This window comes from Microcaecilia unicolor, chromosome 2 (assembly GCF_901765095.1).
Source record: "Microcaecilia unicolor chromosome 2, aMicUni1.1, whole genome shotgun sequence".
In the NCBI taxonomy this organism is placed as follows: Eukaryota; Metazoa; Chordata; class Amphibia; order Gymnophiona; family Siphonopidae; genus Microcaecilia; species Microcaecilia unicolor.
This window is the reverse complement of record NC_044032.1, coordinates 371,040,552-371,184,730: the sequence shown is the minus strand read 5'-3', so window position 1 is coordinate 371,184,730 and position 144,179 is coordinate 371,040,552.

Genomic DNA, 144,179 nt, shown 5'->3' with positions numbered 1-144,179 from the left:
TAAAATACTAGTGTATGTGGCAGATGCAGACATTCACACCAGCCCTAGGGACAATGGAGGGTTAAGTGACTTTCTCAAGATCACAAGGATCTGTAGTGGGATTTGAACTGGTACAAATTTTGGAAATACCCCACTCTGAGGTCCTTTTACTAGGATATACTAATGGATTTAGCGCACACAAATGATTAGCATGTGCTAAATAATAAGATGCACAGTATAGGCTAGAATCTATATATGGCACCCAAAAAATCTGTGTCAAAAAAAGCACTAGTCTATAAACCACGCTTTCGCTTAAAGCAGTTTATAGAATAGTACTTATGCCCAGGGGTCATACGTAAATTTAGGCACCACCATTTACACCAACGAAAATGTGGTGCAAATGCCTGCACCTAAAATTACGTGCAGAGCCCCCATATTCTATAATTAGGTGTGTAACTCAAAACTATACCCCTGATCTGCCCCGAAACGCCCCTGAGTCAGAAAACAACAAGGCAGTTGGTCTGTCAAACCAAATACGAAAGATAAAACAATGAGGCAGACCTTGTAAAAAAAAATCAATGTCTTTATTAGTACATTAAAAGCTCCCAGATATTCAACATACCCAACGTGGCCATGTTTTGCCAGTATAAAAATGGCTGTGTCAGGGGCAGTGGGTCACCAGCTGAGATAAAGCTTAAAAAAAAAAAACCCCAGGCTGGTGTGGCTGTTAAAACATAGAAAGCTAGATTCTGGGAACAGTGTTTTTCTTTTTTCACTGCAACCACAGCGTTTTTTATGAGCGACTGTTCCCAGAATCACCAGCCTGGGTTTTTTTTTTTAAGTTTTATCTCAGCTGGTGACCCACTGCCCCTGACGCAGCCATTTTTATACTGGTGAAACGTGGGGCTATGTCGGGCATTTTATGTTGAATATCTGTGAGTTTTTAATCTACTAATAAAGACATTGCTTTTTTTTTTTTTTACAAGGTCTGCCTCATTGTTTTATCTTCCAAAACGCCCATGGCCATCCCATTAAGACGCTCTCTTTTTGGGCTACGTGAAAAATTTAGGTGCAGATCCTGCATCTACATTTAAGAGCATAAGTTCTAATTAAATCTAATTAGTGTAAGTAAGTAATTGCTTGTTAAAAACCCAACTATTGGCACTAATTAGCTCAATAGGTGGCGGTAAGTGCTTCCCCCAAAATGGATGCATGGCTTTTTCTTTTTTGGCCTTTTTACCCGCTGCACTAAGACGGGCCTCGGCGCGTGGCATAAACCCCAGCTTGGTAAAAGAGCCTCTATATAATTACATTCCATACATAAATTTTGCATGTGCCCAAATCTAATATAATAAAACGCACCGTGAACGTTCTAATGAGGACAACGTTCTGAAGCCATCTGACGTCACTCCCTGAGTCCCTGGCTGTAGGGTTCGTGGAGTTCGTGGAGTTTGTGGCGTTCGTGGTGTTCGTGGTGTGAAGCCATCCAGCCGTCTCTGCCCCGCCCTCGCGTCTAAACAAACAAATCCGGAAGCGAAGCGTCAGGGAAGGAGGCGGCGCTCCCGACGTCTAGCCTTCCCTTCGCTGTGTTCCGCCTTCAAAACAAGGCGGAACACAGCGAAGGGAAAGCTAGACGTCGGGAGCGCCGCCTCCTTCCCTGACGCTTCGCTGCACGAACCGCCACGGAGGTAAAGTTAAAAAGAATAAAAAAAAAAAAAAAGGGATGCATGGATGCGAAGGGGTGGGGGGCATGGATGCGAAGGGGGGGGCATGGATGCGAAGGGGGGGCATGGATGCGAAGGGGGGGGGAGAAGAGGGCGGGCCAGGCTGGGACATGGGAGAGAGAGTAGCATGGATGCGAGGGGGGGGGTCATGGAAGGGCGAGAGAGGACTTGCTGGAAAAGGATGAATGGAGGCGGCAGGGGACAGAGGAGCATGGATGGGTATGGATTAGGAGGGCAGGGCACAGGGAGAGAGGGGAATTACTGGAAATGGATGAATGGAGGGGGCAGGGGACAGAGGAGCATGGATGGGCATGGATTGGGAGGGCAGGACTCAGGGAGAGAGGGAAATTGCTGGATAGGGAAAAATGGAGGGACCAGGTGACAGATGAGCATGGATGGGCATGGATTGGAAGGGCAGGACTCAGGGAGAGGGGAATTGCTGGATAGGGATGAATGGAGGGGACAGATGGGCATGGATGGATATGGATTGCAGAGCAGGCCTCAGGCAGAGAGGGGAAATGCTGGATAGGGAAAAATGGAGGGGCCAGGTGACAGAGGAGCATGGATGGGCATGGATTGGAAGGGCAGGACTCAGGGAGAGGGGAATTGCTGTATAGGGATGAATGGAGGGGACAGATGGGCATGGATGGATATGGATTGCAGAGCAGGCCTCAGGCAGAGAGGGGAAATGCTGGATAGGGAAAAATGGAGGGGCCAGGTGACAGAGGAGCATGGATGGGCATGGATTGGAAGGGCAGGACTCAGGGAGAGGGGAATTGCTGGATAGGGATGAATGGAGGGGACAGATGGGCATGGATGGATATGGATTGCAGAGCAGGCCTCAGGCAAAGAGGGAAAATGCTGGATAGGGAAAAATGGAGGGGCCAGGTGACAGAGGAGCATGGATGGGCATGGATTGGAAGGGCAGGACTCAGGGAGAGGGGAATTGCTGGATAGGGATGAATGGAGGGGACAGATGGGCATGGATGGATATGGATTGCAGGGCAGGCCTCAGGCAGAGAGGGGAAATGCTGGATAGGGATGAATGGAGGGGGCAGGTGACAGACAAACATGGATGGCCATGGATTGGGAGGGCAGGGCTCAGGGACAGAGGAGAATTGCTGGAAAAGGATGAATGGAGGGGGCAGGGGACAGATGGCCATGGATTGGGAGGGCACGGCTCACACTGTCTCTCTCATATACAATGTCTTTCTGACTCTCACTCTCACACACTCTGTCTCACACAGTATCACATTCACTCTCTATGTGCCACACAGTCACTCACACACTCGCTTGGTGTCATACACTCACTCTCACAGAGAATCTGTGTCTCACACACACTCTGTCTCTTGCCCACACACACACACTCTCTCTCACACTGTGTCTCACATACACACTTGCACACACTCTCATTCTCACACACACTCTCTCACAAACACACTCACACCCAGACTCACTCTCTCTCTCACACACTCACACTTTCACTCTGACTCTCAAACACTCACTCTCACATACACTCTCCCAAACATACACACTCCAAGGAAAACCTTGCTAGCGCCCGTTTCATTTGTGTCAGAAACGGGCCTTTTTTACTAGTATGCATATAACAAACAGAGAGGGTATACAGCATACATAGACAGTATACAAACAAAAAAAGCAACACTGGGCCTTCAAGGCCTGGACAACAGGAGTTTTTTATTGAAAAATGACCCGACACGGGCCGTGTTTTGGTGTTAAGTAACGCCTGCCTCAGGGGTCAGAGTTTGGTTGTAAATTATACAAGATGTATAAATGTCCAATGCCTCTAAGAAATTTGCAAATTGTTTTTATCAAAGGAACGGCTAACACAGTTTACCGTGGCTATCCTTCTCAACAGGATCGCTTGGCTCAGAAGTTTTTTTTTTTTCCCAATCCATTTTCAGAGGCATTGGACATTTAGACATCTTGTATAATTTACAACCAAACTCTGACCCCTGAGGCAGGCGTTAATGCCGAAACACGGCCCGTGTCGGGTCATTTTTCAATAAAATGCTCCTGTTGTCCCAGCCTTGAATGCCCAGTGTTGCTTTTTTTTTGTTTGTCCCAAATATGCATATGAAATATTTATAAAATTCAGGGGTATATTCCTAGGGGCATCTTATAGTTTAGCATGCGCTTATAATTAGTGCATTCTAAATCTGTTAGTGTACCTTAGTAAAAGAACGCTTCTATTTTATTACTGCATTTTTCTTTTCATTTCAAAACAAATGGACATCTCTAGTTGCACCCACACAACCTAGATGAAATATTTCCCTGACAATATACAGACTGTGTTGATGACAAACACCACAAGCAAATAGAAGGGAAAAAGAAAGAAAGACTTTCTAACATCACTGAACTATATACTAAAACAGTCTATTTTTTATTTACACAATGAGGCTCGATATTTATTTTCTGATTACATTCTAAACAGAAAGTGAGACTCCAAGAAAGTATTCTGTAATTCTGAGCACTGAATGCGACCTTCCAAGTACAGTTATTGCATTTACCAAGTCAAATTAAATAATTTCACTCTAGGGCATTACTAGACCAAATCATGAATGTGCTTTTGTAGCCAGGTGTACTTACACTGAAATGTGACATTTACACTAACCTCTGTAAGTGTTGCTTTAATTAGTTGTGTTGCCATGGGACTCTGAGTATAGTAAAGAGTGACTAATAGGCATGGCCAAAATAGTCACAGGAGACATGAGGTAATTTGTAGGGTCTGGTACAATGTTTTCAACACTGAAGAGGGTTTTTTTGTATAATAGTTATTACAAATGTGTTTGCTTTGATGGCTGCAAAATCTTTTAATGTATATAGTTTAAGGTCCGAGTATACTATTTTGAAACTAAAAAGATAAGTTTTCAAGTTTATATTGTTTGGTATTAAGGAAATATAAAGTTTAAAAATTTTGTAAGGGAAGCTGATAACGATGCAGGCAAGTCACTGGGTTTATTCCTGTGTGAAACAAGTTGCTGAGGCTCCTACATAATTGGAAATACCCACTGTGTTTAGTCATTTGGAGAATTTAAGAGTGCAGGGTTGTGATCTGAGTGTACAGACTAGGGATGTGCATATGAAAAAATTTCACTTTGTTTCCTAGGGCTGTGCGTTCAGTTCATTAGCATGCTTTCAAAAATTAAGTGCACACTAAATCAATTCGATGCATAATAACCTACAAATTAACATATTTTGTTTTATTAAAATGAATGTGTGAAATGAGCTGAAAACAAAACTGACTAAAACTGAGGCAAAGTTTGAAAATGACCTGAGCCTGATTCTGAAAACATTTGTTCATTTCACTGGTTTCCATTTAAGTCTATTGGGGGAGACATTTTGCACTGAGATTAGAGTAGGCAATTTGACTGCTTGCCAAAAATTTTCAACAAGGCTGGTCAATTAACTCCTGCCTTTTCATTCTCCCCTGTCCTCTCGAGGCAGCTTGGTTGTGGCTGGCCAAACAAATAAGCAGCCCATAATGAAAAATAAACATAATTAAATGATTGTATTCTCATTCCAGACCCACATCCATTCAGCTCATGTTAGGTGAGGTGGTGGGGGAGTAATTTTATAACAGAGCACCTATGTAAGAAGTAAAAAAAAAAAAAAAAGACACCTATTGTAATCCTTTTTTTATGAACCATAGGTGCTAATCTAGTCCAAAGAAACTGTAAATTTGTGGTATACAAACAATTTTTTTATTCGTACAGACCCGAAGGAACCACTGCTGAAGTCAACTTGGATGATCAGTTGTGCTATCTGGGCTAAACCTTTCTTTGTCCCTGGTTAGCTGTTTTATGTTATTACCCCTGATGCAGCCTTAATTGGCGAAATGTGGCCACGTTGGGTCTGTACGAATAAAGAAATTGTTTGGACTTCTAGTGCCTGCTTTCTGTTTTTTCTTCTGTCGCTGCTAGACACTTAGCGCCTCTTTGCTATTCCAATTTGTGGTATACTCCATTGGCTAGAGTCAGTAAATGGTATCCAGCACTGTTCTATAAAGGGTGTTCTGGGATGAGCGTTCTTTATAGAATAGCACTGGGTGCTGAATTCTGCACCCAAATTGAGCATGAGGACTTACACCAACTGAAACCTGGTGTAAATCCTGGCACATAATTTAGGCACAGATCTCTGGTATTCAGTAATACTGCATGCATCTTTAGTGAATGCTGCCGATATGCCCATGCCCCTCCCATGACCACACCCTCTTTTGAGTTGCGATATAAAATTTGTACGTGGAACTTTATAAAATAGTGCTTAGCAAGATGCGGCTGCAAATCCAAATTGTTGCCAATTAATGCCAATAATTGATAGCCTATTTAGCTAATTGGCTTGTTAGCTTATTTGACTGTGCACGCAAATTTGTGTGCCATTTATAGAACCTGGGGGTATGTGTGAATATGTTAGTTTACATGATACATGTGTATATCACTATTCTGTCTGCTCCATTTCACCTACACAATAGGAAATGCCTTCAGGCAGATCATGCAAAAAAAGATCCTACTTCTACATATACTTTTCTAGAGTAATTTTTTTTTAACAGAAAGCTTAGGTTAATACTTCAGGAAGGCACCTTATTTTTGCCTGTATTATGAAGACACAGATGACTATCTTTGTGACTTTATAAAATACTATCAGAAATCATGTCTAGATTGAAAGTGCGGCTATTGGGGGTGATTCTATAACTGGGAACCACAATTTAGGGTCCAACGTTAAGGGGCCCATTTACAAAGCGGCGGTAAGCCCAATGTGGGCTTACCTAATGCTAACCTGGAACTACCACCAGCCCAACGTGGCTGCTGGTGGTAGTTCCACCTCGAGTGTGTGCCATTTCTGCCATGTCTAGAATTTTTTAAAATTTTATAGTGCAGTGCTAACCCATTGGTAATTGGGCATCAACACATGCTGTCTGGTTACTGCAGGGTCAATGGAGTAGTCTAGTGATGTATGCAGTGCACTGCAGACACGTGGACCCAGGCCCATACCTCCCCCTACCTGTTACACTTGTGGAGGAAACTGCGAGCCCTCCAAAACCCACTAGAAACCCACTGTACCTACATATAGGTGCCCCCTTCACCCGTAAGGGCTATGGTAGTGGTGTACAGTTGGGAGTAGTGGGTTTTGGGGGGGCTCAGCACACAAGGTAAGGGAGCAATGGTTAGATGTGTACCTGGGAGCTTTTTATGAAGTCCACTGCAGTGCCCCCTAGGATTGCTATCCTGGGATGTCAGGAGGACCAGTCTACTACAAATGCTGGCTCCTTCCACATCCCAATGGCTTGACTTTGGACGTTTTAGACTTGGACGTTTGTTTTCGAAAATGGCCGAAAATCAAAGACGTCCAAATCGCAAAACGTCCAAATCGCAGGCCGACCATGGTATTTTTTGAAAATGACCTTCTTCCCGGTTCGGAATTTTGACATCTTTGTAAAACGTCCAAATTCACACTTAGACTTTTCTTTCGAAAATGCCCTCCACATGTGCTCTTTTCCTCAGCTGATTTAAACCCACTCACAGGGCTGCCTCCTTTTCCACACTGAAGAACCCATGAATACATTTACAGAGGACAATTTTCAATCAGGCCATTTTACTGAGGCAAATGCCTTTGAAAATGGTCCTGATAAAAAAAAAAAAAAAATTCCATATAGTGCAGGCACATTCTTGTCTGTTCTGTCAATGCGGCAAAGATTAATTTCATGTAAGACTGGCTGTGCACCATTGTATGCATTTTCAAAATATTTAAATCCAGAACAAATGAAGGGTTGAAGAACTAAAGCCCCTGTAAGGACTGAAAGACAACATCACCTACCTTCAATTCAATTACTATTTTAAACCATTTTGTCTTGACGGCAGCACTCGCTGCTAGTCCTGCCTGACATTTTCTAGTTATAGATAGCTGCTTTTTGTTAGTTTGGACAACTAAAGGGCAGTATGATTGATAGTTTGAGCTTCTTCAAATTCTCAGAAGCAATATATATAGATGTAGAGTAAATGTCAGGTTAAGAGAGCTACAATCAACACTTGTTTCATCCGGAGTAAAACAAACTTCATTTGAAAAGGATCCAGGTAGCAGGGATTTCTTTCTTGGCCTGCAGGCAATTTACAGTAGCAATTACTTGGCAGGCTGGATTGTGGCATCATTTTTAGCAGAGCTACTGTAAATTGATCCCGTAGCTACTAAATATTGGAGACTGTGACTTTGGAAACATCAGGCACTCACTGATTACATTTTTGCTCTGAAAATATTTCACTGGATTTATCAATAAAAGCATAGTAACGTAGTAGATGACAGCAGATAAACACCTGCACAGTCCATCCAGTCTGCCCAACAATATAAACTCATTACATAAGGTATGATGTGATATTTCATATGTATACCTGATCTTGATTTGCCCTTGCCATTTTCAGGGCATAGACTGTAGATGTTTGCACAGCACTGTCCTTGTTCTAAAATTTCTGAAGTTGTTGTTGAAGCCCCTGAAAAGCTCCACTCCAGCCCACCCAAATCTATCCAGCCACGATTAGGGCACAGACTATAGAAGTCTGCCCAGTTTTTAGATTGTAAGCTCTATTGAGCAGAGACTGTCTCTCTGTGTCAGGTGTTCAGTGCTGCGTGCGTCTGGTAGCGCTATACAAATGCTAATAATAATAATACTGGCTTTGCTTCCTAATTATTGGTCTTGCAACCTAATCTCCACTAAGCTTCTTTGGATCCCTTGCTTCTGAACAGGATTATTTTGTGTTTATCCCACGTATTTTTGAATTCCATTTCCGTTTTCATCTCCACCAGGGCATTCCTGGTATTTACCACCCTCTCAGTGAAAAATACTTCCTGACATTATTCCTGAATCTTCCCTCCTTCAACCTCAATTCATGTGCTCTAGTTCTACCACCTTCCCATCTCTGGGAAAGATTTGTTTGTGGATTAATACCTTTCAAATATTTGAACATCTATATCATATCACCCCTGTTTCTCCTTTTGTCCAGGGTATAAATGTTCAGGTCAGCAAGTCTCCATATCATGTCCATTGCATTTCTCTGAACAGCTTCAAGTCTTTTAACATCTTTAGCAAGATACAGCCTCTAAAACTGAACACAATACTCCAAGTATTGCCAACGACCTGTACAGGGGCATCAGCATCTCCTTTCTGCTGGTTAGACCCCTTTCTATCCAGCCTAGTATCCTTCTGGCTGCAGCCACCACCTTGATGCATTGTTTCATTGCCTTCAGATCCTTGGACCATCACCCCAAGGTCCCTCTCCTGGGCCAAGCTTACCAATCTCTCTCCTCCTATCTGGTTCATCTCTTTTGGATTTCTGAACCCCCAAGTACATCACTCTGCACTTCTTTGCATTAAATTTTAACTGCTGACCCTTGACCATTCTTCCAATGTTTGGAGATTCCTTCTCATGGTTTTACTCTCTCCAGGGTATCTACTCTATTGGCTATCTTTGTGTTATTTGCATAAAGGCAAACTTTTCCTTCTAAGCCTTCAGCAATGTTTCTCACAAATATATTAAACAGAATTGGCCCCAACACCAACTCCTAAGGCACTCCACTACTCACCTTCATTTCCTCTGAGCAGATTCCATTTACCACCACCCTCTGTCGCATGTCAGTGAACCAGTTTCCAAGCCAGTTCACCTCTTTGAGTCCTAGTTCAGCTGTCTCAGCTTATTCATGAGTCTTCTGTGAGGGTCCGTATCAAAGGCTTTGCTGAAATCCAAGTAGATTACATCTAGTGCATGTCCTAGAAAACATCTTATTATCAATGGGTAAAATAATCGAGGAAAACCAGACAAAAATGAGGAGTCAGAGGCTACTGAAAATAACCTGGTCTGACTGCCTTCTTCACCAGGCTCTGTACCAGGTCAGGAAGCTAAGGAATGACAACGTGGGCCACTCTGTTCATGATCTGACAGCAATATGGGGGACACAATGATACCTGGACATGCAGCCTCTGTCATAGTTTACAGTCAGTCTGGGCAGTTTGATTGCTTGGGGGTATATACTCCCATTAGGTTACTCAATTGTAGTTGACTGAATAATGGTTGGTGGAAGGGATCTACGCTGATGACATACTCCTGATTTACCCCATCATCCCTTACTCCCCATCTATTGCACACCTCCAAAGTTGTCTATCTCTGATATCACAATGGTTGCTTGATCACAGACTGGTCCTTAATAAAGACAAAACTGTAGCATGCTGGTTCACATGAGGCCTTCCCATCCCTAAGATCCCCCTCATTCGTTTTGGTAGCACTATTCAAGCAGTGAACTCTTTTCATTATTTGAAAATCATTTTCCATTTTCAACTCTCACCCCACAAATCTCTGTTCTATGTGAAACTGGCTTCTTCATCTTGTGCCAACTCCATTCAGTTAGACAATATTTTGATCACAATTCCTTCCACTCTCTTATTCTCTCTTTGCTGATTACTAGGATTGACTACTGCAATATATCATACTTGGGCTGCCCTCAATCTCAACTCAAGAAATTACAATCTCTCCAAAACACAGCTGTCATACTTTTCTGCTACGCGCGAAAATGTGATCATGTCTCCCCATTATTCATTAAACACCACTGGCTTCCCATTGATGTGGATCATTTACAAGGTTCTTCTTTTAACTTGTAAGGCTTTTAGAATCAACTTGCCACCCTATCTCTCCAACCTTACCATTCCATATACTCCAGCCTTTCTTAACGATTATCGTCTTTACCTTCCAAGTCCCAGAAATGCACAGTTAGAATCCGCTTTCTTCTTTGCCGCCCCTTTTCACTGGAACTCTATGCCCATTTCCATCCGAGCTGAACTCTTTTAAAAAGTATAAAGTTGCTTTGAAAACGTGGATCTTTAATCAGGCTTTTGATCCAACATAGGTCTTGGTTTGATCCTCTTTTACCTTTACCCTTACCCATTTGTGTTACCTCCCTCCTTTGTTTTGTAGATCTTACTCCTCAGTTTGAATGTTACATTTCCTATTCAAATTTGTAGTTTTTTTCCTTTCTGATTTTGTTAACATTGTACACCATTGTGATCTGCAAGTTAGTTAATGGCGATTTAGCAAATCGCAATAAATAAATAAGTAAAAATCACTGTTCCCCTCTCTAAGCAGAGCGGGAGTCCTCTAACTGCATTGCTTCCAGTGAGGGGTGATACTTCATTATTGTGATTTCAAATCACTAGAGACAGGCAGGTTCCCTGGAGTCCTGAAGAGTTTGCCTGTCTCTCAGTATTGAAAATGTGATAGTGAAATAGCACCCTTCACTAGCAGGAATGTAGGTGGATGACACCTGCTCAGCTGAAAGAGAAGAGTGGGGTTGGGGGACCAGGTAGAATGTGTATTGCACCTTGCCTGCACATTTCATCATCAGTCTTAGCAGGGGACTGAAGGAGAATGTTCCAATTTTTAACCAACATAGAGATACAGACCACTGCTTTGGAAATCAAGTATGCCTTAAAAACCTTTGGTTGGCATTGTGAGGCGGGGCAGCTGTCTTTAGTGTGGTCAAAATAGTTAAATTACATTGCATTTGAAATATAAATGTGGATGGTCCTTCAGTGCTTAGATGCACTTCAGCTCCAGTTGACAGTCAGCACTGAGATTGAGACGGTCGCCATGCTTGCAGAAGATGGAATCATCAGTGCATCTAGATGTTGTTATATCTGCAGTAGACAGACTGGCATTGTGTTTGCATTTAGTCACACCCCAGAAGATAAAGCAATAATTTTAGTTGGTGGGGTTGTTACAATTTCAGAAGAAAGAACCACTGGCATGTGAAGATACAGTTATGTTAGCAATGAATGGACTACCAGAGGGAAAGAACCTCTCCCTTTGGTCTGGGAAGCCTCCAACACTTTTTTTTTCTGTTTAATATTTTTATTGGTTTTCAATACAGTACAAACCACTGTGCAAATAGTATACACGGTGTATAAGGCAATAGAAGAAAAGAAGAAAGGAAGTGAGAGAAAAAAAAAAAAAACCATGCGCATGCCATATCTAGTAAAAGAACAGCATCTAGTGATATTAAGCACAGCGTGGTACATTTTGAAAATAAGATACAATGGGAGACCATTTTTCCACATGCAAGGCAAACTTAAGTGAATTTTTTGCAAGATATGTTTCATACTTATAAGTTTGGAACAACAAATTCCACCATTCCTGATATGTGACCTGGTTCAGGGATTTCCAATGTAAAAAAAATTACCTTCAAAGCCAATGAAAGCATGGTGTTAAAAACCACACATTCATTAGGCTTTAAACTGTTAGCAATTAATGGATTACCCTTTGGTCTGGGAAGCCTCCAACACCTTTTTAAGACTTTCCATGATGAGACACTGACTAAGGCAGGCAATAAGATTCAGGTCCTCTTAATAAATCCAAATTAAACAGCATACAACATAGGCTTCTTCATAAAGTTACATTCCTATGAGTGCATCCTGCAATCCCCTGACAGACTTTGTAAGAACACCAAAATAATTGGGAATCTCTTCCTCTAAATACTGTTTAGTTCAGACCTTGTAAGAAACCATAATCCAGGACAGGTTTTTCTGCTGGTCCAGTCCAGTGTAACTCTAAGTACACCTTGCTTGCAGATCAATATCAGGGGTGGAGTCAAGCAGATATCTAGGATGGAAAGAGAGAGGGACATGTCACTGAGAGCCTAATGTATAAACTGTTGATAAATAGTAACATAGTAGATGATGGCAGAGAAAGACCTGTATGGTCCATCCAGTCTGCCCAACAAGATAAACTCATATAAGCTACTTTATATGTATACCTGACCTTGATTTGTATCTGCCATTTTCAGGGCACAGACCGTAGAAGTCTGCCCAGCACTAGCCTCGCCTCCCAACACCGGTGCTGCCACCCAATCTCCGCTAAGCTTCTGAGGATCCATTCCTTCTGAACAGGATTCGTTTAAGTTTATCCCATACCGTTTTCATCTCCACCACCTCCCACGGGAGGGCATTCCAAGTATCCACCACTCTCTCCATGAAAAAATACTTCCTGTCATTTTTCTTGAGACCATCCCCCCCTTCAACCTCATATCATGTCCTCTAGTTCTACTGCCTTCCCATCTCCGGAAAAAGGTTCGTATGCGGATTAATACCTTTCAAATATTTGAACGTCTGTATCATATCACCCCTGTTTCTCCTTTCCTCCAGGGTATACATGTTCAGGTCAGCAAGTCTCTCCTCATACGTCTTGTAATGCAAATCCCATACCATTCTCATAGCTTTTCTTTGCACCGATTCTGGACATCTTTGCATAAATGTTCCCACTCTAGGCTCCATACATAATGGACCTTATTCTATAAAGGTTATACTCCTAAATTTACGCGCCTAATTTAGTGCCTATTACGCTCATAGATTTAGCATATATTTAGGAGCATAACCTTTATAGAATAAGGTCCATTATGGCTAAGCTCTAAATAAGCAAAATGATCCTTGGCCAAAAATTGTAAGAAATCCATTAAGGACCTACAGTATATTAACACTTCTTCACATCTGAAAAAATGAGATAATCATAGAATGATATCAGCTGTCACATATTCAGCAAAATGAATTGAAAGACCAATTGCTAATCAATTTATTTTTGAGGGAAAATGTTTATTCTGCCAGTTCTAATGCATTGCACTTGGCAGAAGATTTTAGAGGATTCAAATATTTTAGATACTTTCCAATATGGTGTTAGTCCATAATTTGGCATTGATGGAACACTTGTTGCCAGAGTTGATAGCTTAAACAACAGAAATGATTTCTTGCTAATTTGGTTCAATTTGTCTGCTGCATTTGGCATGAATCGCACAATTTTAGCAGCATCTTCATATGCAACTAGCAGCATTTAAAAAGAGTAGATAGCACACATATGTAAATGGTCATTTCCCTTTCAGAAAGCTCCTATTTACATATGGAGATGTACAGCATGCAAAGATTTCAACGGGGTGTGGTGTGGTTATGATCTGGGCTTACCTTGGGTGGCACAAAAATCTACATGGGTATTCTCCATTTTACAAAGAAAATACACATTTACAACAAAAGTTTCCCTGTTAGGTTTCACACCAGTACTGACTTCCCTGTTTACTAAGCCGCGCTAGCGGCTGCCATATGCTAATGCCGACACAGCTCATTCACTTTGAATTGGCTGTCAGCATTGTCACGCGGCAGCCGCCAGCGCTGTTTAGTAAATGGGGAGGGGGAGGGGGCAAATGTTTAAAAACTCTTCCCATTGAATTCTCGATACATGCAAAAGGTCCCACTAAACTCTGCACTTGCTCTGTGACTTTTTTTTTTAGCAAATTAGATCGTGGAGGGGCATAATCGAATGGGGCGCCCAAGTTTTCATGAGGGCGTCCTCACAGGACGGCCCCGTAAAGGGGCGGGGCAACCCGTATTAGCGAAACAAGATGGGCGTCCATCTTTCATTTCGATAATACGGTCGGGGACACCCAAATCATGAAATTTAGGTTGACCTTAGAGATGGTCGTCCTTAGGTCATTTTTGAGATGGTCGTCCCCGGTTTTCGGCGACAATGGAAACCGAGGACGCCCATCTCAAAAGCGACCAAATCCAGGCCATTTGGCATAGGCGTAGTTTGACTGTTTCATTTGGGGGGGCAAAGGATGGGGCAGAGCATATTAGCATATTCATTTGCATATATACATATGCAAATGAATATGCTAATATGGAGGAAGGAATTGAAATTTACAGACAAAATATCACAGATGCACATTTCAAAAAGCTGACATATTTCAGTTAATAAATTCTGAATAAAATACTTTTTTTTACCTTTGTTGTCTGATCATTTAGTTTCTCTATTCGCAAATGATATGTATGCTTAATTTGCAGTTCCCTCTCTTTCAAGCATCCTCTCCTCTGCAGTTTGGCAGCTGGCCTCTCTCTCAACTGTCCTCCAATTGTCCAGCAGCTCGTCCTTCTCCCTCTCACCTCCTGATTCTGCAGGCCTTCTCTCTCTCAACCCCCCCCCCCCCCCAGCCTTGTGATTCAGCTCATTCAACCTCCCTAGTCCAACAGCTTCTCCCCTTTCACCCCCCCCCCCCCCCACTGATCTGGCAGCTTCCCTCTCTCTGACCCCCTCCAATTCGACAGTTCTCTCTCTCAACCCCCCAGGTGCCTGTAATCCAGCAGCTCCCCCTATCTCAATCACTCCCAGCCTGTGTGATCCAGCAGTTCCCCCTCTCTTAACCCCTCCTGCCCCTGTGATTCAGTGGCTCCCTCTCTCAAACAACCCCCCCCCCCATTCCAATAACTCTCCTCTCTCTCAAGCCTCCCCACCAGCACTTGCAATCCAGCAGCTCCCTCTCTCTCAAATACTCCATCCATCGACCAGCTTCCTTCTCTCTCACCCGCACCAATACGGCAGCTCTCCTCTCCACCCTCCCATCTACTTTTAAATAAATGCTTCTCTTCTCTAGCAGCGGCGAACAGGCAAGTGTAAAAACAGCAAGCAAGCGCAGCCAGGCTCAAGTACTCCGTCCTTCGCTTTCTGAATCCTGAGACCTCTCAGCGTCCCGCCCGAAAGGAAATGACATCAGAGGAAGGCGGGACGCTGAGAGGTCAGGATTCAGAAAGCGAAGGACGGAGTACTTGAGCCTGGCTGCGCTTGCTTGCTGTTTTTACACTTGCCTGTTCGCCGCTGCGGGAAAGAAGATTAAGTTGTTTTCGTCGTCTTCGTCGTTTGGGGGGGCATTGCCCCCCCTCGCCCCCCCCCAGTCTACGCCCATGCCATTTGGTCGTGGGAGGAGCCTGCATTTGTAGTGCACTGGTCCCCCTCACATGCTAGGACACCAACCGGGCACCCTAGGGGGCACTGAAGTGGACTTCAGAAAAAGGTCCCAGGTGCATAGCTTGTTTACCTTGGGTGCTGAGCCCCCCCAAACCCCACAACTGTACACCACTACCATAGCCCTTACGGATGAAGGGGGGCACCTACATGTGGGTACAGTGGGTTTGTGGTGGGTTCTGGAGGGCTCACATTTACCACCACAAGTGTAACACGTGGGGGGGGATGGACCTGGGTCCGCCTGCCTGAAGTACACTGCACCCACTACAACTGCTCCAGGTACCTGCATTCTTCTGCAATGGACCTGAGTATGGCATTTGAGGCTGGCATAGAGGCTGGAAAAAAAGTATTTGTAAACTTGTTTTATGGTGGGAGGGGGTTAGTGACCACTGAGGGAGTAAGGGGAGGTGATCCCTGATTCCCTCCGGTGGTCATCTGGTCAGTTTGGGCACCTTTTTGATGCTTGTTCGTGAAAAAAATATGGACCAAGTAAAGTCGCCCAAGTGTTCGTCAGGGACACCCTTCTTTTTTCCATTATCTGCTGAGGATACCCATGTGTTAGGCATGCCCCAGTCCCGCCTTCGCTACACTGCTGACATGCCCTCGTGTACTTTGGTCGTCCCCACGATGGAAAGCAGTTGAGGTCGCCCAAAATCGGCTTTTGATTATGCCGATTTGTCCGACCTTGCGAGGAGGACGCCCATCTCCCGATTTGTGTCGAAAGATGGGCACCCTTCTCTTTCGAAAATTCACCTGATTGTCAACAACTCCAACAGTTTTGCCAGTTTTTCTTTAAGGAAACTCAATTCTATTTTCACAAAGTCCAATTCAATTCCCCAAAATTAAAAACTGGTTTTTCGGCACTGATTTTTTTAAGGCACCATTTATAGAATTTGGCCCGTAGTGTACAATAATATCTGATGAAGCCACTTGTGCTACTACCACGTGAAAACAGTTTAAAATGCCTAAAAACAGGCACAAGCCACTGAGCAGCCCATTGGCAAACATTTATCAGTATAAAACTTGCCCAAAAATCAGAAACCCAGAAAATAAAATGAATCAGGATGCAGAGATCTGGAAGCAGATCTATATCTGCCTTAGCCATGAGAGTTTCTAGCCCTGCCTATCCATTGAAGAAGAGCCACCACAGAATCAAACAATGCATACTGCACAAAACCAGATTGGGATCAAGAAATGAATTACCACTTCAACCTAAAGTATATGATAAATTATGAATGAGTAGACATTTTCCATGCTCCTTTAATGTATTAAATCTACCAGTGAAACCACGACAGTCTCTTGGCAGATGATAAAAGGGGTCAGCAATCCTACCAAAGCCAATTCTTACTCACCTTTTCTTTCACTGTCTTCTTCCTTACCACCACAAATTGTGAATTAAACGCCCAATTACATGACCGGTCCCACCAAAGGTATTTTATGTTAAATTACATATGTTTATTTGGTAACCTGTTCTGAGCCTAATTGGGAGGACAGGTTAAATATTTAAATAAATAAATCCTAAAACAAAACAATCGAGCTGCTGCTAAATCTGCAAGGCTTATAAATTGGTGGAAGAAACAGAAGGTCATTTTCGAAAATCACCATATGCTAGATGTTTTTGAGCTCAGAATGTTCGGTTGCAGCAGTGTGGACATTGTTACGGTTAGATAAGTCAAGATTTATAATAAGGTTTTACAGCGTTGTTTTAAGAACATAACAACAATTGCAGATAAGTATCAGGGGATTATTCCCATGAACAATTTTGTTTAAATATGACTAACTGAAGACTTTAAGAAGTAGAGTAAATATTGTGGTTTTTAACTTGAATTAGACTGGAATATAAAAGCGGGGCTAATAGAAGTCATATGCTGTAATAGATACAAGCATTACACAAGTTAAATGTTTTCTTGGTGAACAGAGAGAAAATTGTTTGTATAATTGATATTTGCGATATAATGAAATTTAAAAATGAAAGAATACTATTTTATAGTTATGTATAGTGTATGTGATTTTTATGTGATAAATTGAAATAATATTGAACCTATAATTGTGTGATAGTTAATAATACCTTCGTAATTTTTGAGATTCATGTGCATCCAAAAGTACTATCACATAAAAGGTAAGCTTCATCCTAGGTGATGAGCCAAGTACCTCCCCACCTGTCTCTCTTCTCACATTCCTAACACTACCAAGGCCAGGCATAGCTTCCTCAAAATCAGATACAGATGACTTTGAGGAATCCCAAGAATCAGAAAGATTTCCAAATTTGCTCTGCATACTGTCCACCTGACCCCTAGTCATAAATGAAACATATGGGGCACGATATTCAGCTGGCATCGATCAGCGTTTTGCTGACTGCCACCAATATTATACCCGGCAATTCAATTTGGGGCTATGTCCAGGTTCTGACACTGAATTTCTTAGTATACGGAGCTAGCCAAAATATAGCTAGTTAAGTGCAATAATCAGCACTTCGCTGGCTATAAAGAACTTGCACTTAACTGGTTAAGTGCTGACTCCACCACCCAGAATGCCCCCAAAGTAGCCAGTTTCAGCTTGAGCACTAACCAGGCATTTTCAGCAGTACTATCCAGTTAAGTGTCACTGAAAATTAGCCCTGGACAGGTGATTTAATTGGTCAGGGGCCTCTCCTGGCCGTTTCAATCATTTTTGATATGGGGCCCATTTTTCTTTGAATCCAAATGCTTAACCACATGTCTCAAGTTCATAAGATGTTTCTTCAGCTTTAACCTACCTTTACTCCTAGACTTACAACTTCATTCAGTCTACGTGCATTGACTGCCAAAGGCAAATAATCATGTATATACAGACCATCCAGTATCACACTGCTCTCCATCTTCTTACACTGTGTCATCGTGCAAATCTGTCTCGGGGCAAATAGAAACTCTTGCAGCATCTCAGACCCAGCAGCATTACCATGAATACTCTCTTCCTCATTGCATTCTTGAAATGTTGTCACAAATTGAACCAAATTTAAGTCAATAGCTGATCTCTTTTACCCTTACCCATAACTCTCATGTGTCCCATAAATGCATGAAACCTATTAGAATCCCTTTCCACTAAATGTTCAGGCTTGCATGATACTCTCTTTTCTAGCATACAACAACTCTTCTCCTCACTTCCCTTACCATCTTTAACCTTTTTAGGATCCATCCCCAATTGACCCTAACAGAACTGATGTTCCCTCTAACTGTATTCCTTCCAGTGATGGTGCTGTTTTCATATTACATTTTCAATAGCGAGGGACAGGAAAGTTCTATAGGACTCCCGAAGGACTGCTTGTCCAGCACTCCCCTCCCCCCCCACTGCTAGCAATACAGTTGGAGGACACCCACATAGCTTAGAGGGAACATTGCTTACCACCCTAACTCTACTACCGAACCCACACTTCACACAAACTCACCCAATCCAACCAATGACCAACCTCACCAGACTACTCTTCCAAATTCAATTAACCAGACAAACTGAAAACACTTCCTTCTTTTTGTCATTCCCTGTCACATACCAGCAAACTCCATTGAGTATGAACCTCAAACCTTTCTCTATCAACACCCCCTTTGACAAAACCATAAAGCGTTCATAAAAACATAATAGCCATACTGGGTCAGACCAATGGTCCATCTAGCCCAGTATCCTGCTTCCAACAGTGGTCAATCCAGATCACAAGAACCTGCAAAATCCCAGCGTACTAAGATTCCATACTACCGATCCCAGGAATAAGTAGTGTCTATCTTAATAGCAGATTATGGACTTTTGCTCCAGGAACTTGTCCAAACCTTTTTAACCCCAGATATGAAAACTGCTGTTACCGTGTCCTCCAGCAATAAGTTCCAGAGCTTAATTATTCATTGAGTGAAAAAAATATTTCTTCTATTTGTTTTAAAAGTATTACCATGTAACTTCATTATCACCTTGTCATTGTACAGTATTGCCAAAATAGCTACCCCTAATTATTTTTTCTTTTTCACCCTAATAAAATCTGCAATCTCAATCTCAATAGTACTCACCCTCCCATGGTTTCTTAATCACACTCCTAGTAACCTGATAAATTTGTTCTATCCCCTTAAACACCTTAACAAAGCTGCTAACTGAAAACTAAGGGGCCCGTTTACTAAATTGTGCTAAGCCCTTAACTCAGGATTATCACATCAGAACAGGCCACCACAAAATGTGTTAAAGCTTTTTGCAATATTTTTCCTAGTAATACATGATAACCCACATGTTACTTTAAAAAAAATTTTTGGACAGAATGTGTCATGAGCAGAGTGGTCATTTCTGCATTAATGTTTACCAGGTCTCGCTATGAATAAGTACATTTTTTTTTTTTTGTTACATTTGTACCCCGCACTTTTGCCCACTCATGGCAGGCTCAATGCGGCAGGCAATAGAGGGTTAAGTGACTTGCCCAGAGTCACAAGGAGCTGCCTGTGCCGGGAATTGAACTCAGTTTCTCAGGACCAAAGTCCACCACCCTAACCACTAGGCCACTCCTCCACTCTCTCATGACATGCAAATATATTTTTTTAAAACCCTAAAAAAGTGCTGCATTAAATCTGGGCTGTGTTAAAATGGTTTAAGCCCAGATGTTGCTGCACTTTAATAAAAGGGTCACATTATTTATGTTCCCAAATAAACCATGGCAGATCACAATTTAACATACATAATTCAATATGACCAACAAAATACTACGTCAAATAAAATAACAAAACAATAAAAAATAACATCCATATACGACAAAATGACAGTTCTACCACCAAAATCTAGCCTGATGCTCTAATAGAATCAATGTCCCACTTGCATCTGTAAACTCAGCACAGGCTCCCCTTTTTTCCAGCTGATATGTAACAGTGGCGTAGCTACGTGGGGACCTACAAATTTCTTCTGGGCCCCAGGTTTTGCTGATGGGGTCCCCAACCCCCATCAGCTGAAGCCTTCATCCAGTGACAGTCTCGGCGCTGCTGCATTGCCTGCCCTGCTCGATCTTTCCCTCACATCCGGCACGCTCCTTTTAGTGAAACTGAGCATGCTCAATTTCACTAAAAGGAGTGTGCAGGACATGAGGGGAAGAGTGAGCAGGGCAGGCAACATGGCGGTGCCGAGACCGGCGCTGGATGAAGACTTCAGCTGGCGGGGGTTGGGGACCCCCACCAGCCAAGGTATTGCGGAGACGAGGTGGCAGGGAGCAGCGAGGCAGCAGCAGAGAGGGGCAGTGAGGCTGCAGCAGACCAAAATGTGCACCCCCACCTAGGGCTCAGGCCCCCTCCTGCCGTGAGGTCTGGCGACGCCCCTGATATGTTATTAATGGTCTTCAAAAGCAGTTGTAAATAAATATTGTCTTCAATAACTTCTTAAAATGAAGTAGTCACATCCTGTATTCTGATTTGCTCTGGAATCTCATTCCATTTCCTGGGTCCTTCCACTAACAAACTTCATAATCCTGCCCAACATTCTGCTTCTTCCTCTAAAGTTTCAGTGATAATTGAAATGTTTGACTCATTACCATTACCTAATACTAATCTGGATTTTAATTTTGAAAGAAAAATTTCTCCCAGGTCTCTGAGGGGCCCTTTTACACAGTGGCGGTAAGCCCAACTTGGGCTTACTGCTCACTCTTCCAGGACTACTGCTGGCCCAACCCGGCTGCTGGTGGTAGTCCCACCTCGAGCACACGCCATTTCCAGGGGAAAAATAAAACCCCCTGAAAATGGCTTGCATGGTGGTAACCCGGTGGTAATCTGGCATTGCAAATAGACTTCAGTTAAATGCGGCGAAGACTCAAGTTTTACTTTTATCATGAACACCTTCAACAGATTGTCCTTCAAAGTTTTCTATGAACTATTGTCTTATCCAAATCCAGCGAGAAATCCACTATCTAAAGGGCCCTTTTACTAAGCTGTGCAAGCTTACTGCATAGCTACCGTGTGGGTCTTGTGGTAATTTCATTTTTGGCATATATCTGATACACGTGTCTGAAAAATAATTTTTATTTTCTGCTGCTTGTATCGGACGCGAGCTAAGTGGCCTTTGGTGCACATAGGTCATTACCACAGTAATTTCACTTTTTACATGCATCCACTACGCACGCTGGAAAATAATTTTTATTTTCCGGCGTGTGGCACTAACCAAGAGGTAAAAGGCATTTTACGCATGTAGACCATTACCACCCAGTTAATGTGTGAGACCTTACCGCTAAGTCAATGGGTGGCAATAAGGTCTCAGACCCAAAATGGACGCCCGCCAATTTTCATTTTGTCGCACGTCTATTTTCAACCCAAATAAAAAAAGGCATTTTGTACAGGTGAGCTGAAAAATGGATATGCGCACGTCCAAAACATGCGCCTACATGCGCAGGCCATTTTTCAGCGCACCTTAGTAAAAGGATCCATAGGTCATTAACGGCCCCTTTTACCAAGTTGTGGCAAAAGAGAGCCTCTGCTGCCGTCGGTGTGTGTTTTTCACGCGTGCCGAAGCCCCTTTTTACTGCAGCAGGTAAAAGGGAAGTCTATTTTTCCTGCAGGAAATGGCCGTGCAGCAAGTAAGGCACTTGCCGCGTAGCCATTTTGGGGTGGGAGCCCTTACCGCCACCCATTGAGGTGATGGTAAGGGCCACTGCCCTAACCTTGCGGTAACCGGACAGTGCACGGCACTGCCTTATTACCGCAGGGTACACTCTGACGCTACAAAAATAATTATATTTTGTAGCGACGGGTATGACGGTGCACTAGGGTGGGAAGTACTGCCGGGCTGCTGCCCGCCGCTTAGTAAATGGGGCCTTATGATCTTCACATAAAAACGTATTAGATGTTCCAACTTTCCATTCAGCTAGGGGCCCTTTTACAAATGCGCAGTAGGGCTACCGTGTGGGAAGCGCACACCAAATTGGCTCTACCACTGGGGTAGCACATGAGCCCAGTGGTAATAACGAAGTTGGTGTATGCAGTTTCCCATGGTAGAAAACAATTTTCTATTTTCTATCATGGGGATGTTCCAGGTGGTAAGTGGCAGTGTGGCCACATTGCTGCACGCTGCCCAGTTACCACAGGGTTAACGCCAAGTAAATAGGAGCTGGTAAGGGCTCACGTGATAAATGGCCAGGCACTAATTTTGCACTTAGCGCCTGGCCATTACTGCTCTAAATAGAAAATTGCCATTTGGGCAGGCCACATTAAGAGATGGCCAGAGCGTGTGGAAAAATCACCCGCTAAAAGTAGTACAGGCCTCATTTTAGTGCATCTTTGCAAAAGGACCCCTTAGTTCATTAGGGCTTCGTTCCTCCACCTTCCGAGTAGCTGGCCCAAAATTGTATAACAATTTACCTCTGGAACTAAGGAAGATTGATTGATTCATTATTATTGTTTAGAAAACAATTAAAACATACTTATTTGGATTAACTTACAACCCTGAGAAGTGAACGATGAAGCTGACTTTTGTGACTAATTCTATGATCGTTCTTTTAGGGCCCTGTTTACTAAGGTACGCTAGCATTTTTAGTGCATGCTAAAAATTAGCACGTGCTAACCATGTAGAAGCCCCTAGGAATATTATGGGTGTCTACACGGTTATCGTGCGCTAAACACTAATGTGCCTCTAGCGCGTCTTAGTAAACAGGGCCCATATTTATTTTAGTTTTGACTGTATTTTTGGTGTTTGTTAATTGTATATTTTGTTTGTGAATATTTATATATTGCATTTGCTTATTTTGTAAACCACCTAAAACATGGGATTCAACAATATAAAATTTTTGTAAATAAAATAAAAGGGAGGAGGCTTACAGGTTGACGCCAAAGATCTGGAGGAGATCTCCCGCTGTGTGTTTGACTGGGAGGAGTTCGTGGAAGCTTGCGGTGGAGCTCCAGGGCCGATTCTAGCAGGCACAGGATAGGACTGCCCCTCCTGATGTCATCTTGTGGCCTCTGTAGCACTACTAAAGGCTGCAGTAGTGACTGGAACATTGGAGGAGACTTATTGGTTGATGACGAAGATCTGGAGGAGATCTCCTACTATGCATTTGACTGGGAGAAATGAATGGAAGCTGCAGTGGAGATCCAGCGCTGATTTTATCAGGCACTGAATTGGACTTCCCCTCCTGACATCATCTTGGGGCCTCTGGAGCACTAAGGCCGCACTCTTTGTGGCATATGGCCGCAGGTGCATCGTTGCAGAGCATGGCCAAAGGGGCGTGCCCAAAAAGGTACACCCTGCATCTTGGGAGCCCCTTGGAGCAATGAGGAGCATAGCTACTGTGATTATATATTTTTTCTTTTCATTAATGAAGCATAAAGGAGCGATGAAACCAAAAGTATCTACTCCCATTTTGCTGGGGCTGATGGGCAAACCTATTGGTTCTGGTGGTTTGAAAGATATTCCTGGAATACAAGCTCCATCTCCTGTAGAGGTTTCACTCAGTCCTCCAGATATAACTTCACACCTTCCAGCTTTATTTCCATTAGCAAGGGATTCTCAACAGGTGCCCCAATCTCTGGTGGGTCAGCAAGGAAAGGTGGTTGCTGCATTGAGTTTGTCCTTTGGGAAAATTCCAGAGGATTCAAGTTTCTCCCTCCCAAGTTGTGACTCCATCAGTGGAGATGGCTCAGGAAATTACTTTAAAGGACATAAGGACTCTTAATTCATGTATGGAACAGATGCTTAAAACAGTCATTACTCAGACTGTCTCTTTCTCTAAACAAGTAGCTGATAAATTTCAGAATCTGGATGCTAATTTAGGAATATTGGATAAACAGCTACCAGGTGTGCAATCTGATATTGGGATATTGCAGGCTTCCTTGGTCTCCTTTATTAAAGACTTCCATGTTATTCATTCCAGACTGGAATCTATGGAGAATGCTCATAGAGCCTGTAAGTTATGTTTGTAAATTTTCCTTTGATTTATCTAATATCTCCAGAGATTCTTCTAAGGAAGTATCTTAAGGGGATTCTATGTTTGGTGAATTCTGAGCCCATCAAGCTGAATAACTGCCTGTCAAGAAAAAAAGTAATGGTTGACCAACAGGTGGATCAACTGAAAGCCTTAGGTGTTGATCCAATGGCTTTTTTGGAGGATACGTAGGGTGTTATTACTACTATTCCACTATATTGGTCACTTTGATAATGAGAATGATAAATTGTTAGTTTCGAAAACTTACTTTACTAAGAAAGAAGGGAAGTTTTGTGGGGATAAGATTAATGATTTTCCTGATGTCTCCAGAGCAACCCAGTTGAGGCGTAAGGCATTTTTAAGCCTGAAAGCTCATGTAATTGCTTTAGGAGGCTTGTTTTTCTTCAAATATCCTTCCAAATGTATTATCACCTACCAAGAAAAAGAGTATATTTTCTGGGAGTCATTGCAATTAGAAGATTTTCTTAGAGGTCGTGATAAGTGACTGCATTACTAGGAGTTTAATTAAGGCTTAAGGCATTGCTTTTTGGGATAGTTCCTTGATTTTTCTTTTGATTTTCTATGGTAATTCTCCTCTCGGTGTGGGCTAGTGGGGAAGTGTTATGATAGATACAAATTGCTAAAATAAAATGTATAAAGAATTTACACATGCAAATGCACACTTTTTAGAGGCAAAATTTTCAATGTAAGTGTCCGTTAAGATGTTATTTTACTGTTATTTTACCATTAACTCATGCTATTTTATTGTTAACTCCAGTTATTAGTAACTAGTGATCCAAAAAGTGGCCTGCGCTGCTGTAGATGTGTGTATTGAACGGGCGCAGGTTCATTTTTCAGCGCACCTGCAAAAAAGGCCCTTTTTTAGCCGAAAATGGACGTGCAGCAAAATGAAAATTGGCACGCGTCCATTTGGGCCTGAGCAGTAAGGTCTCATGTGTTAACTGGGCGGTAATCATCAACGCGCATACAATGCCGATTACCACCCGGTTTGTGCCGTGCACTGGAAACTAAAATATATTTTCCAGTGCGCCTAGCAGACGCGTAAAAAAATGAAATTACCGCTCGGGCCATGTGGTAGCCAGGTGGTAGTTCTGAAATGGCGCACATTGGATGAATGTAGGCGCCTACGCGGCTTAGTAAAAAAGGCCCCTAGGTCTAACTGCCTAAAAAGGGAACTTTTCTAAAATAGCATCAGTTAATGGTAAAATAACAATAGCCCATGTTAACAACTATGCCTTTACATGTGTGGGTTATTTGCATATTTAAATGCGCATAAGCCTTCCAAATTAAGCTCTATAATGGATCAGAAGAAGTAGTTTATTTAGTTATTTGTAACATTTATACCCCGCACTTTCCCACTCAATAGCAGGTTCAATGTGGCTTACATAGTAAATCATGTTAATAAAGTGATATAAAATGGATGCAGCTATGATATAGTAGGTAAAGAGGTAATCGTTTATGTGTTGATATGTAAGATGGGCAAAAAGGGGGGTGGAGGAATTAGGGGAATGGTAGGAGGAAGTGTAAGGGATTAATATGTAGTTTAATATGGGGAAATGATAGGGAGGGATAGGAAGGGGATGTATTAGATTGTGTAGGGAGGGGTAGAAAGAGGGATATACTAAAAGAAAAAATGGGGAGCGTATTCCGGTTCAGTTATATAGTCTGGTCCGGTAGTAAATAAGGTCTTGTAAATTTAATTTAGGTTATTAGTGTAGGCTTGATCTAAAGACTTTGATTCAATGGTTATGCTATTGATTGATGCTGAGATGGCACCTCTCTCCTACTTAGGGGGTAATTTTGTAAAGGATTTTTCATCCATAAATGTCATTTTACCTGCATAATTTTTTTTAATTACCCTAGTGGTTATGCATATAAAAGTATGCATAGTGAAAAAATTGGCACGTACTTTTGTGCAACCTTCACGTACGTGTGTTCTGGAACAGAATGTGGGCATAAAGAGCGGGATTCGGTAAATGGCGCTGAACGTTAGGTGCTGGAGATATCCGTGCTAAACCTGTATTCTATACAGGGTAATTTGTGACAACTCCCTTTATAGAATAGCGCTTTGTGCAAATATCCGCAGTCAACTTCAGGTGCCAGCATTTATGCCCTGCTGAAACCTGGCATAAATGCTGGTGTTTAATTTCCTGGAGATGAGCGCGCAAATGACAGTATTTTCAATAATATTGTGCCTAACTTCTGGGAATGCCCCCAACCCGCCCTGGCCCCTCTCATGGCCACACCCCCTTTGAGTTGTGCACTAGGAAAGTTAGGTGCAGATATTATAGAATAGCAATTAGAGAAGATCTGCAAATTGATTCGAATTAATGATTATTACCTTGTAAAAGCCTTGTTAATTAATTGATTTGTGTGTTGATCTGCCCTGCATGCCAAAAGTTTAGCCCGCAAACTTTGGACACCTATATAGAATCTGGGGGAATATGTGCAGAGTAGCAATTAATGCACTTACCCCCAAATTCTATATATGGCGCTCAAAACTGCACATAAATTTGGACATGCACCCAATTTGCACATGCAATTTAATTGAACAATGAGTCAATTAGCACCCCCAGATCACCTACAAAATAGCTGGCTTTCAGTCAATGGTAATATTCAGCAGCACTAAGGGCTCCTTTTACTAAGTGGCAGTAAGCCCAATGTGGATTTACCGCTCATTAATCAGGAAGTACTGCCTGGCTACTTTAGCAGTCCAGTGGTACTTCCCACCTCTCGTGCACCATTACATCAGGATGTACCCAGTGGTAATCAGGCAGTGTCACGTGCTGACCGGTTACTGCTGGGTTAGCGCAGGTGCCCTTCCTGCAGGAAAGAAAGACTTCCCTTTTACCCGCTGCGGTAAAAGGGAGCCTCAGCGGGCGTGAAAAACATTTCTGGAAAGTTCATTGGAAGTTATTATATACAGAACTCCTTTTCTAGGTACCTTTGTCTTGCAACATGATGTGGACTATGTCTTATTTTATTTTGGCATATCAATGATCAATTTCTTGACTCTACAGTTCATATATTTTCTGATATTTCTCAAGTGTTTCAGAGGTGAAGGAAGGATTTCTTGGCCCTTAGGCCAAGGATCCTTACCCTAGGCACAACATTTGTTTTGAAGCTTGCCATCAAATATTATAGGGGCCTTTTACTACCCGGCGGTAGGGCTACTGCTGGGTTTGCATGCATAAAACTGGTCCTAAAACCGGGCTTGCTCAGGAGCCCAGCAGTAGTTCCAGCTTCTGGCATGCATTGTTTCTGGCACTAGGAATTTTTTTTAATTTTCTAGCATCAAGGCCGTGCCTGACAGTAATAGGGCAGCACTGTGTGCTGCCCTTTTACCATTGGGTTAGTGCCAGAGCTCCCACCGCATTCAAAATGAATGGACTGTGTTGGCATTAGTGCACTGCCATGGCTTAGTAAACTGGGGGGGGGGGGGGGGGGGGGGGAGAGGGAGGGGATAGTTTATTCACTTAGACCCTTATGGAGAACTGTATCAAAGGTTTTGCTGAAATCCAAGTAGACTGCATCTAGAATGTGTCTTCTATCCCATTCTCTGGTCAACCAGTCAAAGAAATCAATCAGATTCATTTGGCACAATTTTCATTACTACTATTACTACTATTTAGCATTTCTATAGCGCTACAAGGCATACGCAGCGCTGCACAAACATAGAAGAAAGACAGTCCCTGCTCAAAGAGCTTACAATCTAATAGACAAAAAATAAATAAAGTAAGCAAATCAAATCAATTAATGTGAACGGGAAGGAAGAGAGGAGGGTAGGTGGAGGCGAGTGGTTACAAGCGGTTATGAGTCAAAAGCAATGTTAAAGAGGTGGGCTTTCAGTCTAGATTTAAAGGTGGCCAAGGATGGGGCAAGACGTAGGGGCTCAGGAAGTTTATTCCAGGCGTAGGGTGCAGCGAGACAGAAGGCGCGAAGTCTGGAGTTGGCAGTAGTGGAGAAGGGAACAGATAAGAAGGATTTATCCATGGAGCGGAGTGCACGGGAAGGGGTGTAGGGAAGGACGAGTGTGGAGAGATACTGGGGAGCAGCAGAGTGAATACATTTATAGGTTAGTAGAAGAAGTTTGAACAGGATGCGAAAATGGATAGGGAGCCAGTGAAGGGTCTTGAGGAGAGGGGTAGTATGAGTAAAGCGACCCTGGCGGAAGACGAGATGGGCAGCAGAGATTTGAACCGACTGGAGAGGGGAGAGGTGACTAAGTGGGAGGCCAGCAAGAAGCAGATTGCAGTAGTCTAAACGAGAGGTGACAAGGGTGTGGATGAGGGTTTTGGTAGAGTGCTCGGAAAGAAAGGGGCGGATTTTACGGAATTTTCATCTCATAAAATTGTTGCCTTGGATCTAGCAACCTGTTGGATTCTAGGAAGTTCACCTCCATTCCTTTTCCAACCACCAAGTGAAGCATATCCGCTTGTAATTTCCCACTTCTTCTCTGTCACTGTTTTTGTGAAAAGGGACCACATCCACTCTTTTCCAACCCTGTCCAACTTCTCCTATCTTCAAAGATTTATTAAACATATTATAAGAGGAACCATTAAAACCTCTCTGAACTCCCTCAATTTCTTGGAATGGATCTCTTCTGGCCCCAGGGCTTTGTTTACTTTCAGTTTTTCAAGTTGTTCATAAAAACTTCCTTCTTTCATGAATGGTGCAATATTTACTCCATTCCTATATATATATATCTTTGTCAGCCAATCTTGGTCCTTCTCCAGGATTTTCTTCCACAAACACAGAACATAAACAATGTTTAGCATGTCTGCTTTTTCCTCATCATTCGCCACATAGAGTTTCTCAGCATCTTTCGGTCCTACCATTTCTAGCCATCCTCCTTTCTTCAACATACCTAATAGGGCTGCACAAGGAGCTGCGTTGGGAAAAAAATAAAATAACATACCATTAATCATGTGATTAATCACAATTACGAATCTGAATCAAAATGCAGACCTAACAAATAAAAGAATAAAAAGTAATGATAAGGCATACAAAATACAAATTACAAAAGAATCGAAGCAGCATGTAGAATAGCTATAAACAGCCTTACAGTTTTTACAGCCTATTTCAGAAATGCAGTCCTAATACCTAATATTGGGGTCCTTTTAGTAAGCTGCAGTAAAAGGTGGCCTGTGGTAGTGTGAGCGCGTCTTTTGGGCATGCACTGGGCCATATTTACCGTATCTAGAAAAAACGGCCTTTTTTAAGGGGCTGGAAAATGGACATGCGCTAAAATTGAAACCAGCACACATCTATTTTCAGCCTGAGACCTTACCAGCACCCATTGGCCTAGCGGTATGGTCTCACATGCTACCCACACGGTAAGCATGCAGCACGCGCCAACTGCTGTTTACTGCTGGATAAGCGGCGCGTGGTAGAAAACAGAAAATCATTTTCTATTGTGGGATTCGGCACGTGCCAAATTGGGAATTATCATCCAGCTCACATGCTAGCCGGGTGGTTGTGCCAATTTGGCATGTGCCTTATGTGCATAGACCCTCCTGCACCTTTGTAAAAGGGCCCCATAATTCTTATCACCTATCTTGACATCTATAATCATTTTTTCTTCCATCTGTGCTTTTGCCATCCATATTTCTCTCTGGGGTCCGTTTACTAAGGCGTGCTGAAAAATGGCCTGCGGTAATGTAGACGCGTGTTTTGGGTGTGCGCAGAATTACTTTTTAGCGAGCCAACAAAAAAAATGGCTTTTATTTTTTTGCCAAAAACGGACGGGCGGCAAAATGCTACTACTACTTATCATTTCTATAGCGCTACTAGATGTACGCAGCACTGTACACTTGAACATTAAGACAGTCCCTGCTCGACAGAGCTTGCAATCTAATTAGGACAGACAAACAGGACAAACAAGAGATAAGGGAATATTAAAGTGAGGATGATAAAATAAGGGTTCTGAAAAAGTGAACAAGGGTTAGGAGTTAAAAGCAGCATCAAAAAGGTGGGCTTTTAGCTTAGATTTGAAGACGGTCAGAGATGGAGCTTGACGTACCGGCTCAGGAAGTCTATTCCAGGCATATGGTGCAGCAAGATAAAAGGAACAGAGTCTGGAGTTAGCAGTGGAGGAGAATGGTGCAGATAAGGGAGATTTACCCAGTGAACGGAGTTCCCTGGGAGGAATGTAGGGAGAGATGAGAGTGGAGAGGTACTGAGGAGCTGCAGAGTGAATGCACTTATAGGTCAATAAGAGGAGTTTGAACTGTATGCGGAAACGGATAGGATGCCAGTGAAGTGACTTGAGGAGAGGGCTAATATGAGCGTAACGACCCTGGCGGAATATTAGTCGTGCAGCAGGATTTTGAACAGATTGAAGAGGGGAGAGATGGCTAAGTGGGAGACCTGTGAGAAACAAGTTGCAATAGTCTAAGCAAGAGGTGATAAGAGCGTGGATGAGGGTTCTGGTAGTGTGCTCAGAAAGGAAAGGGCGAATTTTGCTGATATTATAGAGAAAGAAGCGACAGGTTTTAGCAGTCTGTTAAATATGTGCAGAGAAGGAGAGGGAGGAGTCGAAGATGACCTCAAGGTTAGGAGCTGATGAGACAGGAAGGATGAGAGTGTTATCCACAGAAATAGAGAATGGGGGAGGAGGAGAGGTTGGTTTAGGGTGAAAGATAAGAAGCTCAGTCTTGGTCATGTTTAGTTTCAGATGGCACTGAGACATTCAGGCAGCAGTGTCAGACAGGCAGGCTGATACTTTGCCGTGTATCCATTTTGGGTCTGAGATACCGCAAGCCATTGACCTAATAATAAGGTCTCATGCAGCAACCAGGTGGTAATGGTCTATGTGCGTCAAATGCCACTTGACATGCTTAGCTGCCACGGGCCATAAAATAAAAAAATATTTTTCAGAAGCGTATAGTGGACACTTACCAAAATTGAAATTACCGCAAGGGCCACACGGTAACCGGGTGGTAACTCCAATCTGGCGCATGTTGGGCGCGTGTAGGCACCTGCACGGCTTAGTAAAAGGGCCCCTTTGTTCGAGTTTTTTCCTGTAATCTTTTCTGTATTCATTTTCTTGTATTTTTCTGTATTTCCTGAATGCTACCTCTTTTGCTTTTATAATTGATGCCACTTGTTTGGAGTTTCATATCGATTTTTCTTTATTTTCTTATTTTATTTTTTACATATTATTGACTTAATCTAAAACTCAAGTGTAAAATTTGAAAAAAAAAAATCTTAAGAGATTACTTGACAGCCATGGAACTAAAGTATGTAATTATTTCAGAGCTCGAATGAAGTGCACTGAAAAGATACTGACAATGTTAGGTCTAGATTAGCTTATCGCAGCTACAGCAGTATACTCTTATATCACTATAATTATTAACATATGTTTAGAAAAATTTAATGTACATTTCCAGACAAAGAAACATAGACAGCACAATTAGTCCTTTCACACAAGATTTAACAATATTGTTTTTTTTCACAAACCACGTAAGCAAGTTCTAATACAACTGGTTTGGAACTTAAAATTTACTGACAAAGTAAAGCCTTCTTTTTAAATCTTTGTTAATTGTTAACACCTACTGCATACTCTTGCTGTCATTTATATATATATTTTTAATAGTATTTTACCTGATTCTGATTCAACAGTAATATTAACATGCTAACTATTTTTGCACATAAGTAGGGCACATTTTCCCTTTATTTTTTAACTTTTTTGTTTTATTCAGTTTGGGTTTCATCACTCTAAACACATGGGAGTAATTCTATAAGAAGTTACCTAGGGACTTGGATAACATAGAGGGCCATAATCGAACAGGGCAGGCCATCTATAAGGGCGGCCATCTCTAACGCCGGCCCCGTCAAGCAGTGTACCAGACTGTATTATTGAAACAAGATGGCCGGCCATCTTTCGTTTCAATAATACGGTCCAGGCTGGCCAAATCTCTTAGAGATCGCCAGCGTTAGAGATGGCCGCCATTGGTTTTCGCCAATAATGGAAACTAATGGCGGCCATCTCAAACCCGGCCAAATCCAAGGCATTTGGTCATGGGAGGAGCTAGCATTTGTAATGCACTGGTCCCCCTCACATGCCGGGACACCAACAGGGCACCCTAGGGGGCAATGCAGTGGACTTCACAAAATGATCCCAGGTACATAGCTCCCTTACCTTGTGTGCTGAGGCCCCCAAATCCCCCCCCCCCAAAACCCACTACTCACAACTGTATACCACTACTATAGCCCTTAGGGATGAAGGGGGGCACCTATATGTGGGTACAGTGGGTTTGGGGGGGGGGTTTGGAGGGCTCCCATTTACCACAAGTGTAACAGGTACGGGGGATGGGCCTGGGTTCGCCTTGCTGAAGTGCCCTGGGTATGATATTTGAGGCTGGCATAGAGGCTGGCAAAAAAATGTTTTTTTTTAATATTTTGTTTTGGGTGGGAGGGGGTTCTTGCCCATGGGGGAGTAGTAATGTGGTCATCCCCCATTCCCTCCGGTGGTCATCTGGTCAGTTGGGGCACCTTTTTAAGGCTTGCTCGTGAACACAAAGGGACCAAGTAAAGTCAGCCAAATGCTCATCAGGGCCGGCTTCCTTTTTTCCATTATCAGCTGAAGCCGGCCATCTCTTAACCACGCCCCTGTCCCGCTTTTGCTACCCTGCCGACACGCAGCCTTGAACTTTGGCCGACCCTGCAACAGAAAGCAGTTGAAGCCGGCCAAAATCAGCTTTTGATTATACCGATTTGGCCGGGTTTAGGAGAAGGCTGGCCATCTCCCGATTTGTGTCGGAAGATGGCCACCTTCTCCTTCGAAAATAAGCAGGATAGTGGTTGAGAAGAGGTTTGAAACACTGGAGGACAGATTAAAAGAGTCAATAGCCTGAAGATTCCAAAATGTATTGGTGGAGATTGGATGGGACTTGGGGGGTAGGGTGTTTAAGGTAGAAAGTTATCAGATGATGGTCAGAGAGGGGAAGAGCTGAGGCACAGAAACTGGACAGTGAGCAGTTGGAGAAGAAGATAAGGTCAAGACAGTGGCCATTCTGGTGAGTAGGGTAGTAGAGAACAGTTGGATTGAAAGAGGATGTTAAAGTGAGAAATTGAGAAGCATAAGAGTTAGAGGGATCAACAGCATGAATGTTAAAATCCCCAAGAATGAGGAAAGGAGATGAAGGTTCAAGAAAGAAAAAAAAAGTCAGGAGTCAAAGTCAGTGAGAAAGGAAGGAAGGGACTTATCATGGGGTCGATAAATGATAGCTACTCGGCGACACAGAAGTAAATAAATGGATGGAGTGGACTTGAAAGGAAGAAAAGCAGTGAGACTGAGGTGGAAGAAGGGTTGAAATCTACAAGAAGGTGAGAGTAGTAGGCCGACACCACCTCCATGGCCAACTGGGCAAGGAGTAAGGGACAAAAGGTAACCTCCATGACACAGGACCGCAGATGAAGCAGAGGCTTCATGGCAAAGCTGTCTGTTAGGGCAAGCAGATGGAGAGTATGAGAGATAAAGAGGTTGTGGATGTAGGAAAGTTTCTTGCAAACAGAGTGGGCATTCCGCAAAGCAGAGAAGAAGGGGAGAGGAGAGGAACAGAAATTAGATAGGAGACATCACAGTGTGACCTGCATGAATAGGATGAAAACTGATGTGGAGGACCAGGATTGGGTTTGATATCCCCAGTGGAGAGCAGAAGAAGGAGCAAGAGAGTATGGAGAAGAGTAGGAGAGGCAGTCTGACATTGATGAAGGCGAAATGTACTCAGTCAGAATGGAGATGGTTGAATGAAAGGAAGGAAATGTTGAGAGTTGAGAAGAAGAGAGAAGACAAAAGTGATGGTGAGATGATGAAAGCAGAAGGTGAGCAATATGTTCCTGCAGTATACTGTGGTTTCAGATGGAGAAAGAGATTGGGAAGGGATAGTGCCAAGAAGAGAAACTGTCCTGGAGCCATAATAAATAGCAGAGAGAAAATACACAATATATAGAGAAAATGTTTGCATCTGGAGCAAAGGCCCTGAGTGGATCAGAGTGGACCTGGGAGTCACCCTGGAGAATGCTGTGAGGATGTGCAGATGGGCTGCGATTTTTCCACAGCACCCGGAAGGCAGCTGGTGGTAGCATGTGGCACCTGGAGCAAAAGCCCTGAGTGGATCAGGGTGAACCTTGGAGTTACCCCAGAGAAGGCTGTGAGGATAATCAAATGGGCTGCAAGTCCTCCATAGCACCCGGAAGGCAGCTGGTGAAACTGTTAGGCTTTTACTGCCACTTTGTAAAAGGGCCCCTTAGTGCTTTGATCACAAAATATTTAAACATCACCTGCTACACAAAAGCAGGCAGCAAAAACATTTGAACCTTACATAAGCTTACAAAGTATATTCACACTCCAGGTATATAAAATCAATGTGACTTTGTTCTAGTTACCTCACATGCACTTATGCATGTTTACACATATGATTGATTACAAGATGTGATTTATATTTTACACGTATTCCATATACTTTATTGGTAAGATTGGCAGATTTCACTTATCTTCATTTTCAATATTATATTTTGTTGTAGTTTCTTCACATACATGTTGTTGCATGGACATCAGCTCATTGTTGATGTTGAGTATTATTTATTGTGTGTTTTATCTGTTTTTGTTAGACCCCTGATGCAGGTGACTCTTTTGTCGCAGTCCTGAAGGCTCTTTCATGCCTTTCTTTTGTTGTTTCAAGTCACTTAGGGAGTCTTTTACAAAGGCGCGCTCACGTTTTTAGTGTGTTAGAAAAATTGGCGTGTGCTAAACGTTAGAGACACCCATAAGAATGCACTGGCGTCTCTAACGTTTAGCACGTGCCTATTTTTACCGCGTGCTAAAAACGTGAGCGTGCCTTAGTAAAAGACCCCCTTAATCCTCCATTACCCCATGAGCAAACTTAGGCCCCCTTTTAGTAAAGATGTTAAGCCATAACACGTGCTTAGTGCTTGAAAAATAGGTTGTCATTTTTCTGTATTTTGCCTGCAAGTGCACATTCATTAACCAGCTAGCGTAACTGCATTAGCGCTCACTAACTAGCTAACACTGAATGTGGAGTACTTTAATGCCTCCTAAATACAAAGCAGTATGTGCTTCCATGTTAATTTTTTACAGGTAATGAGAACTAATATGGACATTAGTGCACAATCTGAAAAACAAATTAATTAAAATAGTCTTAAATTGTGCAGCATAGAATCTGGGCATAACATGCAAGAATGTCCTATGTTAAGATGTGCTAAGCTCAGATTCTAACACCCTTTTGAAAAAGGGCCCCTTATATAGGAAGTCCTTTAGGAAAAAGGAGATAACAACTATTACCTGAATATAACTTATACCGTAAGCTACTGAAAAGGGTGTGCACTAAATCAAATCCAATCATAAAAAGTAATAACTTTTTAGTTCTTTGAGATAATTCTTTAAAAAGAACTACACTAGTTCTCCTGAAGACGCCACTAGGCGAAACATGTGACTACATGTTGAGAGCGTGATATTATGGATTATTGAATGCACAGCGAGAGCATGACACTATAAACTATTGAGCACATAGCAAAAGAATTAAAAAAGAAAAATAGAACTGGGTCAAGCACAGCTGACTAGCGCATTTCATTCCGACCACTTGCAGCCAGCCTGAAGCTAAGTATTATTATTACACTGAAGTATTAGTATTATTATACTGAATATATCGGAAGAATCTGTATAACATCTTGGTATGAAGGGAGGGCTGATGGTGCAGTGATGTCGGTAAAGGTGGTGGGATATGCTGCTTGACAGCTTCACTCACGTACCCAGTTCTGAGCACTGTCGTATATATTTTAAGTTAACATAGCTATTCTGCTATATTTGTAGCAATTGGTGAAGGTAGATTTAAATGAATACAGGTTTCTATTGTGTGTGAGATACTTATATTTCTGCCAGGCCTTTGACACAGATCCACATAGGTGACTCATAAACAAATTCAGCACCCTTGGTATGGACACTAAAAATGATTTTAAATGGAGTTATATTTGAGGAGAGGGAAATTACCAGTGGTATGCTATGAGGATTTGTCCTTGCTCTGGTTCTTTGCAACATTTTTGTAAAGCGATATTGCTGAAGGGATGTCGGGAAATATTTGCCTTTTTGAGGATAACACCAAAATCTGCAGCAGGGTAGATACCCTGAAAAGTGTGAATAACAAGGGACCTAGTAAAGCTTGAAGAATAGTGTAGAATTTGGCAGTTAAGATATAATGCTAACAAATGTAGGATCATGTACTTGGGCTGTCAAAGTCCAATGGAGTAGTACAATATATGTAGGGTTACCATATTTGCCCTAAGAAAAAAGAGGACACATGCCCCGCCCCCTGGCACACCTCTTCTCCGCCCCTGTCCCACCCATGCCCCACCCCTTACCCCGCCCCCTATACAAGACTTCAATGGAAGTCTCGGGAAGCTGCCGCTTCAATCGTATTAGCATACATTCACCATCCACCTTTTTGCCAGCTACCTTTTGCCAGCTCTCTCCCCCCCCCCGCCCCCCTTACACGCTTATAGGTTCCCTTCCCCCAGGCCAGGCGGGCCCCAGTTTTCTTCTACTTCTCCCCCCCTTCCTCCTAGACTAGTTTACAAATCTCCAGTATAGCCTTTGCTGTCCATATAAAAATGTATTGAGTGTTTTTAAAACTGTCGATGTAAGGAGATTTTCATTTTGAACCCCGCTTTGATGCTATTATTAGGACAGGAGACTTTTAATAAGTATATAATCACAAATGCATGTATTTGTGATGCTTTACTATGAGTTTGCATTAGATCTAGGCACAACAAAAAAAAACCAACCCTAATTCTTGTTTAATGTGGGATATAACTGCCATAAATATGTAAATACTGTAAATAATTAGAAAGAAACTCTGAATGTTGAGCACCTGATTTTTATACCTTGATGTCTTTACCAGGAGAAACAAAAATCTCTGCAGTGCATGAATATAACACAAGCTAAGGTGTCCTTATAACCAGCCCCTCCAAATAACACACCATTTATGATTTATAACAAATTCCTACTCTACCTATGAAAAGTTATTCCGTTATTTATACTTTCATCTGTGTACATCCGTGTGTTGCACAAGGCAGCATGCATGGGCCACATGGCAGCCTACCAAGTTACCTACCAGCTCCAGACCAGTACCATCCGAAAGAAAGTGGCTCCGACCCCGGACTCAGGCAGGGAGGCCGCCCTTGGAGGAGAGACGAGTCGGAATCAGGATAAAAAAAAATTGACCTCGTCGTCGTCGATATGGCAGCGGCTGTGCAGGCGGCAGGCACTAGAACTGAAGCGCTGCACTGCGCGCCTGCCTGTGTGCTCGTGCAGGAGGACGGACGGAGGGCGGATCATTGTAATCAGCTGACTGGGGCGGGCGGGCTGGACTGGCTAGCACACACGCACGGACGCTGCACGTCGGCCTCGGACGACGGGAGGAGTCGAGTCAGACAACGGGAGGAGTCGAGTCAGGAGGAGGAGAAACCCGGACAAAGCCAACAAATCAGGAAATCCGCCCGGACTCCCCACGGCGCCCTCAAAAAGAGGACATGTCCGGGGAAATCCGGACGAATGGTAACCCTAAATATATGAAGCATTTCTGAGCAAGAAAGAAGAGTGGGACCTGGGGGTGATCATATCTGATGATCTCAAGGTGGCCAAAAATGTAGAAAAGGTGATGGCAAAAGCCAGAACACTTGGGTGCATAGAGAGAAATAGCCAGCGGGAAACAAGGGGTGACAGTATCTCTGAATAAGTTTCTGACCTCATTTAAGGGTCCTTTTACTAAGCTGCGCTAAAAGGGTTCATGTGCTAGGACTAGAGTGTTGGTTTCCCTGTACTCTGAGGCCACATTTAGCGTGGCTGTAAAATGGCTGCATATTTTCTATTAATGGCCAGGCACTTATTTCCAAATTAACGTGTGGCCATTAGCGTGTGAGTCCTTACCAATACCTATTTAGTAGGCGGAAAGGCGATAATTGGTTGGCATGAAGCAATGTAGCTGCGCTAACCAATTAGCACCGGGTATGTCTACTCTCTGCCATCAAACACACAGATGCCTGAACTACTGCTGGGCGCCTGAGTGCACCCCCATGGTACTGTATTTTGGCATGCATTTGTTCTTACTGTCGCTTAATAAAAGGACCCCGTAGAGTACTGGGTTCAATTCTCAAGACTGCATTTTCAAAAAGATATAAATAGGATGGTCAGTCCATAGAATGGTCTTTATCAAAAACATGTGGTGACAGACTTAAAAATCTATATATTCTTTGAAAGAAAGGTGCGAGAGAAAGGATATGTGGAAAGACACAAAAATTCTTCCATGGGTGTAAATAAGTTTAAGTCTCTGAGGCCTCTAAGTCGCATAAGTGCCTATGCACTCCCAATGCGCGTCAATTCCGAGTTACTGCCCAGCTACAACGTGGCCCTTGCGGTAATTTCATTTGTGGCACACATCTGCTACGCGCGTCTGAAAAATATATTTTTATTTTCTGTCGCACATCACCTACACCCGTAGGTCATTACCGCCCAGTTACTGCATGAGGCTTTATCGCTAGGTCAATGGTTGGCAGTAAGGTCTCAGACCCAAAATGGACGCGTGGCAATTTTCATTTTGCCGCACATTCATTTTTGGCAAAAATGAAAAAAAGGCATTTTTTTTACGGGTACACTAAAAAATGATTCTGCGCACACTCAAGACACGCGTCTACACTACCGCAGGTCATTTTTCAGCACACCTTAGTAAAAGGACCCCTTAATTTTTAAATAAAATGGGTATTATTGTTTTGGCTCTACATTTGTTGTAAGGCCTTGTGGAGGAGTAGCTTAGTGGTTAGTGCAGTGGACTTTGATCCTGGGGAACTGAGTTCAATTCCCACTGCAGCTCCTTGTGACTTTGGGCAAGTCACTTAACCCTCCAAAATAAGTACCACTTTGAATGTAGCTCCAAAAACCTCAGAAAGGCAGTATATTAAGTCTCATTTCCCTTTCCCTATTTGTTGCTTCATAAGTGCATAGGAAGCAGGCCTCTTTCAATTTTCAGGAAGCTCTAGAATGGTGGGTTATGGAATAAAGGTAGAGTGCGATAGACTCAGGAGAAATCTAAGAAAATATTTTTTTACGGAAAGGTGTTGGATGCAACGAACAACCTCCCAGTGGAGATGGTGGAGATTAAAACTGCATATGAATTCAAGAATGTATGGGATAAGCACAGAATATCTGTGAAGAAGAGGAAAAGATAGTAGTCGGTTTGGATAGGCACACTGAGGGCCCTGTTTACTAAGACGCGTTAGCGTTTTTGATACGCCTACAATTAGCACATACACTAACCGTGTAGGTGCGTATAGGAATATTTTAGGCACGTACATGATTAATGCACATACATGGTTAGTGCACGTTAAAAATGTTAACGCACATATAACACTGCTTAGTAAAGAGGGCCCTAAATAAGCTATCACATGTCTGTATCTGCTGGCATTTTCTATATTTGTATGTTTTCAGGGATTCCTGGTTTTAATTTATGAATAGAAATAATGACATTTACATAATATTTTTGCAAAAATAAATGTCAAGGAGACATGTTTATGTAGTTTGCAAACAAGTTTGCAATTTCTGTTGGACTATTTATAAGAAAAATGCTACAGAGGATATTCATTTCAGTAAACCAACACAGCAATAAGTACCTTCTATAGTTCTGAGAATTTGTAGGTTCGTTGACCCTTCACAAAGTTGTATAATGTGCCTAGCAATCAATAAGATCTCTGACAAACCTGCCAAAATATAATTAGAGCAGTAAAAAATGGAATTCACTTATTCCAAGAAGCTTATTTATTTACATTATTACCCTGTACAATCCAGAAAGTTCTTGGTGGCTTACAATAGTAACATATATAGTTACAAACATAAACAATACAATAAAACATATACTTCTGATATAAAAATAAACAAAATCAATCTTTGTTAAATATCAAGCAATAACCCTCCAAAATAAATAGTTAGGAGTTACTAAACATTACTGATTGTCCAAATAAAATGTCTTAAGTTGTTTCTTAAAAAGGGCAATGCCCTGAACCTGATCTTAAAGATACAGGCAAGCGGTTTCACCAAGTTGGACTAATAACTCTAAAAGTATTTTTTTACAATATTCCTTTAACCTTATTTCACGTACAGTAGGAGTGTCCAACAAAAATTTGGAGGAAGATCTTAAACGCCTCACTGAATTATGGATTTTCAGCATAGCAGATATCTGGGATGAAACTAAAGGGTTCTTTTTACTAAGCAATGGTAAAAAGTGGCCTGTGGTAGTTTGGACATGTGAACTTGGCACGCGCTGAGCCATTTTTTACTACGGCTGGGAAAAAGGGCTTTTTTTAAAATGGGGCAGTAAATGGCTATGCACTAAAATTAAAAGTAGCGTGTGGCTATTTACTGCCTGACCACTTACCGCCACCCATTGACCTAGCCATAATGGCTAATGTTCTACTTGTGCGGTAATTAGGCACTGCACACCTATGTGCCCACAATGACAATTATCACTGGGAACGCCCCCAGCAGTAGAATATGGAAAAATATTTTCTACCGCAGGAAACAGTGCACACTAATTTTGAAATTACAGTCAGGCGCCCGCACTACCCTGGTGGTAGTGTCAATTTGACGCATGCTTCCCATGCATTAGCCCTACCACTGCTTAGTAAAAGGTCCCCTAAGTTAGAAATAGCCTTAAATACAAGTAAAATTACCTTATACGTAATTCTATGCTCAACAGGCGACCAATGTAACTGCTGTAAAATAGGTGAAATACGCTCATAACGTGAGCAATCTACAATCACTCTAGCTGTTGAATTTTGTGCCACTTGTAACGCTCACAAAATATATTTTGACAGCCCTACTAACAATCCATTAGAGTAGCCAAAATGAAGGGTTACCCAACTGTGAACCACAGTTCAGAAATTTGAGACTGATAACAATTCTCTCATTCTATGAAGATGACTCAATTAATGGAAAACCGTCTGTATTATGTTTAAAATAGGAAATTTTGTGTGACAGTAAATGGTATTAAGTCTGTCAAAGTTCCGTGATTATTAGGTGTTCCTCAAGGAAATGCCTCTAGGAAGTGCTTCTCTGTCGGTTATTGTATTGTTTAGATTTGCCATACTAATTATATATGGACGATATCCAGATTATTACTCAGATTGATCAAGAAATACACTGTGCTTTGCATCAGGTGTCAGTGAGTTTGTCTGCCATTCAGCAATGGTTGAAGAGCAATCGTATGAAATTGAATGTGGGTAAAACACAAGTTCTTTTGTTATCTAGCTATTCATTAGAAGATATTCTTAATTGCTTCCAGATGGGTGATATTTCAATTCCAATTCTGAATCAAGTTCAGAATCATGGAGTTATTTTGGATTCCTCATTGAGTATGAAATTTCAAGTTTTCTAGAAAAGACTTGAACCAGCTTAGTACCTGATCACTTTTTCCAACAGAATTCAATCTTCCAAGTAAAATCTGATGTCACCATATCAAATGCAGCAGATATGTCCAACATGACAAACAAAAACAACTTCCTTTATCAATTTTTTAATAGTTGTATTCTTGTATTAATATTAGTTGCCTTGTAATGCTTCTTCTTAATTTGTTATGTAAGCCGCTTTGAACCTGAGCTTTCTTGGGAAAACGTGGGGTAGAAATGTCACAATAAATAAAAATAAATAAATAAATTCCTATTGTCACCATATCTAATAAAAATATTAAAAAAGTCTCAGTATCATGATTTCTTCTGAAGCTCAAACTGATGAGGATCAAAAACATCATTCTTTTTGAGAAACTCCAATAGTTGGTTGTAAACCAACCTTTTAATAATCTTGGCTAAATAAGGCAAAGATGAATAGGCCTATAAATATCCACTACACTAGTGTCTAACATTGAGTTTTTCAACAACGATTTCACTATAGCTGTTTTCAAATTATCAGGCATTCTCCCATCCAAAAAGGACTTATTTATAACACTCTCTATGGCTACAAATGCAACCTCTTTCAATGATTTAACAAAACTTGCATGAGAAGAATCCAACACACGATGTGGTTTTAACTCTGGAAAATCAGATTTGACATCTCCATTCTCTTGAGTTACTAATTGAGGAGTCATTTACCAAGCTGTGGAAAAAAAAGGGCCCTACGTTAGCAGCTGGAGCTGCTTTTTGTGCGTGACCCTCAATTTTTTTCCAAAGAGACCCATCTTCCAGTGGACAATTTAATTCCAGAGGCAAATCCACAGCATCAAAATATTCTAAACCTTCTGGTGGAAACTAATCACAAAAGATATCAGCATCCAAAGAAGAAATGACTGCTGTTTTTGGCCTACATGCAGGTCTATCTTTGTCAATTTTACTAAAAGTACAATCACCAGGAACAAAAACTAAGTCCGATATATTACCCCCAGTGGAGTACTAAGGGGGGCAGTGGGGGCGGTCTGCCCCGGGTGCATGCCGCTGGGGGGGTGTCGTGCGCCTGTTGGCCAAGTCTGCTCGTTCCCTCCCTGCTGCTCCCTCTTTGCGGAACAGGTTACTTCCTGTTCCGGGGCAGAGGGAGCAGCAGGGAACGAGCGGACTCGGAGCCAACAGGCACGCGGCACCCCCCCCCCCCCCCCCAGCAGGTAAAAATGCACCAAATTTTCACACAAGCCAAATTGCCATAACGACCTCTTCTTGTAAGAATTTGTATGAAAGAAAAAAACATTGCAGTCTTAAATAAAAAAAACTGTCTTAACACTCCCAAATTTCAACCAGATTCCAGTCAGTCCACAGTGGACTACTGTTATTTTATCACTAGAGTTATTTTACCATAAATCAGGTTATTCTAGCACACAGTCCCATTTTATGCAATGAGACCCTGTGCTAAAATAACCCAACCTCTGGCAATATAACACACCTTTAGTCCACATCGATAATTTCCCCCCTTAGGCACTTATTTTTGAAGCATATGGACGTCCCAAAATGCTGAAAAGGATGTCCATGTGCTTGAAACATCCAAGTCCCAATTTTGCAAAAGCAGGATTTGGACATCTGACACTGCCGTACATCCAAATAGCAAGGGGGAGTGTTGTGAGCATGTTTTGGGTGGGACTATGGAGGGCCCAAGTTCAGGATGTCCAACGTGATTACCAAAGGGAAGGAAATGTCCAAGTCTAAAAAGAAGGATTTCCTTGTTTCATGTCTAGGGTACAAAAAGGTGCTTTGATTGAGCATCTGGCTGCCGGAAGGATTAAGACATGACACTCCTTAGTCCCTCAGCAGTTACTGTCCTTCCTCCCCTCTCCCCTGAAAGTGAAACTGCAAAGGAATACCAGGCTCTGTGACAGTTTCAGCCATTATAGGAATTCAGAATAAAGCACCATACAAAACTGAGGAGTAACCTAGTGGTTAGTGCAGTGAACTGTTAACCAAAGGACCCAGGTGCTTCTTCTTATTATTATTATTGTTGTTGTTGTTGTGTGCCCTCCAGGAGCAGAAAACATGCATAAAATCATTCCCGTAATATTCTCCATGGCCTGATACATGATCGGGCGCCTTTGTGAGCTTGTAAAATACTCCTGTAGCAAGGATATCGTGCCTAAATTGTGAAACTGTCCAAGCTGTCTTCTAACTCACCCCCTGAACACAATGAATATAAAAAGAGACATGCTGGCTTGCAGTACGCATACTTCTAGGTGTGACCTAAATTTATAAGAGTCCATTTATGTGCCTGAAATAGCATTTTAAGGTGTGAAAATCATTCACAGCTGGAATCAAAGTAAATGAAAAAGCCATATAAGTTCTTTGTATTATCAACCTCATATTGATATTCAGAACATAGGATGACCAGATAGCTCTACATCAAAATTAAAAGGCTGAGCCATTCTTGGGCTTATTGTCCCTTGCATGCATGCAGTTTTATTACCAATTCATACTGAACCTGAATCTGTAGATCCATAAATGCAATAGGCTTTAGTGAATAGGCCACTATCAGGCTTATTTTCGAAAGAGAAGGACGCCCATCTTCCAACACAAAACAGAAGATGGGTGTCCTTCTCCCAGGGTCGCCCAAATCGGCATAATTGAAAGCCGATTTTGGGCATCTCCAACTGCTTTCCATCGCGAGGACGACCAAAGTTCCCAGGGGCGTGTCGGAAGCATAGTGAAGGCGGGACTGGGGCGTGCTTAACACATGGGTGTCCACGGCCGATAATGGAAAAAAGAAGGGCGTCCCTGACGAACACTTGGCTGATTTTACTTGGTCCATTTTTTTCTTTCGACCAAGCCTCAAAAAGGTTCCCAAACTGACCAAATGGCCACCGGAGGGAATCGGGGATGACCTCTCCTTAATCCCCCAGTGGTCACTAACACCCTCCCACCCTAAAAAAAGTTTTTTTGCCAGCCTCTATGCCAGCCTCAAATGTCATACTCAGCTCCATCACAGCCGTATGTAGGTCCCTGGAGCAGTTTTAGTGGGTACTGCAGTGCACTTCAGGCAGGCGGATCCAGGCCCATCCCCCCCCCTACCTGTTACACTTGTGGTGGTAAATGTGAGCCCTTCAAAACCCACCACAAACCCACTGTACCCCCTTCACCCCTTAGGGCTATAGTAGTGTTGTACAGTTGTGGGGAGTGGGTTTTGGGGGGCTCAGCACACAAGGTAAGGGAGCTATGCACCTAGGAGCAATTTGTGAAGTCCACTGCAGTGCCCCCTAGGGTGCCCAGTTAGTGTCCTGGCATGTCAAGGGGACCAGTGCACTATAAATGTTGGCTCCTCCCATTACCAAATGGCTTCCATTTGGTCATTTCTGAGATGGGTGTCCTTGGTTTCCATTATCGCTGAAAACATGGGACGACCATCTCTAAGGTCGACCTAAATGTTGAGATTTGGGCGTCCCCAACCGTATTATTGAAACGAAAGATGGACAGCCATCTTGTTTCGATAATACGGGTTTCCCCACCCCTTCATGGGGACGTCCTGCGAGGACGCCCTCAGGAAAACTTGGGCGCCGCGTTCGATTATGCCCCTCCACATTTTGTGAAAATTCGTCAGTCCTGTGGGACTCCTCATTGAACTAATGGCGTTCTGTTGTGCTTCTCAGAAACAGGAAACCAAAATATGTCTCCTTAATTTCAAGGAATTCTGTGTGTACTTCCAAGAAGCAGCTGTTGATGTTCTGAACAAAATAAACAACTAGAGATTTTCATTTCCTTTTCACAGAGAGCTGTTATATCCACACTATAAAGCCCCAACTGAGAAAAATGGTAATTAAATTAATCTGAGGCAACCGACTAGGGGATGAAAATGCATATGCAAAGCCTTTGGGATTTATATTCAAAATATTCTCAAAAGCAACAGAGAAACTTCATAAATTAAAGAAAGTGACTATGCATTACATTATTAACACATTTTATTAAGTTACTATCATTTGCTTCATCAACAAATGTTATTAAATTTTAATGCCAAGGAATAGTAGAATAAAACGCATCAGGTGGTTTTGCAAGCGATATGCTGTAAGGAACTTGAAACCAATTGTACCACCCCAGGAACATTGTATAACTCATAATCATAAGACTGGAATTAAGATATGAAACTGGAGACTGTGCTTTTTGACAAATACTGACCAGACTCAGATATTGGATTCAATGGTAAAATTATGTCTTACCTGATAATTTTCTTTCCTTTAACGCAGCAGATGAATCCAGGAACTAGTGGGTTAAGTCCAACCACCAGCAGGTGGAGATAGAGATAAACAAACTAAAGGCAGTGATGCCAGACGGCCAGCTCCTTCCTCAGTTAGTATATCATTCGTAAGTATTTGCCAAGGCCAAAAATATGAAACCAATAACAACCAGAAACCATCCTCACTATGAAAAACAGAGAACCAAATAAGAACTTTGAAATTACTGCAACTTGATCCAGAAATCGGAATCCTTTCCATGTTCCCATATCTGTCTGAACTCTGCAAAAGAGAACCCGGATGGAAAAAATATCCACACTGCATGGAAAATGAAAAAAAAAATGTTGGCTGAACTAGGGAGGGATCCTGGATTCATCTGCTGCGTTAAAGGAAAGAAAATTATCAGGTAAGGCATAATTTCACCTTCCTTGTCACTTGCAGCAGATGAATCCAGGAACTAGTGGGATGTACCAAAGCATTCCTTTAGTAGGGTGGGAAGCTGACGCTCCCCGCACTAACACTCCCCCCCCCAAAACTCGCATCCTGCCAAGCAGACACATCTAGCCTGTAATGCTTCGCAAAAGTATGACTGGACGCCCAAGTAGCCGCCCGACAAATCTCTTCCAGAGATAAGGCCGACGTCTTCGCCCAAGAAGCCGCCTGTGCTCGAGTAGAATGTGCCTTCAGGGACACTGGAGATGCCCGCCCTTGTAGCAGATACACCACTCCAATGGCTTCCCTAATCCAGCGAGCAATGGAAGCCTTGGAAGCTGCATCACCTCTTTCCGATCCCAATGAGCACATTGAGATGAGAGCGTCAAAACTCATTAGAGATCTGCAAGTACCGAAACAAGGCTCTCTGTACGTCCAGGAAACGTAGCGAAGCAAACTTCCCCAGATTAACATGGAAAGCCGAAACCACTTTAGGTAGAAACGACGGCACCGTCTGGATCAACACCCCTGCTTCAGAAAACTGCAAAAAATGATCTCTGGAAGACAAAGCCTGAATTTCAGAAATCCTCCTAGCCGAAGCAATGGCCACCAAAAACACTGTCTTAAGTGTTAGGTCCTTCTCCGAAACCTTATTCAACGGCTCAAACAGTGGGGCCTGGAGGACTCGCAGTACCACATTCAAATGCCACGCCTGGCACGGCTGCCGCAGAGGAGGCCAAAGCCGAAGAGCCCCGCGTAGGAAACAGACCACATCAGAGTGAGCTGCTAAAAAGGAACCGTCCAGTTTGCCCTTAAAACAAGCTAGCGCGGCCACCTGCACTCGAAGGGAATTATATGTCAATCCCTTTTGAAGACCATCCTGAAGGAACTCCAGAATAACTGGAATGTCCGCCCAAAAAGGTGATTCAACACGCAAAGCACACCATGCCGAGAAAGCTTTCCACACTCGCGCATACACTGCTGAAGTAGACTGCTTCCGTGCCCCCAGAACAGTGGCAATGACTGGTCCTGAAAATCCCTTCTTCCTTAGCTGCCGCCTCTCAGTAGCCAGGCCATAAGACCAAAGCAGGAGGGATTTTCCATCTGAACTGGCCCTTGATGCAGCAGATCGGGAGTCACCGGAAGTCGCAATGGTGGCTCTGAGAGTGCTCGAACGACATCCGCATACCACGGCTGTCGGGGCCATTGTGGGGCCACTAGAATGACCGGCCCATGATGCCGCCCTATGCGGCAAAGAACTCTCCCTATCAGAGGCCATGGAGGAAAAACATACAGTAGCTGTTGTTCCGGCCATGGCTGCAGAAGAGCGTCCAATCCTGCTAATCCTGGCTGTCGTTTGTGGCTGAAGAACTGGGGAACTTTGGCACTGCAAGCCATGGCCATGAGATCCATTACTGGTCTTCCCCAACGTTGACAGATCAGCCGAAAAGCCGAGTCCGACAACGTCCATTCTGCTGCGTCCAAAAGAGTCCGGCTGAGAAAGTCCACTTGAACATTGTCTTGACCCGCAAAGTGCGCTGCCGACAGACTCTGAACATGCGCTTCCGTCCATACTAGAAGAAGAGACACTTCCACTGCCAAGGGAAGACTGCGAGTGCCCCCCTGCCGATTGATGTAGGCCACCGTCGTGGTGTTGTCCGAGAATACACGAACCGCCTGCCCCTGCAGAAGGTCCTGAAAACTCCACAGTGCATTCACAACTGCTCGCAACTCCAGAAGATTTATCAGCCAAGTCGCTTCGAGAGGGGTCCGCAATCCATGGGCTACTCGATGAAGACAATGGGCTCCCCAGCCCGCAAGGCTGGCATCCGTCATGACTACCACCCAATTGGGAGACGCCAGAGAAACACCCTTCGGCAAATTGGCTGACCAGCCTGGCCCAGCTCGACCAAGGAAGGCGTTGTTGATAATCCAGCGACGCCGGCGACCATCTGCTCAAAAGAAAATTCTGAAGAGGCTGAATGTGAGCCCTTGCCCATGAAATGACCTCCAAGGTCGCCATCATGGAACCGAGGAGCTGAACATAGTCCCACACTCGGGGAGAGCGACGACTCAATAAGGTCCGTACCTGAGAAAGCAATTTGATCCTTCGCCCCTTGGGGAAAAACACCTTCCCCCACTTCGTATTGAATTGCACTCCAAGATACTCTAGACTCTGAGTAGGAACCAGATGACTCTTGTCCATATTGACCACCCAACCTAAGGATTGCAACACCGCAATCACTCGGTCGTTGACCACTCAACTCTCCTCTGCTGTCATTGTCTGAACCAGCCAGTCGTCGAGATATGGATGCACTCGAATCCCCTCCTTCTGCAGGAACACCGCCACCACCACCACCATGACCTTGGAAAAAGTGTGTGGGGAAGTGGCCATTCCTAAAGGAAGGGCACGAAACTGGAAGTGCTGACCCAGCACCGCAAATCTGAGAAATCTCTGATGGGGCTGCCAAATGGGAATGTGCAGGTAAGCTTCCCTCAAATCGAGAGCCGTCAAAAACTCGCCTGGTTGAACAGCAGCAATAACTGCCCTTAATGTCTCCATGCGGAAGTGACGGACCTGCAAAAACTGATTTACTTTTCTGAGTTCGAGAATAGGCCAAAAAGCCCCTCCCTTCTTTGGAACCACAAAGAAGATGGAGTACCGACCTGTGTGCCTTTGGAGAGAAGGAACAGGCACGATAGGCCCTGTCCTTAGCAGGTCTCGCAAACACTGCAGAACTGCTGTCCTCTTGGCCCGCGATACACAGCGGGACTCCAGAAAAAAGTCTGTGATGGGAGAGAATTCTAGCTTGTAACCTTCTCACACCACATCGAGGGCCCACTGGTCCGAAGTAATTCTAGCCAACAGAGAAAGCCGACCACCAATCTGCTCTCCTCCCGAGTGGACCTGTGCCCCATCATTGGGAGACCCGAGAAGGAGCCCCCTGACAAGAGGGGGGTCCATCCGGACATTTCTCGTTGCAAAAGAAAGAACGCTACCCAAAACGTGGATGCTGAAAGGCTGCGTTGAACCACCCCGGGCGATACCATCGCGTCTCTCTGAAACGTGACCTTGAGGCTCCCACTTGGGTCTATCCTCTGGAAGACGCTGAGATTTGGAATCCCCTAAATCTTTAACAATCTTTTCTAGGTCTTCCACAAAAAGCAATTTCCCTTGGAAAGGCAATTTAATGAGCCGTTGCTTAGAGGCCATATCTGCGGCCCAATGACGGAGCCACAGAAGACGCCGAGAGGAAACGATCAAGGCCATGAGTTTGGCCGAAGCACGGACCAAATCATACAAGGCATCTGCCAAGTACGCCAGCCCAATATCCATCAGCAACATCTGAGGAGTTCCCGCTATATCAGACTCAGAAATCAAATCCATGACAGAATGTAGCCAACTGAGACAAGCACTAGCTACATAAGAACTACAAACAGAAGCTTGAAGTGTCAAAGCGGCCACCTCAAAGGCACGTTTTAAAGAGGCCTCTAGCCATCTGTCTTGCACATCCTTAAGTGCCACACTACCTTCCAATGGACGAGTAGCATAAGCTCGAAGAAGAAAATTCACCAGTAGACAACAAACGGAGCTCTCCCTGCTGACAGCCTCATGCCACCATCTTGACATGCCCCCCCCCCCGCCACTCCAGACTGTGCCAGCAGGGCCCAAAATCAGGACATCCAACAGTGATTACTGAATGGGAAAAACACTAAAAAGAATGACATCTTAAGTTAGACCAGTTTCAATCACGTCTAGGGTACAAAAAGATGCTCTGACTTCAGGAGACCATTGGAGGAATTAAAGCATGAATATTCTTAACAAAGCAGAAATCAAGTCTGAGGAGTAGCCTAGTGGTTAGTGCAGTGGACGTTAAACCTATGGCTTAGCCACGGATGGGCCTGGGTGGGCCAGGGCCCACCCACTTTGGGGTGAGGCCCACCTGAAATCAGTGCTTTTTAGGCAAGGCTGGTGGGGATTCACAAGCTCCGCCAGCAGATGATCTCCCAGCAGAGAGAACACTTACATCCTGTGCAGCCAGCAGTGTCGCTGAGTCACTGCTGCCCCATCCCTCGCGCTTGCGCATAGGCTAGCCAGGGTGTAAGTGTTCTCTCTGCCAGGAGATCTTCTGCTGGCAGGGCTTAGGATCCCCCACTAGCTCAGGTATTTCTTTTGGTTTTATTGGGTGGGGGGGGGGAGAGAACCAGAGGAGGTCTTAGGAGAGCAGGAAGAGCAGTGGAGGGGGGCTGAGGAGGGCGGGGAAGAGGTGAGTTTTCGGGCCCACCTTCTTTGGGCTCAGGCCCACCCTAAATTTGCCAGCTAGCTACGTTTCTGCTTTAAACAAAGGGACCCAGGTTAAAATCCTATTTTTAACTCTTTTTAAACATTTTTTTTTATTGTGAGCCCTCCAGAAACAGAAAAATACCTACTGTACCTAAATATATAAGCCACCTGCCAGCCTGAAGGATGTGGAAGAGATGTACATTCAGGTAGGATAGATATTTTTCTGTTCCTAGAGGGCTCACAATCACAAGATAAAATAGCTAAAGTAGGATTTGAGCCTGAGCCACTGAACTAACCACTAGGCTGCCCCTCTGCTCTGCACAGATGTCTCTGTGGCCATTCTTCTAAGAATACTGGCAGACAGACGTCCTTGTCACTGCTTTTTTGCCATTCATATGTTGGATGTTCTAGTATGTAAAATGGCTGTTCATGTTGAACGTCCTCAGCACATAGACATCCATTTCACATATTTTTGAACAGGACATCCTGACATGTTTCCTGTTAGAAAATACATGTGAGATTGACATCTCTATTCTGACTTGGACATCCTTTTGAAAATGCCCCACTATCCAGCTTATAATCGAAAGACAAAAACGCCTATATTGCGACCTAAATTGGGAGACAGGCGTTTATCTCCCAAAAACGAATAACGCGGTATAATCAAAAGCCGAACTTGGACGTTTTCAACTGCACTCCATCGCGGAAGTGTACAAAGTTGACGGGGGCGTGTCGGAGGCGTGGTGAAGGCGGGACTGGGGCATGGTTATCACCCGGAGATGGGCGCCTTTCGCCGATAATGGAAAAAAAGTATGCGTTTGTAGCTAGAATTTAGGGCACTTTTCCTGGACCCTGTTTTTTCACGAATAAGGCCCCAAAAAGTGCCCTAAATGACCAGATTACCACCAGAGGGAATTGGGGATGACCTCCCCTGACCCCCCCAGTGGTCACTAACCCCCTCCCACCACAAAAAATGATGTTTCACAACTTTTTATTTTCACCCTCAAATGTCATACCTACCTCCCTGGCAGCAGTATGCAGGTCCCTGGAGCAGTTGTTAGGGGGTGCAGTGGACGTCAGGCAGGTGGACCCAGGCCCACCCCCCCCCTACCTGTTACAATTATGCTGCTTAATGCTTAGTCGTCCAACCCCCCCCCAAACCCACTGTACCCACATGTAGGTGCCCCCCTTCACCCCTTAGGGCTATAGTAATGGTGTAGACTTGTGGGCAGTGGGTTTTGAGGGGGATTTGGGGGGCTCAACACACAAGGGAAGGGTGCTATGCACTTGGGAGCTCTTTTACCTTTTTTTTTGTTTTTGTAAAAGTGCCCCCTAGGGTGCCCGGTTGGTGTCCTGGCATGTGAGGGGGACCAGTGCACTACAACTCCTGGCCCCTCCCACAAACAAATGCCTTGCATTTATTCGTTTTTGAGCTGGGCGCTTTCATTTTCCATTATCACTGAAAAACAAAAACGCCCAGCTCACAAATTGTCGAATAAAACATGGACGTCTATTTTTTTCGAAAATACGGTTCGGTCCGCCCCTTCACGGACCCGTTCTCGGAGATAAACGCCCATGGAGATAGACGTTTTCGTTCGATTATGCCCCTCTATGTATATTTTCTGAAAATACATAAATAGGCAAATTGAACAAGGCATAGATGTATGTAACCTGCATGGAGTGACAGATATAACTCTAAACTAAGGCATAGAGGAGTGTAACCTGCACAAAGAGGAGGTAAAATTAGAGAATGACACGGGGAGATGGAGAGATCCTCGGGGACAGAGTGGGGATAGGGACAGATCCTACAGGGATGGGGTGGAGATGGGGACAGAGCCCGTGGGGATGGGGATAAACTTTGTCCCCGTGTCATTTTCTACTTTGAAGCCTGTTAATGAACTGGACTGTTATTTATGTTTGAGTGACGCAGACAATGATATTTTGATTTTTTGGCAAAACAAGCAAATATTCTGGCAAAATGTGTATGGGGTTTCTGTACATTCCTGCTACCAGCACATCTTCTAAGAAGACATCTTATATTGCAGGAAGGACTGTGGAAGACAATAGAGTTAGACTGAATCCTGAGATTGTTGATGTCTTATTCATCCACAGATTAAAAAATCATAACAATGCTTCACAGGGCATATTTCTCCCCCTCTACGGCATATAGAGCAGGTAGTATTTTGTTCCCCTAGACATTTTAACAGGGTGGATTAGGATTCCTTGGGGTAGTAGAAGTCAGCTATTATTGGGGTTGGAAGGGTAAAGAGTGGTGATGGTGGGGGGGGGGGGGTTATTATAGTTGCTCGTTGTTATTATTGTTTTCTGTTTGTGATTTATAAACAACAGTTGCACAGCATATTGTTCCTTTTTATACTTTAATAAAAAGATTTAAATATAAAATCATAAGTGGTTGAGGCTTCTGCAGATGAAGACAGAGCCCATGGGGATGGGACGGGGACAGATCCTACGGGGATGGGGCGGGGACAGAGAAAGGACCTATGGGGACAGAAACAGAACCTGCAGGGACAGGATGGGGAGGTAGGCAGAACCCGTGGGGATGACACGGGGACGGGGACAAGCTTTGTCCCCGGGTCATTCTCTAGGTACAATTCCAAGCTCTTTATTATGTAGACTAGATGGACATCACAGGTCTTTGTCATCATTTACTGTATCCCTATAATAGCAATTCTATATAGCAGCACTTATGTTTAGGTACCTAGAGGGAATCTATGTGGAGGCTAGTCTATAAAGAAAATAGGTGCCTACTTTCCTTTATAGATGGCATGGATGAGCAGACTGGATAGGCCATATGGTCTCTACTTGCCTTCAATTTTCTATGTTTCTGTGTTTCTATTTGGTGGAATCATTACTTTTCATTTAACCCTCATATTATTATTAACATGGTTTCACACAGTCTGCCAGATGCTCTTGGCTGGTTTTGGCACTCTCTTATCAAGTACTTCCCAAAAACCTAGGGTATTCAGAAGTTTCTACACAGGATGTGGGCAATTCCAAGTAGTGCAGCCTTCTGTAGTTGACAGATGGTGATTTTGCCAATGTCCAGTAAGTCCAGGTGTTCTTCCAGGTCTTTCGATAGTGCTGCAAGGGCACCAATTACTACAGGAACCACAACTTCAGGTTTTCATCTGAGTCATCATTTTCAGTCTTCAAGTCTTAATATTTCATTATTTCTCTGTTTGTTTTCACCATGGTTTATACTGGCATTAAAATATACTCATCTTTGCAGCTGTCAATTAATGAAAGGACTATCCTGATTTGTTTGAAGAAATTTATCTTGATTTTTCTCTTGCACTGCAGTCTTTTATTCCTGCCCTCCTCTATATTTTAGGCTTCCTTTCTGACAAAGAAAAGCAAGAGCATCTTACATCCTGGTTCTGTTCCTCAAGTCTAGCTCTCTGTCTGTCTGAGACCCTTTTCCTGCAGTTTCTGAGACGAAACAGATGCCAATTGCTGCTCTGCAGCCAATGCTCAACTCAGTTTGACCAGGGAAGCTGCCTCAGAAGAACTGTCTCATGGGGCACTGTGGTGAGGTAAAGACAACAGTGCAGCTGCAGCACCTGACTTGATATTTTATAAGAGAAGGTCAACTAACCCTTTGGGGGAGGGGTAGTCTGATAAGGGAAAAGATACTACAGCTTCAGTGCCAGACCTCCCTTGCAGCCTGGCATCAGAACAAAGAGAACAGGACACATAGGGCCCATGGATTGGGAACAGGTATCACATTTAGAGCTCGGACTTTGTCACAGACACTCTTAAAGAAAGGGACTAAGGGACGAAGAGCTGGTCTTAGGTTAATGATACAGAAGGCACTCCAAGCAAAGTCCCAGGAAAAACAATAACAACCATACAACTGAGATTTTGGTATCATCAGCAAATAAACAATAATGACAAAGTACAATGTGGGTAAAAAGAAAGAAAAGCAAATTGAGATTAGAGATCAAGACAGAATACAAAGTTCTTATCAGCAATGATTTTTAAAAGGAACTCAGGACATCCCAAATTTTTCAGCATTCCCTTATTCAACACCTCAGTGCCCTAAATTCTTTCTTTCTGGCACAGATTCATACATTGACCTGCACTATTAATTTATTCTTATGAGTGACAGTGCACCAGAGTGCTGAGAGTCTTAAGAAGGAGCTCATGTAGCAACACAATGATGTAAAGCAGAGTTACTTACCTATAATGGTAGCTCTTCATGGACAGCAGGATAAGTCAGCCATATGTAGGTGACATCATCTGACTGCTCCCATTGGAAAGAAATGCTCTCCAATAGCTCAGGGAGAGGTTTGTTTTTTGTTGTTGTTCCTGCTGGGTGTGTCCAAGCAACCCCACTTCCTGCCTCTAGCTAGGGATAGATCATCCAAAGAAGGAAGGTTGATGGGTTATGTGGCTGACTTATATTGTTATCCACAAACTCCCATTACAGGTAAATAACTCTGCTTTCTCTTGGGACAAGCAGGATGCTTCAGCCACATGTAGGTGACTCCCGAGCCAAGGGGCGTACACAGGACTAGGTGCTCCTGTGGTTTTGGTTCTTACATCCCTTAAAGTGCTGAGATAGGATTGTCCGGCCCACTTTTGTGATTGAGGACGTGAAATGAAACATACATCCCCTAGGAAAGTGGATAGAAGGAGTTTATTGGTGGGCCCCATGGCCTGCCAGGATCAGTGGTGGATCCTATGGTCTAAACAACAACAATATAAATTTATGGAAAGGAACAGTCAAAACATCTACTGGTGATTCAGCTGACCTTATTTAGATTTATAATTTCAGGTGACGCCTCACGAAGCCCCCGGCTACACAATTTGAAAGCTCACAGGGGCTGGGCTGCTTCATCATAGGCAGTCACCTATATAAATTTTTTCTTTAATAGTTTTCTTTTCTTTTACTTATTGCTAGTCCTTTACTTATAAATTTTCATTCTACAAAACACTTAGCTTAAATCAAGACGCTGAATTTTGACCACGACCAACAGTGGCCAGCGTTTCGTTATCTGCCTCAGGGTCACGTGGTCTGCGTCGATTTTTGCTGGCGCCGAGGTCCGACCCGCAATCTCCGTTTTTCGTCTACCAGAGCCAGGAGATCCTTATTAATGATTACATAGTAGAACACATTTCAAAGTCAAGGTAGGGGATATATGAACTTCCAACAGGCAGAAATGCCACTTCGATGTAGCATTCAAATCTGAATCAGTCTGAGTGTGATGATTAACAAACATCAGAAGCTGATAAATTGAGCTTGACAATACAGGCATCTGGACTATGTGATGTCCACAGCAACATGTGCAACCATGCATGAGATACCTGCCGGGCAAAGCTGTCTGTAGGGTCGGCATCAACACAAACTTTGCTACACCACCGATGGCATATCTCTACATGCCTCGAGTAAGGACAGTCACTCATCAGAATCATCCTGGGTGAAAAGAAAGAAAAGCAAATTGGGATAAGAAATCAAGACAAAATACAACAATCTTATCAGCAGCAATTTTTAGAGGAGATCAAGACATATCATCTCAAATTTTTCAGTATTCCCTTATTCAACACCTCAGTGCCCTAAATCCTTTCCTTCTGGCACTGATTCATACAGTGAGCTGCACCATTAGTTTATTCTTTTGAGTGACAGGATATCACTGTGCTGAAGGTCTTGAGAAGGAGGTCATGTAGCAACACAATGATGATATAAAATAAACAGGGCTACGAGCTGCTAGTATTGTGAGAAAGCATGATTGTTGCAATGATAAAACTGGGCGATCTTTCTGTATGAGCAGACGAGGTAAGATTCCTTTCACCTCACAGCACCTTTTTTTAAGTTGACTTGCTCTTTCTCCTGCAGACGGCACTCTGATGGCTCAGTTGATTAAATGTGAGTTTTGCTATACAGCAATCACCTGTTCTTAAAGTGCAGGTGAAATCAGTGTACAAAAGAAAAATTGAAGTATGTAGAAGATACAGTGAAAAAACAAGGAAGAAACATATGGGGTTAGGGATAAGATTAGAAAAGCAGCATGAGGAAGAAAACTAAGCAAGCAGCATGGGGTGAGTGGACGTTCTCATATGGCCCTCTTATCATCAATTGTAATTCAAAATGGGGATACAATCCTGGAAAGGGAAAGGGAATGAGATTTGATATACTGCCTTTCTGTGGTTACCAGGGGCGTAGCCAGACCTCGGTGGGAGGGGGGGCAGAGCCCAAGGTGGGGGGGCACTGTTTAGCCGCCGACCCCCTCCCCCCGCCGCTGCCCGCCCCTGTCACTGCCAGGTACCTTGTTTGCTGGCGGAGGTCCCAACCTCCGCCAGCCGAAGAGTCTTCTTCAGCGCCAGTCGACTCTGGCGCCTTCACTGTGTGATGATCTGTTTCAAACTCCTGACATCCTACACCGTGCACGTCCTATATGTAGCCCCGTGCAGGACGTAAGGCGTCAGAAACAGATTATCACACAACGAAGGCGCCAGAATTGACCGGCACTGAAGAAGACTCTTCGGCTGGGCGGGGTGCGGTGGCGGGGTCAGCGACTGGGGAGGCAATTGTAGAGGGGGACAGGGCTTAATCTGTGGGGGCCCATGCCCCTGTGGCCCCATGTAGCTACGCCCCTGGTGGTTACAAAGAGTTTTACATATTATAAAGAGGGCTCACAATCTTAGTTTTCTACCTGGGGCAATGGAAGGTTAAGGGGCCCTTTTACTAAGCCGTATAGGCGCCTACATGCGCCAAACCCATGCCAAATTGGAGTTACCACCCAGTTACCATGTGGCCCTTGTGGTAATTTCAATTTTGGCGTGCGTCCGTAATGCGTGTCTGAAAAATATATTTTTATTTTCTGGCGTGCGTAACGGACATGCGCCAAGTGGCATTTGATGTGCATAGGTCATTCTGCCCAGATTCTTTACCACTAGGTCAGTGGCTGGCGGTAAGGTCTCAGACCCAAAATGGGCGTGCAGTGATTTTGATTTTGCCGCACATCCATTTTTGTCAAAAAAGAGGCCTTTTTTACAGGCGCGCTAAAAAATGGATCGGTGTGCACCCAAAACCAATTCCTACACTACTGCAAGCCATTTTTCAGCGCGCCTTTGTAAAAGGACCCCTAAGTAACTTGTTTAGAGTCAAAAGGAGCTACAGTGGTTAAATCGCGAGAAGACTGAAAAATTACAAGAGGACCTTACAAGACTGGGCGTCTAAATGGCAGATGACGTTTGATGTGAGCAAGTGCAAAGTGATGCATGTGGGAAAGAGGAACACGAACTATAGCTATGTAATGCAAGGTTCCATGTTAGGAGTCACCGACCAAGATAGGAATCTTGGCGTCGTTGTTGATACATTGAAATCCTCTGCTCAGTGTGCTGCGGCAGCTAAGAAAGCAAATAGAATGTTAGGTATTATTAGGAAAGGAATGGAAAACAAAAGTGAGGACGTTGTAATGCCTTTGTATCGCTCCATGGTGCAACTGCACCTCGAATATTGTGTTCAATTCTGGTCACCACATCTCAAAAAAGATATAGTGGAATTAGAAAAGTACAGAGAAGGGTGACTAAAATGATAAAGGGGATGGGATGACTTCCGTATGAGGAAAGGCTGAAGCATCTAGGGCTCTTCAGCTTGGAGAAGAGATGGCTGAGGGGAGATATGATAGAGGTCTATAAAGTAATGAGTGGAGTGGAACAGGTAGACGTGAATCGTTTGTCTACTCTTTCCAAAATTACTAGGACTAGGGGGGCATGCGATGAAGCTACAAAGTAGTAAATTTAATACGGATCGGAGAAAATGTTTCTTCACTCAACATGTAATTAAACTTTGGAATTCATTGCCAGAGAATGTGGTAAAGGTGGTTAGCTTAGAGGGGTTTACGGCTCCCTAAAAGAAAAGTCCATAGACCATTATTAAATTGACTTGGGGGAAATCCACTGCTTATTTCTGGGATAAGCAGCATAAAATGTATTGAGTTTCCTGGGATCTTGCCAGGTTATTTGTGGCCTGGATTGGCCACTGTTGGAAACAGGATGCTGGGCTAGATGGACCCTTGGTCTGTCCCAGTGTGGCAATACTTATGTACTTATGTAAATATTTCTTGAATCTAACTCATCTAAAATTAGGGAGCAATAAAGTATTAATATTAATTTCACGAGAGGCACATCTAACAGATAATAAGGTCAGATATTTTGAGAGATAGACAGAATTTTGATCGGCCAAAGTTTTAAAAACCATACACGTTGTTTTGAACTTAATGCGTGAATTAACCAGAAGCCGTGAATTGACTATTGTAATTCACTTTGTGGGGGCTTAACATCAAAGCTGATGAAGATATTGCAATTGCTTCAGAAAATGGCTGCCAAATTGATTTTTAAGAGTTAGTAGAATTGAAAGGGTGACTTGTCTTTTTAAAAAATTGCACTGGCTTTCAGTTAATTCATGCATTAAGTTCAAAATGGCATGTATGGTTTTTAAAATTCCATCTGACTGGGATGTTTTCTTTCTTTATAATCCGCAGTGAATCCAATGGAGATATAGCGGAATATGTTATGTTGCTGGTATGGTATAGTTTGGTAGGGAATGAGATAGGGCAAGAAATAAATACAAATATAATATACCATGATGAAAAAATGAGGTTGTAAAATAAATATTATCTAAAATCATTTTGCTGATTCTCAGGGAGAAAATGCTGAAAGCAGTGAAATACTGCAATGAACTATTCATATACTATATGCACTGTAAACAGAGGGCTGAACAATCCATAAATCATGCAGATTGCTTATTTCAAAGGTTTCACATTGATAGACACTTGATATTCTAATATACTGCAATATTTTATGTTTCAACAATTTTTATTGATGACAAACGAATTCATATACAAAAACAAAAGAATGTCATCAGCAAAGCATACAAAGTAGCAATAACATGGCATAACCGTCATCAACCTGTTGTTTTTAACCATTTCCCCATCCCCTCCCCCTTCCCCCAGAAAACCCCCCTCTCCCCTTTTTTATGGTTCAACAATTTTTATTGATGACCAACAAATTTATATACAGAGACAAAGACGTATCATTAGCAAAACATCCAAAATATTAATAGCAAGATATAACCGTCATCAGCCTGTACATTTTGTAACCATTTCCCCACTTCCTCCCCCACCCCCAGAAATCCCCCTCCCCACCCCCATTCCTCCTTTCCTTTATAATTAACTTCCAAAATCTCCAACAGTCCAGTGAAGGATCAACTAAACCAACAAATAACCTCCTTCTCCCAATTAGTTGCTTAACTCCAATATGAGCAATCCTAAACCCCCAACCCTTACCCCCCTCCTCCCCCCCAACTGACCTCTCTCACTCCATCCCTCATTCATACCAACCCATAGTAACCCAGAAGCTTGTACTCTGATAGCCCCTGGGCCCCCCCCCCCCCCCCACATAGAGAGGTAAATTAAGGTATATTAGGTATATTATCCCAGATGCCTGAAGCTAAATTAAATTGAGTACTATACTGCGACCCCGAGCATTTAGATTTTGTAAATAGGGATTCCAAGTTTGTATAAAACGTTGTTTACGTTTAGGGGAACCCCTCACATCTCTTGCTTCCCAAGTCACCATCAAATGGACCTGATTCCTCCATTGCCAGAACGATGGCGCCTCCAGCGACGTCCAACACTGTAGTCTACTTTTCCTTGCTACCAGACACATTTTACGACACATTAAACTACCAAATTCAGACAGATTAGAAAAAGCTTTGGGCTTATCTAGAACAAATTGTTCCAATGTTCCTTGTATATTCACCTCTAACAACTGAATCAAGAATCGCTTGACTTGTAACCAAAAATCACAGATATTCGAACACAGCCAAAAAGCATGATTAAATGTGTGAGGTGCTTGTCCACAATTAATACAATCCTTCTCACCTGAACTCCCCACGTGCGCCAGCTGTGCCCTCATCATGTATGCCCAGCGTATCACTCTATAGCCACATTCTCTCAGTTTTTCATCTAGCGTTAAAGCCAAAAAATCCCGCAGAGTGGCTTCTACATCCTAGTCTGCCAAATGAGCCCCTGTGCCTTCTTCCCAACGTAACTTCAAATCTGTGTAATCTTTAGGGGGGTTCTCTCTTATCCAAAGATTTATGAAGCCCCGAGACAGAGAGATCCCCATCTAAGGTCTCCTCAAAAAACTGTCTTATCTGTGTGCCAAGCTTACATTCCAATCGTTTACTATCTAGAGAGGTTACATAATGCTTAACTTGTGCATATGCAAATCTATTCCCCCATGTGGCCCCCACTTTAGTTTGTAATTCTTCAAATGAGATTAACTGACCCTCTCCACCCAACAAGTGTAAATCCTTTTTTCTCCCAAGTAATAAAGACAGGATTTGCCAACCCTGGCTCAAAAGCGACATTCCCTCTAAGAGATATCTGATCAGAGACAAAAGGGCAGTCCCTCAACTTCTTTACTAATACTTTCCCCAGTGCTCACAGAGGACTAAGTAATATACATGTTCGAAGGTGGCTTGGTAGCTGCTCGGTGGTATTATGTAACAATGAGAAGAAGTTATATGGAGCATAAAATTCTCGTTCTAAATCTATAGGTGTAAAGTTTTGGGAAGTACCAAACCATTCTCCTAAGTGTTGCAAAAGGCATGCCTGGTTATACAGGGACAAATTAGGTATCCCTAAACCCCCATTCTTCCAGCTCCCCAACATAACTTTTAACCTCAATTTTGGCTTTTTGCCCGCCCAGCAAAAATGACTAAACATGCTATAAACTTTAGATAGGTCTTTCTGAAACACCTGAAGGGGCAATGTTTGTAAGACATATAGTCAACGTGGGAATAGAACCATGTTCAGAAGACCCACCCTGCCTAGTAATTCTAACGGCAGATGCTTCCAACTATTCAGTTGACATCTAGGGTCCTTCATGAGCACCTCTATATTAAGGTGGTATAGGGTCGTGACATCCATAGACAATCTGATACCTAAATATTTAAAGGAGCCTTCTGCCCAACGCAAAGGGAAAGAGCTTCCCCAACTCTGCCTCACCTGTGGGGATGAGGCTAAGGCCTCTGATTTGGCTAAGTTTAATCGAAACCCTGCAAAATCCCCATACTCCCGAAATGTATCAAGCAAATCTAATAGAGACTCCTGCGGATTCATAATATGTACTAACAAATCATCTGCAAAAGCTGCCATCTTGAAGCAGTGTGTACCTATCCGGACTCCACAAACTGAAGCGTTTGCTACCACATCTCGGATCAGGGGGTCTAGCGTCAACACAAACAATAAAGGGGACAGAGGACACCCCTGCCTCGTCCCCCGTAATATAGGAAAAGACGGGGAGCTCAATCCATTTACCCTTACCCGTGCATTTGGCTCCGCATATAACGCCCTTAAAGCTCAGAGAAAGCGTCCTGTAAAACTATAGGCCTTCAATGTATCAAACAAAAAGTCCCATCTGACCCTGTCAAAAGCTTTTTCTGCATCAAAGCTAATGAACACTGACTGTATATTATTCCTCTGACTATAAGCCAGAGAAGCAAAAATCTTTCGAAGACTCTTAGCCATCGGCCTACCGGTCACAAACCCCACCTGAGCCTCGTACACCATGTCCAGCAAAAAACAGGCCATCCGGGTAGCCAGAATCCTCGCCAATAATTTAGTTTCAAAATTCAACAAAGATATAGGACGGTAAGATGATGGTCTCTGAGGATCTTTACCTGGCTTAAGAAGCACGATAATTTGTGCCTGACCAAAAGTAGATGGAAGCTGTTCCACATCAACAATATGATTCATGAAATTTGTGAGTGTTGGGAGAATTGCCCTCTCCAAGAGCTTATAAAACTCAGCCCTAAAACCATCAGGTCCTGAGGCCTTATGAAGGGGACTACGCGCTATTGCTAATTCTACTTCTTCCTCTCGAATAGAGGCATTCAAAAAATCTACATCCTCCTGTTTAAGCTTTGGCAAGACACATTATCCAAGTACATCTGTCCCAGCAGCTCCTGGCTGGCGGATGAGGTATACAATTGTTTATAATACTCATACAATGTTTTACATATTTCTTCATCCGAATGAACATAACTCCCTTTATCATCTTTGAGTGATATAATTTTCTTAACCCCCCCCCCCCCTTGAGGGCAAATCAATCTGGCCAACAAACTACCCGCCTTATTGCCATATTTATACAACCTATATCTAAAATATGCTTGAGATTTAAGGGCCCGACTATGTAAACATTCGTTGAGAGCCATCTGCAAGCTCAGTAAAAGCTGTTTATGTTCCTCCATATGTGACAGTCCATACTGCCTCCTGGCCCTACACAATTGTGAGCTCAGCCGCAGTATCTCTCTGTCCCTCAACCGCTTCACAAAACTGGAATAGCTTATAATTTCTCACCTCTCAGCACCGCTTTCGCCGTTTCCTAATATAAAAGCAGTTCTTCCACATGCCCTACATTACAGCACTCAAATGTTTCCCAACACTTTAAAAGCTTTTCTCGAACCTTCAAATTATTTTATTAAGTCCAGCGGATATTCCCAATGACTCCGTTCTTTGGGCCCAGTGTCGACCTCCCACTCCAGACACACCCACGCATGATATGAAATGGTATAAGGCCCTATCTCTGCTGTCGAAACTGAAATAAACAATCGACTCGATACAAGTAAGTAATCTATCCGTGCCTGAGAAGAGTGAGCCCTCGAAATGTGGGTACAGTCTCTATCCATTAGATGAAGCACTCTCCAAACATCTACTAAATCAAACAGTTGACCTACCCGGAGCAAACACCTGTTGGAATAATAGTGCCCAGAGCTTTCTGTCCCAGATCTATCCATAGAAGGGTCCCGCACAGTAATAAAATCCCTGCCTATTATCAAAGCTCTATTCTGATAACACAGTAAGATCTTAAACACCTCTTGGTAGAATTTTTTTATCATATTGGTTGGGGGCATACAGGTTATACAGGAGCAGCTTCTGACGATTAATCACCACTTCTGCCAAAAGATATCTGCCCTTCCCATCTGTATAAATAGGTTGCGCAGAGTCTGCCACCCCTTTCATAATTAATATTGCTACCCCGCCTTTCTTCCCTTGAGCTGCAGCCGCCACACACTCTCCCACCCACCAGGTTTGTAGTTTAGTATGTTTTAATTGAGTACGGTGTGTCTCCTGTAGCAAAGCAATAACTACTCTATGTCTATGTAGCTGTTGTAAAGGTTTTGATCGTTTAATAGGTGAGTTAATCCCTTCTACATTCCATGTTACAATTTTCACCATGTAAAACTATCTAAAAAACAGACTAGAAATACATTGTACTGAGTAAGGTGCCTAGAAGAATTGTCCCAGCCAGCGTCCCTCCCAAGCAAATTTAACCACGAGGTCAACAGTCAACAATAGCATCTTCTTCCCCACATGGACTCCTTCCCCCTCACCCCTCCCCAACCAACCCCAACATAACTCTGTAGACCTCACCTTAACCACCTCCCTCCCCCCTTCTCTGCCTCCCTCATAGCCCTCCCTCTCCCCCCCCCCTGAGCCCAGCCCTTTCCAAACCATATCCTCTTATGGGAACCATCACGTTTAACACCTTGCCGTGTTCCCTCCCAACATGCACGGCAAGATAAACCCTCAGATTCCTACCAAGGACAGTCTAAGGACACCAGTGCGAAAGATATAAGATGAGAGAAAAAAAAACTATACAAACAGCTATATGCATTTACATTATCAAACATCCGCCCCTACCCACACATACATACACACACAGCCAGTTTAGGTACACACACCCCATCCAGTTTAGATCTCTATATAAGCAGCCTTTCTCTCAAAATTGTTCCGATGTGGACTATACCATTTCCAGAGCACAGTCTCTGGAGGTATTAAGAGCTTCCTTCAAACTGGCACTATCTGTGATCCATTAAAACTCCCCTTCTTTATACCTGAAAATATGAGATTATTATATAAGCAAGTTCTCTTTAGCAACAATACAATTACTGTCGTTACCAAAAACATGACACAGGCTGCTGTACAAGTTGGGTGTCCTTCTCCTCGCTGCCTTTGTTCTGCCTGTGGACCATTCCATAAGTCACTAATTGTGGATCAACAGGACCCCCCCCCCCTCCACTTCCAGATACCATTTGATGAGGCGAGAGAGAGAGGGGAAAAAAACGTATACATCTTATGTCCTCGCTAAGACATTAGGACTGATCTCTGTCCAAATTGTAGAACTCGCAGTTTCACCAAACATTTACCAACTCCAAATCAATTATATTCCATTGTGTTAGACCCCCATTGTAAACCAACAGATCCCGCTACCACAAACTAGTCACTGTGGCCCTTCTATGGCTGATTCTGCTCTTGCGCCTCCATTTTCCAACTGTGCCATAAATTTCCTCGCTGCTTCCACCGAGTCATACGTTTTTGTGGACCCTTGATAGGTAATTTTTAATATGGCTGGGTATAGCAAGGCGAACCAGACTTTCATGGAAAAGAGTTTAGAACAAATTGGTACAAAGGCTTTGCGTTTCGCCACCACCAGTGCCGAATATTCTTGGAAACAGAGAATCTTCTGAATCTCATAAGTTAGTACCTTTCCCGAGTGGATGCTTTACAATATAGCTTGCTTGTGGGCGAAGTTTAACACCCGCAATATGACCACCCACGGTCTGGCTGCATTAGGGCGCTGAACCCCTACCCTATGCGCCCGCTCCACCCATAGTGGGCCCAAGGTCTCTGGTAAATGCAATTCTCGTGGTGTTCCAAAAATCCTCTAATCTCTCTATCTGTAATCGCTTCTGGCAGCCCCACGAGGCGCAAATGATTCCTTCACGATCTATTTTCCAATTCATCCACTTTTGCTTCCAGGGCCTCCACCTGAGATTTTATCCGCTCCTAGTCGCTTTCCACTGTCGAGACTCTATCCTCTAGCTCGCTCGTCTGCGACTGAAAAACCACACATTCCCGAGCCAGATCCTCCAACTGAGATAGCATTTTCTCTAATTTTGTGTCAATAGGGGATAAACATCACTCCAACAAATCTTCTAATACTGTAGACATTTCTGCCATTATCTCTGCAATCCAGGTCAAAGATACGAAGGGACCTGCCGGGTTCGCAAGGGCCGCCATTTTGTCCTCCACATATCTCCTCCTGCTCTTCTCTTTGTAAGATGATTTCGTTGCCATCTCGTCAAAACAAAGGTACCAACCCAATGGGCTGAAGTTCCACAACTTTAATAGCCTATTTGCAACAGCGCTGAGGGATCCGAACAGATATATAAACTCAGCGGAAACATTCAGGAGCCGGAGAAGCTCTCACCTACGTCTTCTCCCGGACATGGCGTCAAGTGATCTCTATACTGCAATATTTTAATATAGCATTTAGTTAGATGAAAGTAAATCTGTATCTATATCTATCTAGATCACAGTAATAGAAGTGAATGAAAATCATTATGTAATTGTAAGCACACACGGGGTTATTGGGGTTATAATAAGGTTATGCAAGCACATAAAATGTTATGACTCTCTGTTATACTTCAAATATACTTTATATCTGCATATAACACAGTCATAACATTTTTATGTGCCTGTATAACCTTATTATCACCCCATAACCCCTAGTGTCTAATTAAAATTATATAACTGTTTTCATTCACTTCTATTACTATGATCTTAATCTAGGACATACACGTCCAAGTGTGGTAATAAATACTCCATAGAGCTGACGAAAAGCTCAGCTCAGAAGCTTTGAGCCATTTTCTAATTGTTGTTTTAAGATTTATTGTTCTGTCTGTCCTATACCCACATGACCTATGCTTCAAAAATATCAGTTATATCCGCTGCCAGATTATCTGCATTTAATATTATTTTACATTAGGCTGTCTGAATTCATGTAGGGGCATGTTTACTAAAGTGCAGTAAGGTTTTGCACTTAGCACACCAAGTGCAAGTGCAAAACCTGTGTTGCAAATGCAGGGCGCATGCCCAGCTTCTACAGACACTAATGGGTGAATTCTATACATGGCGCTGAAAAAAGCGCTATTCTGTAAGTCGTGTTTAAATGTAGGCATGGCTTATAGAATAGCGCTTATGCCTGGGAATACAGCCTAAGTTTAGGCATGGCCGTTTGCACTAACTGAAATGTGGTGAAAATGTACACGCCTAAATTTCTACGCCCTTTTTTTTGAACTCACGTGTAAAATTTAGATCCCGTGCCTAAATTTAAGCATGTAAATTTTAATTAAGCCTGATTAGTGGCAATAGTTGATTGCTAAGCCAATTATTTGTCAAGTTGCCAAGTTTATTCCTATCCCGCCCTTTGGGGAACTGTCAGGGCAGCGTACATTTATCAATAACACAAAAAAAGAAAAAGAAAAAAAAAAGAAAAGCGCTAAAAATGAAAAGAAAAGAAAGAAGGAAGAGTGAAAATAAATGACAAAGGAAGAAAAGGAGAGGAGAGGAGGGAGGAGCTACAAAATTTCAATAGGAAAGGAATGGGGGCAAAACAAAAGAGAAGGGGAAGGCCATTAGCTCATGGCCATTTTTATAAAAAAAATTACCACATGAGTAGTTACAGCAACCCATTTTGTACACAATAAGAATTCCTGCATTACCTTTGTGCAACCAGTTAGTGTGTGGTAATGTAGATACACTGACTGGTTAGCACAGAAACACCCACTCCCTACCCTCCAAAAAAAATAGAAAAAGGTTTTTAGCTCACAGTTAGCACACACAGATGTCAGTTACCATAGGAGACTTGAGATCGTCTTGTGGTACTCCATTTTTTACTGTATTAGGTGTACATTAGCACCTAATGCAGCTTAGTAAAAAGATTCCTTTGTTTGTAGGTCATGCATTAAAATTGGTCACAGCGTGGATGCATTTAATGCCTCCTAACTTCAAAATTGTCAGTGCACGGTAACTGCTCTGCACTAATTGGAATACATATTGTACACCCATTTTTCTCCCATGCCTCATCTATTTACAGTCCTTAACACAAAATCCTCTTAAAGCGTAAATTAGTGTGCACTAATTGTAAAAATAACGCAAAAGCAGTTATCGCATGCCAATTTGTGCACTAAGGGGCCCTTTTACAAAGTGTCAGGAACCCAACACGGGCTTATCATACGCTAAGCCGAAACTATCGCTGGTCCATCATGGCCATCAGCGGTAGTTCCATCTGCCAGGTTACCATGGCAGCCCTTATTACCACCTCAATAGGTGGCAGTAAGTTCTCCCTCCCCCACATGGCCATGCAGTAAGAGTAATCTTACCGCATGGCCATTTGTTTAGGGGCTTTTTACCCACTGCAGTAAAAAGGGCCCTGGTGTGCAGGATAAACAGCCCCTGCCGCTACCGCAGGGTCCTTTTTCCCATAGCTTAGTAAAAGGACCCATAAGTACCTAATGAACTTTAGTAAAAGGGTTACTAAGATAGGCAATGGAGACTATTTTTGTAACCTTGAATTCATTTGGATAAAGTGGTAAAATAAACAGTAATGCTGATAATTTCTATTATTATTATTATTTGTACCCCGCGCTTTCCCACATAATGCAGGCTCAATGCGGCTTGCATAGTAATTTGAAATACAAAGTTAATAGAATTTTAATAAAACAGTAGTAAAACAATGAATCTATAAACCTGTAAACACTAACAGGCTAGACCTGTTCACACACTTTTTTTTCCTGGGGGAAGGGAGGGAAATCCTACTCAGGGGGTCATCTCCCACCAAAGCGGGACAGCCTCCCGCTGAGATCAAATCGCTGTTTTTCTCATCGCCGCTGCTGCTTCTCCCGGCAAATAAAAACAAAAATTTAAAAAACGCGGGGCCGCAGCAGCCTTCAGGCACGCGCTGTCGGCTCTGCTGGTCCTGTGCCCCCGGAACTTGAAGCTGACGTCAGAGGGGGCACAGAACCAGCAGAGCCGACAGCGCATGCCTGAAGGCTGCTGCGGCCCGTGCTTTTTTATTTTTGTCACGGTTGCTGCAGAGATTGCATGGAAACAGGAGGGATAGGTAGAGTAGTAATTTGTTATAAATCTTAATCAGTGGTCAGTTGGAGGGACTGGTTATGGGGACACTTTTATTTGTGCAAAGATTTTTTTTTTTCTGAAGGTAAAGGGCCTCTAAAACAGACATCATGTTATGAGAATCAGGTGCTCAACATTCAGAGTTTCTATTTATTTATTTATTTATGTATTTATTTACTTATTTATATCACTTATATCTCACATTAAACATGAATTGGGTTGAAACCTGGAAACATTTAAAACCTTTTTTTTCCCTTATGTCTGCATCAAAAGGAAAAGATGGCAAGAGGTAGAGTGAATGAGCGGAGCCAATGCAGAGTGGGCGAGGCTGGGGCATATACTAAAATCTCCTTCTCAAAAATTGGGACCCCCTTGGCAGCTCTGTTACTAAAGCTTAGCTCAAGATATCTGCAGCAAGGCCTATAGGAATAAAATGGGCCCTGCTGCAGGTAACTCAAGCAAAACTTTAGTAAACAACCCCCTCATACTGTCCATCCACAGGCATTTGCCAAATATTCAGAGATTAATGGAGTCTAGGTAAGGTGAAACTCTTGCCAGGTCATTCTTAGACCCAGGGATACCCCTAAACGTTGTTTGGATGTATGGGTATTGCATAAAGATATAAACAGGTGCAGTACATTTGATAGGAAAGGCAGGATAAGGGAGACATTATAGAAATATTTATATAATCTCCAAGCTACAAATGAATAGAAAGGAAGCTCCGAAATGAGGGCTCATATGAGGGTCCTTTTACTAAGGTGCACTAACAGATTTAGGGCACTGTTTACTAAGCCGCACTGTAGGCATGCAAACATTTTAGCATGTGCTAATGATAGAGACACACATTATATTTCTATTTGCTAAAAAGTTAGCACGCCTACAGCACAGCTTAGTAGACAGCGCCCTTAGGGGTCCTTTTACTTAGGTGCGCTGAAAAACAGTCTGCGCTGGTGTAGACACTTGTATTGGATGCGCGCAAGTCCATTTTTCAGCGCACCTGCAAAAAAAGCCTTTTTTGCCCAAAATGGACATGCAGCAAAATAAAAATCAGCGTGACCATTTTGGGCCTGAGACCTTACCACCACCCATTGACTTAGCAGCAAGGTCTCACACGTTAACTGGGCGGTAACCATCAGCAAGCATACACTGCAGATTACCACCCGGTTAGTACCATGAGGTAGAAAATAACAAAAAAAAATTTCTGCCGCACATATCGGATGCATGTAAAAAATTGAATTACCGCCCCAGGCACGCAGTAGCCACGCGGTTGTTCCAAATTGATGCACATTGGACATGCGTAGTAGCCTACATGCCTTAGTAAAACAGCCCATTAGTGTACGCTAATTATTAGCATGTGGTAAATGATAAGACGCCTATAGGAATATAATGGGCATCTTATCATTTAGTGCATGCTAATCATTAGCAAGTGCTAAATCCATTATCACACCTTAGTAAAATGACCCCATGATGATTTTGGAAATGTATAGTTTAATGTGTAATTTTTCTTTGCAGAAATGGTGGTGGAAGTACCTTTCCCTGGAGATGATAGAGACAAGGATACCATCTGAATTCAAAATACTATTAGATATTTAAAGGAAGGAGTTGCAAAGCTGATCATTTGGTGTGTATGGGCAGGCTAGATAGTTCAGATCTTCTTTTTCTGTTGTCATATTCTACGTTTCTGTGCTAATGTGTATCCCTTGATATTGTGCTTATTTTAGAGAGATGAAATAATTTTAGGGTTTCTCTTTATTCTATTCCATCCAGTGTTCCCTTTCATACAGAGTAGGAGGCAACCTGACTGTGCTTGAAATTGAAAATACATTTGATTTGCCTGAATGTGGATATAGTAATTTATTTGTGTAATTATAGTCCAAGTCTATATTATCATTTTAAATTGATTCATACTTGCATCTGAATTATAATACTAAACATTTCCTAGAATGTTGTAAGATTAGTTTTTGATACACAGAGGAAATCGCTCTATAGATGGTGTTAAGTACATACATTTTATCTGTCATATACTTAACACAGGATAGTATTTTCTCTGTATTAACCATTTGGGTAGGTGATAGGCATACTTCCAATGCTACAGTTAAAGGATTGGTTTGCAGTTGCCACTTTTTTTTTAATTAATGCACTATTTTCATTAATTGCTAATTTTTACTGCCGTTTATGGGACCCATTAGGCACATGTTAAGCACTTAGGACAAGATTCTATATATCATGCCCAAAAATATGGCACCAAAATGAAATCTACCTAAGCGCATTCTGGGGCCCTTTTACTAAGGCATATAACATAGTAGATGACAGCAGAGAAGGACCTGCACAGTCCATCCAGTCTGCCCAACAAGATAAACTCATATGTGCACTTTATGTGTATACCTGACCTTGATTTGCATCTGCCATTTTCAGGGCATAGACTGTAGAAGTCTGCCCAGCACTAGCCCCGCCTCCCACCACCGGCTCTGCCACCCAATTTCGGCTAAGCTTCTGAGGATCCATTCCTTCTGAACAGGATTCCTTTATGTTTATCCCACGCATTTTTTAATTCCGTTACCCTTTTCATCCCCACCACCTCCCGCGGGAGGGCATTCCAAGTATCCACCACTCTCTCCGTGAAAAAATACTTCCTGACATTTTTCTTGAGTCTGCCCCCCTTCAATCTCATTTCATGTCCTCTAGTTCTACTGCCTTCCCATCTACGGAAAAGGTTTGTTTGCGGATTAATACCTTTCAAATATTTGAACGTCCGTATCATATCACCCCTGTTTCTCCTTTCCTCCAAGTGCCTTCATGCATACAGCATGCATCAAATTAGAACTACCACCCGGCTACTGCGTGCCCCGGGCAGTAATTCTAATTTTTATGCACATCCAATACGCACGACAGAAAATATTTTTTATTTTCTACCACATGGCGCTAACCGGGCGGTAATTGGCAGTGTATATGCGCTGACGATTACCACCTGGTTAACGTGTGAGACCTTATCACTAAGTCAATGGGTGATGGTAAGGTCTCAAGCCCAAAATGGATGTGCACCAACTTTTATTTTGCCGCACGTCCATTTTCAGCCCAAAAAAAGGCCTTTTATGCAGGTGCACTGAAAAATAGACCTGCGTGCATCCAATACATGCGCCTACACCAGTGCAGACCATTTTTTTGGCATGCCTAAGTAAAAGGGCCCCTCTATATAGTACACCTTAATTTAGGTGTACTTTATAAAATAAGCCTAAATTTTCACGCAGTTTATAGAATCTGCTGAGTGCCAGTCTGTGTGACTATATTTAGTCGTGGGCAGTTACACCAAGTAAAACCTGGTGTAAATGCCAATAGGTAAATTAGGCGTGGACTGGGTGCATTCTATAAGAATGCGCATGAATTGTAGAAATGTACATGCCCCGCCCATTCCATGGCCACACCCCCTTTTCAACTATGCAAATTAGAATTTGCATGCAGCACATTATAGAATAGCTTAGACAGTTCTGCACATAAATTATAATTAATGCCAATTACTTTCAATAATTGCTTGTTAATTGGGAATTATCAGCACTGATTGGCTTGTTAACCAATTAGGTTATATGCATTATTATAGAATACGATTCAATTTCTGCACGGAAATCTCAGCACGATATATAGAATCTGGGGTTAACACATGAATTAGCACAGGTTAGTTAGTACTGTACACATATGCCAACTGTTTTACATTATGGGGTCCTTTTACTAAGGTGCATTGAAAAAAATGGCCTACGGTAGCGTAGACGCGTGTTGTGGGCGCCCACAGAATTATTTTTCAGTGCACCTACAAAAAATGCCAATTGGTTTTAACTACTGATAATAGTCCTTAAGTGGCATTAATTGGTGCTAATTTGTAATTATGTGTGTATCTGCAATAAGGCACTATTCTATAAATTTACCACCTTATATTTAAAAGGGTTTAACTGGACAGGAGAGGCTCCTGATTGGTTCAACCCTTCTGAGTGACCTATCGCACAGCCATCTCCTACACGATTAGGTTCGGGATGGGCTGGGGGCAGAGCATGGGTGGAGCGCCTAGTTAGCTAGTTACTGGAGATTTTTAGTCTATTAACCAGCTAAGTAACTGCATAAAGTTACGACAGCAAAAATGTTTTTCTAACTTTATACACTAATGATACTCAGACATTCAGTGCCAGGAGCTGTCCATGCCCTAGCACTGAACATCCAGGGTTGGTTCAACCCACTGCTATGATAGGCTTAGACTCCACTTACTTGTGGGGGCTGCATATTGGGTGTTAGTGCCTGAATGCTATGTTGGGCAACTATAAAGGGAGCCTGCACATGGGCAGGTCAGCGGTCTTACACACTTGTGCATGCAAGTAATAGAATGCTATCACTTATGTGCACAATTCTTAACTTTAGGTGTGACCATTTACATCAGCCTTTGACACAGCATAAGTACTCACACCTAAAGTTAGGCATGCACATAATGACTTATACTTTCTTGATTTTACCCCGAAATATATAACCCCTACCATCTAAAGCTCTGGACAGTTCATGCACAATAAATACCATATAACAGAATTATTTAATGCATTAATTGGGGGGGGGGGGGGGAGAAATTTATCAAACTGTGTTAAAAGAAGAGCTTTTACTGCACCTTCATTTACAACTGGAGTTGACAACCTGTGGTATTTCTTTGCCACAGATTTCTGACCCCTGTGTTAAAGGACTAATATTGTCAGTGAGACATGTTACACTTAGAACTACTCCATCGGAGAGGCCTCCAGGCCAAAGCCTGATGACTGTGGGCCGCATTTTAAAGGGACCACAATTCTGTCCCCCACCCCCTGAGTTGCACCGCCCCCACCCCCCATATCAAAGCCTCGTTTGAATAGCAACCACATCCTCATAATCAAAGGAAACATGATTCATAGTGGTAATAATGCAAGACTACCACAAGAGTTGCCATTTTGAATGATGGCACCAGAAAGGGCAGAAGCGACTGAGGATTGCTCCTGCCCAGACCACCAGTCTCTGAGGTTAGGGGGGGGGGGTTGGGGGGGTGTAGAGGTCTGTTTGGGGGCTTTGGATCAGGAATGCTCATCGAGGAGAATTTAGGTCAGGAGGTGCCTACAAGGGTGGTTTTGAATCAAGGGGGTTGTGATTGGGCTACTCAGAGGGTTTGATCGGCAAAGTGTGGATGCTATTTGGTGGGGCTTTGGGGGGCTACTCAGACAGGGGGGACAGCAACCACTGTCCCTTTAAAATGAGGCTTGGGAGCATCAGCGATACTTCTAAGCCCAATGGGGTTATTTTTCCAGCTTTGTGACTTAAGGTGTTCACCCTAAGTCACATTATAGATTTTTACATTTTGCATTTGCATGTTTTACAGTCAATACTATGTGCCTTAGCTATCAGTGCATTACAGTAAATTAAATCAAGTCAGTACCGCAGGTTGCCAAATCCCAAGTTAAAACAATAATGTTGCTTGTGAGCCACCTTGCAAGCAGCATTATTCCAGCAACCCGGGACGATTGGGCCACAGAGCTGTGGACTGATGCTTCTGAGCTTGAGACTGAGGGTTTTCTGAGCATCTCCCCACAAAAGCTCATTGCCATTACCTGATCAAGCCCCCACCCACCCGCCCAATCAAATTCCATCTCCTTAAATCATGCCCTCACCCTTTGATCAAAGTCTCCACTCCTGATCAAATTTCTAACCCCAACCAGAATTAGGGGTGCCATTTTGACAGACAATGCCAGGAGGGTAGGAGCAACTGGAGATTACTCCTGCCCAGGGACCACCAGGGCACATAGGTATGGGCATGGGCTGGGGGGGGGGGGGGGGTTATGGTTGTATGGAATCTATTAGTTTCAAAATAGTTGAAGGCTTGTATTGAGGAGTTTTCCATCTTACAGCCCTATCAGTATGACTTTCGGCCATTTAATAATACTGAATCCCTGCTTTTGGAGTTAACTACTAAGATAAAATATATCCTTAGTATGGGAGGAAGGGCCATGCCTTTGCAGGGTGATCTGTCAGTGGCCTTTGATATGGTAGACCATGACATACTGTTAGTCTTATTGATGGAACTGTGTTAAAATGGTTTCAGACCTTTCTTTGTTCATTCTTATGCAGTGAAGGTAACCTCTCACAATTCTGATCTTCTAAATGTGGCATCCCTCAGGGATCATCACTGTCTCTGGAGATTTTTAATATCTTCATGAACACTCTAAGTTCTGTGTCAAATATTTATTTTCATACATATATATTCATCCTTCAGGAACTGAACTCAGATACATGTGTTAGTCTTTCAAATATTATTTCCTGTATTTCTAAGATTCAGTCATGGGCTGACAAATTTTGTTTGAAGCTTAACTCTTCTAAGACTAGGCTTCTATGGGTTGGAACACAAATTCCTTCTTTTCCTTCTGTTTCACTTGAGGGAAATATCTCTCTTCCTTTTTGAAGGTATTTCGAAGGTTTTGGGAGTGATTTTGGACTCTTTTCTTACTTTTCAACCACAAGTGAATAATGTAGCACAAAAATATTTCTTTAAGTTAAGGCAATTGAGATCTGTATGGGCACATTTTGATCAACACTATTTTGCAGTTTTGACTGAATACATAATACTGTCCTATTTGGATTACTGTAATTCATTGTATACTGGTATTTCACTGGGCTTGCAAAGAAGACTGAAGCTGATCCAGAACATGGCTACCCATATGATCTTTAGACTTGATCATGTTTCACCACTTCTGAGAGGATTATATTGGCTCCAGGTGAATAAAAGAATTTCAAAGTTTCTTGTTTTGTGTTCAAACTTTTTTAAGAGAATATTCCAGAAGAGTTTATGACTATCATATCTTTAGCCCTAAGGATAAGCTTCCTGTGAAATATTCAAGGTGTTTAAAACATATGTATCCTTCTTTTAAAGGTGTTTGGTTAAAGAGAATTCTTGAGCATTTCTTCTCTTAAAGGGCAGTTTCAACTTGGAATGCTCTTCCCAAGGTTATTAGATTTGTTGATTCACACTTTAGATTTAGGAAACATTTAAAGACATTTTACTGATAGTTGAAGTTCTTTTTTGCTGTTTCTATTCTTTTTCTTTTCTCATTGGGGTCTGTCACGAAATGCCTAGCCACCCGCCTGGGGGTTACCCCACGGCCACTTAGATGGTCTAACCCCAACACAGTTCAGGTCCACCTGTACCTGCCGCTTGTGCTCTACACTAGCACCCTATTCCCACTGACTGGGTCACAACTGCCTCTGAGCAAGTCTGCTCTCAAATTATCTCCACCGATTGCTAGGTTACTGAAGCCACAATCCTAGTGGTCCCATAGTTCCCAGAAAGCACTCATAGACCCAACACACAAACTACCAGGATTCTTTATCAGTCTAGACAGGCAACCGAAGCAATAAACAATTGTTTGTTGTCTTAAAAAATAAATTGAACAATGAAAAATGTGCAATCAGCAAACAATAACAAATAACTGAAATATGGATCAATTGTAGCACTAACTAAACATTTGGAGATCAGGACATACAGTATAGCTGCTCACCAGTTATCACATGTAACTGTTTTACAGGGATTCAGCAAAGGGCTTACCCTCTCTGTTCTCCTGGGCTGAAACTGGGTCAAAAGCCAGAACAATTCAAATGAAAAGAGTTCCTGGGCCAATCAGAGCCCAGTCAACAACATTTGAAAAAAGCTGGTTACAAGCTGGTTACATCAGTATAGGCATTTCCTTTACCTGTTAACTAAAGAAGGAAAAGGTCAGATTTTTGTAACAGCTTAAAATATAACATGCACCACCTGCTGGCCAAACTAGAGAAATGCACTTCAAGATTTAGGCAGTTTTACAGGCTTAAAATGCACTATTTTGTCACAATATATTTTAATTTATTTTTTATAAAAAGGGTAGAAGTGGTATGTAAGACTAATGAATAGAACAGAATCAGTGTTTCTCAATCCTCTCCTGGTGAAATACCAGTCAGTCAAGTTTTTTCAGGATATGATTATGCATGATACATTTTGTATGCAAATCTATATTCGTTGTGAATAACCAGAATCCCTGACTGGCTGGTGCTCCCCAGGACAGGCGTGACAACCACTATTTGAGCTGATGTCTCAGTCACAGAGACAGGCCTTGCAGCAGCCTGCAGCATCCTTATTGAATCTTCCTAGAGAGAGTGAAGTAATTAACTTACAGTTTAGTTCATTGTGGTCTAACTAACGGTGGGTTTCAAGTCCACAGGCAATTCAGTTTTAAAGCATTTAGACATTAAACAGTTTTCACTCTAAGCAGTATGATACTCCAGCAATGTTTTTCTTTCAGTAATCTCAGCAAACAGGAGGAGAAATCTAGTAGCATATTGCCCTCATATTTTGCCTCTCCAGATTTCATTAGTAAGGTCCAACCTATTTATCTTCCTCAGGATTACAACCGGAGGCTTCTGGATCTGCTGACAGCAATCACATGCCTTCTGTCTGCATTTTCCTCTTATTAGTTTCCACAGATTTGTCTACCAAGCTACATACAGACTTTATGCACTCTGTTACATACTGAAAATATTGGATATTATTGGGAAATGTTCAGTTGACTCTGTTTCCCTCACGTTTGGAAGTACTCATTTGCATGTAGCTTCTCAGGCTGATGTCATTCCAGTTATGTGAAAGACAGTAAAGTTAAACAGCATCTGAGGATGAGGGCACTGCTGTTTTTCTTCTGCTGTACTAATTCGCAAGCCAAGAAAGTTGCAAAGGTAGAGGTGTTACCTTGAAGGTATTATCACATCACTCCCACTTTCTACATTAGAGACGGGCACTACTGGTCAGAAATAGTATTGGATCTTCTGACTCTTCCAGTTCTTGTGAGAACACTGCTCTCAACCTTATCTCAGACATATCTGGAGGATGAACTCTCTATTCAGGTCCTGTTTGTAAAGAATTGCTTTCTTGACTAAGATTTTAATAGGTCTGAATACCTTTTCACATTCTAGGGACTAAGGATGTGCAAAGGCAAATGTTTTCAGTGTTTTTGCTGAATGTCTTAAAATATTCACGATATTTGGGCTTTATGTTGGTTGATTTCACACATTGGGTCCAATATTTGACTGATTTGGTCGTCTCCACCAGAGTTATTCCTGGATGTTCAAAGCTGGGACCTGTGTGGGCTTCGACTTTGAATATCCATTTTTTTAAAGCCAGCTAGCACATAGCCACTTAGTCAATATTCAGCACTTAAGTGGCCATAGGCTAGCATGTAAAAATAGGACAAAGTTTTATGCAGTCCCATTTATGCACTAAGGGGCCCTTTTACTAAGATGCATAAGCGCCTATGCACACCCAACGCGTGACAATTTGGAGTTACCACCCGGCTACCACATGACCCGTGTGGTAATATCATTTTTTACGCACGTCCACTACACGTGCCGGAAAATATATTTTATTTTCTGTCGCGTGCAAAAATCAGGCAGTAACTCCGACTTGACATGCATAGGCGATTACCACACGGTTAACGTGAGAGACCTTACTGCTAAGTCAATGGCTGGCGGTAAGGTCTCAGACCCAAAATGGATGCGCACCAATTTTTATTTTGTCGCACATCCATTTTCGGCAAAAATAAAAAAAAGTCATTTTTTGCAGGCAAGCTGAAAAATGGATCTACGTGTGCAAAAAACCCATGCCTACACTACCGCAGGCCATTTTTCAGCACACCTTAGTAAAAGGACCCTAAACCTAGCTGCCTGAGGGCTGAATATCAACACTTAAGTGATCAAGTGCTGAGTCCACCCTGGAATGCCACCAATATAGCCGGCTTTGACTTAGGTGCTAACAATGAATTTCAGTGGCACTTAGCCGGTTAAGTGCCATAAAAATTAGCAGCTAGCCCCGGCCATGTGATTTAACTAGTCAGTGGCTAGCTAAATTGCTTTGAATATTGGCCCCATTAATTTTAATAAACAATTTTATTACACACTAGAATGTTTTAATATACTGTAGACCTCATATAACATGGTTCAATATAATGCAGGATTGCTTATAAAGCAGCCAAGGGTTGAACCTCATGTTGTTGTTTTTCTTATTTTTACAGATTACGCTGTGCCAAGACTGCTAGTCGTTCATCATAAAACATCCCCAGAGAGAGTGTTTCATTGGTGTTTTGTGGGCATGACATGGGTGGTCTTATGCGATGAACATCTCTAGCCCATAACTGATAGAAAAATGACTTTCTAGTGGCAGGAAGAAAAATGTCCAGCATTAGATCTGCTTTAAAAGTGTCTAGGGTAAGGGTAAACCTGTCTTTAGATCCATTTGTGACTTTGCTGAGTTGGAGAGTGGAGAGCTGGAAGTGGTCGTTTGTGAGAAAGAGTGGAGAGTTGTTGAGGGGGTCTTTTACTAATGTTTAGCTTGAGTTATCTGCAGTAGGGCCCACTTGCACACCGGTCATGGATGCACTGAATGCTTTGGTGGCTCACACCTTGCTGGAGGTGAAGGAGAGTTTCGATGGGAGGTCCCAGAGGAAATATCCCTATCAGAGAGTCTTCAGGCCCCACATCCACTTCCTGGATCTCACTGACCAGGAATGCCTTACTAGGTACCGTTTTGACAGGACCGCCATATAGCACCCCACAACCAGCTACAACCTCTCCTCCAGCCCAGGACATGCAGGAATAATCCCATGCCTGTACACTTGAATGTCACCGCCTCCCTGGCTTTTCTGGCCACCGACATCCTTCAGTCAGTGGTAGCGGTCAACGTAGGCCTCTCTATCTGGCCCAGTTCCTTGATGCCTTTCTCACCCATACTTCTGACTATATTACTTTCCCCACTACCGCCCATGCACTCCAGAAAAACATGGCTCAGTTCAACACCATAGACTGCTTCCCCGGGCACACAATGCAGTGGTGTAGCCAGAAGGCAATTTTTGGATGGGCCAACAGGTTGGAACCTTTTGAAAGAGAATAAAAACAGTCACCTAATGGACCCATGCTTTGTCCCTACCCCACCCCATGCTCCACCTCTACCTTACTCCCAATTACTTAAATGAGGGTAGCAGTGGTGGCTTCAGTGGTCAATTGAGAGCCAAGGGAAGTACAAGAGACTGCACTTTTCCTCAGCCTCCACTGAGCCACGGTCCTCCAACACACATATGGTATTGAAGTCAAATACATTCCGCATCCAGAGAACCTCCTAGCCTTCTACCAACAATGGATGCAGAGCAGAGCAAGTACATTTCTCCATAAAACTCACCATGCAAAGAAATTTTGGTAATTTCAGTATTTAAAAAAATCTATAAACAAAAAGTCACTCAGAATCTAGAGCAAATCTACTATGCCAGCACTAACTTCCAAAAGAAGGATCCTACCTATGAAAAGGTAGTGCCCTAAATATTACAGTGGGGCCCTAAAATATTGATACATCTATCAAGAAAACTGAACAAGCCAAATTACTAAAGAATGCTACATAGAAACTTCATGGTGACAGAATACCTCGGGGTCACACACACAGAACACAAATGTCAAATACAGAATAAGTGACCACAAACTCTATAAATACAAATTAAAATGAAACTCAAGAAGCCAGACCTTGCATGCAGTACAACACTAGAGAAACAAGAAAGGCATTTCCTTATGTGCAAAATATAAAGATAACACATGCCAGGGATGGTATTTGGGGGGCGGGGGAATGCAACTAGGACAATTGTACTTGGCTCTCTGGTAAGAGAGAGCCCCAAGCCTGCCAGAAGCTGAAGAAGATGCAGCCTAGTAATGGGCTTTGGGGTCCTCTTCCAGATTTCTTCCCTGGGCCCCATCCATGTCTAACACCAGCTCTGGCAAGATGTACATGCCACATCTGGCATATTCTAATCACAAAATAGAAATACGTTTTTGTACCTTTTTGTTATCTGGTCATTTTATTTTTCAAATCATATTGGTCCCAGTCTCTGGTTTCTGCTTCTCTCTGTCTTTCTTGTCCATTTGACATTTCTTCTGTCTCTGTGTCCACCATCCATCTCCCATCTCTATGTCCCTATATTTCCTTGTCCAGCATCTCCCCTGTGTTCATATCCCTGCATCCATCATCAATCTTTTGTGCACCCATGTACCCCATGCCCAGCATTTCCCTTCTGTGTTCCTATTCTCCCCCTAGTCTGGTATCTCCCCTCTTTGTCCATTATATCTCTATTCCCATATCTCCCTCCCCACTCCCCATGTCAGGCATTGCGCCTCTGTGCCCATCCAAACTCCTTTACCTACCTGGCCTGTTTTGGACCTATGAATTCACAGCAGTACTTTTGTATCAGAAACAATTACATATGACCTCAACAAACCAATACTCCCAAAACCCTTTGAAAAGGACATACCAATATGCTAATATATTAAGGGCTAGATTCAATAAATGATGCCCAAAGTTAGGTGCCAGGATGATTCACACTAAGCAAGCATTCTGTAACGGGTGCTCTACACATAGCATCCTTTCTAGAATACTAGCTTAGGGTGCATTTTGAGGTAAATTCTGTAAGTGGCACCTTAAAATTAGTGTGAAAAAATGTACACGGTAAATGCAATTCTACAAAGGCCACACGACATTTTGTCAGACCTGTGAGTTCTTGTACCAAGTAGAGTGCTGCTGAGCCTGGTACCCAGACCAGGTTCTGCTTGGCAGCCGGACAACCCTGGGCTTCACCTGCGCTGACCACCGTTCCCCAGAAGTTGAGCCCCTAGGTGCGGGCGGCCTGCAGGGCTTACGAGATGGAGCAGGAAGCGGGGTGATGAACATGACGGCCAGACAGGCAGCAGGCAAGAGAGTGATCCAGGTACAGACAGATTCAGTAGGCAGGCAGCAGGTCAACAGAATAATCCAGGTACAGGCAAGGTCAGTAGGCAGGCAGCAAACACGAGAGTAATCCAGGTACAGGCAAGGTCAGTAGGCAGGCAGCAGACACAAGAGTAATCCAGGTACAGGCTAAGTCAGCAACGAAGAACAAAGTAGAGGAGAAGCACACTACTGAGCAAGTAACACCTACCGAAGTAGAAGCCGAAGCAAGGAGTCTAGGGAGAGCTCAGCTGATAAAGTGCTGGTGTCTGACATCAGCAGGGAGAAGGGGCACAGCCATAGGACAAGAGCAGGGGAAGAAGGAACCAGAAGACCAATAGGGGAGAAGCAAGGGAGACCAGGCAGAGGAAGAGCAGACCCAGGTGGGTGGAAGCAAAGCAATCAAGGAGCCTGCAGCCAGAGAAGAACTACACACACATGGCTCAGGGCTGTGCCAGTCAAGTGTCCATGTCGATGGGACCCTGCGCAGCCCAAGGACGCCGCTTGCGTTGAGGTAGGGGACATGACACATTTCTAGAAATGTGATTAGCCTCAGTTTTCTGTGCCGTTTACAGAATACAGCTAGCCAGTTTCTGTACCATATTTAGAATCTGCCTAAATTTCTATGCACTGCTAGAATGGGCTATACAGAATCTGGAGGTAAGGATGTGCCCTCTTTGCAAGTAGAGCACTCCATTAGCAAAGAGGGAGCATACTTTGCAAATGTGCACATTTTTTCCTGCTCTTGTGCGCTTGTGCAATGGTTTGCAGGGCCGCCGAGAGACTAGGCTGGGCCCGGGACAAGGCCGCCCCGCCTCCGCCCCCCCTCTACCCCGCCTCCGCCCTCTGCCGCTGCCGCCCCCCGTTGCTCCCCCCGCCGCTGCAGTCCGCGGTCTCACCTACCTGCCTGCCTCCACAGCTCCGGGCCCCCTTCATCAAAGCGGCAGTCGCAGATCGCGTCTCTTCTGGCCTTCCCTCCCTGTGTCCCACCCTCGTCTGATGTAACTTCCGGTTTCCGCAAGGGCGGGACACAGGGAGGGAAAGCCAGAAGAGACGCAATCTTTGACTGCCGCTTTGAATGAAGGGGGCCCGGAGCCGACAAGGCAGGCAGGTGAGACCGGGGACTGCAGCGCTGGTGGCCTGACCCCGGCGCCGGGCCCCCGCTTGGAGGCCCGGGCCTGGGGAAGTTTGCCCCCCCGCTCCCCCCTCTCGGCGGCCCTGATGGTTTGTACGTGAGCACAATACAAGGAAAGAACACACGCTCTTTTCAAAAGAGAGCCCCCTTTGTAATTAGTCATACTCTTTGCAAAGAGGGCACACTGTTTAGAAATAATACGGGGGAATTCTATATGGTGCGTAATCTTAGACAGTACTTCCATGCTGAGTTTCCGGCACAGAAAAGTGTTCTAACAGGTACAAGGTGCCTAAACAGTTCAGAAATGGCAGATCCATGTGAAAACGCATTTACGCACCCGTTTATGGAAGAGCACCTAAGCGCTAAGTGTTTCTGCCTGGATCTGCAAAGGAGGCGTAGCAATGGGAGGGATTGGATGAGTCAGGAGCATTCCCTTAAGATGCGCGCAGTGTAACAAAAGAGTGTGCACTGGGATTTACACCCGGTTTTAGTTGGTATAAATACTCACATCCAAATTTGAGCGCAGATCTCGGTGCTACATGCTATTCTATAAAGGGTGCTGATCCCGAAACAGCCTTTATAGAATATCATTCAGTGCAGATTTTTTTTGCTGCTGAATTTTGAGTGCCATGTACTGAATCCAACCCATAGTGTACACTATTTTTGGTTATAAAAAATCCCAGCAAAATATGATTTTTTTCTTGTTCCTTTTTGTTTGTTAATTACATGCAATAATGTAGGACATGTTGTTGACATTTCCTCTGTTGTTGGAAACAACAGCCCATCTCTAGTATATCTGCAATATTACTGTCAATATCTGGAACATATTGTGCAGATAGCATGTCATTCACATGCAAATAACGTGAAATTGGTAGTCTCAACACTTCAATAGTCAAATGACACTTTGATTACTGCCTGTTGACAGGTATTACCATAACTATATTATAAGACCAAAAAACTATTCTCTTTTTATGCATGTGATCACCTCAAACCATAAACTGCAGCTACACAGAAACAGCTCTAAGAATGTAATGTTATGCATGCAACCCCTGAACTGTCAGGCTACTAGTCATGACCCAGCCCCTGCAAAATATAAGGCAAACTCTTTTCCACTTGGGATATCCAAAGACAACTGAAAATATGTATCGGACACTAAGAGGATTGGCCAAATCCCATACCATTAAACTGCTGCAAAAATATAAGGCTCCCTTATTTATTTACTGAGATTATTTATAAGGGCAGCAACCCACAGACCGGCTACAGGCTGGCCACTTAGGAAAGAATTAGGTGGGCAGGGGTTCCAGGAGGGGGGCAGGAAAAAAGGTGTGAAGAAAGAAGGTAAGGAGGGGGAGGAGGTAATGGCTTTGCTGGGCCAGTCCCCTTTTTCATTTTGCCTGCCAGTCCACAGAAGAGAATTTTGCCACCACTGAAAAGTACCAATCTATAGGAGGCATGAGAGGGGGATGGGGTGAAAGGGCAGCATAAATGAAGGAAGACTTACCAGCAAGCTTTTTCTCACCACTAAGGCTTACAAGTGGCTGCTATTTTTTGGCATGCATCTCCAGCTGTACTTATCTGTTCTGTCTTAATCTGGTGTCCTGGGATGCCAGTTTTTTTAAGGAATGTGCTTGGAGTTGGTTGGTGTTTTGCTGCTGACTGGAGATGGCACTGCCTTACAGTGCCTGTGTTTCTGCACTGTTGGAAGCGCTGGTATCATTGGTGCAGGCTATTTTCCAGTTCCTTGAACTGTAATCCTTTTTTTTTTCTGTCTGCAATAAAGAGTAAAGGACTGTTACACAAGTGCCAAGATGCCAGTGTCAAGAGTGGGGGACATGCCTCTGATCTTTATTGTCAATTCTGGTGAAAGCATGGGTTTGCCACTGGAGCAGCCCATTGCAACGGGAAGGCAGAACTCCACAGCTACCTTGTGTGAGGCAACCATGCCGGCGTCAAGAGTGGGGGGACATGCCTCTGTTTTTTATTTGTTCAATGCCAGTGGAAGCATGGGTTTTGGCGCTGGAGCAGGCAAAACTCTGCAGCTACTTCAGGCAAGACATCTATCTCATGCTGAGGCGGAGGATATTTATTTATTTATTTATTTATTTGTGACATTTACATCCCACATTATCCCAAACAAGTTGTTTGAGTTCAATGTGGCTTACAATAAATAGTATAGGATATATAACAAACAATAATGCATAACAAAGTAATTTGTTGTAAGAATCCAATTTTACAATACAGTATCATAAACATACTGGGATAAGTACATAAGTAGTGCCATACTGGGAAAGACCAAAGGTCCATCTAGCCCAGCATCCTGTCACCGACAGTGGCCAATCCAGGTCAAGGGCACCTGGCACGCTCCCCAAACGTAAAAACATTCCAGACAAGTTATACCTAAAAATGCGGAATTTTTCCAAGTCCATTTAATAGCGGTCTATGGACTTGTCCTTTAGGAATCTATCTAACCCCTTTTTAAACTCCGTCAAGCTAACCGCCCATACCACGTTCTCCGGCAACGAATTCCAGAGTCTAATTACACGTTGGGTGAAGAAAAATTTTCTCCGATTCGTTTTAAATTTACCACACTGTAGCTTCAACTCATGCCCTCTAGTCCTAGTATTTTTGGATAGCGTGAACAGTCGCTTCACATCCACCCGATCCATTCCACTCATTATTTTATACACTTCTATCATATCTCCCCTCAGCCGTCTCTTCTCCAAGCTGAAAAGCCCTAGCCTTCTCAGCCTCTCTTCATAGGAAAGTCGTCCCATCCCCACTATCATTTTCGTCGCCCTTTGCTGTACCTTTTCCAATTCTACTATATCTTTTTTGAGATACGGAGACCAGTACTGAACACAATACTCCAGGTGCGGTCGCACCATGGAGCGATACAACGGCATTATAACATCCGCACACCTGGACTCCATACCCTTCCTAATAACACCCAACATTCTATTCGCTTTCCTAGCCGCAGCAGCACACTGAGCAGAAGGTTTCAGCGTATCATCGACGACGACACCCAGATCCCTTTCTTGATCCGTAACTCCTAACGCGGAACCTTGCAAGGATAGCTTTGGATATTTAATATTTAGAAAATCTATTATGAATGAGAAATTGTACATGAAGCAAAGAGAAAGTGAATGGTAAATAGAGTAATAACCAGTTCAGGTAATAATTAATTGTTAGAGATATGGTCGTTCTTTGTGAGGATTTGTTTGAATGGGAATGATTTGAGGATTTTGCGGAATCTAGTATATTCCTATATATTTCTTATTTTGGGTGGTAAGGAGTTCCACCATTTGGTTCCTAGGTAAGTGAAGTCTGCAAAAGTGGACAGTATTGTACATCGCTTTTTTGCAATTCGGGAGGTGTAGTCTGAGATAATTTCTTGCCTCATATTTAGTGTTTCTTTGAGGTAAATTTATTTATGGTACCATATAGTCTGGAGCTGTGCCATTTAGGATTTGAAAGATAAAGGTACATGATTTGAAATGAAACTATGGGTGTAGAAATGAAGGCAGAAATGTGAAGGCAGATTTGCAGTTTGCTGTTGCCTCTAGCTTGATTGGTGCCCTTAGGCTGGGCTGAGTGTAGTTGCTTTTGAGCAAGTATTTTATAACTGAATATTGGATGTTTTGGAATTGGTGCTACTACTACTACTACTATTTATCATTTCTATAGCGCTACAAGGCATATGCAGCGCTGTACACTATACATGAAAAGACAGTCCCTGCTCAAAGAGCTCACAATCTAAATAGGACAGGCAAACAGACAGAACAACTAAGAGGTAAAGGAATTAAAAAGGTGGGGATAAAAGGGTACAGGGCAAGTGAGTAGTGGTTAGGAGTCAAAAGCAGCGTTAAAGAGGTGGGCTTTTAGCCTGGATTTGAAAACAGCCAAAGACAGGGCTAGACGTACAGGCTCGGGAAGTCTATTCCAGGCATATGGTGCAGCAAGATAAAAGGAACGGAGTCTGGAATTAGCAGAAGGGGACAGACAAGAGAGATTTAGCCACAGAGCGGAGTACCCGAAGGGGGGGGGGGGTATAGGGAGAGACAAGAGTGGAGAGGTACTGGGGAGCGATAGAGTGAATGCACATATAGGTCAGTAAGAGAAGTTTGAATTGAATGTGGAAACGGATAGGGAGCCAGTGAAGTAACTTGAGGAGAGGGCTAATGTGAGCATAGCGACTCTGGCGGAAAATAAGTCGCGCAGCAGAGTTTTGGACTGATTGAAAAGGAGAGAGATGGTTAAGTGGGAGGCCGGTGAGAAGCAGGTTGCAATAATCTAGGCGAGAGGTGATAAGAGTGTGGATAAGGGTTCTGGTAGAGTGCTCAGAGAGGAAGGAACAGATTTTGCGATTTTGCTGATGTTATAGAGAAAGAAACGACAGGTTTTGGAAATCTGCTGAATGTGAGCACAGAAGGAGAGAGAGGAGTCGAAAATGACCCCAAGGTTATGAGCTGATGAGACAGGGTGCTAAGCGCCGAACATTGGGACGCCTAAACTAAAGTGCCAATTGATAGAATCTTATTATTGATTAGGCTATACTAGGAGGATTGTTGATAGTGCACTCTCTGAATCTGTCCTTGTACTGATTCAGTATTTTGGATACAAAATTTGCAATTCATTTACAGCAACATTTTAATACTTAGGAAGTCTATGCTAAATTGCATTTGCAATAAAGTTGCCTTTCAAACTTCTAAAACAGAAGCCCCTAACCTGGACAACAAGCTAGCCTCATTCAGAAAGAGAAAATAAAAGAAAGAAGAGCAGGGAAAGGGCAAGAGTGGTGTAAGGGTAGACTTAATATTCAAGCAGGTAAAAGGTGTTTTCCCTCTCTCTTCCCCCCATCCTTCCATCCAGCATGTCACCTGTTTGTCTCCCCCTCCATCCAATGTTTCCCAACTCTCTCCCTCTCCTTCCATCCAGTGCCTCCCCTCTTTGTCTCCCCTTTCCATTCAACATATCCCCTCATTCTCTCCGCACCTTTCCATTCAGTGTGTCCCCTCTGTCTATTCCCATTCTTCCTTCCAGCATATCCCCCTCTTTCTCTCCCCATCCTTCCATCCAGCATGTCCCCTCTTTGTCTCCCCCTTCCATCCAGCAAGTCTCTACTTTCTATCCCTCTTTCTTCCATCATTTCCCTTCCTTCTCACCCTCTGCTGGCAGCGGGAGGGAAGTAAGGAAGGAACTGCATAGGTTTTCAATATGTGCTATGTACCCCCTGCAGAGGTCTCGCATACCACATGTTGAAAATGTGTGGGTCTGATTGCGATTATCACACGACAATCACCCCATGGAACTTACCTGATAGCTGAAGCACTCACCAGCCTAGTCCTTAGCCTTATACCTTGTACAAAATACACACAATAACTCACAAGTTACTTGAAACAAAATAAAGTTTATTCCAAAGGAAAAGAATAAGTTTAGTTCAGCAATATAAGCGCCAAGCAAGTCTGAAATATAAAAAAGAAATGATTAGAGAGAATCCAGTTCACTGCCTTGGGAACAAAGAAGCCTCCCGAACCATAGTCTGTCACTCATATTTATACAATACATTTTACACAATAATCCAGCAACTAATTGCCATCTTAACACATCCCACTAACCAGTCATCTGATCATATGTGCTCATGTCACTCAACTACTAGAAACTTCTCTCCCACCATGCCTTTCTCACAAATTCCACACCCACCTCCTTATGCTACTTCAGCAGTTTTTCGTATCACATATCCAAACTGTAACTAAGTTATTTTTGTTGTAACAGCTGATCTTGTGGTTGGCAAGCAGTCCATTCCCAACTTCCCCTTTTTACTATATGTATATAATGTGGTTTCAAACTCTGACCCAAAGATTAATATAAATCTAAATATCCATTAAAGTTATCTTAATTACACTAGAATATTCTATATGCATATCCATATCTCCTAAAAGCTTGTAACAAAGTTCACAATCAATAAATTCTTAAGCTGTCTTGTACAGTATCTTGCCCAAGACATGACCTTAACATTGGCCAGAAAAATATAGAAAAAACAGAGGTTTTTCCCATTCTCATGATGCACCTCCCTCTCCAAGATCTTCTATAACCGTCTCCACACCCACACACATCTGTCTCAGTGAAGGGGCCACTTCCCCTTCTCCCATCGCTTACCCAACAAATCACGCTAAATGTATAAACATGTTTTTGGGTCCAGTCTATTCAAGAGGAGTGTGGGTTACATGGCTGTCCTTGCACAATTTCACAAGGCCACCCTGCAGCCTGACCTAGTTAGCAAGGATTGAATACAGCACACCAGAATAATTATGGGAGATGAAATAAATCTTACAGGTAACCCTTGTTTCATTATTCAGAGGGGTGCTCTGAACATACAAACATTAGATGTCCGAGGCCCCCTCCCACCCCCCCCCCTGCACACACACACCCACACACACAAGTTCCCTACAAAAAAACTATCGGGTAGAACATAACTTCAGGTGGCACTGCTTACTAAAAAGTTGCAGAATGTCCTAGTGACAAAGGGGGTGATTCTCTATAGGTTGCCTAAAGTTAGATGTCTGGATGTTGTGTTCTAAGTGCAGCTGCATGCCTAATTATAGACATTTAGGGCCTTAGTCTATAAAAGTTATGCTCCTAAATGTATGCTCCTAAATGTATGCTAAATCTATTAGTGTAATAGGCCCTAAATTAGGAGCATAAATGTAGTAGCATGGATTACTCTTGTAATTTAGGAGCATAAATTTAAGAGTGTAAACTACAAGCCTAAATTTTGGAGCATAACCTTTATAGAGCAAGGCCCTTAGGCTGGTAAATACTAATATTCCATAAACTATCACACTCTTGCTAGGCATTCACCTGACCTACCCATGCCCCTCCCAGGTCCACACCCCCGTGCAGTTGCACACAATAGACTTTGTTTGTGCAATTTATAGAATACCGACTAATGGCAGCCAATTAAATATCAATTATAACCAATAATGGGTAGTTAATGCCAATTAGCAACTAATTAACATGTGCTCAACTGATACTATTCTATAAATTCTGTGCAGTTTTGCGCAAGATCATAGAATTAGAGTGAAAGAGTCCATATGGACAGGAAGCAGCCTGCATTACCAAAAATCAAAAAGGAAGGGGAGGGGGATGTCACTCAGTAACTGCTGAAAGAGATTTACTAGGAACTTGGAAGCTTGGTAAGCATGGAGCATGGAGCAACTATGGATTCAGTTTCCTAACAAAACAAGCAAATCAAGGGGCCTTTTTACTAAGCTGCACTAAAAGGGGCCCTGCGTTAGTACGGTGGCTGTTTTTGCCGCCCACCAGGGCCCCTGTTTACCGCAGCAGGTAAAAAGCCTGAAAAAATAAAAACAGTCATGTGGTAAAGTTCGCACTTGCCACGTGGTCATTTCAGGGGGAACACTTGCTGCCACCCATTGAGGTGGCAGTAAGGGCTCTTGCACTAATTCAGCGGTAACCCCCTGCAGTGTTAATTTTTTAAAAATTCCAGCAATGTCAGAAATGCCGCGTGCTGAGGGTGGAGCTACCGCCGGCGGCCGCGTTTGGCCAGTGGTAGTTCTGGGTTGCCACGTGGCAACCCTTTAGTAAAAGGACCCCTATAATAGCATCAATTGCAGTGCTGATGCATGCTATGCAGCATGAAGGAAGAGGAACAAAGCAGAACTGCCAGAAGGAATTTGGGTTGTCAGGAATCATTTAGGCTGAAGCTACAGACAATACAGAACATAGCAGCGGTGCTTGATTTGTAGGCTCCTAATTTTGAGAGAGTAACTTCATTGTATTTGAGATTACATTGACTCCCAATTGAAGCACATTCCATATGTAAATTATGTTCTCTAATATTTCTTATTCTTCATGGTCAAGCACCAGGATACATGTCTAACCTGATCAGGTTGTCACCTACAAATTGTAACATTAAATCTAGACATTATTTAACTTTTCATTTTCCCACTATCAAAAATGTAGTATGTAACTCTAGTTTATCGAGACTGTTTGCATACCAATCAGCAAATTACCCAACTATGTAAGATTAGAGAGAAACTATAAAAATTTCTGAAAGTTATTATATACATTTTTGTTTCAAAAATATGTTAATTACTAGATGTAAATTTGGAAAGAGTTTGTACACATTTTCTAGGGTTGGTCTAGCTTCTTAGTATGTAAACCACGCCAAATTAATGAGGCCAGTGCAAAATATAAGAACCTAATGTAATGGAAAAGCAGCAGACAGAGCTTGATCAAGACGGAAAGAGTAAATGTTATAAATATTCCAACAATGTTTGAAAATGTTTGATGTAAGACAATAACTGTAGGATGATATGGAGACAGAACAATGTGGAGAGCAATGTAAAGAAAAGATAAAGGAGATATAAAAATGGTAGGCATAAGGGCTGGTTAGTGAAGAAATTAAAGTGTTATCTTACCTAAGGGAGCAAAAAGAAAATGAAATCCTATCCATCCTGCCAAGTATGGATGTTATCCAGTTCTAATTTAGATAATACTTCTGATACATGATCAAACAATGACAGTGCTTCTGTGGCAGGAGAGAGTGAGCCCTCTGGTGTGTGTGTGTGGGGGGGGGGGGGGGGGGGGGGGAGGGGGAGAGAGGACGGCCAATGGGCTGAGTAAGGGCATTATCGTTAGTGATTTAATGCAGGTTAAATAGTATAAATGTACAGTAATCCCACTAAGGCTTTATATTCATAGAAGTTGGAAAAGAATAATATGGAAATAAAAGCATGTTGTATGTTTTAAATTATTTATTTATAGGTTGCAATAATAATTAGAAGAAACGCCATCCTGTACAGAACAGCTTGGCTTATTTGAAAAGATCAACAGATTAAAGAGAAAATAATTTGTTCTGCTGTCCGTGCAACCCAGTCCACAAAAACAGGCAAGGATAGTGTTGACTAATCCATGAATATACTAATACAGACAAACAAATGAAAGCCAACTGTCAGACAAAACCACATTATATAAAAGGAGCTATAAGTACCTTAGAAGGCATCAGAAATGACAAATAATGTCACTAGCCAAGCCCACATTGGTTTTAGTATGCAAATAGCTCGTCGATAGGGATGCTTCAATAATATTACACACAACACGTTCTGCCTATTTTTGTTTTTGATCGAATAAAGCTTGATAACACATTTACATGAGGAATTTAAACAAAATAATCTTTTAAATTGAACTGAAAATACAATTTTTTGTTAAGGCCCTATGTTTTTCTTTTTCCAGTTTCTGTACTTTCCCTTCTTGTTTTAAATCATTCTCATATCCAGTCATTCAAGAGAAGAGCGTCAGAACCATCACTAAACTTATTAAATCTTTTCAGCAAGGTTTCATCCAAATTACCTATAGCATTCCACAACTGCTTCATTGTGATTTCCTGAGGGTCTCTACTCACCACAGCACAGCTCTTAACTCTGCTAATTGACTGCATTGGCCTAATCACCTCCATCGCCACTTCCACTCCACTCACCGACTTCGCCACTCACTCCAAGCCCGGTATATCTCTCAGGGTAGATTGGTCAGCCATATCCAACACAATCTGTCTTCCACCTGTGTGCCTTCGGCATCCAGAGTTAGGACAGGGGCAGGCTCTGTGCTTCCACATCCAGGTTGAGGTGGGATTTTGCTGCATTCTGGGATCAGAGTGGCATCAAAGATGCCCAGCACAGAACTTCCTTCCAAGTGCTCTCCTACCTGATCATCGGTGCTAATTTGTGGACTAACAAATCCCTCCAATGTCTGCTGGGTGAAGGTTGAAGGAGTCCGAGGTCCAAATGAGTATTGCTGGGCTTTACCTTTGTACTTAACCATTTTGAAATCCCTGCAGGACCAAAACCTCAACATCACTCAGAGAAGCTCAGCATCCAGTGACTGCATTAAATTTAAGTTTTAACTTGATATACCGACTTTTCTTTGTTGAAGGTCAAGGCGGTGTACAATTCTAAAAGCGCAAATTATAAGTAGGAAAGAAATTCCATTAAAATAGTAAAGAACTCAATCATATCAAAAGGTAGGTCCAACATTCGTTCAAAGACAACAAAAAGTTGAAAGAAAAATTAGGCTTTGTGCATTTGTGTTGCAAACAGACACCACTTATATATAATTAAATTAAAATTAGGCTCTGTACATTTGTACTGTGAAGCAAACACAAAATACATATAATTAATTTCTTTAATGTGAAAATAAAATGGAAGAAATTAGGGACCCTTTTTTTAAGCTGCGCTATAAAGTGGCCAGCACTATCACTAGTTCAGGGCTTTCCCATGCGCTGAAATGGCTGCATTTTGTCTATTAATGGCCACGTGCTAATTTCTCCATTAGTGTGTGAGCCTTTACCGCCACCTGTTTTCTAGGCAATAAAGGCTCCCATGCAAACCACGTACTAATTGGTTAACTTGTGGCAATGTAATTATGCTGATTAGCGCAGAACACACTTACTCCGCGCCCACAAGCAGGATCCCAGTGCTAAAAAATGTAAAATATTTTTTTAGCACATGGAAAGCATGTGCCAATCCAAAAATTACCACGGGACACCTGAGCATACCCTGTGGTAGTGGCTTTTAACCTGCAGTAAGCACAAGTTAGTGCTTACTGCACGAGCACCTAGATTTTATAGAAAAGTTCACTAGACTAGCATTCAAACAATAACGTGGTGAAGGTGGTTAGCTTAGCAGAGTTTAAAAAGGGGTTAGACGGTTTCCTAAAGGACAAGTCCATAAACCACTATTAAATGGACTTGGGAAAAATCCACAATTCCAGGAATAACATGTATAGAATGTTTGTAAGTTTGGGAAGCTCGTCAGGTGCTCTTGGCCTGGATTGGCCGCTGTCGTGGACAGGATGCTGGGCTCAATGGACCCTTGGTCTTTTCCCAGTGTGGCATTATTTATGTACTTATAGCTTCGGGCATTAAAGAAGGACTAAGTATACACCCGATTTTACCATTTTGCACTTATATGATAATTTTCTAATGTCAGGTAAAATATAAACTAATAACAATAACCATCTAATTTACCAGAATATGCTTTATATAAGGTATGTAAGCTTATATTAATGGGTGCCTCAGGGTTTTTCTTGTCAGATTTGTATTCATTTGAGACAACTCTAGAGTCCTTGTTCAGCCAAGGAATTACTTGCCAATAATTTCTGCTCTGTTAATTCCAATAGAAGTAGAATCAAATGATCCAGGAAACCTCTCCAAATGATGATGCAGTTGAAATAAGTGTGCTGTGCCAGACGATATACTTGGCCTATGTTTATAAGCAAGCAGTTTGCCAAAAATGTTCTTTTGCATCTGTTCTATATAGATATGTACATATACATATTTTAGTCTATTTATTTATTTACATGTCTGAAGTTGTTCCTTTTTTTTGGAATGATCTCAACTGTGTGGTTATATTTTCAAGTAAAGCCAAATTCACTGAAACTTTTCTTCTCATTCAGGAAGAAGTTTAGTAAAACATGCCCCGAGTACCTGGACCACTGTTGCTAGTACGTCCCACAATTTAGGTTTGTACTTAAGTCTGTAAATGTTCTGCATAGTGTGCAGATGTTGTAAATACAAGGGCTGCTGATTAAGCTACTTTATGAGCATTCTGTATTACCTCTGGCGGTGTCTTGCTGATCTGGAAATTGCGATGAGAGAGATATTGGTTGATTATTGTACTCATGTGGTGCCTTGAGCTGTGAATTGCAAAGGGCTATAACAACTTCCTTTCACATCCAGCAGCTTCTTAACTGGAGACTGCAGAAAAGAAAAAAAGTTGGCCAATTAAGGATGCTACTATATAAGTCACAGAAAGTTTTATTACAACAATGGATACCTGCTTTTATGGGCAGCTTTTAATGTTGATATTAAGCTGAAAAAGTGCAAGTTTCCACTCGTGCAAAATCAAGCATGACCTCACCCTCCTGTCACATTTGTTAGAGGATCTCTCCGTGGACAGATTTGAATGGTATTTGGTAGATGCACTGGGTCTTAAGTAAGAATGTTCCACACAACTTGAAAGGGTCTAAGGTAGGGGAGCTCATAACATGTTTGGTTACAGGAAGCAGGAGAGAGGTTTGTGAGAGAGTATTATGAGAGAACACAAGAATAGAGAGCAGGAAGTGGCACAGAGGGTGGCGTTACTGAGGCTAACCTAGCAGTCTAAAGAATTCTGTTTCTTTCTTGGAGGTGAAACGGAGTTTGAGTCATACTGAGATGCAAGCTGTGGGATAGCTCAGGAGCTTGGGAGGTCCATGAAGTTCAGGTTTTTATTTAATCTGGTGGCAGCCTGGTTACACTTGGAAACTCAGGTGATTTTCTCTACCAAGTGCAGGCTTCGGTTCATGCTGTATTTTTGCGGGCCTTTGATATCTAAGGAGTGACTGTTGAGCTCATTTCTTCATTCCTTATATCTTTACATTAAGACTCTGATATCCTGCTGAAACCCCTGTGGGAAAAAGAGGTGATGTCATCTGAGCCTGTTAATTAGCACACCTTCCCAAGACCTGGTTTCACTCTGGTTGTTGACAAAGAAACTACAAGTAAGGAAACCATTATGTGAAGAATATAATTTATTGTATAAATGGCAAAAGCAAATGAGCACAACTAGTGATTATACTCTGAGCAATTAGTTCCTAACTCATTATACATCTGATACTACTACTAATTATTTATTTATTTATTTATTTATTAGGATTTATTTACCGCCTTTTTGAAGGAATTCACTCAAGGCAGTGTACAGTAAGAATAAATCAAACATGAGCAACAGACAATTACAGCAGTAAAAATATTCAAATAATACAAAGTATGGCGATAGTATACTACTTAGAATGTCAACACAATACATAATAGAACATTTTAATTGACAGTGTAATTATGTCTTAGACAAACAAAAATCAAAATACCTCATATTCTTTAAAAATATATACCCATCATGTTCAAGTGTGCAGCGCTGTAGAATGATAAGTAGTAGATAAGTAGTAACATACCAACTGGTCTGACTCAGCACTTCATAGACAAATAACTTTATCTATCTATCTATCCCATGATCTCTGAGAGTTTAAATAACCAAGCCATATACCCTTTTTCATATACCCTTTTTAGTGGATGCTCCAAGCACTGGAATGTCTCTGGTCCAACAGTCTCTGGAAAGCCTCTCCCAATATGCTCCAGCTGATTTAGTAATAGTCAGTGAGAAGAAATGCTAAAATGGACAGATATACATGTAATCCCCATTATAATGGGAATTATTACTAAGTGTCATCATGAGAGAATTCTCCAGAGTCTCTGAGTAGAGGGTTCTGGAGTTGTGGGTGGTAAAGGATCAAGCCTGGGGGTGGGGAAGGGGGTCCTGGATAAGTTGCAGAGGGAAATGTTTTGTGTGATTGAATGACAGTGTGGGATAACTAATGTTGACGGGGAGTGCATAAGATCTTTGGTTACCTGTATCCCTGCCAGGACCCTTGGAGGTGAGGGGGAGTCCTGGATAGGTTCAAGAAACTAAGGTTGACCAAGGAGGTGGTTTCTACTAATTCCAGCATTAACCATGAGAAGGAGAAGTGTTCCAGATGGGAAATAGGGGATCCCAGCCTAGGAGCAGGAGCAGTGAAGAGCTGTTTGGAGCCAAAATTGGTAGCCCAGAGAGGTTCTCCTTTGGAGGAGAGAAGTGGACAGACCCGGGGGGGGGGGGGGGGGGGGGGGAGGGGGATCTGGTCCAAAGAGAAAGATCTGCTTGCTTCACAGCCTTAGACTGTTTCATCCAGAAAGGATGGGTATGGACAGGGGGATCTGTAAATATGTACATACTATAGGATTATAAATTGCCTTTAAGAAGATACACCCATGTTCCTAATTCTCTGTGGATTATAATTTGCATTTGACAATATGACATTAACTGGATTATAAACTGACTGTTTGCTTTCAGGAAGAGTTGCACTGTCTGTTGCAGTAGTTCAGTAAAGTTTGGTTATTTTTGCATAATTCTCCGGACTGGAGTCTTTTCTTTGAGTGAGAGTGAAATTAACTTACTTCCAGACTGGTAAAGAGAAGAGATCAGATAGTAAAAAGAGAAATAAAGCTCAGCTCAAAACCCTACTGCCTTCCGGATTTTATCTAGCCCCACCCTGCACCCAGCTCAGTGTGTGCAGTGCTTTTGAATTTTGGTTTTCTTTGTGGCCCTGGTCTCAGGGTGTCCCTGATCCACGACGAGCTGGGGCTCTGGAACAGTGTGACTGTGCTGAGACCAGGGTTACATACAAAAAGATACAATGTCAAGAATGTCAAGTGATGTATGTAAGCCACAGGCTGGATGCCAAAGTTGGCATCTCAAAATTAATATGCCCTTTAATGAATGTCCTGGGCAAAAGCCTGTAGGAATAGGCAATGGTAATATGTCAAACGATGCAAAATCAAGCAAAGCAAAATACTAACGTTATGGCTGAAATAAGCTTGATGACAAAGCCCAATGTCTGTCTCTGGAATGTAATTAGTACATTTTAGGACCAGTTGGATAAACAGTCTTTTTGATTGGTTACATTAAAGCTTGTAGATGGTGGCAGAACCAATCAGAAAGGTACTTCCACATGGGTATCTGAGGTACCATGCTCTGACATGGTATATCAGAGTTCATTCTGGAATGCAATGTTTTGTCTTGACTGGTAGCTCTGTACAGATAATGGCTAGCTTCTGGCACCAGTTTCAAGTCAGTTTGATTTACACAACAGGGGAATAAGCACGCCACCCATGATCTTTCACACAAAAAGAGGCAGAATGAAAAACTGCTCTGTTAAGTTCATAATGTTGTGTAAGCATCTATCTTGGACTGGTTCAATTTGATTCTATGCTGCACATAAAATGGTGGTATATGCCACACAGATTCCCCTTCCCCTTTTAGAGTGGGAGGAGTTACAAAGGAGCACATGATTATTATTATTATTATTACATTTGTATCCCACATTATCCCACCTTTTTGCAGGCTCAATGTGGCTTACAATTCATCGTGGATACTGGAAATAGAGAAGAATGTACATTTGGTTTTGCAGAAGTTTTGGGTACATGATGGTGAAATACATGATAGTGTTAAAGCCATAGACATTAGGTACATGATAGTGTGAAAGCAAAAGTCATTAAAGAACATTCTTGGATATCTTAAAGAACGTAGAGTTACGCGTGTTGTTCTTTATGATATATTTTGTCGAAGAGATAAGTTTTCAGGAGTTTGCGGAAATTGGTCATTTCATAGACCGTTTTCAGGTTACGTGGCAGTGTGTTCCAGAGCTGTGTGCTTGTATAGGAAAAGGTTGATGCATGCATTAATTTGTATTTCAAGCCTTAAAAACCTACCAATATAACTGAGTCAGAACCAAATGAAACAAAGGACCAAATGGTTATACTGGTAAATCAATATACATCTTCAGAGTAAATAAGTTCAAAAATATATGCAATCAATAGCATATAAGCAACTACTAACACTAGCCATCTGTATGACTAGTCTGATAAAATAAAAACTACTGCAACTATCAATCAAATCAAATCAAATCAAATCAGTAAAGATAATGATTATAACTCCAAACTTCATGTTACATAAATATGTGCTATTGGAGAAGTAAAACTAACAATTCATGCATAAATATTATTCAATACATAAATGCTATTACATAAATGTATAAGTAACAATATTATGAGTTAACGTAAATACAAATCTAATACGTAAACCTAAATGATGTAAGTAATAACATCAGGAAGGCTTAATGCAATAAGGTACATAAGCAAACATGAATAAAATCAGTGTAACTGTAACTCAATGCAATATTGATAAACAAATGTTAATGTAATAAATATTCTTTAGGATGGTTGTCCATAAAATCACAGTCTTATGAGCAAAGTTACATAGCTGCCAGGTTAGCACGGGAGCCCTTACTGCCACTTTAATGGGTGGTGGTAAGGGCTCTCCCCAAAATGGCCACACGGCAAGTGCTTTACTTGCCGCGTGGTCATTTTCTGCCAAAAAGAAAGACCTACCCTTTTACCTGCTATAGTTTTTGCTGCAGCTTGGTAAAAGGGGCCCATAGTGTAAGTCTGGAATTAGTTAGCTGGGCCCTGAGGTATCTTATCGTATCTTTTGCCCAGTTAAAAGAAACACCTTCTGTAAGCTCTGTAAAAGGCCACATTCCATGTTAATATTTAGGGCCCAGTATTTATGGATATTAATTCTGAGTCTTAACACAGTGGCATACTCCTTCGTAGTCAAAAGTAAATTAGGGAAAATTCTTTGAGGAGCTGTAAGAACATCAGCAAAAGGCCCTTTTTACATTCCCTCCCCCCAACCTAAAGGTCCCTGATGTCAGGAATATTGCAGATCAACCAAGCCAATGGCTTCTTTACCTGCAAACACAAGAGGGGTGAAAGGACACACCCCTGCCTCATCCTTTGCTGCAGTGAAAACACAGGAGATTTTGCCCTATTGATCTGAATACAGATATACAGCTGAGTATAAAGCAAGACAATTTATTTGAAAAAGGATTCACCCACCCCAATTCTAGCCAGCACTCAATTTATAAAATTCAAATTAACATGATCAAAATCCTTGTTGGCATCCAGTGCAACCTGATTAGAATGCACCAGATGAGGTACAAACTGACTGAATCTATTAGCCAGAATGTTGGCCAGGATTTTCACATCTCTATTAAGATGGGCCCTGTGAGGGGGTTTATAGAACACTGCCCCTCACCCTTAAGAAAAGTCCCTATCTTACTAGCCTGGGCCATATTAAGAGCACTGATCCTGCCCCGGGAGGAAGTGAGCTGGGAGGGGCAGAGTCAATACCTGGAAGTTTAAAAGACAAGGCCAGGCTAAGGTTAAGGAGACCCAGGGAAGGAAGAACTGAATGCCAAGTTTATACCTTTACTGAATGCATTTAGCTGCTGTGACCAGGCTGAGGTAAGCCAACTTTGTTTTGTTAAGACTTGCAAACCTTGCTGAGGTCTGGCTGGAGCCAGACCCAAGTCTCAGAAGACCTGAGAACTTACAGGCTGAGTTTGGGGCAGGGCCGCCCCCCCACCAGCCACAGACTGCTTGGCTTGCTAGCCAAAGACCTACTCAAGACTGTTATTAAACCAGAGAAACTGTTGCATCTGAGGTTCCTGGCCTGTGAGGTAACAGTCATTCCCGTGCACTAAGGCCATTTTTACCACATGGCCACACACTAATTTTCCTCTTAGCACATGAGTCCCTTACCCCACATATTTTGTAGGCCGTAAGGGCTCACATTCTAACCACCTGCTAATTGGTTAGTGTGCGGCAATCTATCCGCATTAACCGATTATGGCAGATCACGCCTATTCTCCACCCCCAGATCAGCCCCCAGTGTTAAAAAAATAAATTGTATTTCTTAGTACATGGGTAGTGTGCAAAGATCCCAAAATTGCTGTGGGCCACCTCAGCATGCCCCTCGGTAAGACAGTTTTTGCTGCACTAAGCACATGTCAGTGCTTACTTCACCTTAGTAAAAGGACCCCTAGTTTTATTATTAGGTGGTTTGGCTGGAGCTAGGGTTGCCATATGTTCGGATTTACCCGGACATGTCCTATTTTTGAGGACATGTCCGGGCAACCGGACGGGTTTTGCCAATCTGCCCGTTCGTCCAGAAATCCGGACAAATGGGCAGATTGCTAGCTTCTCCTCCCCTTACTTACTACTGCCCTAGTGGTCTAGTGACCTCTTCTGCCTACATGCATCCTTCCTGTTCATGATCTCGGTGGCCGATTCAAAATGGCCGCCAAAAGTTGACGTGACCTCGCAAGACCTCAACTCTCGGCGGCCATTTTGAATCGGCACCGAGATCACGAACAGGAAGGATGCATGCAGGGCAGCGCTCCGGGCAGGAAAGAGGGGGCTCTTTCCTGCCCCGAAGACGTCACTAGACCACCAGGGCAGTAGTAAGGTAAGGGGAGGTGAAATGTGACAGGGGCGGAGCGAGGGCATGAAAGGGGGCGGGACAGGTGTGAAAGGGGGCAGGGCATGTGCCTCCTTTTTGGGGAACAAAATATGGTAACCACAGCTGGAGCTCTATGCGCTCATTCAGACTGAATTGAATCATAAGGCACCGCAGTACTTTCTTTGATTAGCAAGAGGTAGAAGATCTCCTGTGCTATAACTGTGGGCTTTTCACCTTCAGATGCATCAGGAACCCCTTGCAGTCTCAAATATTTCCGCCTACCTCTGTTTTCTCTGTCATCCATTTTGTAGAGCATTAACTCATAGTCCAACTGATCCTTATCAAAATGCTTCTGCAAGTGAACAAGTATCTCTATATGACCATCAAGTTTAATTTCTGCCTTCTCCAAACAATTTGCCATGTCTTTCATCAATTTTGCCTAAAACCTCTTCTTTTACTGCATTCAGTTGTTGTGCAAGATCCAAAAAGCCCTTTTTCAGATCAGCCCATATTATTTCCATGGCCACCACGGTCACTGTCAGACTATTTGCTGGAGAAAGAGACCTCAACACTGGGTTGGACACCACCCGATGAAAAGAACGTATTGACTCCCATACCTCTTGCAATCTCTGCTTAGATGTCATCCTGATGCTAAAGTGAGTACAGCTCAAGATCCTAAATTGCAAATTGTCTCCCCCATTGCTGCGAATGCTAGCAGTTTGATACAGGAGGAAGCAGAGTTCTCAAATAAGGCCTCTATTTTGTAGCCTGATGTCACATTCTCCAGTAGGTGTGTCTTCTACATTGCACTCAGGTTGACCGGTAGTCACAAACAATATATCTAGAGGAGAGTAGAAAAATGAATGATACATGTGACAGATAAATCAGTTGGTAAAATGTCTTCATCACATAAAACAAAAATTGTAGCCAGCAATCCACATATTATATAACATAATAACAGGATCCAACGGGAAGCCTAAAATAGTAAATATATATATGTGGCAAATGTCAAGAACCTTTTAATGTTTCTTATTACAGATTGGACCATGGTCTTTACAATTGCTGCAAAATAACTGAGGTGTGCTTCTAATCATTGTTGTGTATTGTATGAATAATAATCAGGATTGTTACAGTGGTTGTAACACATGTCAAAGATCCATTGCCATAAACAAATGTAACCATCTTGAACCAGGATCAAAAAACCCAGTGTATTTTGCAGTATGATCTTAAAAAACAATAAACCAAATAAAATTTGTTAATGGCAATATACATTCCCACTATTAAGGCAATGAAGAACAGGCCCTTCATGGTTCAGTTCTTCATCTGCAAAATAAAAACAGACTATTCTCTTTTGGATTAGTAATGCTCATTGAACAGTAAAATGTCTTGGTGGTTCGTGCCTACACTAAAGGAGTCTTTTACTAAAGACAGAGCATGTTATCTGCAGCAGGATCATAGGAATAAAATGGGTCCTGAGGCAGATAGCATACACTAATCTTTAGCAAAATATATTTTAAAAGTTTTTTTAGGGTGGGAGGGGGTTGTTGACCACTGGGGGAGTAAGGGGAGGTCATCCCCGATTCCCTCCGGTGGTCATCTGGTCATTTAGGGCACATTTTTGTGGCTTGGTCGTAAAAAAAATGGACCGAGTAAAGTTGCCCAAGTGTTCGTCAGGGACGCCCTTCTTTTTTCCATTATCGGTTGAGAATGCCCATGTGTTAGGCACGCCCCAGTTCCACCTTCGCTATGCTTCTGACATGCCCCCGTGAACTTTGGTCGTCCCCGTGACGGAAAGCAGTTGAGGACACCCAAAATCGGCTTTTCATTCTGCCGATTTGGGCGACCCTGGGAGAAGGAGGCCCATCTCCCGATTTGTGTTGAAAGATGGGCGCGCTTCTCTTTCGAAAATAAGCCTGTTAGCCACCTACCTGGGGCTGCCCCATGCCCACTTAGAGGATCTATCCCCAGCACAGTTAATATCCGCCTGCACCTGCCGCTTGTACTCTACACTAGCACCTTCCTCCCACAGAGTGGGTCCCAACTGCCTCTGGGTGAGTCACCTGCTCTCAAATTATCCCCAGTGATTCCTGGGTTACTAGGGCCACACTCCTAGTTGTCCCACAGTTCCTAGAAAGCACCCACAGACCCAACACATAAACCACCAGGATTCTTAGTCCAGATAAGCAGAAGCAATACACTAAAAATGTTTATTGTCATTAAAAATTAGAACAATGAACAGAAAAGGTGCAATCTGCAAAACAATAACAGGCAACTGTGTGCAAATATAACTGTACACAGGGCCAAAGAATTAAAAAGAAATAAATGGAAAAGAAGCCCTGGAAACGGAGTTAAGAGAGCAGACAGAGAGTCTTTTCATCAATAAACAAGCTTTTTAAGATTCTTGTCTCCAGGATTTGAATTTCCGTGGTCAAACATCCCACTCTCACTTACACTTGTGTTTTCCCGTGGGGAGTTCGAGTTCTCCGCTTGGTTGGGGATTCTTCTAACATATATGTTATGTCTGGGAAGATCATGGGTGGGGTACACACTTACATGCATTAGTTATGCACTTAGGAACACTATACTCTATTGATGGCATAAGTACTCATGCCTAAACGCATACGTGCATACACACTTTCCTCCTTTCTTCTTCATTTCTTGCCCTACATCCATAAGAAAAAGCTGGGTCCAGCTTTTGCTTATCTTCTCCATCAATGTGCAGTTTTTCTCCTCTCTTCCCTTTCCCTCATGTGCATCTTCTTCTTTTTTCTTTCCTTTCCTCCATCCATGTCCAGAACTTCTCCTCTCTCCTCCCCTCCATCCATGTCCAGCATTTCTCTTCTCTCTTCCCTCCCCTGTATCCATATAAAACAATAATTCTCTCTCCCCTCTCCTCCATCCAAGTCCAGCATTTCTCCTCTCTCCCCGCCAACTCCTCCATCCACCCATGTCCAGCAATTCTCCTCTATCTCCTGCTCTCCTCTCTATCCAATTCCAGCATTTCTCCTCTCTCCCCTTCCCTCCTCTTCCATCCATATGCATCTCCTTCCTGTCTTCCCTCCCCTCCATCCATGTCCAGCATGTCTCTTCTCTTCCCTGACCTCCCCTCCCATGCCCAGTGATTCTCCTCTATCCCCTGTCCTCCCCTGTCATCCATGGCCAGTGAGTCTCCTCTCTCCTCTCTCCCCTTCCCTCCTCTCTCATCCATGTCCAACGATTCTCCTCTCTCCCCTGCCCTTCCCTGCCATCTATGTCCAGTGAATCTCTCTTCGCTGACCTCCCCTCCCATCCATGTCCAGTATGTCTCCTCTCTCCCCTGCCTTCCCCTGTCATCCATGTGCAGTGATTCTCCTCTGTCTCCTGTCCTCCCTTGCCATCCATGTCCAGAGATTCTCCTCTCCCCTGCCTTCCCCTCCCATCCATGTCCAGCGATTCTCCTCTCTCCCCTGCCCTCTCCTCACATCCATGTCCAGCGATTCTCCTCTCTCCCCTGTCCTCTCCTCACATCCATGCCCAGCAATTCTCTCTTCCCTGCCCTCCCCTCCCACCCATGCCCAGCATGTCTCTTTTCTCCCCTGCCCTCCCCTCTGATCCATGTGCAGCGATTCTCCTCTGCCCCCTGTCCTCCCTTGCCATCCATGTCCAGAGATTCTCCTCTCCCCTGCCCTCCCCTCCCATCCATATCCAGCGATTCTCTTCTCTCCCCTGCCATCGCCTCCTATCCATGTCCAGCAATTCTCTCTTCCCTGCCCTCTCCTCCCATCCATGTCCAGCATGTCTCCTCTCTTCTCTGCCCTCCCATCCATGTCTAGCAATTCTCTCTTCCCTGCCCTCTCCTCCATGTCCCGCATGTCTCCTCTCTCCTCTGCCCTCCCCTCCATCCATATCCAGCAATTCTCTTCTCTCCCCTGCCATCGCCTCCCATCCATGTCCAGCAATTCTCTTTTCCCTGCCCTCTCCTCCATGTCCCGCATGTCTCCTCTCTCCTCTGCCCTCCCCTCCCATCATGTCCAGCTTGTCTCCTCTCTCCTTTACCCTCCCCTCCCATCCATGTCCAGTATGTCTCCTCTCTCCCCTGCTTTCCCCTCCCATCCATGTCCAGCGATTCTCTCTTCCCTGTCCTCTCCTCCATGTCCAGCATCTCTCCTCTGCACTCCCCTCCCATCCATGTCCAGCGATTCTCCTCTCTCCCCTGCCCTCCTCTCCTATCCATGTCCAGCAATTCTCTCTTCCCAGCCCTCCCCTCCCATCCATGTCCAGCATGTCTCCTCTCTCTTCTACCCTCCCCTCCCATCCGTGTCCAATGATTCTTCTCTCTCCCCTGCCCTCTCTTCCTATCCATGTCCAGCAATTCTCTCTTCCCTGCCCTCCCATCCAATTCCAGCATGTCTCCTCTCTCCTCTGCCCTTCCCTCCTATCCATGTCCAGCAATTCTCCTCTCTCCCCTGGCCTCCCCTCCATGTCCAGCGATTCATTCAAAGCCCAGCAATGCCCCGCCCTCCCTCCCTCCCTTCCCTCTCCTCCCATCCCCTCCCATCCATGTCCAGCATGTCTCCTCTCTCCCCTGCCCTCCCCTCCCCTCCATGTCCAGCAATTCTCCTCTCTTCCCTGGCCTCCCAGTGCCACCCCACCCTCCCTTCCTCAACTTTCCGATCGTGCATCCGTGCTCCGTGCCTTGAAATCTTTAGTTTACCCGAGGTCGCAGCAAACCGGCAGTAAAAGCAGCAGGCAGGCAGGCTCGCCTCCTCATCGCTTCCCTTCCCTCTCAGCGCGTCCCGCCCTTGTAGAAAGGAAATTACATCAGAGGAAGGCGGGACACGTTGAGAGGGAAGGGAAGCGACGAGGAGGCGAGCCTGCCTGCCTGCTGCTACTTTTACTGCCGGTTCGCCACGACTTCAGGTAGATTAAAGATTTCAAAGCAGGGAGCATAGGTGCATGAACGGAAGGGAGTAGGCAGGTGAGCTGGACCTCACAAAAAAGGTGCTGGTACGCCATACTGGCACGTACGAGCACAAAAAAAGTACTGATTACTGTATTTATAACCCCACTTTTGGTACCTTTTCACTCAGCAGGTCACATTTTGATGCTAAACAAAATTCAGCTCTTTGGATTGTCTCTGTCTGTTGATATTTACACATGTATGTCATTATTTACACGTGGATATGTTTCTAAAATAATGGCTAAAAAAAATAGAGAAAACTACTTGAAGTTGAATATTTAATCGGTAGAAGGAACATTGGACAAAGTACCAAGAAAACAGTGGCAAAAAGAAGATTGGTAAATCCATGAATATATAAGAACAGATAATGATAGTATCTGTGCGGAAGAAGCAAAATCATGAACTACGAGGGTTGTTATTTAAACAATCACAACATGGTATCCCTTTAATAAAGTTGTGCTCCAAAGAACTCAAGCTACAAATATTAAATATAAAGATGAAACAGAAGAAAAAGCCTCAGAGGCTTGGAAGGCACTAACAACCAGTGCTTGTGCTGCATTCAATCACTGGCATAAAAATCTTCAGTATTTTTTTTGTACTTTTATCAAACTCTGTATCAGACTTTTAGCAAAACTGTAGTTAAAAACAAATTTAAGGGACCCTTTTACTAAGCTACGTAGGTACCTACGTGTGTGCAACGCATGTCAATTTTGAGTTACCACCCAGCTACCTTGTGGCCCTTGCGGTAATTTCATTTTTGACGAGCATCCGCAGTAATCAAGCAGTAATCGGTATTTTACACCTGTAGACCATTACTGCCTGGTTACCGTGTGAGACCTTACCGCTAGGTCAATGGTTGGTGCTAAGGTCTCAGACCCAAAATGGACGCGTGGCAATTTTCGGTAAAAATTTTAAAAGGCTGAAAAATGATTTTGCGCACGCCCAAAACATCTACTCTACCGCAGGCCATTTTTCAGCGCGCCTTTGTAAAAGGGCCCCTAACTTAAGTGTTTCAAATGGTATTGTGCAAGCCCACTGTATTCATGCAATGATGGCCAGCGTTTCGCAGTGTCAGCACTGCTGCATCAGGGAAACTGGACATACAGGATTAAGTTCTATAATGCGCTAAGCACGATTCTATAAACAGCACTGAAAGCTAGGCGCTGTTTATAAAATATACATAGGGCCCAATTCTATATATGGCACATAAATTTACGTGTGGTATTTAGAATATGATTAGGCGTAGTTACTGTGACTGAATCTACATGCGTGCATTTACGCCAATGAAAGCTGGTGTAAATCCCTGTGGGTAGATTTATGTGCAGTAACCCTTATTTTATAATTATGCGCATACATTTTGCATCGCCCATGAAATTCCCATAAACAAGCCCATAACCATGCCCTTTTTTGCCTGTGCATGTTAGAATTTAGGTGCAGCACATTGTAGAATATGCTTAGCAATGTGTGTACATAAATTCTAATTTGTGCCAATTAGTGCTCGTTATTGCTTGTTAAGAGCTGTTAAGAATGTTGATTGCCTTGTCAAGCCAATGAACTTACATGCATAGATATAAAATATGCCTAGATTTATGCGCGTAAACGTGCATAATTCTAGGCACAATATACAGAATCTGGGGGTTAGCGCAGGATCAGTGCCTAACTCTAGACATGAGGATTTATAGTAAATAAACACTGGTGTACATCCTCGTGCCTAAATTAGGAACTGATCCCCCTTATTCTAAAACAGTGCGCATCAGTGGCGTAGCCAGACTTAGCGGGAGGGGAGTCCAAAACCCGAGGTGAGGGGACACATTTTAGCCCCCCAGCACCGTCCCCCCCCCCCCCCCCGCCACCACCACTACCAACTTTGACCTCCCCCCTCCCCACGACCTTGCCGAGAGTCTCGAACCCCTCCTGCCGTCAACCCTCCCCCGCTGCCGCCATCACCTACCTTTGCTGGTGGGGGACCCCAACCCCCGCCAGCCGACGTCCTCTTCTTCCGGCACAAGGCTTCGTTCTGTTTCTGTGAGTCTGACGTCCTGCACGTGCAGGACGTCAGACTCAGAAACAGAACGAAGCCTTGTAGATCAGGCAGCAATGCGGCCGCTGGCTGATCTTCAAGGCTTCATTCTGTTTCTGTGAGTCTGAGGACGTCAGACTCACAGAAACAGAATGAAGCCTTGCGCCGGACGTAGAGGACCTTGGCTGGTGGGGGTTGGGGTCCCCCACCAGCAAAGGTAGCCGACGGCGGCAGGGGGAGAGGGTTGGCGATAGGAGGGGGGGTCGAGAGGGTCATTGGCGGGGGGAGGGGGGTCCAGGGACAAATCTACGGGGGCCCAGGCCCCCGTGGCCACACGTAGCTACACCACTGGTGTGCATAAATTGTAGGAATGCCCCTGATACGCCCCTGACCCTCCCATGGCCACATTCCATTTTTGAAGCTGCACATAAAATTTAAATGCGGATTCCGGGGCCTAAAAATGTGCATGTAAATTTTAAATAATGCCAATGAGCAGCAATAATTGATTATTAGCACCCATTGATCAGTGCTAATTGGCTTGTTATTTGAATTGCGCATGCAAATTGAGCAGGAGCCCAAATTTACATACGCAATTCTGAGTAACATATAAAGAATTTGGGGCATAAAGCATACCACATTGCCTTCATTTTTATTTAAAATATTTGTGGCTTGGATTCTTTTTGATCACAAATTTAGTGAAATAATATCATTTTGTGATTGTTTTAAAAGACACTCATTATTGAAGTTTAGGCTGTTATTTAAAAGCTTTTATTGGGGTAGCAGCACCGGCTTCATCAATAAATGCAACTGAGAGCGATATTCAGTGGCACTATATCCAGATAATGCCTGTGAATATCTTTAGAGATTGCCTCTGCACTGTATAATGTTGGGGTGATCTATCGGCAGAGTTGGTACAGAGACAAAAGTTATCTTGATAGTGGTTATTTTCTGCACCATTTAGATCAGTGATTTTTGTTAGTTTTTAAGCTGGGGCCTCTGTGGGTTCTAATGAGCTGAAGGAGAGCCACAAAATATCTTTCTATGCGGGACCAGGACACTGCTGACCAGTATATCAATGACATCCATCCCCACCAGCCCACCTTCAAATTTTATTGGGGGGGGGGGGGGGGGGGGTTATCCTCAAGGTTGTGAGCATTTCCAAATGAATTCTGTTTTGTCTATTGAGAAATGCTTTCTCCCTCAAGTATGCCGCTCTTCACCCACCTATTTTCCTTATTCTCTCCTGAGCCTGGGTAAAGAGGTAAAGTCACAGGGGAAAAAAAAACCCAGAAAGACAATGGGGGCTGTCCCAGAGGTCTCCGGGGGGAGGGGGCCTTCTTTGGCCCCTGGGCCTTGCATTGAAGGACACTGATTTAGACTGGCCTAAATAATATCCAGATAAGCTATCTGGATAGTGGCTGAATATTGACCATATCTACATAGTGTCAGCCACTCACCGTTCTATCCAGATATCCAACAGCAGTCACTATCTGGATACTGCTGTTGAATATCCTGCATTGAAAAAAAAATGCTGACTGCAGAGGGTAGTGGGGAGTTGTTAATTCAGTGAATAGCAGCATTCATGATCCATGAAAGGAGATGCTTAGCAAAATTACTGCTGGCTACCTGATTAACTGAAGACACAAAAATATGAGCATCTCTTATAGAAACTGGAATCTATTCATATGCACTGAGATGTAAAAGATTTTATAGATTCTTCTCACAAATACAGCATTCCATTTTAGTTGTAAAGTTTTTATATAATACTGTGCTTTTTCTTTACCATTTAATTGTCCTTATTTATCTATATTGTTATGCCTTAAATGTGTCCTTGTGTATTGAAAAAGAAGCTTTAATTTTTTAAAAGAACATATCTTTCAGAAAAGTTTCTTTTGAAGCTGATTAAATACATACATCATTCATGCTAGTTTTTCATAATTTCAAAGTTCACTCTTGTCATATTTATATTCAAACCACAGGCTTTTTAAGACATACATGTAGCTTTATATTATGAAAAAAAAACAAAAACAACAACAAAAAAAAAACAGGATACTTGCTATGAACTGTCCAGAATTTCCATGTCTTTTTTCTTTCTTTGCGTAATGAGAGATGAGTTAGCCATGTAAAGATTATAATTTAGAAGACAAAACAGTGAAGAGCAGACACAAAACCACACAGTGAAATGTGCAAACCCTTTATTAAAATAACCAAGGACCCGACACGGCCTGTGTTTCAGCTTAATGGCCTGCATCAGAAGTCCAGCATATCCAAAATCAAGGCCAGAATTCATATATAAATATAAAATCAAAACAGAAAAATTAAAAGACAAAAAGACAGTGAGCAGTCTGCTAAAACATATGACACACTAAGGGGGTCTTCTACTAAGCAGTGGTAAGCCAGGGCTTACCGCTCGCTAATCTGGAGCTACTGCCAGGCTACCGCAGTAGCCCAGTGGTAATTCCTACCCCCAGTGTGTGCCATTTCCAGCACTACAAAAATATTGTTTAAATTTTGTAGTGCCGGAGTTTACCTTGTGGTAATCAGGCAGTGCTGCGTACTACCCAGTTACCGCCGGGTTAGCGTGGGAGCCCTTACTGCCATCTCAATGGATGGCGGTAAACGCTGCCCCTGAAATGGCCATAATGCAAGTGGTTCACTTACCGCACAGCCATTTTTTTGGAAAAAAATGACAGCCTTTTACCCGCTGCTGTAAAAGGGGGCCTCAGCGCGCACCAATGCCAGAACAAACTCCCTTTTACTGCAGCTTAGTAAAAAGGGCCCTATGAAAATATACATATATATGACTATAGAAACACCCCCCCCCCCCCCCACCCAATAGTCAATGCTATTTAACCAGCTAGGAATGGCTCCTGGTCCGTTAAATAGCACTTAACTGGCTATCTGAAAATATTCAGCAGGAGATAGCCAGTTATCTCCCGCTGAATATTCCCAATCAGCACTTAGGGGGAGATTCTATATATGGCGTCTAAAATATCAGCATGGAAATCAATGCCGAATTAGCGTATTCTATAAGAGGTGCCTAGATTTAGAATACGCTTAGTTGATATCTCAGCACCTAAAACTATGTGCCTGTATTTACACCAATGAAAATGTGGTGTAAATTTCAGAATGCCCACGATATGCCCATTTTCCCACATATAACCACACCCCTCTTTGACTGTGTGCATTAGAAGTTAGCGAGTTGCGTGCGTAAATTCTAATTATTGCCAATTAGTGCTCATTATTGCTTGTTAAGAGCTGTTATCTATGCTGATAAGCTTCTTAAGCCAATTTAGTTACGTGTGTTGTTATAGAATATGCTTGAATTTTGTCGCAGATCTCTAAGCGCGCTATATAGAATCCGGGAGTTAACGGTTGACTGGATATATCATGCAATATAACTGGCTATCCGCAGATATTCAGCACATCATGGGCTAAATTTGGTGGCCAAATTAGGCTGCCCAAATAGCAGGCAAATCTTTGGCCGCTTTTTACTTAACTGGACAGCATTGAATATCTGACTTCACCGCCGACCACAGAAATTAGCCGGGCTGCCTCCCATAGTCTGAATATCAGCTTCATTGAAACAGAGAAAAATGTAGTCAGATAAAAACCATTACCCCCCCCCCCCCCGATATTCAAAACAATTTAACCAGCCAGGAGCGGATCTGACCACTAAATAGTGTTTAAGCACCTAACTGTGGATATTCAGCAGTTCCTTCTGTGCCCTCAGATGTATGCCATCTGGCCTCATCGCTTTGTCCACCTTTAGTTTATACCCCAATTATTATATAAATATGCTCCAGAACACTATGCTTACACTATGAAAATAATTATTTTAATCACTAATCAAATATACAACATGTAAATGGTATCACTCTGGCCTCACTCATACTAATCACCCATTTCATTCTCCTCACTTAGCATTGAATATTCTTAACAAACAAGTCCAGTGTTATCTTGCCTAAAAGGCTTGTGGGCCAGTTAAGAAACACCATTTTCATTGATGTGTCCATGTACAAAACTATATATAGTCAATTAAAAACTTCCAAATAGGAATCCTTCATGCAAATCATTAGGTGCTTCACTTAAATCCTGTGTAGAACAACTGAATTTGATAATCTCTGAAACAGAACCAAGTCAACATCGGATCTTCAAAGCCACTATGGTTGTCTGGGCACATGGTACGTGGATTCCATCAGTTAAACACAGCAGCTGAACAATATATCAAATTCACTATTCAATTGTTCCCCAATGCGGGACCGCATTTTGATTTCTTCTTCAGGAGGAACAAGTCAAACCCCTATAAGAAAGAGCCACATAGTGCTCCTAATCTCATTACCTATACAATATTTGTAATAATTACACCTTTAGTTTAGCCAGCTCCTCTTCTATCTATCTATCTATCTATCTATCTATCTAGATATGCATGTATAGATATAATTATAGATATAGCTATAGATATAGCTATATATAGATATAGATATAAATATATAAATAAATAGATATACAGATGTACAGATATAGATATATATAGATATATATCTATACATATACACATACCATATAAAAATATCCCAACCTTATGTACAACAGTACATAAATTGACCAATTATCCAGAATATTTACATGTAATTGCTGAGCAGAGCGACTATATAAAGATACATGTTCTAACTTAAAACATTGATTGCACATTATAAAAGGACAACTATATCTATTAGAATTAATTATAAAATTATAAATGTCTAAAAATATGAACAAGCCCCCCAAAATAAATTAGGGGTCCTTTTACCAAGGTATGCTAACAGATTTAGCATGCGCTAATGATTAGTGTGCACTAAACGATTAGATGTCCATAGGAATATAATGGGCATCTTATTGTTTAGCGTGCGCTAAATCCATTAGTGCACCTTACTAAAAGGACCCCTTAGTGATGTATCAAAGAGAAGATACATTTCAGGCTTATTTTTGAAAGAGAAGGATGCCCATCTTTCGACACAAATCGCAAGATGGGCGTCCTTCTTACAGGGTCGCCCAAATTGGTATAATCGAAAGCCGATTTTGGGCGTCCCCAACTGCTTTCTGTCGCGGGGAGAACCAAAGTTCCCGGGGGCGTGTTGGAGGCGGGACTTGGGGGTGCCCATAATGGAAAAAAAAGGGCATCACTGACGAACACTTGGATGACTTTACTGGTCCTTTTTTTTCTTACGACCAAGCCACAAAAAGGTGCCTGAACTGACCAGATGACCACCATAGGGAATCAGGGATGACTTTCCCTTACTCTCCCAGTGGTTAGTGACCACTGGGGAGTAAGTGGTCACTAACCCCCTCCCACCCTCAAAAAGAAATTAAAAAAATATTTTTTGCCAGCCTCAAATGTCATACCCAGCTCCAAGACAGCAGTATGCAGATCCCTGGAGCAGTTTTAGTGGGTGCAGTGCACTTCAGGCAGGCGGACCCAGGCCCCCCCCTACCTGTTACACTTGTGGTGGTAAATGTGAGCCCTTCAAAACCCACCACAAATCTACTGTACCCACATCTAGATGCCCCTCTTCACCCATAAGGGCTATGATAGTGGTGTACAGTTGTGGGTAGTGGGTTTTGTTTTTGTTTTTTGTTTTTTTGGGGGGGGGGCTCAGCACACAAGTAAGGTAATGTACCTGGGAGCTTTTTCTGAAGTCCACTTTAGTGCCCCCTAGGGTGCCTGGTTGGTGTCCTGGCATGTGAGGGGGACCAGTGCACTATGAATGCTGGCTCCTCCCATGACCAAAGGGCTTGCATTTGGTCGTTTCTGAGATGAGCGTCCTCAGTATCCATTATCGCCGAAAATCAGAAGCGACCAAGTCTAAGGACGACCATCTTTAGGGACGACCTGAATGTCTAGATTTGGGCGTCCTCGACCATATTATCGAAACAAAAGATGGACGCCCAGTCGGCTTCCATATTCCATGCGCACGCTTATGCGGAGTCTTTCTTGCAGAGGAGCGGTCTTGAACCATGCATATAAGCGAATCTTGCACTTATCAGTGGTGCGCTAAATCAAAGTTTGTCCCCATAGAAATTGATGGTGCCAAAAACGGGACCGAAGTACGGCATGCAATTAAACAGAGCATGCGCTTAAATAGAGTGCACTGTATATATATATATATATATATATATATATATGTGTGTGTGTGTGTGATCGCCTGTGTTTTCCTTGTTAAACAGGGATGAGGGAGGGATGGGGGATTCAACTGATATGTAGATTCTGTATAGGAATCTGTACTGGTCCATCTTTTCAAGTTGGAAAAGAGCTCTTCACCCCCTATGCTTAATAAAAGACCCACACCCCTGATCCCAGAAGATGTGCTGGTGCTCTAGAACAACTGCAATGCTAACTTTTTGTAGGCAGTGTTGGTGCTGGTATGATATGTTAAGCTTCTGAAGGTCTAATTGCAAGGTTTTATCTTCTACAGGGAATTTGTCTTGCTATCACTGATTTGGTACCAGAGTTTGTTTGTTGAGTTGGTAATCAATAGAAATCAAACAAAATAAAACATGGAAAAGAAAATAAGATGATACCTTTTTTATTGGACATAACAATACATTTCTTGATTAGCTTTCGAAGGTTGCCCTTCTTTGTCAGATCTTGTTGAGTTGTAAAGTGAAACATTCTACTTCTGATGTGTACCTCTTTGTGGTAATATGGTTAAGGGTGTAGCTTAGATTTGGCACAAACATAGACACGCAGGGTTTGCAAGAAAAAGGGATATATTTTACTTGACATACCATGTGCCCCTGTTACTTCACAGGCTTTCATCCAGCCCAAGTCCATTCTCTAATTAGGACTAGCTCCCAGCTTAGCCCAACACATTTTCTATTCACATGAAAACAAGTGCTTTCTGAACGTAACTCAAGGCGTCTTCTGCCTTGCCAGTCTTCCCACACAACTCTGATACCAATGAAGCCTGAGCCACACCACTTCCCTGGTTGTCTCCTCAAGTACTGCAGCTCAGCTTGCAGTGGAGTCCTTTTCTCTCTGGACCTCTCTCCTGGAAAACTCTGTATTGGGACCTCCCCCCATCTCACTGAGGGGTCCTTTTACTAAGCTGCAGGAAAAAGGGCCCTGCAGTAGTGTCTGAGGCCATTTGTTCCCACACACAAGATCCCTTTTTACTAGAGTAGTTAAAAAGCCCAAAAAAGAAAATGGCCATGCAGCAAGATAACTCTTACTGTGTGACCATGCAGCGGGGAGCACTTACTGCCACCCACTGAGGTGGTGGTAAGGGTTCCCGTGGTAACCTGCGGTAACTGGGCAGCGTGTGATAATGCCTCGATTACTAGTGGGTTAGTGCCGTGCTATATAAAATAAAAATTTTCTGGCGCAGCTGAAATGGCTTGTGCTCAAGCGAGAACTACCAGTAGTGGCTGCATTGAACCAGCAGTAGGCCCAAATTAGCATGCGGTATGCCCGCGTTGGGCTTACTGATGCTTCGTAAATGGACCCTTGACTCAGGGCAGTTGATGTCCTCCTGGCCTGAGCCCCTCCCCTCTGACTCAGCCTCAGCCTCCGCCTCAGCAGACTAGTTCCACTTGCTACAAGGTTACTAAACTATATCATCAGTGAAGGAGTGCTCTTCACTATATCATCCACTCACTCACACTCTTGTTGGGAGAGTTTTATTGGTTGATCTGGGAATACCCATATAAATGAATAATAATAGCCAAGTAAATGAATAATTACATACAATTGACTTCTCTGTGAGTACTTGTGCTCTTTTCTCCACAGGCATTGGAGGCGTGCAGCTAGATCCTGGTGGCCACCAGCACTAGAGGGTTCAACCCTGGTGGAATGAACTGGACATTTTCCGTTTGTGTGTGGCTTGACTCCATTAGGTTGTTTGACTTTGGTTTTATGTGTATGTAATATATAAATGTATATGGTTTATATATTTTCATGATTTTATAATAAACTTAATTGCTTGGTTCCTGTTACTTTGCTGTTCTCTATCACTCCCAACCACTTTACTCCCTGATTGTAGCTTTGAGGAAGGGGGGGGGGGGACTCTGGTGGGCTTAGGGGGGTCACCATCTTATCTTTCACCTCAGGTAGTAGATTGGCTTGAGACGCCCCTGCTGTTCATGCATATAGATGGCTATAGCCTCCTGGTAGCCTTTATTGGCTAATTCATGAACCCCATTAATATGGTATCAGTTTGCCATTGTACTGAAGATGGGTTTGGCCTATATCGGTTGTGATCCAGCAGATAATGGGACTCATTCATTCCAGATTGGGCAGCTTTCTTTGCAGCATAAAATGGGGGATCACTAGAATTTATTTGCAGTCTAGGCTATTGTATCAGGCATATGTGCACCTGGGAGGCAGTGCTATGATGTAATGAAGCACTTTTATAATAATTTCTGTTGTGGACTAATTGTTCCCCTGAGATCTGTGTTTGGCTTTATGGACACCCCTACATATTCTAGACTCGGAAGCACGCAGCAAAGTTTCACTGTGGAATGAACCTTGGATTGGAGGATCAAGATATCCGGATCTGTTGGTTGGGTCTCCATGGCATATGGTAAGACCAGCTTCTTCTGACACTTTTGCAGGCTAAACGTTTCTCATCTTCTGCACTTATTCTTGTATATTTGGGGGTAATGACTTGTGTAGGGTAAAAGGGATTGATCTCATTTGCTAAATGAAGCAGGATTTTTTCTTAGCTGCTTGCTACTTCCCTTAATCATGACGTGTTTGGTCTCATATTATGCTCAGGCTGGTTTGGAGGAAGGCTAGGAAGGTTAAGGCAATTGAGAGGCTTAGACATAGGGTGAATGTGAAGGTGTTCAGATTTATTGCTGCTCAGTCATGACTTGTTGACTTCCGACTGTCCAGGGCTTTACTGTGTGAATGAGATACATACGTTGGACATTAGTATGGACATTTTCATGAGCATAATTCAAGATCATTTAGAAGTTTGTTTCAGTGGTACATTGGCCACAGCTTTAGTGGTGGGGGAGTGATGACAAATTACAGGCTGTCACCATCTGCGGCAGAAAAAGGGGGTGTTGGGTCCAGATGCAACTGGGAAATAATGTGGGAATTGAACAATAAGCGAGAGTAGAATGGTGGGTGACACCATCATGAATTGAGATGCTGTCTGTCATTACTAAGGGTCCACTGATGTTGATGTCATGTGAATACTGTACATATTTCCAGATGGACTAGTTCATTACCAACTAACTACTGTGGGTTGGAAAAAAGGCCACACTGGGAAAGGTGTAACTTTGTTGGAGTTTTTCTGGAAAAGTTGAATGCTAATGAAATTCTGGCTGTATTAATTTAATAAAGTTGAGGCAAATGTGCCACAATATACTGTTCTCAGCATGGTATTCATTCTGTGATTATGGCAGTGTAGTCTAGGTGACACAGAAAAGGTTGGAAATATACAAGCGTAATGATCTTCTAAGATCAGTTTCCCTACAGGAAACTAGGCAAAATTTGTTACAGAAGTATTTTATTGTAATTTTACTTTGACTTTGCAGAAATTTAAGTGGAAATGAAAAGCCTGTTCTGAAACAACATAATGCAAATTGTGAGGCGTTTTTCATCTGTGACTTGTAAGGAGAACTTAAGTTGAAATTTGACTCTACTTTCTTACTGGAAAAGCTTTAACAGTACTTGCATCTAGTAGGCCCATGGGATCAACCTAGCACTTTAGGTAAATTTGCAAAGACACTGCTGGGAAAAATTACTCCATAGTAATATACATTCAGCTGAAGTGCCTTTAATACAGTTATACAAGCTGTTTAGAGAGAAATCCTGGTGCTATTTTGTAGATGATAAAAAACAAATCTAAGAGAAAAAAAATGAATCCCAGACCAATACTTTCTCTGACAGAGAAATATAAAAGAATCAATTGTAATTGCTTTTTGAATCCCACACTTTTGGATGATGTCCACTGATCTAGTTTTTGTCTTACAGTTATAACCAATTGCATAGCCTCTGTTCTGTAACTCCCTGTACTGCCAAATTTTAATAGATGCTAGAATATTGCCACAGGTTCCATGCCTTAATTTTGCACAGTGGTATCTTAGATCACCCACAGCAGCAGCAGACAAAACTTCCTTCTTAAGTAACTCCAGCAAATGGTCTTAAATCACTTGTGTGCCGATAGGATCTATGAGGCTCAGCTCTTGCATAGATTTCTATGGTGACAAGAACCCTGTGCAGGAAGAGGGATGGGGTATTGTAGGGCCTGTCACCACACCAGTGATGGAAGGCCCCTGTCACGGATTAAAGGAGAAAGTGAGCCCTTGGGCCGCTGCCAGAATATGGCTAGCAGTAGGCGAATCACCTGGGCTAGGACTGATACTAGGCTGAGACTGAAGATAGACAAGGCTGGAGCTAGAAAGCTGGATTGGAGCTTGAAGACTGGACTGGAGCTTGTAAGAAAGGCTGGAATTCTGGGACTTGAAGGCAGGACGTGCCTGGAGCATGAACCAGGAACAAAGCAGGACTTGGCTGGAGCAGAATCACAGCAGGCTTGGCTGGAAAACTGGATAGCAGAACAGGCAGGGCTGGAACTAATAAGCAAAACAGAGGCAAACCTGGGAACAAGGTGGGAACAAGCTAAGACCAGACTGAGCACAAAGCGGGAACAAACTGAGGCAAGACTGACGGCAAAGCAGGAACAAGCTGGGACCGCGACTAAAACACAGCTAGAAACAAGGCAAGAGACAAAGAAAGAACCGGCTGAAAGGACTGTCTGGTAAGGTTTGTCTCTTAGCGGATTGATACCAAGTTTTGTAATAAGGTGGACACCCCAGAGGTTGTGGATAGCATAAGGAGAGATCTAGTAAAGCTTGAAGAATGCTCCATTAATTAGCAACTAAGATTTAATGCTAAAAAATGCAGGGTCATGCACTTGGGTTACAAAAATCCAAGGGAATGGTATAGTATAAGGGGTGAAGTACTTCTATGTATGAAAGAAGAGCAGGACTTGAGGGTGATCATATTTGATGACCTTAAGATGGCCAAACAGGTAGAAAAGGTGACAGTCAAAACCAGAAGGATGCTCAGATGCATAGGGAGAGGAATGGCCAGCAGGAGAAAAAAAGGTGATAGTGCCCTTGTATAAGCCTCTGGTGAGGATCCATTAAGAATATTGTTTGGAATTCTGGAGACCACACCTACAAAAAGATATAAACACAATTGAGTCAGTCCAGAGGGCAGCTACAAAATTGGTCAGTGGTCTCTGTCATAAAGCATATGAGGACAGACTTATAGATATCAATATGTATAATCTGGAAGAAAGGCAAGAGAGGGGGGTTATGACAGAGAATTTAAATTCCTCTGTGGCATTAATGTACAGGAAGTGAGCCTTTTTCAAATGCAGGAAAACTCTGATATGAGAGGGCATAGGATGATGTTAAGAGGTTATAGGATCAGGAGTAATCTAAGAGAAAACTTTTTCACAGAAAGAGTGGTGAACATATGAAATAGCCTCCTGGTGGAGGTCGTGGAGACAAGGACTGTGAATCTAAGAAAGCATGGGACAGGTACATAGGATCTCTTAGAGAAAGGAGGAGGTAGTAGTTACAGAGGATGGGCAGACTGAATGGACCATTTGGCCCTTATCTGCCGTCATATTTCTATGTTTCCATTTCATGAGTAGACCAATAGGTTAAATATAACCCTGGTTATATATTTATATTGGTGTCAAAAGTGTACTTCAGGTAAGGTATAGGAAAATACAAACATCTGTAAAAGAGTCAATTCTATTGTTCTGAAGAAACGTACAAAACAGTTGAGTTTGTTGGAGCAGTTTGTGAAATTTCAAGTGGATCCATAGGATGCTGCTGGAATAACAAACCAGTACGCTTTGAAGTCCTATGGATCTGAAGAAAATCTCCTTTTTTTCGAAGGTGAATCAGTTGATTTTGTCAAACTCCAACAAGGTTGAAATCTAAGGGGTCCTTTTTATTAGTACAGTAAAGTATTGCACCTTTCATGCTTTAGAGGCAAAAATTATTATTATTATTAGCATTTGTATAGTGCTACCAGACGCACGCAGCGCTGAACACCTGATACAAAGAGACAGTCCCTGCTCAAAAGAGCTTACAATCTAAACAATACAGACAGGCAAGACAGTTACGGGTGAGGGAAGTAATGGGTGAGAAGGAAGGAAGGAAGGGACAAGGGGAGGGCAATTGAGTAGTGGTATAAATAAATAAAGTGCTACGCCAGTGTGCTAACTGTTAAGGATGTTCTTAGCATGTTGCCATGCAATTACTGCACAGAAACGTACATTACCATCAGTTTCAGATAGCATGGATGCACTTACTGCCTTCCATAGAGGAAAAGTAAGTGCATCCACACTTCTGCATTAACAACAGCACATAGTAAAGCACTGTGCATTAACTGCACTGTTCAGTCCACACCCATTCCCCATCTAGAACCTGCTCATAGCAGGTTATGCAGTTAGCACAGTGCCGCAATGGCATGTTAGTACACAGTAATTCACACCAGGGGCATAGCCAGATACCTATTTTTGGGTGGGCAGAAAAATCCCGTTCCACCCCACAGGCAATATGGTGTGTCCCACTACTGCCCGCCCACATACCGTACCGTCTCTTGTCTCCCCCCTCCCCACACATACGTATTAAATAGCAGATCTTCGTTGGCAGTGAGATGCAACTGATACACACTGTTCACGCTGGCCCCACAGCCATCCCTCTGACGCAAATTCCTGTTTCCGCATAGGCGGGAGTACATCAGAGGGAAGGATAAAGGGCCGGCATGAACAGTGTGTATCAATCATGCTAACAGTCAACGAAGATCTGCTATTTAAAAGGTGTGGGGGAGGGAGAGTTGTTGGAAGTTTTTGGCTGGCAGGGCTTGGAGATCCCCGCCAGCCACATCATAGGTGTGCTGGTGTTTGGTGGGTCTGAGCCCAAAGTAAGTGAGCCTGGGCCCACCCAGACCCACCTGTGGCTCTGCCATTGATTCACACACTAGTTAGCATATGTTAATTCATGTTCTAATTCTTTGCACACTTAAAGGACCCTAGGTGGCTTCAACTTGACTGAAAGTAGTTAGTAAGTATATCTTTAAAAATTACAGGTTCTGAAAGCATTGATGTAGTTTCATGGGCAGAATATATAAGTAGTAATTTTAGTATACTAAACATTTTCAAACTTGAGGGCTCTTGTTATATGAAAGTAGAAGTAGAAACAAAAGCAGACCAATCATGAAGATGGAATAAAAAGTACACTCTTTATTAGCGCCAAAGAACAGGAATCTAAAATAATATTTATGATCTCCCATACATTTTCTTCGGTGAAGACTAAAGCAAAGAATTCATTTAATCCCTCTGCTGTGGCCTTGTCTTCCCTGACAGCCCCTTTTACTCTTCAGTCATGTAGCGGTCCAACTGATTCTTTTGCTGGCTTCTTGCTTTTAATGTATGTGAAAAAGGTTTTACTATATGTTTTTGCCTCTAATGCAATCTTCTTTTCAAAGTTTCTCTTTGCTTTCCTTATCAGTTCTTTGCATTTGACTTGCCATTCCTCATGCTCTTTCCTATTATTTTCAGTCAGATCCTTCTTCCATATTCTGAAGAATTTTCTTTTAGCTCTAGTAGCTTTCTTCACCAGGGCCAGTCTTAGGGTGAGGCAACCGAGGCAACTGCATAGGGCCTCGTGCTCAAGGGGGCCCCGCGCGGCGCGCCTGAAGTCGCCCCGACCGCCGAAGCTCCAGTCCCCCCACTCTCTGAATTTTAAGTTACCTTGTCGTCGACATCGGAGCGGCCGGCAGGTAGCAGCAGCCGTGAAAAGCGTGCGAGCTGCTGGGCGGTGCTTCGGGAGCCTTCTTTTCCCTTCCCTCGTTCAGCTCTGGTCCCGCCCTTGTTTTGAGGGCGGGACCAGAGCTGAGCGAGGGAAAGGAAGGCTCCCAAAGCGCCGCCCAGCAGCTCGCACGCTTTTTATGGCTGCTGCTACTACCTGCCGGCTGCTCCAACGTCAACGATGAGGTAACTTAAACTTCAGAGGGAGGGGGGCCTTGGAGCTGGGTGGGAGCTGGGTGGGGGGCCTTGGATCTGGTGGGTGGGAGCTGGGTGAGGGGCCTTGGAGCTGGTGGGTGGGAGGGAGAGAGAGAGAGAGAGAGACAGGCCTTGGGGAGGGAGGGGGCCTTAGAGCTGGTGGGTGGGAGGGAGAGAGAGAACGGCCAGCCGGCCTTGGAGCTGGGAGGGAGAGAGGGAGGGAGGGAGCTGGGGAGCCCTGGGGATGGCCCGGGAGTTCGGAGGGAGGGGTGGCCGGCCCTGGAGCTAGGGTGGGGGTGGGGCTAAGATGGGGCCCCATCTGATTGGTCTGCATAGGGCCCCTCACTTGCTAAGAACGGCCCTGTTCTTCACCTCACTTTTTAACCATGCAGGCTGTCATTTGGTCTTCCTTGCTCCTTTTTTAATACTTGGAATATATTTGGCCTGGGCTTCCTGCATGGTATTTTTAAACAGCATCCTTTGCAGCTGCTCCTCTAAGTTTTTGTTCTTTTTCACCGTTCTTCTCATTTTATCATAGTCTCCTTTTTGAAAGTTAAATGCTAACTTATTGGATTTCCTGTGTGTACTTACTCCAGAGCTTAAATCAAATCTGATCATGCTATGATCACTGTTATCAAGAGGCCTATTAACTCCAGCACCAGATCATGCACTCCACTAAGGACTAGGTCTAGAATTGATCCTCCTCTTGTTGGCTTCTGAACCAACTGTTCCATAAAGCAGTCCTTTATTTCATCAAGGAATTTTACCTCTTTGGCATGCCCTGATGTTACATTTACCCAATCAATATTGGGGTAATTGAAATCACCCATTATTATTGTGTTCCTTAGTTTGTTAGCCTCCCTAGTTTCTGATAGCATTTCTACATCAGTCTGTACATCCTGACCAGGTGGATGGTAGTACACTCCTATCACTATCCTTTTCCCCTTTACACATGGAATTTCAATCCATAGGGATTCCAAGATGTGTTTTCTGTCCTGCAGAATTTTTAGACTATTCAAGGCCCTCCTTAACATACAATGCTATCTCTCCACCTATTTGATCTACCCGATCACTGCGATATAATTTGTATCCTGGTATGACAGTGTCCCACTGGTTAGCCTCCTTCCATCAGGTCTCAGAGATGCCTATTATATGTAATTTTTCATTTAGTGCAATATTTTCTAACTCTTGCATATTTCTTATTTATTAGGCTTCTGTCATTTGCACATAGACATTTCAAACTATGTTCGTTCTTCCTATTTACATCTTTCTCAGCAATTGACAGTAATAATGTGCAATCTTGAAAATCTGCTTTTTATTTAAAGAGACCATGTCTATTATGGTCTCTATTGCAACCTTGCTATTGGGCTGCCCTATCTTCCCAACTATGGTTATATCTTTGAAAGATACCTTGTTCCGAACCATGTGCTTTTGAGCAACTGTCGGCCTTCTCCCAGTTTCTAGTATAAAAGCTTCTCTATCTCCTTTTTAAATGCCAATGCCAGCAGCGTGGTCCCACCCTGGTTAAGGTGGAGCCCATCCTTTCAGAATAGGCTCCCACTTCCCCAGAATGTTGTCCAGTTCTTAACAAATCTAAAACCCTCCTCCCTGCACCATTGCCTCATCCACATATTGAGACTCCGGCGCTCTGCCTGTCTCTTGTTCCCTATGCATGGAATGGGGAGCATTTCTGAAAATGCTAACCTGGAGGATCTGGATTTCTGATTTCTACCTAGAAACTTAAATTTGTCTTCCAGAACCTCCTTCCCACATTTTCCTATGTCTATATTTACCTACGCAGCTGGCTCCTCCCCAGCATTATCTAAACTCCTATTTATGTGATGCGTGAGCAAGTGACCAGTCGATCATCATGTCCAACAGCCACCCAGTTACAGTGGGGGAAATAAGTATTTGATCCCTTGCTGATTTTGTAAGTTTGCCCACTGACAAAGACATGAGCAGCCCATAATTGAAGGGTAGGTTATTGGTAACAGTGAGAGATAGCACATCACAAATTAAATCCGGAAATCACATTGTGGAAAGTATATGAATTTATTTGCATTCTGCAGAGGGAAATAAGTATTTGATCCCCCACCAACCAGTAAGAGATCTGGCCCCTACAGACCAGGTAGATGCTCCAAATCAACTCGTTACCTGCATGACAGACAGCTGTCGGCAATGGTCACCTGTATGAAAGACACCTGTCCACAGACTCAGTGAATCAGTCAGACTCTAACCTCTACAAAATGGCCAAGAGCAAGGAGCTGTCTAAGGATGTCAGGGACAAGATCATACACCTGCACAAGGCTGGAATGGGCTACAAAACCATCAGTAAGACGCTGGGCGAGAAGGAGACAACTGTTGGTGCCATAGTAAGAAAATGGAAGAAGTACAAAATGACTGTCAATCGACAAAGATCTGGGGCTCCACGCAAAATCTCACCTCGTGGGGTATCCTTGATCATGAGGAAGGTTAGAAATCAGCCTACAACTACAAGGGGGGAACTTGTCAATGATCTCAAGGCAGCTGGGACCACTGTCACCACGAAAACCATTGGTAACACATTACGACATAACGGATTGCAATCCTGCAGTGCCCGCAAGGTCCCCTGCTCCGGAAGGCACATGTGACGGCCCATCTGAAGTTTGCCAGTGAACACCTGGATGATGCCGAGAGTGATTGGGAGAAGGTGCTGTGGTCAGATGAGACAAAAATTGAGCTCTTTGGCATGAACTCAACTCGCCGTGTTTGGAGGAAGAGAAATGCTGCCTATGACCCAAAGAACACCGTCCCCACTGTCAAGCATGGAGGTGGAAATGTTATGTTTTGGGGGTGTTTCTCTGCTAAGGGCACAGGACTACTTCACCGCATCAATGGGAGAATGGATGGGGCCATGTACCGTACAATTCTGAGTGACAACCTCCTTCCCTCTGCCAGGGCCTTAAAAATGGGTCGTGGCTGGGTCTTCCAGCACGACAATGACCCAAAACATACAGCCAAGGCAACAAAGGAGTGGCTCAGGAAGAAGCACATTAGGGTCATGGAGTGGCCTAGCCAGTCACCAGACCTTAATCCCATTGAAAACTTATGGAGGGAGCTGAAGCTGCGAGTTGCCAAGCGACAGCCCAGAACTCTTAATGATTTAGAGATGATCTGCAAAGAGGAGTGGACCAAAATTCCTCCTGACATGTGTGCAAACCTCATCATCAACTACAGAAGACGTCTGACCGCTGTGCTTGCCAACAAGGGTTTTGCCACCAAGTATTAGGTCTTGTTTGCCAGAGGGATTAAATACTTATTTCCCTCTGCAGAATGCAAATAAATTCATATACTTTCCACAATGTGATTTTCCGGATTTAATTTGTGATGTGCTATCTCTCACTGTTACCAATAACCTACCCTTCAATTATGGGCTGCTCATGTCTTTGTCAGTGGGCAAACTTACAAAATCAGCAAGGGATCAAATACTTATTTCCCCCACTGTATCTGCATGCCTAATAATCAAATCACCAACTACAACAATTATGTTAACCCTTCCCTCCTGGGCAGAAGCTCCTGGAGACACATCCTCAGTGCAAGAGGATATTGCATCTGCTGATGAGCTGGTCATGGATACAGGATTACTTCCAATTTCACCAGGGTGATGCTTTCCTTTTAGGTGACCTCCCTCCTCCTCCAAGGCATCAAAGGGGCTGCCAGACTGGAGGTGGCACTTCTCTACAACATCTGTTTAGGCCTCCTCTGTGTACCTCTCTGTCTCCCTCAGCTCCTCCAAGTCTGATACTCTAGCCTCAAGAAAACGGACTCATTCTCTGAGAGCTAGGAGTTCCTTGCATCGAGCACACACATATAACCTCTCACCAACTGGGAGATAATCATACATGTAACACTGCTAAATATTGGACAACACCGTTCTTGCTGCTGGACTGCTTTCTGCATCTAGTATTATAGAGTTGTTTAATTAAAAGTTCTTAAGTTATTAGGGATATTAGATGAATACAAAGAGCCTCCCACAGGCTATCAGTTAATTCAGAAAGTTCAAGTTTTAAAACCATGGGGAAAAGGATATGGAGACTAGTTAATAAGTTTGATTTTTGTTTTATCAATAACCTACAATTCTTCTTTTAAACCTCAATCTTTAAGTTACCAACGCACAAAGCAATATGTTCACTCATCCAGAGAAATGCCCTCTTCTCAGAAAAGGAAATATCATCTTCTCTCAGAATGTCTCAGAAGTCAGGGTCAACTAAAGATGCACCCTGTGGGAGTTTGGCCCTGAACTGATGGTGAGCCCAAGGACTGAATGATAATTTCACAATTCAAGAGGTAAAAGGCTGGGAAAAAGCAATCCAATAACTAGGTGGCGTGGATGGGGCATAATCAAACGGAAACACCTATCTCCATGGGCGTTTATCTCCGAGAACGGGTCCGTGAAGGGACGGGCCAAACCGTATTTTCAAAAAAATGGACGTTTTTGAGCTGGGCGTTTGTTTTTTTTAGCGATAATGGAAACTAAAAACGCCCAGCTCAAAAACGTCCTAATCCGAGCCATTTGGTCGTGGGAGGGGCCAGGATTGGTAGTACACTGGCCCCCCCTGATATGCCAGGACACCAACTGGGCTCCCTAGGTCAGTGCGGTGGACTTCAGAAAAAGCTCACACATGCATAGCTCCCTTACCACGGGTGCTGAGTCCCAACCCCCCTCCCCCAAAACCCACTACCCACAAATGTACAACACTACCATAGCTCTTAGGGGTGAAGGGGGCACCTACATGTGGGTACAGTGGGTTTTGGAGGCCTCCCATTCACCAGCACAAGTGTTACAGGTGGGGGAGGGGATGGGCCTGGGTCCACCTGGCTGAAGTGCACTGCGGTACCCACTAAAAGTGCTCCAGGGACCTGCATACATGCAGGCCTCTAGGACTGGTTGCTGCTATATAACATTGGCACACCAGTTGACACCTGAAGACTAATCTCTCCGAAAACGTCCTTTATTGGAATAACCGCCTTTACTCACAGTTAACTGCAGATCAGAGGTTGTGCCCCACTGGCAACGAGTCTCCCTGGTACTGAGATGAGCAGTAGGTCAGAGCTGGCAGAATGCTGTACAATGCCTTCTTTCAGCCACATTCAAGGTAAGAACTAAGTTGTGTAACGTGGCTAACACAGGAAAGGGAACTAAAACTGGCTTACAAAAATGGCCACTACCGCATGGACTACAACAGGAAACACAACAGGGCACACTCTGACCCAGTAGGCAGGGGGAAAAGCACCATGGGAGAAGAGCCTACCAACTACCAACATTGTGAGACTGTAACACAAGCTAATGAAATCACGGAGCCCAATACCCTACACCCACCACAATGCAATGCTGATGTGACCCTGTAGTGCACCCGAGAGCCACATCTGACCCAGGGAAAGGCTGTGACAGGATCGAACACATTCTGCTGTCATGGAGGTGGGTACGGCATTTGAGGCTGGCATACAGGCTGGGAAAAAAGTTTTTAAAGTGGGGTTTTTTTGGTGGGAGGGGGTTAGTGACCACTGGGGGAGAATGGTGAGGTCATCCCCGATTCCCTCCAGTGGTCATCTGGGCAGTTGGAGCACTTTTTTGGGACTTGTTCGTGGAAAAAAAAGGGTCCAAAAAAGTGACCCAAAATCGCGGTAAAAACGTCTTTTTTTTCCGATTATCGGCTAAAGACGCCCATCTCTCCTCGGCTGATAATCACGCCCCAGTTCCGCCTCCACCAAGCCTCCGACACGCCCCCGTCAACTTTATTCATTTCCGCGACGGAGTGCAGTTGGAAACGCCCAAAATTGGCTTTTGATTATACCGATTTGGGCGCCTTTGCGAGACAAACGTCTATCTCACAATTTAGGTCGCACTATAGGCGTTTTCTCTTTCGAAAATAAACTGGTTTGTCTGGCAGTTGCAGATTACAAATTTTGAAAGCTGCAGAGTCTGGTAGACTGAAAATAGACATCCTACTACCTATTCACAGCTTATTTGGCACTTTGATACATTTTATTGGTCCAAAATGCTTCAAGTAACAAATAAGTATAATGAACCAAAGCAACATGTACCTTTGAAGTCGTGTCTGAATTGTTAGATGGTACCTGAATGTAATTTAGTTAATGTTTTGTTCATAATGGGGAAGATTCAATAAATGGTGCCCAAAGTTAGGCACCGGAATGATCTGCACTAATCTAGTATTTTGTAAAGGGTTCTCTGCTTGGAGCAGCCTTTATAGAATACTACGTAGCTTAGGGGCACTTTTATTAAAGGGTTGGCATGTGGCAATAGGCTTGCCGTGTGCCAATCTGGAGCTATCGTAGGGCTACCACAGCAGCATGGTGGTAATTCCACCTCCCCAGCGTGCAATTTCCAGAGCTACAGAAATTTATTTCCATATTTTTACCGCTAGGGTTACCTTTCGGTAATCGGACAGCACCACACGCTGCCGGTTACCACCGAGTAAGTGCTCCTCCTCAAAATGGCCGCATAGAAAGTGCAAACGTACCGCATAGCCATTTCTTTTTTCAGCTTTTTCACCAGGGGCTTAGCCAGACTTTTGGCGGGAGGGGGGTCCAGAGCCCGAGGTGAGGGGGCACATTTTAGCCCCCCCCGGCGCCGCCAACCCCCCCACACTTTTAACTCCCCGCCACCGCTGCCCCTCCCCCTTCCCTTTCGACCCCCCCCCCCCCCCCCCCCGCGGCTGCCAACCCTCCCCCGCCACCGCCAGGTACTTTTGCTGGCGGGGGTCCCCAACCTCCGCCAGCCGAAGTCCCCTTCAGAGTCAGTCTCTGAGTCCAGCGTGTTCACTGATCTGGATCCTGTTTCTGTGAGTCCTGACATCCTGCACATTCCTACGAGCAGGACGTCAGGACTCACAGAAACAGAATCCAGATCAGCAATGCACCGGGGACCGGAGCTGAAGAGGACTTCGGCAATGCACCGGGGACCTCTGCCAGCATAGCTACCTGAGGCGGCAGTGGGGGAGGGTTGGCGGTGGCGGGAGGGGGGGTCGAATGTGGCTCGGGAGGGTTGGCGGCAGGGGGGGTGAAAGCAGGGGGGCCAAGGCTAAATCCGCGGGTGCCTATGCCCCCGTGGCCCCACCTAGCTATGCCCCTGTGGTGAAAGGGGCCTCGGTGCATAGCAAAAACATGCACTACCGCTAGTGCAGGATCTCTTTTACCGCAGCTTGGTAAAAGGGCTCTTAGTGCACATTTCGTACCTAACTTTGGGTGCGAGTATTTATGCCTGCTAAAGGCTAGTGTAAATGCTGGCACCCAGCTGATGGCAGTTACTCACACAAATGCAGGTATAACATAATGCCTAATTTTTGGGAACACACCTAACCCACCCATGCCCCTCCAATGGCCACACCCCCTGTGGAGTTGCACGCTATGACATTTAGGCATGCATTTTATAGAATAAGGCATAGGACAGATCCACGCATAACTCCTAATTACTTCCAATTAAGTGCTTGTTAATGCCAATATATAATTGTTAGCACCTAATTAACTAATTAGTTTACACACAGATCTGGGATCCATGCCCAAATTTGCACTCTCAAATTTGTGCAGTCTATACAGAATCTGGGGAACAATGCCTTGTGACCTTGGGCATATCACTTAATTCTCCATTGCCTCGTGTACAAACTTATATTTGTAAGCCCTTTGGGAACAGGAAAATATCTACTGTACCTGATTTGCAGCCAGCCTTATTCTAATATTTCAATCAGGATTCTGCCTATTGAATTTGGGTGTTGACTGGTTATTTACTTAAGGGGAAAGATAGGGGGAGGGGAATGGCCAGGCTAACTGTGTCATGCCATTGTTATGCTAATTTAATTCCATTTGGGCAGCATAAGAACAATGACAATAGACAAAGGATTTTAAATGTTTAAACCCAGATTTATGAAATCAGCTGCCCTTTGAGATGCAGATTTTAGATTAATTGTTCAGAAGAAATTAATGGCATTGTTTAAACTCATAGGCTTTCAAATTGTATAATTAGCATAATAAGGCTGTTTAAAGAGAATTCTTATTATCTTGCCCTGAGATCATTTGAATTTTTTTATTTAGTTTCTATGCCAGATTTTAATGTTGCATCTAAACGTAAGTATAATATTAAGGAAGGGAAGTTACTAGGCTGTGGTAAAATATGCATTATCACAGTTTAGATTACCTCATGAGTCATTAACCTGTGGTAACTCAGTACCACAGATTAGTGACTTTCACAGTCAATGTATAATGCAACTTGTGATTAACCTTGTGTTATTCAGCTCTCTGAGAGCAGGGAACTAACAATGCATGGCCCAATGGTCCCGAGGAGCCTTCTCAAAAGTGCTGGACTTGCACAGATAAAACATGTTCCTCAGCATCAGCAGCAGATGAATCCAGAGACTGGTGGGTTTTGCCCATCTACCAGCAGGTGGAGACAGAGAACACTTTACTGAAATCAGTGTTATACCGTGTTTCCCCGAAAATAAGACACTGTCTTATATTAATTTTTGCCCCCCAAAATGTGCTAGGTCTTATTTTCAGGGGCTGTCTTATTTTTCGGGGAAACATCGGGGTTGGCCCGCCCGCCCTCCATCGCTCCCGGAACTAACCTTAAACGCCTCCTTTCACCTTCGCAGCAGCAGGGCAGGCAACTCCTTCCTTCCGTGTCCTGCCCTCGCCTGACGTAACGTGTTTAAGGTTAGTTCCAGGAGCGACGGAGGGTGGGTGGAGGGGGGGCCCGGCGACCTCGGGTGGGGGGGGGGGGTGGCCCGGGGGCGGCCTTGTCCGGCTCTCGGTGGCCCTGCTTTCAATCAAAAATTTGCTAGGTCTTACTTTCGGGGGAGGCCTTATATCTACCAATTCAGGAAAACCTCTACTAGGTCTTATTTTCGGGGAATGTCTTACTTTAGGGGAAACAGGGTAGTACGGCCAGCTCTTCCTCCAGTCAGTATGTCTCTATCTCTAGCAGGCGGTGAATGGTTTCTCACCAACTCCTGGATTCATCAGTGAGGGTGCTCCAATTCTAGATTTTTCTAGTTTTGTTGAGCCTGGGGGTGATTGGCTGTCTGGTGCCATCTTTGGGGGGGCATACCAGCCGTTATCCTGGTTCCCCTGCGGCCCATGCCTTTGCCTATGTGGTAGGTGCCTTCCTCACAGACTGGCAGCAGACTGAGGTAAATTTGAAAAAAAAAAGGTAGAAATCAGGATCCACAGGACAGGCAGAAGGGTATTTGGCCAGCGGCTGTGACGGTTGTCTTACTACTAATAATCATTTCTAAAGTGCTACTAGACATAAGCAGCGCTGTACACATTATACGGAGATACGTTCTCTGTTCTTAGAGGGCTCCCAATCTAAGTTTGTTTGTACCTGGGGCAATGTAGGGTTAAGTGACTTGCCCAAGGTCAGAAGGAGTTGCAGTGGGAATTAAACCTAGGCTGCTGGGATCAAAGCCAACTGCACTAACTATTAGGCTACTCCTTAGAGGTTAGTGTGAGCTGGGGACCATTCTTTGACAGAGGCTCGGGATCAGGAGGCACCACATGTACTTCAGTGCATGTCCTTTTACATTTTGGTCAGTTGTCAGTTTTTGCGTATTTGTGGGTCTCAGCGGTGCATGGTGGTGGAAGCTATTAAGCGCTGCTCCCACTGTGGTAAGCAGCAAGCAGTGTTGAGTCTCTTCCAGTCCTCTTCCCACTGAGTCAGATGTTTCCTTCACTGCGTGCCCACAGGCTCGCTCTCCCTCACATTCTTCCACCGATGAGGCTCCTCTTTAATCTTCGATGCCTATGTTAGCATCCCTGCTGAAACTTTGGGGGGGATTCCCAGTACATCACAGGTACGGCCTTCCTTGGGGAGCTATTGTCTGGCATTTCTGGTATGGGGGTCCCCAGGGGCCCCCATGGCTGGGGAAGCCTTTTTTTATTTTATTGCTACACCAGGCCTATGTCCTCAAATGGTCTGGTCAGCAGATGCTGTCGTCTCTACCTCTCTGCCCCCTTTGGGAGCCACAGGGTGATCGTACCCCAAGCAGCTATCTTCCCATGCGGATCTGGCTTTGAAGCAGTGGTATGTGGGGTCTGTTTCCAAGGGGTGAGGCCCATATCACACCCACGTTTGGTGGTGGATTTGTCAGTGGGCTCATGTCAGCCCCCCCCCCCATCTTGAAGATCTGGAGAAAGAGAAGTTGGGAGGAGAGGATCCAGACAACCCTATGGCTGTCTAGATCTTTCCTAACAAAGGAGTTGCTATCATTCATTACTAGAGTGCTGGAAGCACTTAATATCAAGGATGAGGGGGCCCAGCCCCCCGCAGTGGTGAACAGAAGATAGCAAGCATTAGTCATCTGCCTAGGGGCTTCCCGGTTCACAAGGTCATCCAAGAACTGATTACAACTCTATGGGCCACCCCCGATGTGGGTCTGAAGGTGACTTTACCTGGTGGCTCCGGATCATCTAGAGAGATGTTGGTTGCACAAAGTGGATGCCTTGGTGGCCATGGTCACTAAGAAGACTACTCTCTCGGTAGAGGGGGGGGGGCATAGCCCTGAAGGATGTTCAGGATCAAAAGCTAGAGGCATGGGCTGCTACTCCATTTACTTCGTGGTGTCCAAAAAGAACATACTGGACCTCAAAAAGGTGAATCAGTTTCTGAAGGTCAGGCATTTTCACATGGAAACAATGTGGTTCGTCATGACGGCGGTGTAGCCAAGGGAATTTCTGGTGGTTGTGGATCTTAAAGGGGCATATTTGCATATTCCCATTTGTTATCCTCACCAGTGTTTTCTGAGTTTCGCTGTGTTGGGTCATCATTTTCAATTTCAGGCCATGCCATTCAGTCTGGCTATGGCTCACAGGACCTTCTCCAAGGTGACTGTGATCATGGTGGCGTATCTGCAGTAAGAGGGGATATGGGTTCATTCGTACCTCAATGACTGGTTGATCAGGGTAGGCTAGGAGCAGGAGTGTCACCTCTCTACCTCCCAGGTCATTGCGCTGTTGCTTTCCCTGGGGTGAGTATTCAATTTTCCCAAGAGTCATCTGGTTCCCAACCAGACTCTGGAATATCTGGGGGGTGCATTTTGATACAATCAGGGCCAAGTGTTTCTTCCAGAGTAGTGTCTGGTCAAGCAACTAGACCACATTCACCATTTAGTATGGTTGCCATGTCCACATGCCTGGGACTATATGCAAGTGATAGAATTCATGGCAGTGACTCAGGAGGTGGTGCCCTGGGCAAGGGCACATATGCGCCAATTGCAGCAGGCATTGAGCCAGTGGTTGCCGATGTCTCAGGACTACATGGTGTGTCTCCAGTGTATGCTTCTGGTGAGAAGCATTATGTTCTGGTGGCTTCTTCCCTCCAGTCTGAGGAAGAGCATGCCATTGGAGTGTCCTCAATGGATTGCGGTGATCATGGATGCCAGCTTGAACGGCTGAGATCATTGTTCCATCACTATGCACAGGATCTCTGGACCCCGATGGAGGCGCAGTGGTTGATCAATCGCCTGGAATTCCGGGGAGTGTCACGGACTCTCAGGACCTTTCGTGAAGTGTTAGAGGGCAAACTGGTTTGCATTCTTTCAGATAACATGATGACAGTGGCATATATAAATCTTCAGGGGGTTCGCAGATTATGTCTCTGGTGGCAGAAGAGCACTGGTTTCTGCAGTGGGTGGCGAATCATCTGCTGGGCTTGTTGGCCACCACATTGTCAGTGGGGGCAGTCAATAGGCAGGTGGACTATCTCAGCTGGACACTCCTGGATCCAGGCAAATGGTAGCACTTGGCAATGGCCTTCAAGTCCATCGTGTAGAGATGGGGCACACCTGTGATGGATCTCAAGGTGACTAGAGTCAATGCCAAGGTTGCCAGTTTCTTCAGCCAGTGAAGAGAGTGTGGGTCAGAGGGAGATTGGATGTTGTACTGCAGCCCTGGCCAGCAGCAGAGCCTTTCTACATCTTCCCACACTGGCTGATGATTGGACGAGTGCTGAGCCAGATCCAGTCTCATCAGGGCTTGGTTATCCTTGTGGCCTCGGGCTGGCCCTGGTGTCTATGGTATGTGTATCTGGTTCGGCTCCTAGTCGCCAAGCCACTATGGCTACCTCTGTCCCCCAACCTTCTGGTCCATGGTCTAGTACAGATGGAGGATGGCTCATGCTTTGGTCTTACTGTCTAGCCATTTAGAGGTTATGTTTGAGACAGAAGGGTTACTCGGATGCAGTTATTGTGAGGTTTCTTCAGGCATGGAAATGGTCTACCACTTTGACTTACGATCAGGTTTCATGAACCTTTGAGGCATGATGCTCAGCCCAGATCATATCTCCAGTGGCTGCATCTCTGCCACACATGTTATCTTTCCTGCAGGAGGGGGTTCCAGAAGGGATTGGCCTACAATTCCCTGCAGGTTCAGGTTGTGGCCTTGGCTTGCTACTGGGGCCACATCTTGCATACTTCTTATGTGGCACATCCAGATGTCATACATTTCTTGTTAGGGGCTAGTCATCTTAAGCTGCATCTTCGGTGCCCTTGCTCGGAATGGAACCTCAACTTGGTGCTTCAAGCACTGCAGGGTGCATCATTTCAACCATTGTGGAAGACCTCAATGGATCTTACTCTTAAGGCCATCTACCCTTAAAGGTCTTACAAATCCCAGATAGATCCTACATATATTTTTTTCTTCTCATCTTATTTGCTCCCATTTTTACTTTATTCTCTGTCCCAATGCCTGCACCCCCCCCACACACACACACATACACACTTTGTAGATATTATGCCATATAGAAGTGTATCCTCTCCAGTCTTAAACTGTTGTAGGGAAGCCAATTATACGCCTATCTCTGCGCACTGCTCCATAGGCATCAATGTTCATTGTAATAATGACAGTCATATTGCCCACCTCGCTGGACTCAAGTAATTTGCATTCATGACATGTCTGACCCTGCTGAACTTGTCAAACAGAAGACTTTGATATGAGTTTCCTTCATTGCACTGCACAATAGTATGACCTAGATTAAGAGGCCAGACTCGAAATGATTTCATAAGTTAGGATATCATTTTGTATTTTATTTTTTATCACTGTCAGTTCTTACCAAAAGTTGGAATGCTTTGCAAATCTGATCCAGCTTGCACGGAGGATTACATTTTGAGAGGACAAATTTCAAATAGCCCATGTAATTACAAAAACTTGCAAGTGCTCTTAATGCACATACTTTATATATATATAAAAAAAGCTACTGTGTACAATTTCTCTTTCAAAAAGAATAATTATAAAGGCAATGTATGCATTCTAAAAATATCCATGTATTTTGTATTTACCATTTGTGCAGATGGTGGTGTGGAGCATGGAGTAATTTAATACTTCATTTGAAAACTGAATGAATTTGTGGCTTAAATACACCCGCAGTGACACCAGTTTTTCCCATGACTAAAAGTATACATGAGTATCTTTAACTGTCTTTGAGGAAGGCAATTTTCAGTCAGATCAGTATACTAAGGGTGTACACATCACTTTTTCCCCCTCATTTTCTAATTCATTCATGGTTTGATTCATTTAATAAACCACATTTATACAAATACAAAAAAATTGCACACACAGAAAAAAACTGATATTAATGTACACCCTTCATTGTACCAAGATAAATATCTAACTTGGTCCTCGAGGGCCGCAATCCAGTCAGGTTTTCAGGATTTCCCCAATGAAATATGCATGAGATTTATATTTATTGGGGAAATCTTGAAAACCTGACCTGGTGAGGGTCGAGGTTGGACACCCCTGATCTACCTGGATATATGCCTTTGGCATTACCTTTTTTCTCAACTAGGATCTTCTGAAGAAATAGAAATTCCGTTGGTAACACATTGTTCAAGAATTCTTTGGACTACTATCTGAGATAGTGCAGTACATAATCCCTACCAATATCTTTACCGGAGGTTGCACGTTTGACAAATAGCTATCTTCTTCGGAGATTCAAATGTCATAAAATGAACTGAATCCAAATTGTTCTTTATTACAAACTGTAAATTGCTATCCTGGAGGTTAAGCCAAGCAGAGAAATTGTCAAATTCCTAGAACAGAGAAAAGACAAGCTTGCGTTGCACAATTTTAAGTGATTTTGCCAGTGAAGACAACTGAAATATACATAGATTCTGTACATGAAAAAAGTGGTTTCTTTAATTAACGGAACTGTTATTTTTCTACTTGCTCCAATACATTGCATATTCGTAATTATGACACTTCAACAAGTGCTGGAATTTTAAAAGGCATCTAATAAGAAATATTACTTTCTTAACTGCAATGTAGGTGCCCTTTGCTTGCTTGGACTAATTGCACATTTTCTTTTGTTGCCCACCGTCTAGCCAGAGCATCTGTCCATCAGTGACTGCTGTTATTAGAGGTGTCAGCACTCTTCAGTACAAAAGCTCCCAGTGTTGGAACTTATAGGTAATCATTTCCCTATAGGCCTGTTAAGTTAGTGAATGGATGTTGTTTATTTTATTTTCATTTTGCACACACCTTTTTCAGTAGTAGCTCAAGGTGAGTTATATTCGGGTACACTGGATATTTTTCTGTCCCAGGAGGGCTCACAATTTAAGTTTGTACCTGAGGTAATGGAGGGTTAAGTGACTTGCCCAAGATCACAAGGAGCAGCAGTGGGATTTGAACCAGCCACCTCTGGATTGCAAGACTGGTGCTCTAACCACTAGACCACTCCTCCATCCAGTTAGATGGATACTGGCAGCCACTTGATTTGGAAGAGGCACAGATAGCACTGCATTCGTTATACAATGCAGGGGAGAGTTTTTCAGATTTGCTCTGGTAAATAAATGTTTACATCCAAGCTTGATGAGAAGTAGTCAACATGAACTCTAAGATCTATATGACCAAATAGTATTTAATGAAATTACTCCTGCCTGTGTCGCCTCTTTTCCTATGGAGAAATATAGAAGTAAAGTTTGAATGTATTCCACTGAGTGTCTTCTGTGATCAGTCGAACAGAGTGATTCTTAATCAAGTCTTCATGACACACCCAATTAGTCTTCTTTTCAAGATATCAACAATGATTATGCATGAGGCATATTTGAATTAGAGAGAGGCAGTGCATGCAAATGTCTCTCATGCATATTCATTCTGGATATCCTGAAACCTGACTGGCTAGGTACGTGTCCATAACTGAGTTATGAATCACTGGTCTAACAATTTATGTTTGAATTGCATATTGTTGTATCAGCAGCCCCTCAGAGCCCTAGTAAGTCATTGCTGGGTCTGACACAGAAAGGTCTACTCCTGGGATCCTCTCTGACTTGGAAATATGCTCCCGTGGTAATGTCTGAAGGACATCAACGTAATGTCATGGATGAAGTCAATGTTTGAGGACGCAAGAGGGTGGCAACACCATGAGTGCAAGCCACCGAACTGGCCTTGCAATGAGACCTGGTATCTTGAAGGCATCCACAGAAGCCCTAATGCAGCACAGTTTCTGCAACTGCAGGATTTATCCAAGTCGGTGCTTGTTAAACATAAGGTCATCAGCTTGGACTGAATTTGGCAAGCAATAGCAATTTTTCTAGTTTAGCTTTTTGTTTGTTTACTTTACTTTTTATTATTAATTTAAATATATCCAAAAAATATTACAAGAATCCATAACTATTTAAAGCACAGTTAACAACCAAATCTGACTAAACAACCATTCCAATGAGGATGTGGAAACATTTCTGGTATAGTTTCACACCTCACTGAACAAATACAGGAATCCCAGCAGTGCAGAGGGGCAGCCTAGTGATCAGTGTGGTGGACTTCACATAAAGGGGCCCAGGTTCAAATCCCACATAAACTCTTTTATATTGTATGGTGAGCCCTCCAGGAACAGAGAAACCCCAATAGCCTCCAAAGTTGCAGGTCACTTAGGGGGTCTTTTACTAAGGCACATTTTACTAAGGCACAGTAGTGTTTTTAGTGTGCACTAATAGTTAGGGTGCACTAAATGTTAGAGACGTCCATATGGACATTTCTAAAGTTTAGCACACGCTCAAAACGCTAGTGCGCCGTAGTAAAATAGACCCTTATATATTTAGGTACAGGAGGTATTTCTGTTTTCCAGGAGGGCTCAATATTTGTACTGAAATGAAAGAGTTAAAGTGGGAATTTTCATGGTATTCTGGATTAGTTTTCTTGAAAAATCTTAAGTAGAATAAATTTTAGAAGGCTAAGGCACCATTTACATGTTCAAGAACTGACTATACATCTGTAAATCAGGTTATACATTAAGAATGGCCACACAAAAAAAGTCATTTTGTTTTCAGGTCATTTTTGGAATTTTTCCTGGTTTTCAGACAATTTACTAGTTTGCTTCACATATTTGATTTAAATTGTTAGTGTCCCTAAGTTCTTAATACATTAGGCCTAGGAAGTCAGCTTTTGGATAAAGAGTTCAGGCATTGCAGCCTGCTAAATGCTTTTCTTTTTGAGAAAATAAGAAACAAAAATGACAGTATTTTGAAAACTGACCATACGTAAAGTGAAAATGAAATGTTTTTATCAAGACAGGTAGATTATCCAGGATGATATTCAGGAAAGTGCATGAGATTTACAGAGAATTTGTTATTGGTCTTTCTTCTCTCCTACTGTGTCTCATTCCTCTGAAATCATTTTGATTGCTCATATTGACTTTGAAAATCTATATAAAGAAAAACATGAATGCTATAATTCAATCCATTGGAAACACATAATGTACTGGGTTCCCATACTTAAAATTTTTTTTAACATTAATGGTCACAGTTCATGTGAGGTTTCTGAGTCCCCTTAGTTTGATCACATCAGGTTGGCACCTTCTATCACCATTTGCTACAAACATTTTGAAGAAGATATATTTCTAACTATCTTTGCAGTGATGAAACCTATTTAGTTGACTTCCAGAGGTACAATCTCTCTATATAAAACGCACCTCCAACGTTCTATGAAGCCTCTTTTAGCCAAAAGTGAAGGGGGTGAGATCCCATTGTGTCTGCCCCGCCCACGCGTCAAACGTGATGACGTCGAGGGCGGAGCAATGACACTCAACCAATCGCATCACTCGGCAGCGAAGCATCAGGGAAGGAGGCGGCGCTCTCGACGTCTAGCCTTCCCTTCGCTGTGTTCCGCCTTCTTCTGACGTCAAGGATGACGTCAAAAGAAGGCGGAACACAGCGAAGGGAAACCTAGACGTCGGGAGCGCCGCCTCCTTCTCTGACGCTTCGCTGCCGGAACCGCCACGGGGGTAAATTTTAAAAGAAGAAAAAAAAAAAAAACGATGCATGGATGCGAAGGGGGGGGGGGGGGGGGGGGGCATGGATGCGAAGGGGGGAGGAGAAGAGGGCGGCCCAGGCTGGGACATGGGAGAGAGAGGAGCATGGATGCGAGGGGGGGTCATGGAAGGGAGAGAGGGGACTTGCTGGAAAAGGATGAATGGAGGCGGCAGGGGACAGAGGAGCATGGATTGCAGGGCAGGCCTCAGGCAGAGAGGGGAAATGCTGGATAGGGATGAATGGAGGGGGCAGGTGACAGAGTAACATGGATGGCCATGGATTGGCACGGCAGGGAAAGGGGAATTGCTGGATAGGGATGAATGGAGGGGACAGATGGGCATGGATGGATATGGATTGCAGGACAGGCCTCAGGCAGAGAGGGGAAATGCTGGAAAGGGATGAATGGAGGGGGCAGGGGACAGAGGAGCATGGATTGCAGGGCAGGCCTCAGCCAGACAGGGGAAATGCTGGATAGGGATGAATGGAGGGGGCAGGTGACAGAGTAACATGGATGGCCATGGATTGGGACGGCAGAGCTCAGGGAAAGGGGAATTGCTGGATAGGGATGAATGGAGGGGACAGATGGGCATGGATGGATATGGATTGCAGGGCAGGCCTCAGGCAAAGAGGGGAAATGCTGGAAAGGGATGAATGGAGGGGGCAGGGGACAGAGGAGCATGGATGGCCACACACACACACTCTCTATCACACTGTGTCTCACATACACACTTGCACACACTCTCTCACAAACACACTCACACCCAGACTCACTCTCTCTCTCACACACTCACACTTTCACTCTGACTCTCAAACAGTCACTCTCACATACACTCTCCCAAACATACATACTCCGAGGAAAACCTTGCTAGCGCCCGTTTCATTTGTGTCAGAAACGGGCCTTTTTTTTACTAGTTTTCTATAAGAAAAAAAAACCAACAACCCTAAGGGGGTCCTTTTACTAAGCTGCTGTAAAAGTGGCTTTAGCATGCTCATACATGGATTTGTCCAGCACACTAAGCCCATTTTTACCACAGCTGAAAAATGCCAATTTTGTATTTTTTCTTTTAATGGCCATGAGCTGATGTTGCCATTAGCATGTAAGGGGAAAACCACAAAGGTGGAGAAACTGGATCCGCTATGGGAGGACACTTGAAAAACAAAAATTAGTATGATCAACACGACACCAGAAACACCAGGGAGGCGAGAGGTAAAAAATGATTCTTTATTAATAAGTAAGACTCGACATGGATCCGTGTTTTGGCGAACAACGTGCAGCGACGTCAGACTCCGAAAGTGGATTGAGGTAGCAGCGCCAGCTTCTTTGAACAGCACGAAGTGATAGAGCCTAGGACGAAGAAGAACTTAAAAGCGGCAGGAAGAAGCAGACTTCGGCTGGCGGGGGTTAGGGTCCCCTGCCAGCAAAGGTACCCATGGCAATGGCAGAGAGGGTTGGTGGCGGTAGGGGAGTCCAGGGCGAAATCAGTGGGGGCCCAGGCCCCTGTGGCCCCACGCAGATACGCCCCTGCATCTAACAGTCATTTATTACAACTAGCATCCAGTAATGCAAACATGATAACTGATTAGTGCAGGAACATCCCAGATATGCGCCCTCCAACAAAAAATAAAATATATTTATTTTTTAGCATGTGATTTGGAACTTATCACAGGACATCTGAGCGTGTCTTATGGTAAATCATTTTAAGATGCGGTAAGCATGTAAGGACCCCTATGGTTCTAATTCATTAATGACAAAGCAGCCGAATTACCAATTATTATTCAACCTTGTGGTTCCCTGATGCAGAATGATACAAATCTGCTTTTGTCAGTGGAAATTGGGCCCACATAGCTGTGAACTATGCCTTTTAGAAGACTCTCCCTAGGTATCCAAAGCCTTGCCTTTTGGCCTCACATCTATTTTTCTTATCTGACATGCCCATGTCTGAACTGCTTTGTCTCTGAATCCCCCTACCTCAACCAGAGACCTTCATTCGCCCCCTTATCAGTTAGTAACTGAGGGACAGAAACATACCTTTTTTCTGTGGATGTGCATGTTATCCTGGCCAGGGTTTGTTCATGTGTACATATTTGATTGGCCATCTGGTCAGGTCCTGCCCTGCCTTAGCCAGGCAGAGCAGGAGTATAACTGCATTATGCACTGGCATTTTTTTAGGGGAAGCTTTTCTGGAGCTTTTTTTCTTTTCTTTGACATTTTGCTCTGATATTCTATTTCTGTTAAGCTGTGTGAGCTGATTATTCTGCTGGCATCATATTAAAGGTATCTATGGTATCCTATTGCCTGGATGAATGCGTGAATTTGTAGTCTATGCACATTTGTCATCTGAAAATTCAAAAGAACCCACAAAGTACTATCTAGATCATCCTAGAACCTGTCCTGAGAGAACCCCAAGAAAACAAGTAGTCAGGCAACTCACAAAATCCAGCACGGGATGAAAAAAGAAACAAATTGCCAGAAATTTTTCATAAAAAGTTTAATTTATTTTTAAATGAAAGTTCTTTGGCGATTTGCTTCTTTTTTTCATCCTGAGAGAACCCCAGTCAGTCAGGCTTTCAGGGTACCTGCAATGAATATTCATGAGCTAGATTTGCATACAATGGAGGCAGTGCATGCAAATCTAACTCATGAATATTTATTGCAGATATCCTGGAAACCTTACTGGCTGGGGTTCCCCAAGGATAGATTTAGGAACCACTGGTTAACCATGTTTTAGAATAATTTTCAGTCACAACCCAATTAGATTGTGCCTGAAAGCATTTAACGCTGATTGGCTTAATTAAAATGTACCCATAGGCTTGGAAATTTAGCAATTGGCACCCAAAGGCTTTTGAAGCAAGATTCAGTCATCTAAATAAATATAGTAAAGGAAAGATACAGATAAGATAAAATGTTAATGATGTCAAAGAAGTAAACTACTTTTCATTGGTTTGGAAGTTCTAAGACATAGGAATTTATGATATGATGACCCAATAGGCTAAAAACAGAAACATCATTAGAATGTTTCCCCGCATGGAAAGGTTAATGGATGTATATGTGACCCAGTTTTCACTATAGCCCTGACAGTTAAAGGTAAAGATATTGTTTCCATGCCATTGCAAGGAGATAAACATCAAAGACTCTACTAGATGGATACCCAATTGGAATGTGACCAGAAGAGGATTTAGGAGATTGCATTAGGTTATTTAAGGCCCCAGATTTTGAAAGACAGAACCTTTTCTTTTGCATCTTTTCTAGGGATGGTCTGACTTCAGTGCTGGGCAAAATAATGGAAACAATCATAAAGAATAAAATTACTGAACACACAGACAAACATGGTTTAATGGGAAAGAGTCACTTCAGATTCAGCCAAGGGAAGTCTTGCCTCACCAATTCACTTCATTTCTTTGAAAGCACGAATAAACATGTGGATAAAGGTAAGCCGGTTGATGTAGTGTATCTAGATTTTCAGAAAACTTTTGACAAAGTCCCTCATGAGAGACTCCTGAGAAAATTAAAAAGCCATGGGATAGGAGGCAATCTTCAGTTTTGGTTAGGAACTGGTCAATAGATAGAAACAGAGGGTAGGGTTAAATGGCCATTTTTCTCAGTGGAGGAGGGTGAATAGTGGAGTGCCATGGGGATCTGTATTGGTACAGGTGCTATTTAACATGTTTATAAATGACTGAAATCAGAACTAGTGAGGTGAATTTGCAGATGACACAAAATTATTCAAAGTTGTTAAAACACATGCGCTTTGTGAAAAATTGCAGGAAGACCTTAGGAAATTATAAAGTTGGCCATCAAAATGACAGATGAATTTTAATGTGGACAAATGCAAAGTGATGCTCATTGGGAAGAATAATCTGAATCAGTTACTTGATGCTAGAGTCCACCTTAGGAATCAGCACCCAAGAAAAAGATCTTGGTGTCACCGTAGACAGTATGCTGAAATCTTTTGTCTAGTGCAGGGGCGTATCTGGACTCCGGCGGTAGGGGGGGCCAGAGCCAGAGGGAGGGGGCACATTTTAGCCCCCCCCCCCAGCCGCCGAGCCCCCACCGCCGAGCCCCCACCGCCACCAATGACTCTCTCCACCCCCCTCCCGCTGCCAACCCTCCCCCGCTGCCGTTCTTACTTTTGCTGGCGGGGGACCCCAACCCCCGCCAGCCGAGGTCTGCTTCCACCTGCCGCTGCCGTAAAAACTTCTTCTTCAGCCGGCGGGGGACCCCAAACCCCCGCCAGCCGCCCCGCGGTGTTTAAAATTCATCTTCGGCCTCCGTGGCCGTGCTGCTGTGATAGGCGCTGTTGAAATCCACTTCGGAGTCTGACGTCGCAGCACGTACAACGTACAACGACGTCAGACTCCGAAGTGGATTTCAACAGCGCCTATCACAGCAGCACGGCCACGGAGGCCGAAGATGAATTTTAAACACCGTGGGGCGGCTGGCGGGGGTTTGGGGTCCCCCGCCGGCTGAAGAAGAAGTTTTTACGGCAGCGGCAGGTGGAAGCAGACCTCGGCTGGTGGGGGTTGGGGTCCCCCGCCAGCAAAAGTAAGCAACGGCAGCGGGGGAGGGTTGATGGCGGTAGGGGGGTCCAGGGCAAAATCTGCGGGGGCCCAGGCCCCTGAGGCCCCACGCAGATACGCCCCTGGTCTAGTGTGCGGCGTTGGCAGCCTAAAAAGCAAACAGGATGCTAGGAAGGAAAGGGATAGAAAATAAGACAAAGAATATTATAATGCCTCTCTTTTGCTCCATGGTGCAACCTCACCTTGAGTACTGAGTGCAATTCTGGTCCCTGAATCCAAAAAAGATATAGTGGAATCCAAAAATGTTCAAAGAAGGATGACCAAAATGACAAAGTGGATGGCACTCCTCTCACATGAGGAAAGGCTAAAGATGTTAGGGCTCTTCATCTTGTGAAAGAGACAGCTGGGGGGGAGGGGTATGATTAAGGTCTACAAAATACTGAGTGGTGTAGAATGGTAAAATTGAATCGATTTTTTACTCTTTCAAAAAGTACAATGACTAGGGGACCCTTAAAGAAGTTACACGGTAATATTTTTAAAACGAATAGAAGAAAATATTTTTTCACTCAACAAATAGTTAAGCTCTGGAACTTGTTGCCGGAGGATGTGGTAAAAGAGGTTAGC